We start from the raw sequence: 144,179 nt of genomic DNA, 5'->3' as shown, positions 1-144,179 counted from the left end.
CCATTTCAACTGGGTTTCAAGCAGCACCTAGATACATACAAAATAATACAAAATATAAAATTTTGCGCTTTACATATTTACATTTATACTCCTTCCAAATTCAGCCTAAAGAGCAAGGCTGGACTATCCGATTGAGAGGGGAAGAGTAGGGAGGACAGTTAGTGGGGATCCATTTCATTTTATGTACCCATGTACGACTTAATAAATATAATTACATGCTATTAATTTAAGTGGATGATGAACAGATGAAAGAGGGCGGGGCAATAAATTGAGGCTAGGGGTATTGGTGTTGGTGTATAGCTGACAAGTCCAATTTTCTCTGCTCTATTTGAAGAAGATTCAATATACATGTCAATCGGTAACTCTGTTTTATTCCATTTGATTTTCAGTTAATACTAAAGCGACGAGGTATTTGAGATTTCTCTTCTGAAGGGCATCCTTTTCATCACTTATAACTAGCGGAAATTGAAAACTGGTTAAAGAAGCATTGAGCGCACATCTGAAATTTGAATTTTCTGCATAACTAGCCTTTTTTGTGTGTGTAGGTTGGTTTTGATTTTAGGGAATGGTTGATAAAGAAAATTAAATGATAATTGAGGGTATTTATGATTTTTTATATGTCACTTAACAGTTGGTTAACAGTAGGTACCGAATTGTCGCATTTCAAAATTTTGAGTACGGGATTGTCACATTTTAAAGTTCGGGGGCCAAATTGTCACTCGAGCCAAAGTATAAAGTACTTATGGGGACCAAAGTAATTAACTTTTTTCGTATTTAAAAAAATTAAAATAGTCAGATAAAATTTGAATCCGATCCAAGTTCATTAGGATTCGAATTTGAATATGGGGTCTCCAAATTCAATTAGATTTTGGAAAGTTGAAAAGTAATTAGTTTTTTTTTTATTTTAAAAAATTAAAACAGAATCAGATTAAATTCCAATATGACCTGAGTTCATTAAATTTTGAATTCAAATCCAAGGCTTTTAAATCCAATCGGATTTCATAAAGTTTAAAAATAATTAACTTTGTATTTTTCTTGTTAAAAAATTGAAGCGTACTCAAATTAAATATGAATCCGATCCAAATCCAATTCATTTAAAACCGTAGAGAGAGAATGATAACAAAAGGGGGTATTAATGGATTGAAAGGGTATTTTAAGGGAAAAAATAGCTCATGCATCACGGGGCTCTTCTAGTAGAAGTCTATAGATCTAGTAGACTAGTAGTGTTGATTGAACTAGAGGTTGAAGTCTTCAACTTGAGAGTACGAAGGCGTGGCCGTGTGGGACCTACCATCTAGTGGTATTGTGATTCCCATGCAAGAGCAACTGGTGTGAAGAATCAATAAGGTTAGGTGCCATATGATATTTAGTAACCAATGCTTGGGTTCCATAAATAGAAGTTTACTTTATTGGGTCAACTTATCGGAGGAAATATAAATTATTGTAATAGAATGATTGAAATTTTCTTATTCTTTATTTTTATAAATATCTTTGTTAATAACTAAGTAGTAACTTTTTACTATTGACTTGGTTATATCATTTTACCAATTGTAACTTATTGATTTGAATATTTGAAATGTTGGGAAAGAATTAAAAAAATTAGAATTTTGAATTCTATTTGAATATTTGATATTTAAGTTCTTTCCTATCTTGTTTTTTTTTTTTTTTTTAATTGACTCCTTCTGAAAGAGATAAGAGCAGGTGAATATTGGGATTGGAGAGTTAATAGCGCATGTTAGTAGCCAATAGAAGTCTTGATCAATCAATTAGTAATCATAAGGGTAAATTTCTTTAAACTTCCCTTATGGTTTAGCTAATTTATTAAGTGTACTCTTACTATTTGAAAATTGATTGGCGCTACTCTTATTATTTCTGACAATGGACTAGTATTTCCCTCACTGTTAACGTCCCATCATAAACTGTTCAAATATGCTATCAGGTGACTGTTATAATTTTCAAAAATTTCAAAATTACCCTTTTATATTCGAAAATGCCATTTTCGTTAGGTAGAGACGATTTTGTCTTAAACTACCCTTATATGGTTGAGCTAGTCACTGATATTAGCTCAAGGGGGAGAGGGAGAGGGAATTGGCTCGAAGTTGGTTATCTCCGACACTGTCATTTGCATGGCAACTATACACCATTGGAGAAACACGGGAGGTAGTATTCGAGTTTGAAGTCCCTCGCATGGCAACTGTGCACATCCGAGTTCATATCATCACAAACTTAGAAAGATATGTGGAAACTATTCGTAGAAATGCCTGAGTGCAAAGTCGCATGCCCCTCTCACCCCCCTTGCACGCCAACCCTGCATGCCCCATCTGCTCACCCCACTCACATGCCCTGGCCGCTCCCCCTGCACGCCCCATTCGCACTCCCTAACTGCTCACCCCACTCACATGCTCTGGCCGCCCCCCTTGCACACCCAACCCATACGTCCCACTTGCATGCCCCGCATGTCCCTCTTGCATGCCTAGCCTGCCCAGCCCGCACACCTCGCCCGTCCCCCTCGCATGCTCACCCCGCACTCCCAACCCACCCATCACCCCTTGCACGTGCAGCCTGCCCGCCCCACTCACATCTCCACGTACCCCCCCCCCCCCCACATGCCCCCCAGTTGTTCGATAAATTGTCCTAATGAACTTTTTTTTATTATTTTAGGTAGTAATTGACTTCACTTGACTTGTGTTTTCACAATGAATGTTGTGTGCCCATGTGGAGAGTGTGTAACCATTGTAGCTAGGCATGGAAAGACTGAGAACATTGGTCAAGAGTTTTATGCTCGTTTCTTTTGTGCAAGTTGGGTGTTTTGTACTAGTTCAGCATCTACTAACCCGGGGATACTAACTAATGTATGGTTATTGTAGCTCGACCCCGATAGAAGGTGCAACTTCTTCTTGTGGAAAGATGAGGCAAGGATTTGCCCATGTGAAATCGGGGTTTGTAAAGTTTTTACATCCAAATGGCTTGGCACACAAGGGAAATGATTTTGGGTGTGTGCAAAGCCCCAAGCAAGTATAACTTTTTGGTTATTGTTGATCTAATCTCATCCTTAACCGAAGCTGAATTTAACTTTATTTGTTTTAGGATATTGGTGGATATAAATTCTTCTCATGGATACCTATCGATCTGAACATGGGGAGCGTAATCATTAAGGGGGATGAGTCAAAGCTGTCTAGAAGCTAAGAAAGATCATCGAACGATGCATTAGATGAAGTTGCAGTAGTTGTCCAATCTAAAAAGGACAATTTAGACAGAATGTCAGACTTTTGTGATAAATTAACGAAGCGTATAAGAAATTTACACATTAAAGAGGTATTATGTTTTTGCTTAGGTTATACAATCTTTTTAAATTCTCTAATATAAAAATCGTGGTAAAATGTTTCTTACTTTAGTGTACAGTTAGTGGTGAGGTACTTCGATCCCCCATTGTTAGAATGGCCAGGGGTTGGTGAGGTACTTCAAGTCGGCCGTTGGTTAGTGCAGGATGCTAGCATGTCGCTCGCACTTGTTGCATCCCTGTACCAGTTCGATTGCATCTACTTTCATCATGGGCCAGTAGTACCCCTGCCGCAAAGCCTTTTAAGCGAGGGTTCTGCCCCCCAAGTGTCCTCCACAAAGCCCTTTGTGAATTTTGTGTAGTACCTGGTTTACTTCAGCTCGGCGTAGGTAGTGTAGGTATGGTAATGTGAAAGATTTTCTATATAACTGTTCGCCCACGATCACATAGCAAGCTGCCTGTCGCTCTATTCTCCAAGCTGTGTTGCGTTCCTTTGGCAATATTCCTTGGTGTATGTAGTCAACAAGTAGGTTTATTTAGCTCATTTTTGTTGTTGTCACTTGGACAACCTCTTCTACTACCCTTTCTATGGATGGGCGAGGTAAGTCTTCTATGTATACCATTCTTTTTGTTAGGTCAATTGCACTAGCCAACCTGGAGAGAGCGTCAGCCTTAGTGTTTTCCGATCTCGGAATCTGTTAGAGATACCAAGAGTGGAAGCTGGATAGGAGTTCCCTTACCTTGGACAGGTAGGCCAACATGCCGGGTTCCCGAGTCTCATATTGTCCTTTCACTTAGTTTACTACAAATTGTGAGTCGCTGCAAACCACGAGACGTTTGGCCCTGACTTCACTTAGTAGCGATAGCCCAGCTATAAGTGCCTCATATCGACTTCGCTGTTTAAAGTTCAGAGTAAAAACCGAAGCGCGCATTCCAGTTTCACCTTGCTAGGTTGATAGAGTATCAAGCCAACTTCGCTTCCACTTTGGTTGGATGAGTTGTCTACATGGAGTATCCAGGGATCCTCATCCCAAGTCGGGATCTCCCGAGCTGGGGCAGGTGCCACACTAGTTGAAGCCTCCGATGTGGTTGCTAACTCGGCAACTTCAGGGGTCGGTGAGTTGAAGGTACACTCAATGATGAAGTCGGTCAAGATTGCGCCTTTATTACTGGTCGTGGCTCGTTATGGAGGTCATATTCACTGAGCTCGATTTCCCACTTCGTAAGTCTCCTCGAGACCTCAAACTTCTGTAGGATTTGGCTCAGAGGTCGACCGGTCAGGAATACGATAGTGTGAGCCTAGAAGTAGGGTCTTAGCTTTCAGGCTGCTAACACTAGTGCAAAGGCTAATTTTTCAAAGTTCGAGTACCTTGTCTCAGTAGCGTGTAGGACTTTACTTACATAATAAACAGGGTGTTGTACTTTTTCTACTTCTTTAACTAGGACCAAACTGACTACCTCTTCACTCGCGGAGAGGTAGATCTTAATATTGTCCCCGGTCTCAAGTCTAGTCAACAAGGGAGGTGAGCTTAGGTATCTTTTCAGCTTATCAAAGGCAAGTTGACACTCTTCGGTCCACTCAAAGTCTTGGACTTCTTTAACTGAGCTATATGGCCACATAAATCGGTTTAGGGTAGCTATATAGCTAGTCAACTTTTGGACTTCTTTAACTGAGCTTGGGGGTCGTGTGTCTAGCACTGCCTTGATTTTTTCTGGGTTTGCTTTGATGCCACATCGGCTAACAATGTATCCGAGGAACTTACCCGACGTCACACTGAAGACACACTTGTTCAGGTTAAGTTTTAAGTTGTATTTTCTCAAAACATTAGAAAATGAGGTCCAGGTCGGCAATCAAATCATTTGAAAATTGAGTCTGAACAACCATATCATTTACATAACATTTAACTTTATTTCCGATTAAATTTAAAAAAAAACATTATTTACAAGTCACTGGAAGGTTGCTCCAGCGTTTTTTAATCTGAAGGGCATGACTTTATAACAATATAGACCCATCTTGGTTACAAAAGCAGTATTTTCTTCATCAGTTGGGTCCATTGAAATCTAGTTGTAGCCGGAGTAAACATTCATGAAACTCAACAACTCAAACCCTGAGGTTGCATCTACCAGGCGATCAATTCGGAGGAGAGGGAAGTTGTCTTTTGGGCAGTCTCGATTCAGGTTGGTTTAGTCGACACACATGCGCTACTTGCCGTTGGCTTTCTTTACCAACACTGGATTCACAATCCTACTCGGGTATTGGACTTCTCTCACAAAGTCCGCGGTGAACAGCTTCCCTACTTCTTCGTCGACTATTTTCCATCTCTTCGGGGTGAGGTTCCTTTTCCTTTGTCGAACTGGTCTGACTGTAGGGTCCACATTTAACTTGTGAGTTATGATCTTAGGGTCTATGTTGGGCGTTTTTGCTGCCGACCAAGTGAAAACATCTAAGTTATTAAGTAGAAAACTTACCAAACTGGAGCGCACTGGTTCTGTTAGGCGAGCTCCTATATGAACCATCTTCTTTGGATCAGCCTTTGTGACCGGAACCAGGACGGTTTCTTTAGTTGGCTGAGCTCGCTCGTCTGGGTTTTTAAATGGTGGCTCCAAGTCGATGTCGACAACAATCTTGCCTCTCACCTTCAAGGTGACTATGTAGCATTTGTGAGACTCCAATTGGTCACCTCGCATGACTCTGATGCCTCTGTCAATGAGGAACTTCACAGCCAGGTGATATGTCGAAACAATTGCCGGAAGGCGTCCATGATGGGTCGGCCTAGTATGGCATTATACGAGGAGAGAGTGGCGACCACTAGAAAATTGTGATCGAACTAAATTGTGTTAGGAGGCGAGCCTGCTTCAACTAGTACCCTCACCCGGATGACAGGTCAGAACACTTCCCCGCTGAAGTTGACCAGGGGTACGTCGGCTGGCTGTAGGCCTTTTCTTCCGAGCTCCATGCGCTCGAAGGCTTCTAAAAAGATGATATCAGTCGAGCTCACAGAGTCGACCAAGATCCTTTTTACCTCGAAGTCGTTAATCAACAATCTTACCACTAAGGTGTCATCGTGCGGATATTGTATTCCGTACGTGTTGTCTTCTGTGAAGTAAATTACTTCTTTTCTTCAAGGGCGCTTTGGCGGATTGTCATTGTCATGCTCAATATTACTTTTAAAAAAAATAAATAGGATCGTATTAGATTTGAATATCTAACATCTTGATTGGATTCGGATTCGAATCAATATTTATGAGATCCGGTCGAATCTTTGGATCAGATCAGATTTGAATATACCCTAATTCAAATATGATCTAATTTGTTTCCATCCATACCAAACCACTTGCCTATGATGACCTTGCTAATTAAATTACTGAACCATTTGACATGGTTAGTCCGATCATGTGTTAGACATTAATGCTCTTTATTTTTTATCCTAATTTTTATCCCATTTCTATCATTAGTGAAAAATAATTCTCATTAATCACACTTTTTATATGATGAATATATAATATTATAGAATGTACCCAAAATTATCGACAAATTTCTACACTTTTTAGATTTTATGTATTTTATAATTTAATAATAACATCCATTTGACATGGATAGTTTAACCACTAACCCATCACTTAGATGGAAAAACCATTTTGCTTTTACGGTTAATTTTAAATCATGTATTCCATTTTCATCATCAATAAAAGTAATTCTTATTTTCACATTTGTTTTTGTTTAATATGGTGATTATATAACTATAAAATTGTATCAAAATGCTTTATATAAAGCTTATATTTTTCATTGAGTTTATATGTATATATGTATGTATGTATGTATGTATGTATGTATGTATGTATGTATGTATGTATGTATGTATGTATGTATGTATGTATGTATGTATGTATGTATTTAATATTTGTTACTTAGTTATGACATCATAGATTGACCCATTTGATCCGAAATGTTAGATCATTGACCTACCTACCATCTAGATCATATTTTTTGTAATATTCTATTTAAAAAAATATTTTTATTTATAGATCATGGGTTAACCTATTTGACATGAAATGTTGAACCACTAACCCACCCCCTAGATAGGAAGATGATTTAATTTCCCATTGGTTTTAAGTTGTATATTTGATGTCCATCATTAATAAAATTTGTCTATTTTATCATAGTTATTTTTAATATGCAAAATATATAATAATAGAAATGTGTCCAATTTTTTCAGATTTTTTCTATATTTTTTGTATTTCTTATATTTCTAAATTCGTATTATTTATTTATGACATCATGAAATTATTCATTTGACCCAAATGGTTGAAGTACCTACCCACGATCTAGATGGAAAATATGACTTCATTTCCAGGTTTATTTAAAAATATAAAATTTTATTCTATTAATAATTATTGTGTATGGATTAGTGGAATTTACTGATGATAAACAAAAGTATTTTTTATATTTCTAAATTTCTATTATTTATTTATGACATCATGAAATTATCCATTTGACCCAAATGATTTACTACTTACACACCACCTAGATGAAAAACATGATTTCATTTCTATGTTTTTTTTAAAAAATACAAAATTTCATTCTATTAATAATTATTGTGTATGAATTTATTAGTGAAATTTAATGATGATAAACAAAAGTATAAATGTTGGATTCAATGAGAGAGAATGTGACTTATTTAATGACTTAAACGAGACGTAATAAAAGGTAACTGAATGTACTTAATGGTATTCTTTTAATTACATTCTCTACCTTTTCAATGGAGATGAACTAAATTCAAGAAGAAGGGTATTTCAATAAAAAAATTACAGAAGCCAATACCTCCTCATTCACACTTTTATAAATAGTATAGATTAATACTTTTCTTCTGAAACTTTGGGCCAACCGGCCAAACACAACTACATTTATTGTACCTGCATAACTCTTTTCAGCAAGGTTGCAACTAGGGCAAGGTAGGCACAATTATATTGGATTAGTGGAATGAGAAGCAGCTTGTTTTTGTTGGAAACGTATAAGATGTGATAGAGGAAATAATGAGAAAGGTGGAATTCAGTGCTACATGTTTTCTCATTCATGACATGATTGGTCATTTTCAAAACGAGGTGGATTTAATCAAAGAAAAAATAAAAATAAAAAACACAAAATAAAGATGGGTGAATGGTGGGTGTGCAATCGACTTGAACTCTAATTGATTAATCCGGGATTGAGTTCAATTAGCCTCGGTTCAAGTTCGCCTCTAATCAAGTTTGGATCAAGTTCAAATCTCGGGGGTAAGCATGATTATTTATTCGAACTTGAGTTCAACCAATACAAAGAATAACTCAAAAGCTTGTAAGTGTGGCTCGATTCATTTATATAATACAAAAATAAATTTTATAATATATATTAATGTTACACGATCTGGTTGCTCCCTGCTAGAGGATAAGTCGGATGTTGGGCTAGTGAGGTTGCCAAATCTAGCTGCAAGAAAACAACATTAAGTACTCGAGTTGCTTTACCTGGGGTGGACACTCCAATGCTTAAGTTAATGAAGAGTATCTAGATGCTTAGAAAGCGAGAATGCAAGATAGTTGTGAATGCTAAATCACACATACCTTCTCTAATTAATGGGATGCTTTTATATAGGCACAAGTTGCAATGGACTTCTCATAGTGTGTCCGAGATCTCTAGCTCGCCTCTCTCAAGGATGGTTTCACGCTCGGAGTCGGTTTCCACGAAAAGCAATAAAGCTTATCTGGTTGCCTCAGAAGCGGGCGGGATGGGAGTTAGTTCCATCGATGAGGTGACGTGATCCTAGAGGAGTTGGAGATGATATCCCACTCGTGAGGAAGGTCACCCGCCACGTCGTGCAAGTCACCAACTAGGTCTCGGTCAAGTTGGCAGAAGAAGATCACCTCTTACGCCGACCTAACCTTTTCGGGGCATCCACAGGTTAACCTGGAGAGGTGGGGTTGAGGTAGTTAAGGAAAGTGCGATGTGTTCAAAATGCTTTTGAAGTCAATACCTACAGGGTGTTGAGGTGTCATGTGACGGTTCCAGGGCGCCATGTGTCGCGCTATCACTAGAGGGACAAACCACCCTCCATCAATTGCCCCCACTCCCAAATTGAGACCGGTTCGGCGAAGGGAGTAGCTCGTCACGGGTCCTTGTTCCGAAGTGACCGGTTCAGCTGGTTTGCTCACCTGGGTCGGTCCAGTGGGCAGGCTAGCACATAGTAAGTTTGAATTTCAAAACAAGCGAACAAATTCTAAATCTGAATTCGCATTTGGAAATTGAAGCAGTGTGCCCCTTTGTGGACCGTCGGATTGAACGGATCTCGATTGTCGGTTGTTCGCACCCTTCGGGTATAAATAGGGCCCCATTTGCACCATTTTGAGTTTCTTGTGGAGGAGTAGATCAAGGTCGGAGATGAAGTCTGCAATGAGGTCAATTCCCATTCAGTTTAGGTGAGGTCGGTCACTCCCCTCTCTATGCTGGTGAGTCCTTCCTTCCTAAGTTATGTCTTCAAGCGAATCAGAGAGGGAGTCCACTCAATTCAGCCGAGCCGAGGGGGGTACCTTAGCCCGAGGCGCCGGCTAAACCAGTTCAAGTAAGACTTGGATGGAAGAGGGAAGGGGTTAGGCACCCCTCTCCTAGGTCCAATAGGTGGAGCCCAACGTGGGGTTTTGACACAAGCATAAGCATAAAAAAAAGCAACTAATAAAACACAAGCTAAATAGTTCAAACCCCGAGGTCACATCTACCAGTCGACCTATCCTAGGAAGCAGGAAGCTATCCTTTGGACAGGCTCTATTCAAGTTAGTGTAGTCAATGCACATGCGTCAATTTCCGTTAGCTTTTTCTAGAAGCACTAGATTCATAATCCAGCTCAGATACTCGACCTCTCTAACGAAGTCTGCTGCCAGGAGCTTCTTGACCTCCTCGTCAACTATCCTTCGCCTCTCCTAGGTGAAATTCCTTTTCCTCTGTTATATTGGTCTAACTAGGGGTCAACGTTAAGTTTGTGAATTATGACAGAGGAGTCTATGCCGTGCATATCAACAACCGACCAAGCAAAAGCATCTGAATTACTAAGCAAAAAACTTACTTGCTTAAAGCGAAGTGGTACTTTGAGGGAGTATAGGATAGGCCGACCCAATATTGCATTATAGGGAGAGGAGGTCACCACCATGAGGAAGTTATGATTGAACTGGACTCTGTTTGGTGCGGAGACCGATATTACTAACAGGTTTATACTCCCTATAGGTTACACCACTTCTCCATTGAAGCCAACCAAGGGTAAATCTATTAGAAGAAGGTCCTTTTGTAATTCCATGAGGAAGTCATGATTGAACCGAACTCTGTTTGGTGCGGAGGCCACTATTAGTAACAGGTTTATACTCCCTATAGGTTGCTCCACTTCTCTATTGAAGCCAACCAAGGGTAAATCTGCCAGAAGAAGGTCCTTCTTCAGTAACTCCATCTACTCGAACACCTTTAGGAACAAAATGTCAGTGGAGTTACCAGAGTCCACAAGAATTTGCTTTATTTCGAAGTCATGTATTATGAGTTTGACAATGAGAGCATCATCGTGAAGGTAGTGGACCCCGAGGCTGTCATCTACGGTGAAGTATATCACCTCCTCAATGTGCGGCCACTTTAGTAGGTTTTCCTCTTCATGGGCCAGCTCCTGGACTGAGTTCTAGCTGGCCGAGGTGTTGCAATCTACTACTATCGACATGCCCATGATCATATTGATAACACCTCGAATCGGGTGGTCTTCTTGTTGTGTTTCGCACTAGGGCTGTTCTCTTCTCAGCAGTCATAGTCATATCTTTTGATGAACTTCTTCAAATACCTCCTGATTTTCCTCAATCTCATCCTTGAGATTTCGGCAGTTCTCTGTATATTGCCTTCTCTCCCAATGGAAGTGGCAATATCTATCATGGTTGTGGTTGGCTGGGTCTCCCATGCGGTGAGCTGGCCACTTCAGATACTCGGCCAACTTGATCTCCATCAGAATCTCCCCCCTTCCAACATTCAGGGGAGTATAGTTCTTTGTCTTGACTGGGGGAGTTTGGGAGCATTGGCCTGACAATCTGTTACTTCTTTGGGGCAATCTAGTTTTGTGGTAGGGCGATCTACTGTGTTTGCGAGGCGACCTGCTGCACCTGGAGGACCTACTCTTCTTCCTCTATTTATTGCTGCCTTGGTCACCCTCCGGCCTCTTTCTCTTCCCTCTTAGTTTTATTTGGGATCTGAGTGCTTCCTCGACCTTTATATACTTGGGCATCTGATCAAGGAACTCCTCCATAGAATTAGGAGGGTTTAACTCGACCTCCCAATGCAAGTCAGGGTGTTGGATCTCGTTAACTGTCGTGGTGAGCTAGCTGGAAGGTAGGGTCAAGTTTTTGGGATCTGCAATCGCTCTAGGTTGGACCTTTTAATGTAGTCCCTAAGCTTCTCATCATTATGTTGGACCACATTTAAGAGACTGGTTGCGGACTTTGGGCACCGCTTATTCGTTGTGAAAATGGGTTGTGAACAAGTCTGCGAACTGCCTCCAAGTCTTGGTTGATCCCGCGGCTAGCCCAGAGTACCACATCCAAGTTTTGCCTCTGAAAGTGGTTGGGAATGCAACGCACAGGCTCACGTCTAAGGCCCTATGAAGTTGCTTTAAGGCCTGAAAGTTGTCGAGGTGGTCGACCGGGTTGGTGGTGTCATCATAAGACTCGAGGCTAGGGGACATGACATCCTTGGACTGAAGGGGGCCACAAGGATCTCGGCTACCAAAGGGGATGTGCAGGACACGTGTAGTGCAGATGACATGGCGATCTGGCTTGCCTCTTCTTTCCGCATCTCTTCCTTCTTTGCCTCTTCCTCATCCTTTGGGGTGAAGAGGGTTTTTCCTCAGGCGTGGTGGGTACATTTGCGGTGTCTTCTTCGAGACCCCTCGGTGGAACCAATGGTTGTTGTTTGATGGAAAGGAGGATCTGTTAGGCGTGGTGGCTTCTTCAAACAGGATGTAAGTAGAGTCCCGAGCTTCAGAAGTGCGGGTCCCCTCCTGGTTGTTGTTTGTGACCCGATTCTGGTTCTGGTCGTTTTGATGGCAAGAAGGATCCAACACTTGGTTTTGGTTTGTGGTGTATCCGGAAGCGTGTCGTTAACCACTTCAGAACACTAGTTTCAATATTTATAAATTTTTTCGACTCTCAGAATAACTACAAACACAGTTAGTGGTGAGAAAGGGGTCGTATCCATAGGGAAGCGAGGGAAAAATCGTTACGTACTTAAATCCAGGAAAAATAACACGATTGAAGATTGCAGAAACACAAAACTTAATTAATTGAACTGGAATTCATTGAAATAAAATTCTAACAATGCTGAAAGTGAAGTTTGCAAAAATATAAATAAATAAATAAATGAAAAAACTAAATAAAAAGTCTACAACTCGGTTAGACGTAGCAGTCTCCGGATCTATCCTTTGACCCTCGAACTCCTTGAGCTAGGCCTTCCGTCTTACCTGACCGAATTTCAGATCTACAGAAAGGAAGACAAAAATTAAACTTGATAAAAGTAAATTGCAAAAATAAAAATAAGAACTGGAAATTAAAGAACGGAAAGTAAATATGAAACTAATGGAAAATTGGTTGGGATCTGAATCCAGAGGTGGCAGTAGTGGCCAGGCAAACTGCAAGCAGGAACCCCTCCTCTTGCTTGGGCATTATCCTCTTTCTCTACCCTTGAACTTCTCAAGAACAACCTTCAGTCTTACCTAGGGGCAGAATCCAACCCCTTCTCAGGACCCCCTGGGTCCTTTTTATAGAGAATGGTGGATAAAACTGGAATTAAAGAGAAAGAGGGGGCGGCAGCTAGGTTTTAGCAGAAATATGGGCACCCTAGGGTTTAGAATGGAGGGCTATGATTGTTCTAAGGTGATCCTAAGGCTGAGAAGAGAAGGAAAGGGCACCCAATATTATGTAGGGTTGAGATTTGGGTGCCCAAAATTGGATGGTGGGGATTTAGGTGCCTAGGCCTGAAAGGTGGAGATTAAAAGGAGTGAGTGACGCCCTAGGGTGAATGGCTGAGATAGAGAGTGAAATAGAGGGCTGAGATCTAGTGGTTAACAGTTGAATGGTGAGGATCAGAAGTTAGCTAGCGCCCTAGGCTTAGAATGCACTCCAAAGAGGGTGCCCTAGAATGGAGGGTAGAGATTAGATGTTAGAAGGGATGGAAGGTGAGGATTTAATAGTTAGGGGCGGCTAGGGTTTGTTAGAGATGAAAAAAATGAGTGGGGAGGCGCCCTAGGGTTTGCTAGGGAGAGGGGAGTATGCTAATACAGTAGGAGGGGCACCATTCTGGGTTTAGCAAATAGGAGGCGCCCTCCTATGCTCAGTTTTTCACAAAAACACCCCATCTCTCAACTAGAATTCACACCAGCTTCCCAAAAACTCCATTTCATCCTTGAAACTTCCCAGTTTTCCCCAAGATTTGCATAGAGACCCTCAAAGATCACAATATTGAATTTAACTGGGAAAGGGGGACATTTTGACTATTCTAAGGCCTAAAATACCCCTAAAATGATGCCCTTAAGGCATCAAACTACAGAGTTATCAGTTCATATTCAATGTTGGTGCAGGGATCTGGCTGGGAACTTGTTGCTATTACTACTGTTGCTGCTGGGGTGCTTGTGGCATCTGCTATGTTGTGGATGTACTGCACCAGCTCGTAAAACTAGCAACCGTCAATCCCAACAGGAACCACTGAGGGCTCAACTGTAGGGAGAGGTGCAATCAAAACGAGCAGGGGAGGAAGGTTCAGTCCCGAGCAACCAGAATGCCTAGTAATGTCAGGGGGATGGTGATCTGCTCGATCGTGACAAATGGATTCTCTACATTTTGCATAGGCTGGTTCTGCCCCCCAGTGGTAGTGCCATCAACTTGCATGTTGTCGGCATTGTTAACGTTGGTGGTGCTTGATGAAGCCATTTCTAACTGCTTAGTGGATTGGTGAGAACTTAGCTTTGATGTAGCAGTTCCTACAAACATTGCCAATTGATGTTGCAGGATCCGGTCGCTCCCTTCTACAGGGTAGCTCGGATGATGGGCTAGTGAAGTCGTCTAGTCAAGTTGTAAGGAAATAGTGTTAGAGTACTGAGGTTGCTTTACCCAGGATGGGCACTTCGATTCTTAAATCAGCGAAGAGTCTCTAGATGCTTATAAAGCGAGAATGCAAGAGAGCTGTGAATGCTAAATCGTGGGTACCTTCTCTGATTAATGTGGTTCCTTTATATAGGCGCAGGTTGTCGTAGGTGTCACGTAGTGTGTCCAAGATCTCTGGCCAGCCTCTCTCAGAGGTGGTTTCGCGCTCGGAATTGGCTTCCGTGTAAAGCAGTAAAGCTTATCCAATTGCCTTTGAAGCAAACAGGACGGGAGTTAGTTTTGTTGATGACGCAACATGATCCCGAAGGAGTCAAGGGGAGGTCGTCCATCACATCGTGCAGGTCGTCAACTAGGTCTCGGTCAGGTCGACAGAAGAAGGTTGCCTCTTACGCCAACTTGCCGAGGTGGGGTCAAGGCAATTTAGTTAGGTGTGGCAAGTTTGAAATGCTTGTAAAGTCAATGCTTACATGGTACTAAGGTGTCATGTGATGGCTCTAGGGTGCCACATGTCACGATGTTACTAAAAGAGCAAATCATCCTTCATCATATATTATGAAAATATATTTTTATATAAATAGTTTTATATTTTATATATAATATAAAAATATATTATATATTATAAAAATATAGCACATATACGTATAAAATATAAAAATATATTCATTTTCGAATTTTCAACCTTAACTTGAACTCATTAAATATTTAATCGAACCAAACTCAAACCAGAAAATAGAGTCCGAATCGAACTGTAACTCAAACCTACTAATATTTTTGTTAGCTCAAGCCAAGACATGCCAAAAATTAACTCGACTAGCCTCAATTACACGCTAGTGAGAAAGAAGGGATAATAAAACAAAGAGAAATTGTGACGTGAACAATTTTGTTACGGGTATATAGTCTAGATAATGCCTAAACGTCAAAACTTACCTTGGATGACGTGAACAATTTTGTTATAGGTATATAGTCAAGATAATGCCTCAACGTCAAATCTTGCCTTGGATTCATATCCAGGGTCCATATATTTTCCCGTCTCTCTCATGCAGCACTCTATTCATCTCTGACCACTGCACTAGTTGCTATAACTACAAATATTGGATCAGCCCAATTCCGATACGAAAAGAAAAATTGGAAACAATAATTCCAAAACGACATTATTTCCACATAACGACGTTGTAGACTTGTAGCTTGGCTTCTATCTACCACAACCTTAAAATAATACACATCTATGCATTGTATGCCATACTTATTACTCCTACTTTGAAAGATTCCTTATTTTCTTTTTCTTAGTTTCTTTCTTTAGAGTGAGAATAAGCTTTTAGAGTGGATATCTATATGAAAAATATAAAAGAAAATGATAAAAAGAAAAAGGGATCTTTAGTTCCTTGGATGTGAGCCATTCAATTAAATAAAAATATATCCTTTGTGATAGATTTCTAAGATTATACAAGAAGTCATTTTTGTGGGGCCTGACGTGAGGTGTCTGTGATGATGCCCATGATTCATTTACAACAACAGCCGCGTCTAATTTAATAATTTATCATAAAATATAATAAAAAAGTCCTTTATGAAAAAGTGAAAGAAAAAAAAAAAAAACGCGCATAACGATGATGGATTTTATTCTGAAAACATGCCAAAGGAACAAGTTATGATGATGGCTCCATATTCAAACCACCATTATTTTAGACCATTTATTTTCCTCTCGCATTATATCCACACACCTCGTGTCTTTTATATAATTATTGATATTAATCATATATTTGCCTTGTGGCTTTACGCCCTAGAAAATTAAGTTAAATCAGAATATTTTATTGATATTAATCATACAATGTTAATGTTTGTAAATATAAGTTCAAATATAGTAATCTTTAAATCCAGTCAATGAGTTAAGACATTTAAATTAATTTTTCGTATTTTTATTTGCAACTAGTGTAAGGACTCACATGCCATGCACGTGTGCTAACTTTAACAGATTTGGTTGGGTAAATGGTCAATCCAGGTCCAATCATAAAGGTACAAACCTCAGGCTTGGGCCTAGCCCGACCCGAGGTTAAGCCCAAATTTACCAACCCGGGCTGGGCTTGTGCTCGGGCTAGGTCGAGCCAAATTAGTTGGGTTTGGGCAGGTTGGTTGGAATTTTATGTATATATTTCTATATAGCCATCTTTAATCGGACTTTTATAGCCAAATTTAAGAGTAGAATTATTGAAAATATGTATAAATTTCAATTAGAAATTAATATATATATATATAGACATGTATATATAATTAAAAAATATATTTTATATAAATATAATTTACATGTATACGTTTTTGTTTGGGCAGGCTTGGATTGAGTCATCCGGTTAGACCTAGGTTGGGTTGGGTTTGGCTCAGGTTACCCATGTGGCCTAATCTTACATCCGATCCGATTATCTTGGATCCAGATGATGTGTTTATGGAATCAGATCAGATTTAGATTTTGCAATTAGCATCCGATTAATAATTGGATTGGATTCAGATTTAAGTCCATCCGATCCGAACATCCAGTTAAAATCCAAATTCAATTATATAATAATATTTATTAATTTTTATATATACATTTTATATAATTATATTGAAAATTATAAAAATATATTTTTATATATTATATTATATATGGATTTATATGTGTACTAAATTTAGTATGTTATATTTACATGAATTAATTATATATAAAAGTTGAAAGGTAATTAAATTTTGAATTTTTTTGTATTTAAAAAATAAAGCAGAGTCAAATTAAATTTGAATCTGATCTAAGTTTGTTAGGATCCAAATTCGAATTTGAGGTCTTCAAATCCAATCAGATTTTAGATCAAATTCAGATGCAAGTTTTCAATAATTAGATCATATTCGAATTTTGTTGAATCCGGTCCAATTATAGTTCTACCCAAGTCCAACCCAAGTTTTAAGTTAGGCTTGAGTTTTCTGGCCTAGTACTAGCCTACAACCTAAAAACACAAGTCCAATCCAACAAAAAGCTTGGGTTAGGTCAAGTTGGGCTTAGGTTGGGCCTACCCAAGTTGCACCCCTAGTCCCAGTACCCTCTTTATGTTACCGTGAAAGATATTGAGGCAACCCATTGTTATTTAGATAGTTCAAAGTTCAAACATCCTTCATCAGAAGAGGAGCTAGGGTTGTCAACAAGCTAGGTCCAGGTAGAACTAGTCCCAAACCGATTATTAATCGGGTCAAAATCATAGACCTAGAACCATCTCGATTAATAGTCAGGTCTATCAGGTCCATACCCGATTATATTGAAAATTATATTTCTTTATTTAAATAATAACTTTTTAAATTTTAATAACATAACCTTAATAAAATGATAGAAAAATACTAAATTATTTATATGCTAATAAATTAAACATTTTTCACTAATATTATCTTATTTGTTATTTATGAAATTTACCATTTCAAATTTAAAATATGAAAAAAATTAAAAGAAATTTTAAAATATATATTGAATAAAATAATTGGTTTTGGGTATGAATCAGTTTGGGACAAGCAAGAACCAGAACCGACCCAATTATTAATGGGGACAAAATCATGGAACCAAAACCGTTGTAATCGGTTCAGTTGGTTTGGGTCTGTCGGGTAGGCCCGACCCATTGACAGCCCTAAGAGAAGCCAATATGGCGGCCCATACAACAGCCCATAATGTAAAGGAGCCTCTCTTTCTTACTCTAAATACCCTATCTAGTTCAAGTCAAGTTCATTGTGCTACAAGACTATGAGGCTATAGTGGGTGGTGTTATTCATTCTTTTAATAAAATTCATCTTGTTTACCAAAAATGCATTAACCTCATAGGATATAATACTATGATTAGGGGTGTTCAAATTTGATTATTGAACCAAAAACCAAACTGAATATGCCAATTCGAATCAATTTATATGGTCTTTTATTTGGTTTGGCAAAAAAATTCAACTAAACCAAACCAAAAATCGAGTATTATACTATATTATATTATATTATATTATAGGGAAATTGTCTAAAGCTCACCATGAGTTTTCAGCATTTCTCTTAAACTCACCACAACTTTTCAAATTGTCTAAAACTCACCATATCACTAATTTGATGTTAAACAAACTAACGGTGGTTAATATATTACCATTTTAACCTTTATAGAAAAATATAAAATATACAAAATAAATTAATGGGTGTTAATAATAGTACCATTTTAATATTTAGACATGAAAATGGGAAAACTTCAAAAAAATATTTTCAAATATAAAATACATAAAAATGTAGAAATTACAAAAAATATAAAAATTATAGAAATTGCAAACAAAATAAAAAATTATTTTCAAAGTATAGAAACTATAGAAATTGTAAAACAAAATAAAAAATAAAAATTGTAGAAAATAGAAAAATGTAAAAAAACAGAAATTATAAAAAAACATTGGAAATTATAACAAAACATTAAAAATGCAAAAAAACAAGAAAATTGAAAACTGAAAAAGACCATTTTTCCTCTAACTCATCACTCAAGGGTAAATTGGTCATGAAAGTTGAATTTATGGTGACATGAACACCTCTGTTAAGAAGCATTAATAGTGCACGAACGGTTGGAAAATAAAAACTTACTGACATAGTGGGTTTTAGACAATTTCCCTATATTATATTATATTATATTATATTAATACAATATATTTCTATTGGTCATTGTTTTAAAAGGCTTAAGCCTTGAGGCGTGAGGCATATGCCATGAGGTGAGGCGCTCAGATTTCTCCTCATGAAGCTTAAGCCTTTGTCAAAAGCAGGCGTAAGCCTCAAGGAATGAGGCGTAAAAGGGCGTAAGCCTCAAATATCAACATTATTTAGTGGTTTCGTGTAAAAAAAAATACATATCTTATGTATTTTTATAGTTCTAAATGTATAGAAAAAGTACTTTAATAATTATGGGCCAAATAAAAAGAGTAAAAATAAAAAACCAATAGGACAAATCAAGTTCTATTAGTTTCTCTTAGTATGTTAGCCTAAGAGAGCTCAATGCAAAAAAAGGTCAATCAAGTTATTAATTTCTCTTGGATAAATCAAGTGATTTTTTTTCTTAATATTCTAATTTAACATCCCAAGTTTGTTGTTTTTCTCATTTCTTTTCCTAATGGATTTATTTTTTATTTTATTGATTTTTTTTTACATAGATCAAATAAACTACATTGTTTCTTTTTTCACAACTTGTGTATGTCCATAAATCTAATGCTCATTATATAGATGATTCTTCATATGAATAATTTCATAAGATTACATTTTGAAACATAAAATGTAACATGCTTATAATTGTTAGATGATTAATTATTCTTTTTTTAATGCTTAAAAGTTAAAACTTATTGCTTATAAATTTCTGTTTTATGGATATTTATACTTTCTATCATTCTAACTTGGTACATTACACGTTATTTTTATCATTTGTAAATTTTAATTACATTTTTTATTAATGTTTTAGGCTTACACCTCACCTTTTTGGGCCACTATGCCTCAACTACACCTTTAGCCTTTTAAAACCATGCTATTGGTTGGGGAATTGAGCCCAAGGGGATCAACTCCCAAACTAAGACTCATTGACTTATTCGAAGTCTTTGAAGTCCCTTTCTCTTTATCACATTTTATCTCATGAGTAAGTACACACATGCTTTGCAAAAGGCAATTTTTGATGATGATTATAGTAAATAATATGTTTCCAAATTTTCTACAACTTTTTTAATATTTATATGTCAATAAGACTTATTCTCATTTGTCACATTTTTTTGTTTAATGTGATGAAAATATAATATTAGAAATGTGCCCGAATGTTTTCTACATAATTTATATATTTTTCCAGTTTTATCTCTTTTATTTTTATTGTTTAATTATGACTTTGTGGGTTGGCATATTTGACTTGAAAGGTTGATTTACCACCAAAAGGAAAGCCATTTCACTTTTGGGTTAGTTTTAATTTTTGTGTTTTATTTCCATCATCAATAAAAAGTTAAAAGCGATTTTTATTTATTGTATTTAATTTTTAATATGATTAAAATAAATATTGGAGATGTGTCCAAATATTTTCTACAAATTTTTAATTTTTATAATTTTATATATTTTTTAATTTTTATTATTTAATTAGGAGATCAATGGTTGACACATATGACCCGAAAGGTTGAACTTTGACCTGCCACTAGGAAAACAATTTCACTTTTGGGTTGGTTTTCAATTTTATATTTTATTTCCAACATCAATAAAAACAACTATTATTTATCATACTTGTTTTTCTTTAATATGATTAATATAAAATATTAGATAAATGCCTAAACATTTTTAGAAAATTTATGTTTTATTACATAATGTTTGTGTTTTTTTATCTATTTTTTGTCATTTTTATTTAATTATGATATCAAGGGTTGACACATTTGATTCAAAAGGTTGAATTATTAACCTTCCACCACAAAAATAATTTTTATTTTTATTGGTTTTAAATTTATATTTCATTTCAACATTAATAAGAATAATTATTATTTACCACACTTATTTTTCTTTAATATGATTAATATAAAACATTAGAGATGTGCCTAAGTTTTCAATACTTTTTGTTTTTTCTATTTTAAATTTTTTTATTTAATTATGATATCATGGATTAACCCATTTGCCTTGAATGGTTGAATTGCTTACACGCTACTAGGATGGAAGAACGGTTTCGTTTTTGGGTCAATTTTAAAAATCATGTATAATATATTGTTAAAAGTATTAGATATTGATCTAATTGATAGAATTTATTAGAAAAAGAATAGTTTAAATTTAAGATTCAATGAAAGAATGAGAGATAATTACCAAAATAAGGGATTTGAATGAGGAGATAGAAAGATGGCATAAGGAAATGCCATGTTAAGGTAGCAAGAAATGGTGAGTGATAACTTTGACTTCCGATGTGAAACATTTTTGATTCATAGAAAAATAATCCATAAGTTTTTGCATTAGTGGAGGAATTAGGGTTTCATTTCTTCCATTTCGGCCTATTAAAACAATGAGAGGGAGAGGAATGTATGCCATTAGTTTTGCAACAAAATTTAATTTTTAATTTTAATAGGTATATTTATGTTTTGTTAATCAGGTTAACAATAAGGGGTTGAATATTTTCTTAGTTAAAAGAGGTTCAATTTATATTTCTGATTTGTTAAATGTTTAGTATTTAAATAAATTCCCTTTTGTTGCTCAGTCTTCAATATGCTACTCTATTTTTCCTCGTCATCAAATCAAATCTCCAACCCTTGAAGACTAATTTTGGAATGGGTCTAAATATATCAGATTCATGGAGTATTGAATGCTATCAGTTGGGGTACCATTATGCCTCTTGGTGGCCTTATATCAAGGTACTTGAAGGTGTGTTCAAGATATTCAAAGGCTTTGATATATTGCAAGCTAGGAAGAACAGGAAGAGAGCATACATTAGCATCCTTGGATTCTTGGGTTTTAATGTGCTGATGTTAGAGGCAATTTATCAACCAAAGATCTCTTTGTTTCCTCTATTTTTTCTCACTTTTCTTTTGATCCTACATGTAAACCAAGCTTAAATCTATTATCTTGGTTGTAAGTCATCTTTATTGAGCCTTTACAAATTACACCTACATGAAGGAGGCTTTACAATCTATCCAACATTGGTCCAAACCGATTTAACCATTTACAGACCAAATTAAACCAAACCAATTTGATTTTGGTTTGGCTAATTGGCTTGGTTGAATACTTAAGTTAGTTAGGTTTGGTTCATGATATAAGGTAGTTGTGAAACAATTCTTGAAGGAGGATTTGGAAGTTGTGAAATGGTTCTTGAACAACTCTAAGAGAGGGCAAGTGCACATGATTGTATACTGGATTTTGTTCGTTTAATTGATTTTCTTTATAGTGTATTTTGTCAAGTTAATTTATTTTGTTTTTTAATGAGGTTGATGAATGGTTATTCTCATGGCAGAGAACAATTAGTATGGAGCGAAGGTGCGAAGGTGTGGTGTTTTTGACCCTAGATTGCTTGTTGCCCCTCTTCAACCCGGAAGCATGGGTCTACAATGAGGTAGTGGTTTGGTTTAGGGGGTGTTGCTAATTGGCAATCCAGTTTCTAAGGTGGATCTGCCCATAAAAATCCCTTTACATTACCTTTGCTGATTTGGTGTGATTGGTTGTGTAGGTGATAGATGCATATGGATTTTTGCTAATGGAAAGACCCACCAACACCATCAAGATATGTTATGTGTCTTCGATGACACCGGTAAGGGTTGTTGCTTGCAATGTAGATAAAATCCACACAACTTGGTTATGCATTTTGTGATATTACCTCAATGTTGTTTGTTTGTAATGCAATTGTATTTCTCGGATGCCCGCCATGATGTTTTGTACCAGTCACCGAAACCCGAAGAAATATTGGTGTTCAATAAGGTTTTCATACCACTATTGGACCGCTTACACTGGCAACTGATGGTGGTGGGTAATTTGTACCAAAAAAATTGAAGCTTATAGTTTGCTAAACAACAACTACCACAAAGCTTATGCAAGAACCATGGTACGTATCATCGAGTTGATTTTTACACCATTCTTTGGGCATAAGATAATGAGTCGGTTTGTTGATGTATGCCTATCTAATTTCACATTATCTGGAAGTAATCAACTTTGAGAGAAAAATTGGCATTGTTTGTTGTTGGGATCACAAGTTGGCCCTTTGGAGTTAGCACCGAAACAATTTAGTCACATATTATGTGGTGAATGCTTAGGTGTTGGGGTACTTGTATGATGGTTATTACGAATGAGAAAAAAAAGTGATATATGTTTTGTGCAGTGGTAGCGAGTGTGGTCTGTTTGTGATGAAGTACATGGAATGCATCACCTAAGGTGCGGGTTTTGACTTCGATCCAATGAGTACATATGAATTTTATGTGTAAGCAGAAATTGAACTGTTTCCCGTTAGTACTAAAATATGATACCTTTGCTAGAAGGAATGATTGATGTTATTAGGTTGGAGATAAGGGCTCAATTCATCCGGAACTATATCCTGTGATTTGCGCACGCTATGAGGAAGGATGTGAGTTCGAATAACATGGTGTAATTGTGGTTAAATAGGAAGATGACTCGAAATCCTTTTTTTCTCTCTCTTATCTTATTAGTGTGAGCGGATATTCACAATGCAAATTATTGTACAGATCTAACTATGTAAAATGTATAGTTGAATGACATAAAGAAATATAAACCTTATGATGTGTGTGTTTTTTGTGACCACATTTTTTTTCTACACGCATTGGCATAAAGCAATGTAGAATATTTTTAAAAATAGGAGGGTGTGGGTTTGGTCGGTACGGAACACCTCGCACCCACCGAATCACCCAGTGTGTGCTATTTCCAATTCTAACACGCTATCCCAGGGGGCGCAAGGGTAGATGGTCAGATGGTGTGGGGTGAGGTCCCCTTGACATCCTTGCGGGAGGTGGAGATGCCTCGAGCTCACAGGAAAGCTCGATAGTGGGAAACATTGCTTTTGTAGAACTAATTTGTTGGGTTGGGCCATTGGGCTGATGGGCGGTTGGAAGGTATCGTGATGCTCATTTGGTGAGTGACAATAGGAAGGTGTGGGTTTGGTCGGCAAGGAACACCTTTGCACCCGTCAGACCACTTGGTGAGTGGTTTTTTCCATTTCTAACAAACTGTCCCGAAGGGGAGCGTGGGGGTAGATGGTTGGCGATACCACCACCACGATGTCGGGTGAGGTCCCCCCAACATACCTGATAAAGGGTGATTTGGCATGACCTAGTAAGAAGAGGACACATAGACGCGATTTGCTCGAGGGATGACAACTCAGTCGAACGAACCCATTTTGCAACATTCGGAGCTCGATACCCATTCCAGTTCGGGACTAAAGAATTGAAGTGCTAGTTCGAAGCTAATGAGCCGAAACGCCACATAACCTGCTCCAAAGGCCTCCTTAACGGACCCCAGCTACTTCATTATATAAGGACATAAAATTTCAAGGCAAAGGCATGCGTGATTCTTTTACTCACTAGCATTCATGCACTTAAGATTCAGCTCACATTTATAGTAAAAGTACTGACTTAAGCGTCGGAGTGACCTCGTCGGGTTCTCTAATGTACTATTTTGCAGATTGGTCTAGATTGCCGCCCAACTAGAGTTCGGGTCGTCTTCCAGCTAGGAGTATTTAGATTGCGCACCATCAATTGGCATCGTTTGTGGGAATCGATCGAAAGGTCATCCCAACCTTAGTCATAGTTTTATCTATCCCAATGGACTCTTCTAGCAACACTGGAAAAAGCATCGAGATGAATGTTACCGGGGGCAGGATCAACAATCAACCTTCCCCCAAGGCCCTATAGTATGCATTGGCTAGTTCACTATTCCTTTTACCGTGTCTAGAGTCCCGTCACTGTCTGTGCCGTAGGGCGCTACACAAGTGAGCGTCCCGCTTCCCCCAGTTGGCATGACTTTCTCCGAGCCATATGTGGTCCCTCCTAGAATCGGGCACTCCCAATTCCATGACCTCGTCCAGTGTGTCTGGGCAATACAGATCCAAATGCAATAGGTCCAACAATTTCAGCAGTACTATCTGTACCAGCAGTATCAACACCAGTTCCCACCACTGTAGTAGCAGCCGGTTCCACCTCAGCCAGGGCCAAAACTTGAATCGACCCGGAACCAACCAGAACGTCAACCAATCCCCTCATTGGGGTGAGGGGACCTCGCAAGTACCAATTCGTCCCAGGTGTCAGGTCTTGCCCTGTGGGAGGAGAAACAGTCAGCACACTCCTCCAGTCTCGCAGGAAAATTTTAGGAGTAGGTCTAGGGATATTCAGCTCAACAGGACCAATCCACCCTGGCTCTCCCAGTAGGAAAGTGATGGTTGACGAGGAGATAATAACCAGCTCGGAGTTCGAGGCACGAACTTAAGGCAGGACCCCCCCGTCCCTCGTGATAGCCAGAACGAACTTCACAACTAGGAGAACCTAGCGAGAAGGAACCAGGATCCACCCGCGATAATGCCGAAGTACCAGACCAGACTGAAGTCAGCAGCACCAACGCCGAGCCGGTGAAGAAGCAACAGCGACAACATCGCAAGACATGCCGTCCCTCGGCCAAGAACAGCCCGCCAGCGAAGCCAGGCTAACAAGCAGAGCAAGCCAAAGAAAAGGAAGAAGTGAGCTCGGTGGCTACGAAGACTACACCTCCACTACTTTGCCACTCGTCCCCACTGTCTCCCGAGCTCTTGGCAACTCCGACGCCAAAAGATTTCAAGGTGCCCCCGTTAGACAAATATGATGGGTCATTCGACCCCAATGACCATGTGGATTCTTTCCAATCTTAGATGCACCTAGCTGGGGCTGATGAGTCCTACATGTGTGTGGCCTTCTCCACTACGTTTAGGGGGGGTAGTCTGAACTTGGTATCGGAACCTTGTGCCAGGCTCCATTAAAAGCTGGTCCCAATTTGCCAACCTGTTTACTATGCACTTCATTACCAGTAAGAAGTGCCCGAAGTCGCAAGAAAGTCTTCTGAACATGGTTCAAAGGGAAGGAGAATCAATTCAAAGCTATATAAAGTGCTTCAACGATACTTGCTTGCAGATACTAGACCTCGATCTAGCGGTGCAACTCATTGCGGCAAAGAAAGGAATCACCCATAAAGAGTTCAAGTGGTACGTGGTAGCTAACAAGCCAAAAGATATCACCGAATTCCTCAGGTTGGCAGATTGGTTCATCGGTACCGAGGAGAAGATCAATCAAAAGATCAACAATCTACCATCAGAAAAGAGGAAGAGAGAGAATGAATGAACAAGCAATGGTCGGCAGAAAAGAAAGAAAAGCAAGTCCACAAGCAAGGGAAGAAGCTGGTCCCCCTCGTGCACCCACAAGTTAGGTCGATGCTCTAGGACCCCACCGGTGAAGAGAACGAGCTATACGCCTTTAAATGCTAAGCGATGGGAGATCTTAATGGCTATTAAGGATTCTTCCTTCGTCAAATGGCCACCCAGGTTAAGGGGAGACCCCGCAACAAGAAACCCGAATGTCTATTGCCATTTTCACTGAGATCATGAACACAACACGGAGAATTGCTTGAATCTCCGTGACAAGATCGAGGAACTTATCCACCGTGGGTACCTGAAGAACTTCATATTGGGGGAAGAGAGGGGACAAGAGGACCGACAAGCAGATCGACAAGGGACCAGAGGAGGAGTGGCCCCGAGGTCAGCAGGCAGAATGAACAACCACCGCGATAGTTTCTAGAGGAAAGAGCAGTCCGTGGGGTAGTTAACATGATCACCAGCGGGTCCATCATCGTCGGGTGCACATCGGTAGCTGAGAGGATCTTGGTCTACAAACTGGAGAACAAAGTGGAAAACCCTCCAAAGCAACCTTGACTCGAAGAACCGATATACTTCACGAATGACGATGCGCGCGGGATCTAGTACCCTCACGATGATGCACTAGTGGTGAAGCCAAGAATTATTGACTTCGAGGTAAAACATATCTTGGTGGACTCAGGAAGCTCAACAGATATACTCTTCAAGGATACCTTCGACAAACTACAGTTACAGCAGAGCGACCTGAAATCGGCAGATACACCTCTGATAGGGTTCAGCAGCGAGGAGGTCAGACCTCTTCGTCGAATCACAGTACCCGTGGAAGCCAGCACGTGGCCAAATATCCTGCGATTCGAGCACATGTTCTTGGTAGTCGCAACTCCCTCCCCGTACAATGCCATAGTAGGTTGGCCTATCACGCATGTTTTACGTGTGATAGTATCTGCTTACTATTTAGCGATGAAATTCCCAACGGACTACAGAGTGGGAGTAGTGCGAGGTGACCAACTCGAATCCCACAAGTGCTACGCGACTGCCTTGAAAGGGAAAGCAAAGCTAGCAAACGATGTTGAGCTCAAGAGACCGATGGAGTATCCTGACGAACGAGATGCCCCAAAAGAAGAGACGGTCCACATATCAGTCTCTACCGTCGAACCAGTCAAGACCCTTCAGATTAGTGCCTCGATCAATGAACCACTCCAAACCCAGCTAGCCCATACTATTGTCATTCTCACCAACAAACCCCTGAGGTAGATTCTGCTCAAGCCCGAGGTGTTTGGGAGATTAACGAAGTGGTCCATCGAGCTGAGCGAATACGATATCCGGTATGAGCATCGGCCAGCAATCAAAGCTCAAGTCTTAGCCAATTTTGTAGCAAAGTTCACGTTCAGCACAACGACCCCGAGTTGACCGAGCTCGCTCATAGGACGAGAGCTTTAACTAGTGCGGTGCCAATCCCAGTCAGAGTGGAACCGACTTGGGACGAGGAGCCTTGGATCCTCCACATCGACGGCTCGTCCAACCAGCAGGGTAGCGGTGCAGGACTGATACTGTACGACCCAAGTGAGGTAAAGCTAGCGTACACTCTCTGGTTTGGATTTGAGGTAGAATATGAAGCACTGGTCGTCGGGCTAAGCTTAGCAAAGGAAATGAAAGCAAAGCACCTCATCATATGCAGTGACTCACAACTAGTGGTTAACCAAGTCACTAGTGAGTACGAAGCCCGTGACCCCACTATGGCAGCTTAATTGGCCAAAGTTAGAGAGATCCTGCGCAGCTTCGTCTCCTACTTTATTAGACAAATTTCAAGGTCCGAGAATGTTAAGGCTCCTTGTCACGACTAGCTAACATGAGCAGCAACACCATGCAAACTGTGTACATTGAGGACTTACTTTGGCTCAACATTTTCGAGGGGGCAGAAGAGGTTGCTCCCGTGTCAAAACGGAACTGAGCTGGATTGACCCACTCGCAAGTTATCTGCTACATAGGACTGTACCTACGGAACACAATGCAGCTCGGAGGATAGAGCGCCAATAAGCCAAGTATGTCCTCATAGATGGACAGTTGTACAGAAGATCCTTCATGCTCCCTAACCAGCGCTGCTTGCGACTCTCAGAGGCTGAGCATGTACTTCGCGATACCCATGAAGGCTTGTGCGGTGGACACGTGGGGGGCAGAGCCCACAGACAGGAAGTGTTGCGGCAAGGCTATTATTGGTCCACGATGAAAGCATATGCACTCGAGCTCGTCAAAAAGTGTGACAAGTGCCAGAGGCATTTCAACATCCACCACCAACATGTTGCTGATTTGAAATACCTCACTAGCCCATGGCCCTTTTCGCAGTGGGGAATCGACTTCCTTGGTCCTTTCCCACCAGCAATAGGGTAGAGGAGGTTCTTGGTTGTAGTAGTATATTTTTTTACAAAGTGGGTGGAAACCAAACCCTTGGTAACGATCACAACCCGCAACATACAGAATTTCTTCTAGAAAAGCATAGTATGCCGCTTCGAACTACCCGAGTGCGGATATCCGACAATGGGAAGTAGTTTGAAGATGTTAAGTTTCAAAACTGGTGCGCCAAGATGGGGATTCAACAAAACTTCACCTCGGTGGCTCACCCCGAGGAAAACGGGCAAGTAGAAGTAACTAATAGGGTGATACTTCGTGGATTGAAAGCTCGCTTAGCTCGAGCCAAGGGATTGTCGGTAGACGAGGTGCCCAGTGTCCTTTGGGCTTACCGAACTATTATTAAGACTGCCATAGGTGAAACCCCTTTCAACCTCACATATGGCATATAAGCGGTGATCCCGACGGAAATCGAGGTACCCACATTACGATTGGAGGCTTACGATGAGGAAGTGAACAATGACGAGCTCCGTACCAACCTGGACCTAGTAGTGGAGGTACGAAACCTGGCATTCGGACCGCAGCCTACCAACAAAGATTAGCTCGGTACCATAACGCCTAGGTCAGAAAATGACAGTTCCGTGTCGGCGACCTGTTTCTTCGAAAAGTTATGGTACCTTGGCCCGGCATAGGCAAGCTTGGGCTGAACTAGGAAGGTCTGTACCGCGTAAAATGGGTATTTGGAGAAGGCACATATGAGCTCGAGACTTTAGAAGGGAAGTAGGTACCTCAAGCATGGAATATCGATAACCTAAGAAGGTATTACTTATGAACCCATGACTTCAGGGCAAAATCTCTCTAAGTCTATATGAATACCGAACTGGTCGAAGAAGATGACCGAATGGAGAGAGGACTGCTAGTCATTCCCGGGAGCCTAAGGGCTATGGTGACGAACTGACAAAAGACCTCGACACTACGATAAGTCATAGTCGCCTCTTCGGCATAGGCAAATAAGTCCTAGTCGCCTCTTCGACATAGGTAGACAAGTCCTAGTCGCCTCTTCAGCATAGGCAGACAAGTCGTAGTTGCCTCTCCGGCATAGGCAGACAAGTCCTAGTCGCTTATGAGGCATAGACAGCTCGGGTGAAAACCCTACGATGTCTATCCACCTCGGCGTAGAACAACGTAAGGTTAATCCCACATGGAGTCCAGCTTGTTAGCTTGACACTAAGGGATAACCAACACTTAAGCAAGTGAGTAGCCCGTGCGTAGACAGGTCGGGTATATACCCTACAGTGTTTGTCCACCTCGGCGTACAACGAACGAGGTTATTCCTACTTGGAGTCCAGCTCGTTAGCTCGACACTTCGGGGTAACCAACACTTAGAAAAATTTTACTCAAGAAAGATTTTGTTTTACTCACACACATGAAACTTTTTGAAGTATTGTGTTTCATTAACAAAAGTTTCGAGTACAAAAAAAAAACAACTACTACAATTGAGCTCGGAGGCCTGGGATATACATTGTATATAGGGGGGTCCAAGAAAAGAGGCACGTCTAAGCATCAGATATGCCAGAATCACCTTCAGCAGGTAGGTCGCCTCGAGCACTTTCCCCTTCGGAGGAGTTGGGTTCCTCGTTAGCCTCCTTCGCCATCTTAGGAGTGACGGTGGACATGGAAATATACCTAAAGTCGAGCTCGGGAAACTTCTGCCGCATCAGCCACTTGCAAAGCTTGAAGCCCGACCGGTATGAGCTAGATTCATACTCGACCTGGAGTTCATGATACTCAATGGACTCCTTGAACTCCTCGACGACGCGATTTCTCTCTTGAACCCACGCCTCCTACATGGCGGTGTCAAAGATCTCGATGCGCTCCTTGATCATTGCCTCGAGGTTCCCGTTCTCCCAGAGGAGAGCCTCCTTCTCTCCTTTGAGCTTCTTCTTCTTCCCCGTCAGCACAAGGATCAGCTCCTCCTAGCTCTGAGTTCCCTTCTTGGCTCAAAGAACCTCACCCGGAGCTAAATCCAGCTCATTGTAAAGCTTCTGAGTGTTTTCTTCAGCCTCCCGAGCTCGCATCAAGCGGATCTCGGACTAGTAGACGAGTGAGTGGATAGCGGAGCTCACCTAGCAAATAGAAAGCAAGCGTAAGTACCATTAACAAAAGAATGAGAAAGTAAACAAAGGGGCAGGTTACTCACCACCATGCAGTAACTAGTCGCTCTTCCCCCGAGCTGATTCGTTGGCATGTCAGCCCATTCCTTGACCTCCGTAGGAATCATGACATCCTTGCTCTTAAGAAGCCCGAACCACGGAGTCATTATTCTCTCCTTCACTGAAGGGGTTGAGGCTTGGGCACCGAAGTACCCTCAGGCTCGCGAGGTGGGGTTCCCTCATCCTGGTCCTCGTCCAAGTCAACAACTGGAGGCTGGGGGCGAACCTCCTCCAGGAGCTTGGCCAAGATCGGCTCTGGCGCAACGACCTCAGGTTGGAAAGGATCCGAAGAACTGGCCTCCTCTTGATGGGACCTCTTGAGGCCTTTCTCTTCTTTCCCTTCTGAATACTCTTTAGAAGGTTAGCAGCGTCAACATTCGTCATAGCTTATGCAAGAGAAAAGAAAAGGAGTTAGCCACGAACTTAATTAAGTGCAAAAAGAAAAAAAGGAAAAGTCATGTGTGTGTCGAGGTGGAGGCCTACCAGGAGGACTCAGCCCAGCTCGTACAAGCTTTTCCTCAGCCAATAAATCTTTCATTTCAAGGTGGAGGTCCCTCCAAGAGTTGATGATCGCCCTAATCTCAGCATCCGAACAAAGAAATATCTCCTCTTCCAGGCCAACTCTTTGTTCGGGTTACCGAACAAAAGCTTGAACCCAGCGTGAGGAGAAATATAATAGCTCAGCCAGGTGTCCCCGCACAAGCAAGAAGAGTTCTTCTTGATGGAGCAAATCAAACTAAAGATTTCTAGGGTAAGAGGTCAGTTATACTCGTGGAAAAGTGAGGTCGTGCCAACAATGGTACGGATAGAGTTCGAGTGTATCTGGTCAATGGTGATGTTGAAGAACTTAATGATTTCTATGATGAAAGGGCGGAGCGGCAAGCGCACCCTAGCTACAAGCTGCTCCTCAAAAACCGTGAGCTCGTGGTGACCGTGAACCCAAGGGTATTGACCCAAAGGAATACTGAAGATAAGGGCGTCGGGGAGACGGTAACGGGCTACCAAGGACAACAATCTATCCAAGGTCTTCGTGGAAGGATCAAAGTCGTTTGGATCCCGACCTCGAGAAGAAGATGGGACCCCCCCTCCGGATGTCGGTCGCTCTATCTGAGGATCGGGTTCCTCAAGCTGAGATGGCCCGACGTCAGGCAAAGGCATTTCTCCTAAAAGGTGTAAGGAAGAGCTCTCTAGCAAAGAACTGTCCCCACCAACGGGAGCCAAGGACCGCACCTCGGCACCCTCGGGTTCACTAGTATCGCTAAGTAACCTATCTATGCTAGCACTAGACATATTGGACAGGAAAAGGAAAAGGGAACAACTAGTGGAAGAAGACAAACTCACCAAAAAGACAATAACGACCTCAGACACGAAAGGGAAGAATGGCGAGCTAAAGGACTCCGACGCGACCTCAGTAGAGCTTAGTTACACAAGTTATGGCGAAGGTAATGGGCCCTTCGGCCCTTTATTTATAGTCCACCACATTCGGCAATCAACGGTTGAGACTTGTACGATCCGATGACTCCCATGAAAATCAACTGTACGCTACCCGAGGACGAAATTGATTGAGTGCGCCCTTTGGCATCCACGGAGTTTATAAACAATGTGACGTCTGCGCATGCCCGAGACGTGACTTGGGTCATTTCATGGTTGAGTTAGATGGTTGAATAGGCCTGACCAATAGTTCGCCCTCCAAATTGTCTAGACTTCGTGCCAAATCCACCTGAACTTGTCGTGAACTCCCCGCACCGGGTTGGAACCACTGGCACGAGGAGTGGGGGGCAATTGATGAATTTGGCACGACCTAGTAAGAAGAGGACATGTAGACGCGGTCTGCTTGAGGGATGACAATTCAGCCGAACGAACCCATTTCGCAACATTCGGAGCTCGAGTACCCCGTCACCTCGGCCTAAGAAACCACTTTGGCGTAGAGACACCTTGATACCCATTCCAGTTCGGGACTAAAGAATCGAAGTGCCAGTTCGGAGCTAATGAGTCGAAACGCCACATAACCTGCTCCAAAGGCCTCCCCAACGGACCCCAAATTTCTCGGGATCACGATGAGGCTTGTCCTAGCTCCGTCTGAATTGGGGGTAAACGATAAACCTTATCAACATATTGCTCTCATTCAAAAACGGAACAAACCTTATCTGCACAGCTCGGAGATCCCGGAGCTCTTTCGTAAGGCCCATGGCTACTCCATTATATAAGGACATAAAATTTCAAGGCAAAGGTACATGTGATTATTTTACTCACTAGCATTCAAGCACTCAAGATTCAACTCACATTTATAGTAAAAGTATTGACTTAAGCATCGGAGCGACCTCGCCGGGTCAGCTACCCCGAGTTCTCTGATCTACTATTCTGCAGATCGGTTCAGCTCGCCGCCCAACCAGAGTTCTGGTCGTCTTCCAGCTAGGAGTATTTAGATCGTGCACCATCAATACCCATGGGAGGCGGAGACACCCTGGGCTCACGGGGAAGCCCGACCATCATTGGTCCGAGCCTTTGGGCCAATGAGTGGCTGGAAGGTGTCGAGATACTTGGTGGGTGAGTGCCACTGTGAGGGTGGTTTTGCCATTTTTGACACGTTGTTCGATAGGGGGCATGGGGGTAGATGGTTGGCAATACCAACTCCACAACGTGGGGTGATGTCCCCTTGACACCCCCACGGGAGGTGAAGAAGCCTCGAGCTCACGGGGAAGCCCAATGGTGGGAAACAGTGTTTGGGCCGATGGGCGACCAGAAGGTGTTGATATGCTTAATGGGGGAGTGGCAATAGGATGGTGTAGGTTTAGTCGGAATAGAACACCTCTATACTTGTTGGACTGCCCAGTGGGTGGTTTTGCCATTTCTGGCATGTAGTCCTGAGGGGGGGGGGGCACGGGGTAAATGGTATTGGTCGGTGGTACCACCTCCATAGTGTGGGGTGAGGTCCCCTCAACGTAACGGGAGGCGGAGACACTCTAGGTTCACTGGAAGCCTGATGGTAGGAAATAATGCTTTTATAAAACCACCGTTTTTCATTGTCGATCCGGTCGACACAAAACTCCGCACCAGCCGGAACGTCCAATGGATGATTTTTCCATTTTTAAAACGCTGCCCCGAAAGGGATGCGGGGTAGATGGTCGGTCATACCACCTGCACAACATGGGGTGAGACCCCATTGACGTCCTCGCGGGAAGCGGAGACACATCGGGCTCACGGAAAAGCCCGACAATGGGAAACTTACTTTTGCTGACACCACCGAACTCACAGCTCCATCCCACCATCACCATGCATTGGGAACATCTCCGCATAAATAACAACACAAAACATATGAGAGATGTTTCCGATGTACGGCTGAGACGCGTTGTATGCGTAACGTTGGTGTGAGGAGCCAACTCCCAAAATGCATCCAAATGCCGTGATTTCAGGTTTTAGTCCAACGCGGATTACATCTCTCTGTCTCTTTCTCCCAAGTTGTACAGTTTTCAATCATTCAATGTAGATCGTGGTGCTTCTATTAACCAATCAGCAACCCATATTGTACTTTACTGATCTCGTGTAAACTTAATCTCTCCATCCATTAACCACTGGCCGCTTGATTAAGATCTTACGGTATAAAGTGTATTATGGTGTAACATAAAGAGCACATGACCTTTTTTTTCCTGAAAAGGATCTGTTTTACCTTGTCAAACAGTCAACACCAACCCCTCTTTTAATGAAAAAATATTAGTGATATTATCAGGTACTGCGATAATATAATAATAATTTACTACTATGACAATTATTTTAGGGTCCCACGACCCACGAGATAGATACTTGTGTTGAAGGCTATTTAACCAATAATAACGCACCACGTCATTATCAAGCATATACCTCCAACTACTTTTCGAATTTCCTACTTCACACACCCACCTCACAGCACGTTGCAGCCGCACATCGAGAACATCTCCCTCACTGCACTTGTTTTCATCAATGAGAGATATTCCTAATGTACGGCGGGCGTGAGGAGGATTCCGTGGGATGGATGTTTGGATTCCTAACTACTTCACTCTCATTCTCCTCAGACAGCCATCAATTGCAGCTGATTTGGAATTCAATTTGTCGCTTCATCGAATCCCAACCGTTAAATACTACGGGGTGTCGCTTCATCGAATCCTCAACTCCTTATCAGTACCTGTAAGGAAGTTAGCAAGAGGTGGGGTCTGTAACGGTGGGTTGTTTTAAATCCCCGCCAGCAATGCCCAAAAAAAGCAAACGAACGATAACACACTCCTATCGATGTTCTACTTCTTCCTGTTTTCTCATTCCGCTATCTGTTGACCGATCCTTCTTCCTTCTCTGTTCTCTTGCTTCAGCTTCAGAAGTTTATTTATTTATTTTTTTTTGAGCAATTAGATCGAACAGAAGAAGAGGAAAATGGGTTCGTTCAGTGGAGTGGATGAGTTCTTGAAGCATTGTGAGCAGTCGGGAGACGCGGCGTACGGTGCCTTCAAAGCTTTGCTGGAGAAGCTGGAAGATCCGACCACCAGAGCCGAAGCTCGGGTCTTCTTGGCGAGTCTGCAGAAGCGTTTCGATTCGAAGGAGGACTCAGATCGATGCCTCCAGAAATTCCATTTCCGTATCCACGATATCCATCTTGCCGACCACCAAGGTTCTCTCCTTCTCCTCATTTGCCTTTTTCCACCTCTGTTTTTGCGCGGACATCGTGTTTTTCCATTTGGATACGGGTTCCTTTAGTTGATGACTTATTCTTCATTTCCGCTACTTTTTTTTTTTTTCCTCTATTTGTGTATAAGTTTAGTAACTGCACAGTGGACCGACTCTTGATCAACCAGACATTTTTCGTTTTTCCTTTGTTTACTTTATCTGGTTTTGTTCTCATGTAGCCGACAATGTTTTTTTTTTTTGAGTTGAGTTGGGTTCGTTCTCTTATTCATTTTAGCTACAAAATTGAAGGCTCTTATTGGATCAGCCAGCGTTTCGTTAAAACGTTAGAGGCAGTTAAAGAAAAAAAGAACGAAACAGACAGAAATTATGTTGTTAGCTTCTGGAAGCAAGATCATCTCCGATATATTACTGTTTGTTGAGGCTGAAAGGGCACAGAATACACGAGTTGCACTCCCTTGCCACCTCAAAATGAAACAGAAAAGGAAAAAGGAAAATAGATAAAGAGGGAAGCGAGTTTGTTAGTTTTGTCCTCCCAAACTTCTTCCATGTGGAAACAAAATGTTTTAGAAGATATTATAATGAATTGAAAGACGACCACTTGATTACTGTCTCTTTAGAATCTGGTTCTCCTCTTACCTTGTGGATACAAGTCCTCGTTGTTAGCTCCACCCTGCAAAAACAAAATCTCCCAATTGTAACTGGGAATTGATGATATTAATCAACTGAAAGTAATCGAGGCACCAAATTTAACATATTATTGAAGCATCCTTTATCGTTGACCAGTATGAATCATAGGATGACCTTGGTCTTTTCACTTGATCACGCCCCAGTGTGATTTGGTTCCATTTAGGATATAGTGTCTATAATATTGGTTTAGTTGATGAAGTTTCAGTCAATATTGTCATCATGTCAGCGTTGCATTCAGTGTGCTGATACCCTTATCTCCCCAATTTCAGGCTATCAGAGGAGGAAGAAATTGACAATGATGGTGATCCCAAGCATTTTCATTCCAGAAGACTGGTCCTTCACTTTTTATGAAGGATTGAATCGGCATCCTAGTTCTATATTCAAGGACAAGATAGTTGCTGAACTTGGTTGTGGAAATGGATGGATATCCATTGCCCTTGCTGAAAAGTGGTCTCCGCTGAAGGTTTGTACTTTCTTTTTTCACCACTGTAATTTTCTGAGAGAAGCTGGAACTGCATCTTTGGTTCTTAACTCGTGCCTTGAGGTTGAGGACCTTTCATTCATGAACAAAAAAGGTTATTGTTGCTGGAGATGAATCTTTCAGTATTTTACCCTTATTTACAATTCTAAATATATACCTAAACTTTTGCAGTTTGTCATGAGTCCCATCGTTAAGAAGGGATGTATTATATTGTTATTTCCTGCTTTTTAGTAGTTTTCTAAGAATTGTCTGCACCACTGTTTTCAGATTTATGGCCTTGATATAAACCCAAGAGCAGTAAAAGTTTCATGGATAAATCTGTATTTAAATGCTCTGGATGAGAATGGGCAACCAATCTATGATGGAGAGAAGAAAACTTTACTAGACAGGGTGGAGTTTCATGAATCTGATCTGCTAGCTTATTGTAGAAATCACAACATACAATTGGAACGAATTGTTGGATGCATACCTCAGGTATTGTCAAATTATATATCTCCAAAAGATGTTTTGTTTTAAGTAACTAGTATATCCTTAATGCTATAAGTTTGTAGCTCAACTACTAAATGTCTGTAGGGATGCAGATTGATTGGACTAGAAATGGAAAATACCTAGATCCAAATTTTATCCACTAACATTCAGATTTTAATCAAATATTATCCATCAGATTCAGATATTACCTGTTCTTATGGAAGAATGATTAGGGTATTATATATTAGTGATAAAATAATCTAGAAATTATTTTATTGATAAGCAACTAGGAATTACTTTGTTATATTATATCATGAACAAAGTGACTTAAAAATAATTTCTACGATACTTGAATCTATAAATCTTTAATAAAGCTACAACATCGAAGCCAACTTTACTAATAAATATATGTTTAAATACTGTTGGCTTTGGGGTGGATGCATATTCAATCAAATTATACATGGATCAAATTATGAAAAATAGATATTATTTGCAGCCCTAATATCATGCACCAACACATGTATACATACATATGACTGATGCTTTGGTGTAATGGTAAAATCTTGGGCTTACATGCATGAGAATACCTGCTTGAGACTTAGATCATCCACTTTATGCAAAAGAAAAAAGAAATACCAAAGCTTATGTCTATGGCCTTTTCTATCCACCCTATTTGGCAGAAATAGAGTAGGTCATGTAGGGAAGTTCCCTACTTGGAACTTCCATAAATTTATTTCTTTCTTGAAAGGATATCTTTATTTTTATTTTCCTTCTTGTTTTCAGATACTCAACCCAAATCCAGAGGCTATGTCAAAAATGATCACAGAAAATGCAAGCGAGGAATTCTTATATTCGTTAAGTAACTATTGTGCCCTTCAGGTGAGAAAAGCTTATGGCCAAGTTCATATTTCTTTCATTGATATTAGTAACTTGTTGGCACTTTGCAAATTACTAAAGCCCAAATCCAAAAAGTAAACTCTTGTACTTGTCAGTCTGGAAGTTTTATTGATATCTTGTGTGGCTGGTACATGTAGTGAACTTTGTTGTGCACAAACTTTATAATGATATGTTTTGTGTTAGGTTCATAATGTGATCTTTCAGTATATACCCAAAGTCCCACTATTTGACCCAAGGGTCTGAATGATAATATTGTCAGGTTTAAGAAAACCCAGTATGTATTGTTTATTTTGTCCAGGGTTTTGTTGAGGATCAGTTTGGTTTAGGTCTCATTGCCCGAGCAGTTGAGGAAGGAATAGCTGTCATCAAGCCTACGGGAATTATGATCTTTAACATGGGAGGTCGTCCAGGACAAGGTGTATGCAAGCGCTTGTTTGAACGTCGTGGTTTCCGTGTAACAAAGCTTTGGCAAACTAAAGTTATCCAGGTTAGTTGTCTTAATTATCTTTGATTTGGTTACTGCTAAGAAAGGTAACACAGAGAAGAAGCTTATTTTATTTCCAATTGCATGACTGTCTGTCATTAGGCATCATGATCATAAATAAAGGTTGATATTTGGTTGTGTCCCTTGAGGGGTGAGCCTTGGCGCAGTGGTTGCGTTGTTGGTTGTTCCATTGCGACCTGGGTTCAAATCTTGGAAACGTCCTCTTTGTAAGTGCAGGGGTAAGGCTGCGTACATCTATCCCTCCCCAGACCCCGCATTGGTGGGAGCCTTGTGTACTGGGCTGCCCTTTATTTTTTCTTTATTTTATTTGGTTGTGTCCCTTCTGAATCTGCATAAATTTATTTGCTTTCTTTTTAACAGCCTATTTTGTAGGGTGATAGTTGGTTTGTATATTCTTGCTGTTGCAGGCTGCTGATACAGATATATCAGCCTTGGTTGAAATTGAAAAGAACAGCCGCCATCGCTTTGAGTTCTTCATGGGCCTAGTTGGGGATCAGCCTATTTGTGCTCGAACAGCCTGGGCCTATGGGAAATCTGGTGGTAGTATCTCACATGCATTATCGGTTTACAGTTGTCAACTTCGTCAACCAAATCAGGCATGCATTTAAGCTGATTTACACCTTAACATATGGCACCTAATTGTGCAGGAATTCAAGTGACTGACTAAAGAAATCAATTGACAGGTCAAGATAATTTTTGATTTTCTTAAAAATGGCTTCCAAGAAATCAGCAATTCTTTGGATTTATCATTCGGCGATGATTCTGTTGCTGATGAGAAGATACCATTCCTAGCTTGTCTAGCCAGTATTTTGAAAGAGAAGTCATTTTTCCCATATGAGCCACCGGCTGGAAGCACTGGATTTCGTAATCTTATTGCAAACTTTATGAGAATATATCATCATATTCCACTTAATAATGATGTAAATAAACCTTCTCTCTTTTTTTTCTTCTGTTTTATGTATGTTCTTTATTTTATTTTTTGTTTTGATAAGTAAATATAAACAATTTCATTAAAAGGAAAAGGCATGACTTATGTTCTTTATCTGTGCTGTGTTTGTTTTTTCTTGTTTGCATGTGCATATTTAGTAGGTCTAAGTGACTGTTGTATTTGATTTTCTATTAATGTAGTGGTTGTTGCAGCTTGTAACAACTTTCTGTTTATAGTTCTAGATGCTTTTATGGCTTCTGGTCTTTTTTTTTTCTGATTTAACTGTAAAACTTCTACTGTAAACCCGCAGAGAAAAATAATAACAGGAAGAAGATGCAAGAAGACAGATTTAATGCGGTTTGGCTTGGCAGCCTACATCTATTGGGAACTGCAAAATATTCTACCTTCAAAAAATGAAAAACATAATGAAACTATCCTACCAACACAAGATGCAAAGAGACAATAGATATGAGGGAAATGCTTGACTAAAATTGAAACATGTTATCTCAGTGGCTTCAGCAGTTCGAACCAGAGGAAGAGGAAGAAGAAGAAGAAGAAGAAGAAGAAGAAGAAGAAGAAGAAGAAGAAGAAGAAGAAAGGAACAGTCAAATTTGATAGCCTAAACCCTATCAGTTGACCCTAATATGAATTAGCCTCTAATTAGTTGTACAAAGACTAAACTGCCCCCCACTTAAGTATGGGACAAGAAGTCTCTATTAAAACTGCCACATAAGCATATAACTTAATAGAAATAAAATGACTAATCTACCCTTATTCGACTAGGTCTAACACTTCCCCTCAAGCTGGAGAATATATGTTATATAATCCCAGCTTGTTACATATATAGTTCACTCTCCCTGAGCTTAAGCCTTTTGTAAACAAATCTTCCCATTGATCACCTGAGCCCACATGTTCTGTGCTTATCTCTCCAATAAGGACCTTCTCCCTCACGAAGTGGCAATCAATCTCTATGTTCTTTGTTCTCTCATGAAAAACAGGGTTAGATGAGATGTGGAGTGCAACTTGATTGTCATAGTACAATTTCATAGGTCTATCCATGGAGAACCCGATTTCTTGTAGGAGATTCCGCAGCCATACTAATTCACATGTAGTGTGTGCCATGGTTCTGTATTCGGCTTCAACACTGCTCTTTGCCACAACCGTCTGCTTCTTACTCTTCCATGTCACATGATTTCCTCCAAGAAATGTGCAGTAACTTGTAGTAGATCTTCTATCGGATACAGAGCCTGCCCAATCTGCATCTGTATACCCAATTACCTCAAGTCTTCCTCCCGGTTTGTACAATAAACCACGGCTTAGATCTCCCTTCAGGTACCTTATAATTCTAAGAACAGTATCCCAGTGAGGTATCTGAGGGTTTTGCATGAATTGGCTCACCACATTGACTGCAAATGAGATGTTTGGTTTCGTGATAGTCAAATAGTTTAGCTTCCCCACTAACTGTCTATACCTTCTAGGATCATCAAATATTTCCCCTGTATCACTGCTCAACTTAGCATTTGGCTCCATGGGAGTTTCAACCGGTTTTGCACCTAAAAGTCTTGTTTCATCCAGTAGATCAAGAACATATTTTCTTTGGCACAGATTTACACCTTGTTTTGATCTAGCAACTTCTATACCCAAGAAATACTTCAATGTCCCAAGGTCTTTTGTTTGAAAATGGCTTTGTAGAAAGACCTTTAGTTTATCGATCCCCAATTTGTCACTACCAGTTATGATAATATCATCCACATAGACCACTAATAAAATCTTTCTAGCTTCTGAATCATAGCTAAACACCGAGTGGTCAACCTGGCATTGTTTCATTCCAAAATTCTTCACCACTTCACTAAACTTCCCAAAGCAAGCACGAGGAGATTGTTTCAACCCATAAATTGCTTATTTCAATCTGCACACTTTACCATCAGTAGAAATCACTAATTGCAGATTTAGTCGAGTTTCTTGTGAAAGGAAAGAGGGGGAGGATGAAGATTTCAGCAGTAGAGAAGAAAGGAGAAGAAGAAAAGAGTAGGAAGTCAATCAGGATTGTAAAAATTAACCCTAGCTGCCTACCTCTCATTATATTTATACTTAACTTAAAGGATGAGATATAAGGATGCCCTTGGTAGGGCGGCTACTAATATAGCTGAATAGTCACAACTTAAAAAAAAAAACATAAACTAATGGGCCTAAAGCCCAACAACTTCCTAACTAAATAAAAAACAACTTGGACCAACTCAACATTCCCCCTCAAGTTGGGAGTAAATGTCACACATTCTCAACTTGCGTAGATCATGCTCTAGCTTGTTCTTTGCAACACCTTTTGTGAGAACATCAGCGAGCTGCAGATTAGAAGCAATGTATGGAAGACAAACTTCTCCAGAAGTTACCCTTTCTCTTATAAAATGTCTATCCACTTCAATGTGCTTAGTTCGGTGTTGCTGGACTAGGTTATGGGCAATGTTAATTGCTGCCTGGTTATCATAGTATAGCATCATAGGTTCTTCTACCTATACACCAATTTCTTCTAACAAGGAATAGATCCAGAGAAGTTCTGAAACTCCATGTGCCATGGCCTGTATTCAACTTTAGCACTTGATCTTGCCACCACTGTTTGTTTCTTACTCTTCCATGAGACAAGGTTACCCCCAACAAGGGTGCACACTCCTGAAGTTGATCTCCTGTCATCAAGGCATCCTGCCCAATCTGCATCTGTATAAGCCTCTAGTTTCAACTGTCCATGATCAGTAAACAATATGCCTTTGCCCGGGTGTCCCTTCAGATAAGCAAGAATCCTATCAACTGCCTCCCAATGTTGGACTTGTGGAGCGTGCATGTATTGACTTACTACACTTATTGCATAGGAAATGTCTGGTCTTGTCATACACAAGTATAGCAGCCGACCCACAAGTCTCTGATATCTCTCAATGCCCTTTACTAGTTCACCTTCTGATGCATTGATTTTATGGTTCTGATCAATAGGGGTGCTGATTACGTTTGTTCCAAGCTTCCCTATCTCTTGAAGAAGATCCAAGACATACTTCCTTTGAGAGATAAAAATTCCATGTTTTGATTTTGCAACTTCAATGCCTAAGAAGTATTTCAGTTCTCCAAGATCCTTAATTTCAAATTCTTTATGTAGGTTCCTTTTCAGACCATCAATCTCACTCAGATCATTCCCGGTGACAACAATATCATCCACATAAACAATTAGGACTGACACCAAAGATCCCCTTCGCTTCACAAACAAGGTGTGATCAGATTGAGTCTGAGTGTAGCCAAAAGCAATCAAGGCTTTTCTGAATTTGTCAAACCATGCTCTGGGAGATTGTTTCAAGCCATAAAGTGACTTCTTAAGTCTGCATACCTTTCCCTTTTCAGTATCATTGTAAAAGCCAGCTGGAAGATCCATATACACTTATTCTTGTAGATCCCCATTTAGGAAAGCATTCTTCACATCAAGTTGAAACAAGGGCCAAGAATATGAGGCAACAAGAGAAAGAAGTATCCGAACAGAGGTCATCTTTGCAACTGGTGCAAAGGTCTCTAAGTAATCAATGCCATAGGTCTATGTGTACCCTTTTGCAACAAGTCTTGCCTTGTACCTTTCTATACTTCCATCTGCCTTATATTTTATTGTGTAAACCCATCTGCATCCAATTGTCTCCTTGCCTTTTGGTAGATCCACAATGTCCCATGTCTGATTCTTAATCAAATCTGCCATCTCTTCGTGCATAGCTGTCTTCCACTCAGGTTTGGAGAGAGCCTCACTAACACCCTTGGGTATTGACACTGAATCAAGAGAGGAAAGAAAAGCACGGTAGGAAGGAGAAAGTCCACTGTAGGATAAGTACTATGAAATACAATGAGTAGTACACTTTCTCTTCCCTTTTCTGAGAGCAATAGGGAGATCAAGGTTATCTATAATAGTGTTAGTAGAATCAATGGGAATTGAAACAGTAGCGGGACCAAGAGGAATACCTGAATCCATGTCAGCCGAATCTGGAGTCTCCAAGGAATCGACAGGAAGTGATGTGAGTTATGCTGTAGTGGAATCAACCTCCTTGTGAAGTCTCTGTCGTAAGTAATGCTGAGAAGCAAAACACAAAGGAGGTGGCAAGGTAGGTGACACAAGGTGGTGGTCAAGCACAGGAGTAAACACAGGGGCTGGAACTGGGAGTGGAATAGACTGTTGACTCACTTCCCCAAAGCACTCCCCCTGAGAAAGATTCTTTGGGAAGAAGTATGTGGATTCAAAAAAGGTGACATCCATGGTAACATACTAGCTCCCAGAGACTGGATCATAGCTACGGTACCCTTTCTGATTCTCTGCATATCCAAGGAAGACACACTTCTTTGCTTTGGGATCAAGCTTCGAGCGGTGAGGACCAAGGATATGTGCAAAGCAGACACACCCAAACACCTTGAGAGGAATACGAAACATCTCCCCCTGAGGAAAAAAGAGATTGAATGGGGTGCTGAATCCAAGTAATACGAGAGGGCACCCTGTTAATCAGGTATGCTGCTGTGAGAACTGCATCACCCCAAAACCGAACTGGAACTGTAGATGTGATCATCATGCTTCTTGCAATCTCAAGAATGTGTCTGTTCTTCCTTTCTACAACACCATTCTATTGTGGATTGTAGGGGTAACTGCTCTGATGGACAACACCATATTCTAACAGATATGAGGCAAGGTGTCTTTCAAAATATTCTCTGGCATTGTCGGATTTGAACACCTTTATTCTTGTTCCAAACTGTGTTTGTACCATCTGATGAAATTGCCTCACCAAGGATGGTACTTCATCGTGGGATCTCATTAGGTAAATCCAAGAGTATCGTGGGAAATCATCCACAAATAAGAGAAAATATCGATAGCCTCCCGTAGAAGGAACATGGTAAGGGCCCCACACATCCGAATGAATAACATCAAAAGAAGAACATCTTTTATTACTAGGTTTAAATGAATGTCTACAATGCTTTCCAAGTTGACAACCTTCACACTCTAGACTTGACAAACTAACAGACTCAAAAAGTTTTGGAAACAAAAAACTCAAAGAAGAAAAAGGTAAGTGGCCCAAACGATTATGCCAAAGCATAATTTGACCCACAGACCCTAACTCACTATCCCTGCTGACATGATGACTCTGATGAGGAGGAAGTACATCCAGGAGGTAGATTCCATTCACTTCACAACCACTCCCAATCGTCCTATTTGAATCCAGATCCTGCAAAATACAATGACCAGGAGAAAAACTTACTGAGCAGTTCAGGTTCTTAGTCAAACTACTAACAAATAACAAATTAGTGCTGAATCTGGGAATATGAAGGACAGAGGGTAGAGAAATAGAATCACTAATCTTGACAGATCCCTTCCCAGCAATAGGAACATGGGATCCATCAGTTGTGAAGACCCTATCTCTGCCAGAATAGAGTTGGTAAGTTGAAAAAATAGTAGAACTCTGGGTCATGTGCTCTGAGACTCCAAAATCTATAATCCAAGGAGGTCCCTCCTTACCTGAAGTAGAAACATAATTTGCAGTGACGTGTGAACTACCTGTGTGAGCAAAGGAAGTAGAGTGGACTCCACCAGTGCCACCTGTACCTTGCTGTCCGCTTGCGGTTGAACTGGAACTGGCTGTATCCCACTGGTTCAGAAGTAGCCCATACCTCTCAAGTTCGGCCCTTACTGCAGCAGTTGCAACAGACTCCAGAGCAGTTGTAGTAGGAGGGGCCAGAATGTCACCAGTAACTGCCATGTGTGCATTTCCCTTCTTATTTTTCAATCTAGTCAGCACAAGATGTGGGTGAAGCTTCCAGCAAGTATCTCTTGTGTGTTTAGGCTTCTTACCGTAGTCACAGATCAAATCTCTTTTATCTTCCTTCTTGATTTCATTGCCACCCCGATCTCCACTTTGTTTAGGTTTCACAGCACTTACCATGGCAGACTGATCAGGAATAAGATTTTTCATCATCACATCTCTCCTCTAGTCAGCACAAGATGTGGGTGAAGCTTCCAACAAGTATCTCTTGTGTGTTTAGGCTTCTTACCGTAGTCACAGATCAAATCTCTTTTATCTTCCTTCTTGATTTCATTGCCACCCCAATCTCCACTTTGTTTAGGTTTCACAGCACTTACCATGGCAGACTGATCAGGAATAAGATTTTTCATCATCACATCTCTCCTGCACTCCTCCCCTGACAGAAAGGCATATGCCTGGGAGAGAGTAACACTGTCCTTGGAAAGAAGGTGTTGTGCAATATCATACTTAGGATTAAGGCCAACAAGAAATTCAAACACCCTATACTTCTCTAGATGTTTCTGATAGGTAGCTGCATCCTTAGTGGTTTCCCAAGCAAATGTCTCTAAATTGTCAATCTCCTGCCACAGGGTTTTAAGGGCTGAAAAATAGGTTGCAACAGGTCTATTTCCCTGCTTTGTAGAAATAATCTGATTTCTCAACTGATAAGCCCTAGCAACATTCTCCCTCTGTGAATAGGTTTCTATAACCCCATCCCTTATTTCCTTAGCTGTATTTGCCCATAAAAAATTTTTACTTATATGGGGCAACGTGGAATTACACAACCAAGTCATCACCATATAATTCTCCTGTACCCACCGGGAGTTGCTAGTTTCAGGTTTCACCTCTTCACCTGTGATATACCCTAATTTCCCACGAGCACCAATGGCCATCTTTGCAGATTGTGACCATTCTAAGTAATTTGTACCATCCAACCTAACTATAGTAATGGTCCCAGCCCCGAAAGGGTCTCCAACACCTCCTCCCACTGGTTTCATTTCACTCCCGGTCTTATTTTCAACTCCGTGGCCCTCCATGCTTCTCAAAAAATGTAAAGAAAATAACTGAAATTTGCAACAAGATCAAATAAAACACTTTTTGGAACCAACAACACCTTTCCGGTGTCCTAGACTTTCTTCCCACAAAAGATTCCTTTTTTGTGGGACTGGAGAAGAGAGAGAAGGGGCAGCCGCTCTCTCTAGAAGCCTCCAAATCAGGCAGGACTTGAATCGCCCCTTACAAAAAACTCCAAGGAACCCTAAAAAATTAGGGCGCTACTTCCTAGGTCAAAATTGAAGAGTCCAATAGAAACAAAACTCTTCCCCTTTCTCTAGTTTTTCTTGATTTTGATGAGAAACCCTAGACCAGCTACAGGGCACACAGATCCACCAAAAAAATCCAAAAATTGGGCTTACCTGAGAGCTTCGATCCACCTCTTAAATCACCATGCAGTTGGCCAATCTAGGGCTGCATGAGAGAACAACTTCAAGGAACCTTTGGCCCGCTCTGATACCAAGTAGAAATCCCTAATTGCAGATTTAGTCGAATTTCTTGTGAAAGGAAAGAGGGGGAAGATGAAGATTTCAGCAGTAGAGAAGAAAGGAGAAGAAGAAAAGAGTAGGAAGTCAATCAGGATTGTAAAAATTAGCCCTAGCCGCCTACCTCTCATTATATTTATACTTAACTTAAAGGATGAGATATTACAAGGATGCCCTAGTAGGGCGGCTACTAATATAGCTGAACAGTCACAACTTAAAAAAAAAAACATAAACTAATGGGCCTAAAGTCCAACAACTTTCTAACTAAATAAAAAACAACTCGGACCAACTCAACACCATCCTCCCCTTGGGCAACAAACCCAAGTGGTTGCTCCATATATACCTCCTCCATAAGGTCACCATGAAGGAAGGCATTTTTAATGTCAAGTTGAAACAAGGGTCAATCATACATAACTGCCAGGGAAATTAAGACACGAACAGAGCCAATCTTAGCCACTAGAGAGAAGGTTTCCATATAGTCCATCCCATACAATTGTGAATTACCTTTAGCAACAAGTCTGGCCTTTAGACGCTCCACACTACCATCCGGCAAGTATTTAACAGTATACACCGATTTACAACCCACAACATGTTTACCGGGAGGAAGAGTAGTAAGCTCCCACGTTTGAGTATGCTGAAGGGTGGAGAGTTCCTCCTCCATTGCCTGCCGCCACCCAAGTGAGCTAAGAGCCTCTTGGACATTCTTAGGTATAGAAATAGATGACAACAGTGAAACAAATTGGCGATGTGAAGCGGAAAGGCGAGAGACTGAAACAAAATTGGAAATGGGATGGAGGGTACAACTACGTTTACTGAAGGTTCTGGGACAAGAGCAACAACAAGATCCATAGACAAGGTAGAATTTGGAGGAGGAGCCGGTGTCTGTCGATGAGTATACATGTGTCGGATCGGTGGTCGTTCAGTAGGGATCTACACTGGAGGAGGTGAAGGGTCAACCCCAACTAAAACAACTGGAACGGGATCACGGACTGGAAGAGGAAGAGGAAGCAAAGGTGGAGACACTGATGCTTTAGGTCCCGAGAAGAAGGGGATAGACTCAAAAAAGGTGACATCGGGGCAGGCATAGCACTTCCGAGTAATGGGATTGTAACACTTATACCCTTTTTGAGTCCGAGAGTAGCCAAGAAAGACACACTAAATAGAGCGTGCATCCAGCTTGTCTATCCCAGGACTCAAGATTGTGAACAAAGCACACACAGCCAAAGATGCGGGGTGTTAATGGCAAGGGAGACAAGGTGGGGAACAAAATAGGAAAGGGAGATCGACCATGAATAATGAAGGAGGGCACCTGATTAATAAGGAAACACGCAGTAAGTACAACATCACTCCAAAGTCGTTTAGGAACACTCATATGATGAAGAATAGACTGAGTAGTTTCAAGGAGATGATAGTTCTTTCGTTCAACCACCCCATTTTGTTGAGGAGTGGATGCACATGAAGTTTGATAAATGATGCCATGCTGTTCTAAATACTGTTGAAAGGAAATAAGAAAGTATTTACGACCGCTATCTGAACGATGAACTTTGATTGGAACACCAAATTGTGTACGTATTTCAGCATGGAATTTTTGAAAAATGGAAAATAATTCAATCCTATCTTTCATTAAATAAATCCATGTCATCCTTGAACAGTCATCAATAAAAGTGACAAAATACTTGTAACCATTATAAGACACTATTTTAATCGGACCCCAAACATCTGAATAAACCAAAGCAAAGGGACTCAACATACGATTATCAACTCTAGGTCTGAAGGGAACCCGACGATGTTTCCCATACTGACACGACTCACATTGTAAAGATAACAAATGACTCAAAGAGGGAACCGATATCTTGAGTGCCTTGAGAGATGGATGTCCCAGTCGACAATGCCACTATAGAGGAGTGAGTGAAGTTTGAAGTGCAACTGACGATCCGCCACCGTCAAGGTAATACAATCCACCAGCCTCATGCTCCCCACCAATCTTCTTTCCCGTCTTGGTTAATTTACTAAGAGATATAAGATTGAATGGAAACTTAGGGACATATAGAACAAATGATAAAGAAAGAGAAGCCGTGTCAACATTACCAACACCACAGATTGGAGAAGAGGAACCATTGGCAAGGGTAACAGTTTGAGATGTGGAAGTTTCAGAGAGAGAACACAACTGGAGTCCTGGTCATGTGATCAGAGGCTTAGAGTCAATAATCCAGGGAGAGGGTTTGGATGCCAGACAAGTTATACTTGAGTGGGCAAGGGTGGCTGTAGTATGCTGTGAAGTAGCTTAGAGGAACCTCTCATACTCATCGCGCGGTACACTCACCATCTCCTTCCCGGAAACAGATGTAGATGTGGAAGGTGTTAGATTTGCCTATTGGTTATCACTGACATCAATCCCACCAGCTACTGCATGATTAGCCCATGTAGAAGGAGGGCCATGGAGATCATAACAGAAATTCACCGAATGTCCGTCCCTGCCACAATGGGTACACTTCCTTGTAGAGTTACTTTTTTCCTTTACCACGGCCTCCTCTTGAGTCATGACCACCACCACGGCCAAATACGGAACCACCACAACCTCCTCGGGAGGCACATTCTCCCCCTCTAGTACCACGCCCACCTCATCTGGCTATCACAAATGCTGATCTGTCAGATTGTGTGGGATTCTCTGTAGATCCCAAAGAAATCCTACGAAGCCATGCAAAAACTTCCTCAAATGTAGGAAGAGTAGAGCCTCCCAATATTTGGGCCCTAATTGGTTTATATTCTGATTTCAACCCCACTAAGAACCCAGTGACATCTAGTTGTTCCCTCTGTTGTTGTTGAACCTTAACATCTGGAGTGAGGGGATGATAGACATTGAGTTCATTTCTAAGGTTCTTCATACTGGCACAGTACTCTTCTAGGGTTTTATTCCCTTGCTGCAGATCAAAATACTCCTGATAGAGCTGATATACCCTTGTAGTATTATCCTGCCCAGAATAAAGCTTCTTGGCATGTTTCCATATGTCCTTAGTTGTATCTAAGAACATAAAGTTGGCACTTATTTTGGGTTCCATACTATTGCATAACCATGTCATGATTTGGGCATCTTCCTGTTCCCAGTCATCAAACCCTAGCGAGTTAGCTGATGGTTTATCTTCCTTCACGTGTTTCACTTTCCTCTTTGCCTTGAGGAAAACTTCCACTGACTTGGCCCATGGCAGATAATTCTCACCATTAAGTTTAATGGAGGTCATTTGCACATCCAAATAATCGGAGGGGATCATTACACTCGGTTTCTGATCATTAGAATCATCTCCTGTTGCTGCCATTATGTCTCCCCCACTGCTATCTCTAATGCTGAACTCTTAGTCACCAACCAAATACTATAGCAGCCAAGACAACACTACAGCAGTCTCTATACTCAGGTGATAGGTTCACAACAAGTCACAATCAGTCACCACTGTGCACAAACTACCATTCAGATTAAGAACAAAAGGTAAACCAACATTCAAACAACACCAACAAGGCAGAAAATTGATGTAGGCAATGTGGCCATTCCTTCCAGCAAAAAAAAAAAAAAACTTTTGTTCTTGCTCACACCACTACTGATTACACATAACCATAAATCACCACTACAGTAATTCAGCAATTTACTAACCACATACAAGCCCTCTTGAGGCTGCTCAATAAAGGGTGAGCATCAAAAGTATCACCACACAATCATCTCTGTCCCACATGGTACAGGTCTGTCTGACCCTTTTAAAGGTCACTACCAGTCCAAAGACATCAACTACAACTAGTACACCCTTACACCATTCGGTCACTGTAAACACAGCCTGTTCTTGGGCCTTTTGCGGGTTAAGAACCAAGGCTACAAATAACCTAGTTCTTTAAGTTCTGATCAGTCCGAGCAGATTTTTGAGGGTTTTCCAACCCAGAAAGACCAACAACACAAAAAAAAAAAGGATAATCAACCTTGATGGAGAGCTTCGGTTGACCATCCACTTATTTCTGGAGTTATTCTCTTGAAAGGCAATCAAGTTCTGAGCAGAGAAAGAGAGGTCGATGTGTTCTCAGACCTAGGTCGAGTCTGTGTTCTCCATTTGCAGTAAGCATCAAAAGTGTCACCACACAATCATATCTGTCCCACATGGTACAGGTCTGTCTGACCCTTTTAAAGGTCACTACCAGTCCAAAGACATCAACTACAACCACTACACCCTTACACCATTCGGTCACTGTAAACACAGCCTGCTCTTGGGCCTTTTGCGGGTTAAGAACCAAGGCTAAAAATAACCTAGTTCTTTAAGTTCTGATCAGTCCGAGCAGATTTTTGAGGGTTTTCCAACCCAGAAACACCAACAACATAAAAAAAAGGATAATCAACCTTGATGGAGAGCTTCAGTCGACCATCCACTTATTTCTGGAGTTATTCTCTTGAAAGGCAATCAAGTTCTGAGCGAGAAAGAGAGGCTGAAGTGTTCTCAGACCTAGGTCGAGTCTGTGTTCTCCATTTGCAGTCCAGAGAAGAAAAAAAGTCACGAACAGAAAGGAGCAGCAGTCACGAGCAGAGATTTAAAGAGCAACGTCCTGCTCTGATACCATGTTATCTCAGTGGCTTCAGCAGTTCGAACTAGAGGAAGAAGAAGAAGAAGAAGAAGAAAAGGAACAGACGAATCTGATAGCCTAAACCCTATCAGTCGACCCTAATATGAATTAGCCTCTAATTAGTTGTACAAAGACTAAACTTCCCCCCACTTAAGTATGGGACAGGAAGTCTCTATTAAAACTGCCACATAAGCACATAACTTAACAGAAATAAAATGACTAATCTACCCTTATTCGGCTAGCTCTAACAAAACACATTCAACAACCTATACCACTCAAAACACACATTTCAACCTAAATTGAGAAACCTTAGATGTCATACTCCATGAATTAACTGAAATGACCCAAATACTATAAGACTGATTATTTTGACCAAATAACGTACCCAGATCCATAAGCCAAAACCAAACCATATCTTGTTCCAACTGCATGAACCAGGTGGTAATCCTTCTGGTATGTGGGAAATGGTGGCTGGAGGATAGGGGAAAGAGTTGAAGGATTGTAGTTGATGAGCTGTTGAAGAGCGGGTTGTGGATTTAGAATCGTTTGATATCGATGGAGGTGTTGCTGCCCATTTGTAATGATTAGTTCACTTTAATCAAATTCATTTTCTTGAGGAAATTTTAATTTGAGGGATTCCAATAGATGACATATTGACAGTGATATACCATCTATCCTTGGATTTGTTGATATGCTAAACTATAGGTTGGGGGTACAACTGGGTCAAGATGCTGATCTTAGGAGGAGAATGACCTTATGTTGCAGTTAGTTATGTTGTTTTGCAGGTAGTCTCTAATGAGACTGTCTAAATTAGTGCTGCGGTCTTCTGAGCTGATTGGTTCAAGATTTGTATGTGGTCAAAGCTACCATCACTTTCAAGGCAGGACTAAAGGGTGGTATAAGGGTATGCCTCTGTTTAAATTTTGTGCAGTGTACAATTCAAATAATTTGATACTTCATTTATTGATCTGCTTTTGTTCTAAAACATGTAGTGACTTTTCTCCTTCCACAAACTCCAACAGACTGAAGGGAGGACTTTATTTTTTGGCATTGAGACTGAAGAAAGGACTAGGTTCCAAAATATATGCTCTCTTGGGCTGAAACCCTTGCTATCCCTCATGAGAGAAGGGGTATGTTCAATAGGTGAGAGACAAATTCCAACTCTAAACTGCCTACTATTAAATAATAGAAAGGCGTTTGATGGTCTTTCAGATAGACTCTGGAAGGCTCAGCCAAGCCCAGATTCAAGTTTGTCTTTTCTCAACAAGGTAGCAGGTGTAGGCATCATGTTACATTGACCATCCTTTGAAATAGTGTGACAGTTGCCTTTTTAGATAATTTGAGGATATAATATGAGGTCCTAAATTTGCTATTCATGAGGAGTTGCATGGATAGGGAAGAGGAACGATGACACTGATTGAGTTTACAGGGTATGGTGTGGTACTGGAAAGATGAAGTCCAATTTTTTGCTCCATGGTTATAATTCAGGTAATGTGTTGAAAGTATACTACAAGTAGGAGGTTGGTTGGTGTAGTTATGATGGTGAATACCAAATACAATTGGTAAAATCATTGGAATCCTATCTGGAAGGTGAAGAGTTTGCAGAGTCTATTTTAGGCAGCTGGAAGAGAGAGATAGAGAGATCTTATCAGCTAAAGAGTTCTGCTTAGTTACTGAGAATCTGATGGTTGTTAAAGAATGTGAAATCAGCTCCTAAAGAGAAGATGGATTTATTAAGGCGGAAGGTGGTTGATGGTAAACCTTAAAGATAGAAAGGAGGGTAGCGTACACTGTAAACCAGATGAAGAATGATGTTTTGTAGAGTTGTTTTTTGATCAATAACAGAATTTCATTTAATAAATAATAAGTGGTTTACACAAGAGATGTCAGAGGGGACGTAACCTTTCTTAACTCTCCTCACCAAAGAAAACAAAATACAGATCACTATTGTGCCCAAAAGTTTTGATTCCTTCCCACCCCTTGTTTTGCTAGAACATCAGCAAAAGCATTTGCAGTTCTTTTAACCCAACAAACCTTCACCTCCATATCCTGAGTTAGCCACTTGCTTTTTTTCTTTTCACCGCTGAATATCCAAACCACTTCCCTCCTTTTGCAACCAATCCATTACCAGCTTTGAATCACCTTCTATAATCATATTTTTCACATTCATATCCTTTTGACTTTTGCACTCCCTCCATCACAGCCAGAATCTCAGATCTTAATGAGTCATCTACACCAATTGGACCAGAAAATAGTCCAATAACTTTGCTTTCCCTATTCCTGAACACCCCACCAATACCAGAAGGGCCTGGGTTCCCTGCACGACTTCCATCAGAATTTAGTTTAATAAAATCATTACCTAGTGGAGACCATAAAGGCCTCATTTCAACCTGATGTGATTCACTTCATAATATCAACCAAAGAAAAATCAGCAAATAGCTCCAAAGTTTTCACCCAATGAATCACTCTAATCAGGAGGGTATCAATGATTGTCTCTTTGCTTCTTTCCTTCTCTGAAAATATTCTGGAGTTTCATTCTTCCCACGTAGTCCAACACATTGCAGTGCTTGTACATCTGCACTACACTCTCCCTCTTTTCATAGGCCATCTAAAGAAGGTAGAGTAAACAGGCTTTGCACATTAGATGGGGGAATCGACCTACAACCAAATGGAGAGAAAAACTATTCCCAAACAGTTCTAACAAATAGACAGGAGATTAATAAGTGAAAGCAATTTTCTCCATTAGCCTTACAAAGAGTACAACAATTCGGAGATAACCACCACTTAGGTCTTTTTAATTGGAGTAGATAGCAAGTATTAACTCTTTCCAGGAAGGTCTCCCAACAAAATCCTCCAATCCTTGGAGGAATAGGTTTACACCAAACCTCCTTAATAGGAAGGACAACCCAAACTATTTAAAAGTTTGTTTAAAGCCTCGAAGAACAAGGCACAAGAGAAGGCACTAGAAGTGGATAAAGTCCAATTATGACTATCAGAGCAAGAAGGATCCACAAAAACCCCTTCAAGGACTTGAAGCAATTCCAAGACATCATTTAACTCTGAGTCCCTAACACCCCTTCGCAAACCCAGATCCCAATCAAAGCCACTTCTTGAGCTTGAGGGTACAAGAATGGTAGACACAAACTCATCTTTGTATCTTGAGAGGGTAAATACAAAAGGAAATTTATCTTTCAGAGAAAGGTTCCCCACTGTTGGAAAACGTGGGGTTACTGGTGCAGATCTATATTTGGTAGTTGTGTAAAAATAGAATTGTATATATTCCTAGGATTGTGGAAGGATTGATTTAGAAAGTTTTTCTTTCTATTTCTTTCTTTCTATTCTTGTACTTTCTATTTTCTTTTCTTTCTATTTTTTTTCTACTTTCTATTTTCTTTTCTTTCTATTTTTTTCTTCTTTCTATTTATTGCAGCAGCTTACTATATAAATATGTCGATTGGCAATAGAATGAAATACATCAGTATTCTACCATTCCAAAACATGGTATCAGAGCTCTAGGTTTGTCAACCTTGAGATTTTTTTCGGCCTTCATTGCCAGTTTTTCGTGTCTTTCTCTTCTGGCCTTCAGTGTTGATCTGTAACCAGAAGTGTTCCTTTATTCTCCTTTATTCCGACTAGTTCTTCCCTCATTTTTTCTCCTTTCCTGCTGGCCTTATTTTTCCTCCATTAACAATGTCTGACATGACTGCAACAAGTGCTCCCGTCCAAACCGTTGAAGGAGCAACAAATTCTCATCCTCACACTGGTGATTTGTAGAATATTCAGATAACATATAGATTGAATGGCCAGAACTACTTGAAGTGGTCACAACTAGTGCGTACCTATTTGAAGGGAAAAGGAAAAATTAGTCACCTGCTTGGAACAGGGCCAAAGTTGGGCGAGCCAAATTTTGATGCTTGGGACGAAGATAACTCCATGATTATGTCATGGTTGTGGAGTTCAATGACACCCGAGATCAATGATACTTGTATGTTTCTTACCTCTGCAAAGGCTATTTGGGATGCTGTCTGACAAACCTATTCCAAAGCCCATGACGCTGCTCGTGTCTATGAGGTCAAAGTGAAGACAGTGGCGGCCAAACAAGGGAGCAGAAGTGTTACAGAGTATGCAAATCTGCTGCAAAATTTATGGCATGAGCTTGATCATTATCGGGTTCTTGAGACAAAGTGCCCTGATGATGCTGTGATCTTGAAGAATTTAATTGAAAGAGATAGGGTGTGATTTTTTGGTTAGACTGAATGCTGAATTTGATCAGGTCTGAATACAAATTCTTGGCAAAGAAGAAGTGCCTCTGTTGAGCAGAAAAGAAGAAGAAGAAGAAGAAGAAGAAGAAGAAGAAGAAGAAGAAGAAGAAGAAGAGAGAAGAGGCTGCAGACTTAAGACCTCAAAAGAACTGCTTCATGCGAGTGAAGCATTTGTATTTATACTATACTGGTCATACAACACAAAAGGACTACAAAATTACAAAAATACCCCTGCGGGCACTAAACCTGCATACAATAATACACCTGTCAACACTCCCCCTCAAGATGGAGCATAGATATCAATCATGCCCAACTTGTCACAGAGATCTTGGTGTCTGAAATGATTTAGCCCTTTTGTAAAGATGTCTGCTAGTTGGTCTTCAGAGCTGATGTATGGAGTGCATACTTCGCCTGTGATGATTTTCTCTCTGATAAAGTGCTTGTCAACTTCAATGTGCTTTGTTCTATCATGTAGTACCGGGTTGGCAGCGATACTTATAGCTGCCTTGTTGTCATAGAGAAGAGTCATGGGTTTGTCAATTGGAAAACCCAACTCTCCCAATAGATTCTTTATCCACATTACCATCGGCTACTCCGTGTGCCATTGCACGGTACTCAGCTTCAGCACTGGATCTAGCTACCACGGTTTGCTTCTTACTCCTCCAAGTAACAAGGTTCCCTCCAACAAAGGTGCAGTAACCACTAGTAGACCTTTTGTCACTTTGAGATCCAGCCCAATCCGCATCTGTGTAAATTTCAACTCTCAAATGTCCATGTTTCTGGAATAGTAAGCCAGCACCCGATAACTTCTTAAGATACCGTAGTATTCTCTCCGCTGCTTCAAGATGAGTGGACCTAGGTGCATGCATGAATTGGCTGAGGACACCAACAACATATGCTATGTCTGGACGAGTCATAGAGAGGTACAACAATCTTCCTACAAGCCTCTGAAATTTCTTCACATCCTTAAGAGGTTCACCTTGGCTGTCACTTAACTTATGGTTGGGGTCAATGGAAGAGTCAGCTGGTTTAACCCCAATCTTTCCAGTGTCCTTAAGCAAGTCTAGGACATATTTCCTTTGGGAGATGAAGATACCCTTTTTTGATCGGGCAACCTCAATTCCAAGGAAGTATTTGGCGGGTCCTAGATCTTTCACTTCGAACTGAGTGGCAAGGAAGCCCTTCAAACTTTGAATTTCATCATCCCAGTCACCAGTAACAATTATGTCATCCACATATACTATTAGGGCAGCCATTTTACCTTCTACCCTTTTTACAAACAGTGTGTGATCTGACTGACATTGCTTGTATCCCCTCTGCTGAACCGCAGTATGAAATCTGCTAAACCAAGCTCTTGGTGATTGCTTCAGCCCATATAAAGACTTCTTTAACTTACACACTTTCTGTTCACTTCCTTGAGCCAAAAAACCGGGGGGTTGAACCATATAAACTTCCTTTTCAAGGTCACCATTCAAGAAGGCATTCTTGATGTCGAGCTGATGTAGATCCCAATTCAGATTTGCAGCAAGAGAGAAAAGTACTCTAATAGAGTTCATTTTGGCAATAGGGGCAAAAGTTTCTGCATAATCAACTCCATATACTTGAGTAAAACCCTTTGCCACTAAACGAGCTTTATACCTTTGCACAGTTCCATCAGCCCCATGCTTAACAGTGAACACCCATTTACATCCAACTGGAACCTTACCCTTAGGGAGATCAACAAGTTCCCACGTGTCATTCTTATGAAGAGCATCAATTTCTTCCTTCATAGCATTTGTCCATTCTGGTACTGAGAGAGCTTCTGCCACATTCTTGGGAATAGGGATACTGTCAATGGAGGTAAGGAAGGCACGAAATGAAGGTGAGATGTTCTCATAGGAGACAAAGTTGGAAATGGGGTGTTTAGTGGTGCACAACCTAACACCTTTCCTGTGAGCAATAGGAAGGTCAAGATCATTAGCAACAGGGAGGTCAGGACTATCATGGGGAGTCAAGTTACCTGAGAGAGTATGATCTTCCCCCGAGGAGTTTGATGGCACTTGAGGTACAACTTCTGAATTCTCCACATCTCTTGAACTTGGTTGGCCTTTATGACGACGAGAAAAGACACGGAAAGGTGGAGGATCAGGAAGAGAAGGTGGAGAAGAAGAAGGATTAGGAAGAGGAGGAAGTTGAATCAATTTCTCCTCATGCCTACACTCCCCCTAAGGAGAAACAGGAAAGAAGGGCTCATCTTCAAAGAAGGTAACATCCATGGAGACATAGAATCTCCGAGAAACAAGATCAAAGCAACGATACCCTTTCTGAGAGAATGAGTAGCCAAGAAATATGCACGGGATAGCACGAGAGTCCAACTTCCCCCGGGTGGGAGAAAGGTTTTGGACAAAGCACCGACAACCAAAAACACGAGGAGGTATAGAAAGAAGAAGGGCGTTAAGAAAGAGAAGCTGATGTGGGGCTTTGTACTCTAACCAACGAGAGGGCATTCGATTAATGAGGTATGTAGAACAAAGGACAGCCTCAAGCCAAAAACGTTTGGGAACATTCATGTGGAGTAGTAAACCACGTGCCACTTCAAGGAGGTGTCGGTTCTTCCATTCAGCCACACCATTTTGTTGTGGCGTATGGGCACAAGAGCTCCAATGAAGAGAGTCATGTGAAGCAAAGAACTCCGTGAGGTCACTATGAAAAAACTCTTTTGCATTGTCTGACTGAAATATTTGAATCTCGGTCTGAAATTGGGTGAAGACCATCCGCTGAAAATCTTGGATAATTTTTGGTACTTCCTCACGGGTTCGCATTGGATATACCCAAGTATATCTGGAATAATCGTCAATGAAGGTAATGAAGTACTTGTAGCCACTCTCAAAAGGTAAAGTAACAGGGCTCCACACATCAGAATGCACAATGTGAAAAGGAAACTCAAATTTACTATTTCTTTGAGGAAATTGAGTTCTACAATGCTTGCTTAACTGACACGTTTGACAAGAAAAATTAGAAACAGACATTGACTTACACAGTTCTGGAAAAGCCAATTTCAAGGTCTCAAAAGACAAATGATCCAGACGACAGTGCCACAAGTACATTTTACTCTTTTTGAACTGACTCATAGACTCTGTAACATGAAGGCCAGTCGTATTCTCCAGCATGTAGAGTCCATCAACCATATGTCCCCTTCCAATAGGGAATTTCGGCACATGAAGAACATCAGAAAGAGTAAGGCCGAGGGGAAGAGAGAGAGTTCCTTGACCAGCTATGGAAGTGTATGATCCATCAGCTAGTCTCACTTTATCTCTTCCAGAGAGAGGGTGATAAGATTGAAAGTAAGAGGACATACCAGTCGTGTTTTGACGCTCCAGAATCGATGATCCATGGAGAGTCAAGGTTGTGTGAAGAGGCATGGAAAGCTGTGGCAGGATTACCTGATATGGATGCAAAAGAGGTGGTGGGAGGAGCATCCATCTGGCGAATTGCTCTACCATAAAGCTCCAAATGGTCACAGTAGCTGTGTTGGCTATGTGGTGTTTGAGTCACAGTAGAAGTGGACTGATTCTCCCGAGTAACCATATTGGCCATGTGGTGTTTCTTGATACCTTGTTGCCCGGGTTTTCTAATTACATCTGAGCCTTGCTTCTTAAGTAAATCCTGAGCCCACTTTGGTTTCCCATGGAGATCCCAACAAGTATCTTTGGTGTGCCGGGGCTTCTGACAATTAGTGCACCACAATCTTTCCTTATTCATGATTCTAGGTTTAGAAGTACTCAAAACAAAGGCACACTGCCTTATAGAGCTGTTACAGTCCACAACTAGGCACTTGATGATTTTCGGTTTCACAGAGAACCAAACACAAACACTGCAGCTGCAGTACTAGTTTGTATGACCTACCCTTTGTAGGAGTCCACTGAACAACATACGAACACTGCACTTGCAGTGTAGCCAGGTCTAAATGACCTACAATTTTACAACTTTCATGAAGCTTCTCAGTAGGAACAGCAATACAGCAATACAAGTGGTGGTTCACCACACCTAATCGGCTGATATCCACTTTCCAGGGCAGCCGAACAGTCACTTAGGGTTTAGGGTTCAACAACAGTCCCTTAGAGAGCTGAATAGAGCAGCACATAGTCGAAGGAGGGAGAAAAAGAAAACCGAACAATCCCTACTCAGATTTTAGGACATTAACAGTCCATCGAAAGAGGGCAAGAAGAGAACCATAAACAGAGAAACTTCAGTTCAGTACCCAGATCACCCGAACTGTGAATAGGCGGTACACGCAGTACACTCATCGACCCAATCTTCTCTGCAGGCCAGAACCCTTCTTTGTACATCTAGGATGTTTTTCCACAGTCTTCTTAGTCGAGCAACCCCAGAAAACATGTAGCAGAACTCTTTTCTGCGCTAGGAAGTTGAACAGTCGGCTCTCTTGTAGCAGAACCATACTCGACAGAGGAGACTAACTGCAGCATTAGAGAATGCTTGCTCTTCCTTGTCTTCAAGCATCAGGACCATAGCTCCTACGCAGCAGTGAAGAGAGACCTCAGCTGGTTGTTTTCCAGGTCTGGTCGGTCCTGCTCTGATACCATGTTGAGCAGAAAAGAAGAAGAAGAAGAAGAAGAAGAGAGAAGAGGCTGCAGACTTAAGGCCTCAAAAGAACTGCTTCATGCGAGTGAAGCATTTGTATTTATACTATACTGGCCGTACAACACAAAAGGACTACAAAATTACAAAACTACCCCTGCGGGTACTAAACCTGCGTACAGTACATATAATACACCTGTCAACAGCCTCCATTGAATGAAGTCATAGCCCTTGTCAGAGCTGAGGAAAGCCGCTGTGGAATCATGCTTGAGCCTAAAGATCCCGAAGGCTCAGCCATGGTGGCAAGGGGAGGAAGTTACAGTGGTTCAAAGGGTGAGAACAATCACAACTTGGCTCGTGACACAACTACCCGTGACTCTAACGATAACCTCTGGTGCACCTATTGCAAAAAGCCCAGACACACAAAAGATCGGTGCTGGAAACTTCATGGGAAACCTCCCACATCCAGCAAGGAATGGGGAAATCGAGGAGTTTCAAAAGGAGTTCAACAGGCCCATAATGTCTCCACAACCCCACAGCAAGAACACTCAAGTCAGGGACCATTTAATGATGAAGAAATTGAAAGGCTAAGGAGCTTCCTGAAATCCTTGAAACCAGGAAGTGGTTCTACCTCTCTTGCTCTCTTAGGTGAGTCTTTATCTCTAGGATTACATGCCTCGGCTAGTGTTTTTCCATGGATTCTTGATTCTGGAGCTACTGACCACATGACACCCTCTTCCCTACATTTTCTCACCTATACACCCTGTCCTAATAATAGAAAAATTTCTGTTGCTGATGGTTCTTTCACCACAGTGGCAGGGATTGGGAATATTCAAATTACTCCATCCCTATTGCTTAAAAATGTGCTTCATGTTCCTAAGTTATCCACTAGCCTTATCTCTATACATAAACTCACCTAGGATGTGAACTGCAATGTTGTGTTCTTTCCTTCTTAATGTGTATTTCAGGACCAGGTTTCGGGGAAGAAGATTGGACTTGCTAAGGGAAGGGGTGGACTCTACTACCTTGAAGCAACCAACAAACCATCTCACACTGTTATGCATGTCACACACGAGTCATTCTTATCTATCTCCAATAAAGATTTAATTTGGCGTCATCACTTCTGTTTCGGTCATCCTTCATTTCCTGTTTTAAAAACAATGCTTCCTTCCTTGTTTAAAGCAATTGATGTTGAAACCTTTCATTGTGATGTTTGTGAACTTGCTAAGCACAAAAGGGTTTCTTTCCCAATCAGCAATAAAAGATCTTCAACTCCTTTTTATTTGATTCATTCGGATATATGGGGCCCTTCTCAAATTCCCAACATTACTGGTTCTAGATTGTTTGTCACCTTTATTGGCGATTGCACTAGGGTCACATGGATCTTTTTTCTTAAGTCTAAATCTGATGTGGGTACCATTCTTCCCAACTTTCATAACATGGTCCAAACTCAGTTTGGTGTGAGAATTAAAAGGTTTCAATCTGATAATGCTACAGATTATTTTAATCAGAATTTGTCCCCATTTTTTCAGAAAGAAGGCATTGTGCATGAATCCTCTTGTGTTAACACTCTCCAACAGAATGGGATAGCTAAGAGGAAAAATGGCCATCTTTTGCAAACCACCCGAGCCTTTCTCTTTCAAAACCGGGTTCCAAAACAATATTGGGGGAAGCTATCCTTATTGCTACATACACCATAAATAGACTACCATCTAAAGTTCTTGACAACCGAAGCCCAATACAAGTCCTTTCTCAATTCTACCCTGATATTCGAACCTCAAATAATCTCACACCAAGAATTTTTGGCTGCACTGCCTTTGTTCATGTCCATAATAAGGGAAAATTGGATCAACAAGCAATCAAGTGTGTCTTCTTGGGATATTCCCCAACTCAGAAAGGTTATAAATGTTATCATCCACCCACCAGAAAATTCTACACCTCCATCGATGTCACATTTGAGGAGGGACAATCCTTTTTCACTCAACCTTATCTTTAGGGGGAGGGCATTAATGGAAGATAAGGCCTCGAATCTACTCTCCTTAGATGTATTACCCTCCTCACAGTCATCCAACCGTCAAGAATCACATCCCTCTGAGTCACAATCCTCTGAGCCCCACATTCCCGAGTCTCAACAAGAGTCAAACAACCCGACCATTGAACCAAATTCAGACACTGTTAACCCCACCAATGATGTGCATGATGATGTGAGATATATGCAGGTTTACTCTAGGAGAAGAAATCCAGATCCTCAACTTGTGCAAGTCCAAGATTCAACTCCTAATCCTGGAACTGAGGGATATGTAGAACCTGAACCTGCACCTTCATAGTCTGAGTATGACCTACCTATTGCACTGAGAAAAGGAACCAGAGAATGTACCAAACGCCCATTGTACCCTTTAGCCAAATCTGTGTCGTTCCAAAGATTCTCTAAATCCCATAAAAGTTTTGTAGCCAGCCTTAACACCATTCCGATTCCTAATACTCTAGCCGAGGTACTTTCTAATAAGGAGTGGAGAAAAGCCATGAGAGTGGAAATGGAGGCACTAGAAAAGAACAACACATGGGAAGTTGTGGATCTACCAAGAAACAAGAAGACTGTAGGTTGTAAATGGGTGTTCACAATTAAGTACAAATCTAATGGGTCGTTAGAAAGGTACAAAGCACGCTTGGTAGCCAAGGGATATACACAGACTTATGGAGTAGATTATCAGGAAACTTTTGCCCCGGTAGCTAGAAAGAATACAGTAAGGGTGTTGCTGTCTTTGGTTGCTAACTATAATTGGGATTTGCAACAGTTTGATGTAAAGAATGCATTTCTCCATGGTGATCTAGAAGAGGAGATATACATGGACATTCCACCGGGTTTTGGAGAAGGCATTAAGGGGAACAAAGTTTGTAGGTTGAAGAAAGCACTATACGGCCTCAAACAATCTTCGAGAGCATGGTTTGGAAGGTTTACAAAGGTGATGCTTAGTACAGGTTACAAGCAAAGTCAAGGTGACCATACATTGTTTATCAAACACACAACCTCAGGGGGAGTTATTGCACTATTAGTCTATGTGGGCGATATATTCGTTACTGGGAATGATAAAAAGGAGAAGGAAGCATTGAAAAACTGCCTTTCCAGAGAACTTGAGATAAAAGACTTGGGGAGACTAAAGTATTTTCTCGGAATTGAAGTTGCACATTCTAAACAAGGCATCTTTATCTCTCAACAAAAGTATGTGGTTGATCTTTTGAGATAAACAGGAAATATGGCATGTAAACCAGCTTCCACGCCTATAGATCCCAATCATAAACTTGGAGAAGCCAGCGAGAATGCAAGTGTAGACAAGGAGATGTTCCAAAGACTGGTTGGAAAACTCATTTATCTTGCACATACACGGCCAGATATTGCATACGCTGTAAGTGTAATAAGTTAGTTTATGCATAATCCTAAAGAAGTTCATCTACAGGCTGCTCATCGAATTCTACACTATTTGAAAGCCAATCCAGGAAAAGGAATTTTATTCAGAAGAAATGGGGGATTGGCTCTTGAAGCATATACAGATGCCGATTATGCAGGATCTCCAGTAGATAGACGGTCCACTCTGGTTACTGTACCTTCTTGGGAGGAAACTTAGTCACTTGGAGGAGTAAGAAGCAAAATGTAGTGGCTCGTTCAAGTGCAGAGGCAGAATTCAGGGCTATGGCACAAGGAGTGTGTGAATTACTCTGGTTGAAGATAATTTTAGAAGACCTGAAGATTCCACGAGAAGAGCCTATGAAACTATATTGTGATAACAAGTCAGCCATCAATATTGCTCACAATCCTATTCAACATGACAGGATGAAGCACATCGAAATTGACCAACACTTTATAAAAGAGAAACTGGACAGCAAGTTGATTTGCACTCCCTATGTGTCTACAAAAGGACAACTGGCCGATGTACTTACTAAAGGGCTCAATAGTACAGACTTTCGAAGAATTATAGCCAAGCTGGGAATGGAGGATCTCTATTCACCAGCTTGAGGGGGAGTGTTGGAAAATGTAGGGTTACTGGTGCAGATCTATATTTGGTAGTTGTGTAAAAATAGAATTGTATATATTCCTAAGATTGTGGAAGGATTGATTTAGAAAGTTTTTCTTTCTAGTTCTTTCTTTCTATTCTTATACTTTCTATTTTCTTTTCTTTCTATTTTTTTCTACTTTCTATTTTCTTTTCTTTCTATTTTTTTCTTCTTTCTATTTATTGCAGCAGCTTACTGTATAAATATGTCGATTGGCAATAGAATGAAATACATCAGTATTCTACCATTCCAAAGCACCCACCCATACTTGTTTACAAAATTTCACGTTGGTTCTAGAACAAAGATCATACTTGACAAAAGGCAAGAATAAAGTAAGAACAACATGGATGGTCTTCTAAGGGGAGGCACTGGTAGCCCTAGCATGCACTCCGGCTTCTCAACCGTTGGCCACAAGCCCATGAATGCTTATCACCACTTTACCCAAAGTTTATCTTTATCCATCGGTAATCTCCACAACCATTTACCCAGTAAAGCCACATTCCTTTGTAGTAAATTGCCTAATCCTAGGCCACCAGACTCCTTATTCCAACAAACCACTTGCCAACTTACTCTAAGGTCCCTCTTCTGCTCCATTGGCTCCCATAGGAAACCCCTCATCAGCCTTTCCAATTTTTCCCCACACTCACTGGCATCTTGAACACAAACATGTAATTCACTTGCAGGTTTGCTACTGTGAATCTTATCAAAGTGATTCTTCCACTAAAAGACAAGTAGATTTTCTTCCAAGAGACGAGGTTTTTAGCAAATTTCTCAACTATGGGATCCCAGAAGCTACTCTTTCTTGGATTGTCCCCTAGAGGCAAGCCCAAGTATTTCATTGGCCATTGAGACAGCTCACAACCAAAAATATTTGCATACTCTGTCAACTCTCTCTCATCCAAGTTAATGCACACAATGCAACTCTTCTCAAAATTCACTTTCAGATTGGAGATCTGTTCAAAAAGTTGAACTTCTAACTTAAGATTCCTAATCCACCTTCTATTATCACATTCACAAAACAGGATTGTATCATCTGTGAATTGTAAGTGAGTAATTGGTATCCCATAACGACCTAATTTCCATCCCCCAAACTAATCTTTGTGAATCTGCCTTAGAGATTAATTTTCTCAAGACCTCAACCACTAGAGTAAAGAGGAGGGAGAGGGGGTCCCCTTGTCTAATTCCTCTAAGAGTTGGAAAGAAATCCACCTTAGTTCCATTCACCAATATAGAGTAATAGCAAGATCTAATACAACCCATTATCCATTTGCACCATTTTTCCCCAAACCTAAACCTCCTCATTACCTCCAACAAGAGCGACTAGATTTTGGAGGGCTGAGGGTTCAGTTCTATGTTTGGATTGGGGATATGTTTTTGTCCAAGCTAGATGGTTGATTGAGAGATTTGGGGCGGTCAAATTGTCTGTTAATATGATTTGTTGTTTCTTGCTTCTTAGGGGTAAGGGTGCTCTTCTTTTGCTATGTGTTTATCTTTTTCCTTATTATGGTACAATTGGCTGCAGGTGGTGGATACTATCTCAAGGTTGATTGTAGTTTTCTATTGGTAGTGTATAGGGCTGGGTATTGTCAGGGTCTTGCTATTTTTTCTTCAACTCTTTGTTCCATCTGACGATCCTATTGTTGGCTCTTCTATCCTTTAATTCCGTTTTTTCTCTCTGTTGAGCCAAAAGCCATATATGATTTGTGTAATTACATCTTTTGAATTTTAATGAATTTTCTTCTACCAAATCAAAGGAAATGAAACTACTTCCTACTTCCATTAGAACTGAAACAAAATTCAATGGTGATCCCAATGTAAGTCAACCTTGCATAGAAAGTTTCACTCTCTATTGGATTCACTCTCACCAGTCATAAGAAAATTAGCCCTACAAATAAAATAGAAAACAACTTAAACCCATTAACCCAATGAAATAAATAACATAAAACTTCTAATACAACAAATCAGGAAAAAATATTCTTCAAACATTGATAAAAAAATATTCTTTAGACATCCAAACTCTTCTTTTGAGGGATTGAAGACATTATTTGACTGCTCCAGTGCTCCTTATATCAACACAGCAGCAATGTCATCCATTTATAGATGAGTTCTTCCTCCAAGAATTAAAAAGTAATTTTCAGTGTGATCAATACTACAGAAATGATAAATGACAAATCTACAAGTCTCACACTTTCTCACATAGACTATTTTGTGAACACAAGGGGCTTTATGACAAGCTGAATGCCTTTGCATTGTCCATGCTATGAGAGAAAACTATTCATGATTTTCCCTTCAGATGTAAGTTGCAGGCTTGCTATTCTTTATGGTAGTCAATTTCATATGCAATTCTAAAATTTTCAAGTTTCAAGATCTCAAGTAATACATTCAAAATTTTATGTTGTAATTCTGTCTGGACTTGAGTTTCAGTACTGCTAACAAGTTTGTCAGATAGATATGTTACAATTGAAAAGCTTTTTTTATTTTTGGGTCAAGAGACAATGTCATTGTGTGGTTAAAACCCAATAAGGGATTTTTATCATGTAGTGACCAATACAGAATTTTTGAATTTGCTTCAATCTTTTTCATAATGCATAAGATGGGATGCATTTTTTTTACTAATTTATTCTTTTTGGTTCTCAAGAATGTTGTTATATTTCCATCAAGGGCTGTGGCAATTGAGAATGTGCTTCGATTGTTTTCACCACGGCTTGCTATTGTTGATGAACATCTGACCAGATACCTACCCAAACAGTGGTTAATATCTCTAGCTATTGAGGTATGTTATCTTATGTTTCTTTTTTATTTTTATTTTGATATTACAGATCATGGATTTTACTAGTTCTTCAGGTTTGGTCTGTGAACCTGTAGAGGTTAAACATATTACTTGTTCCATGTGGTCCATGTAAAATAGCCTGAGAATAATCATTTATTTGGTGATGTACAATACCACTAATGTTTTCAGTAAGTGGTAGTCATTAATAAGTAAAAGGGAGTGTTTGTGACAATATCAATGTTGATAACTTGTAACAAAAATATATTAAGGATAAAGGAAGTATAGAAGATGCATACAAGAAACAAAGAAGAGAGGGAGGTAAGGGGAAGCTCAATAGCTCTAAAAGAATGCCCCCTACCCACCAAAAAAAATAAAAGAATGCACTGTACATTTTGGGGTTTTCTCTGTTTTTGGGCTGTTAATAAAAGTAAAGGAGAAGAAAGAAAATAGAAATTAAGAATAAAATAAGTAAATAAAAATAAATAGAACCAACTTGCAAATCATTAGAAAAAAAGTTGAACCAAGGAACTAGAGATTTGATTATTTTCTTTAAATTAAATGAATGTAGAGGGCGTGGTTTCATGCACAGAATGAAGGACAGCTAGAGTAGTACGTTTTGTTGAGGCATTGCAGAGTTTCATTTCAAAATAGCAGTTCTATAAATGAGCTTTGTCATCTTCAAATAGAAACAAAGGGGCACGCAATGGATTAACCCAACTCTTGTGCCAAGGCCCACCCTCGGATATTTTCAAAAACCTGTGAATCCTTATTGTTATCAGCGATATTTTCTAACTCTATGATGTAGGACCAGCTCAGTTCTAGTCCTTAGAGAATGATGAATGGTCTTTTTGATCAGAATTTTATGGCTGTTGATGGCTGTACTGGCTTCTTGAAGGAATAAGAGAGAAAATTGGGAAAGAAAGAAGAGAGAAAACCTGGAATCACTCACAGGGTGCCTATAATCACTCTAGGGAATGAGAATCACTCACCATAGTTAGCATAAGCTGAAGAAAACTCTATATTTCATTGCCTTTTGTGTAAAACGTCCATACGTATTTATAGACTCTAAACTCATAATAATCTTAGGAGTCAAACTGTTAGACTCATAATAGTCTCAAGAGTCAAACTATTAGACTCAATAATCCTAGTAGTACTCAAACTAAGCTGTCATATCCTATTTCAATTTAAAGAAGACTTGATAACTCTATTCCTACTTATGCAATGACTCTGAAATTTTAAACATAAACAAACTATACATAGACAAAAATACCCTTGGTGTTCAATTCAGTCCAAATCTCAAGTACCATCACTGTGCCATATCAGGACCTGTTGTAAGGCCTTATTCTTTCTAGAATAAGTCCTTAAGGGTGTTGATCGATTCCTATCATCTCTCCCCGGCTTGAAAAAACTTGACCCCAATGAGTTAAAAGCATGGTACCTTTCATAAAAATCTGGGTTGAGACAATGGAAGTCTTAAGTAGTGATCCATGAACTCTTAGACATAGGCTTTCCTTTCCACTTGACAAGGATTTTCTGATTCCCTCCCGTAGCAGTAGATATTATTTCCTCATCTAAAACATTCTTTGGAATGTCATTTCGAACTGCACTAGTTGGAAACTTAGGTATAGGAGTCTTAAAAGAATCCACATAGGTGGAAATTCACGCCCAAATCAATCCTAAAACTAGCCTCAGTGTATAGGTGAAGTTGATTCAACAACAGTTTTCAACAAAATTGCAATCCAAATGCTTGGATTGAACCAAGGAAGGTGAACTTGAAATTCCTATGAATTTTTCTTGCAAAACTCAGAAGAAAATTGATGTTTATCAGTCCTTGAAAGCCTAGGTCGTGATGGGTTTCTTGGAAGACAAAAGAGAAGAAGAGAGAACAAGAGAGAGTGGTCTTTTAGTTTGGTTTACCCTCTTCTTCTTTTATCTCCTTATGGAGAACTCTCCTAATCAAATTAGGAGATTATCCAAATCTAATTTGGATCTGGACTCTATTAAGAGATAAGCCTTATCCTCTTAAGTTGTCATTTGACAGTTTACTTAATCTTATTAATTATGGGCCTTAGGCCCACTTCCTTCCAAGGTTTACGACCCAAGATGTTGCATGACCAACTTAGGCCTGATTTGTATGGCGTGGAACCCCACAATGACCTCACATAAGTTCACATGGGTTTAGCCTAACCTTTATGAAAAGGCTTAGCCAAATTTTTTGTTAATCGCAGTGAACCCCTGAGCACATCACTATGAGCTCAATATGGGCCCAACATTTCTTCCTAAATGATCCTTGAATTCAACCATCTTATGAAGATTCAAGGATAATGGACTTAAGTAAGATAAAGCCCATATAGTAATCTGCCCTGTAATGGCCTCTTACACTTAACCTTTCGGCCCATAATGATCACAATGTTTGCTGGAATGAAGCTGTCGAAGGAGAAGAGAAGAAGAAGAAGAAGAAGAAGAAGAGTTGAGAATGGCGGCAATAATCTCTCATCTGGCCCTACTCTATTATTAATAAGTGTATTACATAATATTATACAAATAGACTAGAATGCCCCTAATTAGTGATGGGACACCTAGACAAAAAAAAAACACTAAATAAGATTAAGCCCAATAACAGAAGACTAAAGACCCAACAGAGATAAATAAACATATTAAGACAGCCAAACCAACACTTCCCCTCGAGCTAAGCATGGATGTCAATCATGTTTAGCTTGCCAAGTAAGTCCAAGAATTTTACTGTAGCAAACTCTTTAGTTAAACCATCTGCGATCTGCATCTCGGAGGGAGTATAAGGAATGCATAGTTCTCCTGAAACTATTCTTTCTCTGACAAAGTGGCGGTGTATCTCAATATGTTTCGTTCTATCATGTTGCACTAGGTTATTTGCAATGTTGATAGCAGCCTTGTTGTCATAGTACAACCTGAGAGGTTTCTCGATCTTTATTCCAAGTTCACCAAGAAGGATCTTAAGCCACAGAAGTTCAGCAACACCATGAGCCATAGCTCGATATTCAGCCTTTGCACTTGATCTAGCAACCGCATTTTGTTTTTTACTCCTCCATGTAACTAGATTTCCTCCAACAAAGGTGCAGTACCCGGAAGTGGACTTTCTGTCCCCAACAGAGCCAACCCAATCTGCATCAGTATATGCTTCAACTTCAATCTTATTGTGTTTTCTGAACAGAATCCCTTTCCCCGAGCAAGACTTTAAATATCTGAGAATCCTTTTCCCAGCTTTCATGTGAGGGATTTTAGGAGTGTGCATGAACTGACTGACAACATGTACAACATAAGCAATGTCAGGGCGAGTGAGGGACAGATAGATCAACTTCCCCACCAACTTTTGAAAATAGGATTGAGACTAAAAAAAGACATCCTTTGTGACATATTTTTTCTTGGTGACTAGATCTTAACACTTGTAACCCTTCTGTGTAGGAGAGTACCCCAAAAAGATTCCTTTCGTAGCCCTAGGATCCAGTTTGGTCTTCTTTGGATCCTTTACATGTATAAAGCATACACAACCAAAGACTCTTGGTGGAAGAGAAAAGTCTAGAAGATGAGGGCAAAGGACAGAGAAAGGAGTTTTAATCCCCAATACCTTGGATGGCATTCGATTTATCAGATATGATGTAGTAAGGACTGCTTGAAACCAATAGTTTTTGGGAACTTTGTGCTGAAATAGTAAGACTCGAGCAGTTTCCAATAGGTGTCTATTCTTGCGCTCAACAACCCCATTCTGTTGGGGGGTACTAGCACAAGATGACTGATGGATCATTCCAGCATCTTCCATAAACAGATTCAGGGACCTTTCAAAGTATTCAGCTACATTATCAGACCTGAATTGTTTAATTTTCTTGCCAAATTATATTTTAATCATTTTGTAAAACGCCATGGTTACCTGTGGCACTTCATCTCGTCCTTTTAACAAGTAGATCCATGTGCATCGAGAGTAGTGATCAATAAAACTAATAAAGTACCGAAAGCCATCAATAGAAATAATGGGTGAAGGGCCCCAAACATCAGAGTGGACTAAATCAAAAGAATCTTGAATTTCATTACTAAAAATTGGATAAACAGTTCTACATTGTTTTGATAACTGATAGACTTCACAAACTAAATTTTGACTTGAAACACCTTTGAATAATTCCGGAAACAACACTTCTAATGATGAAAAAGGTAAATGACCTAGCCTAGCATGCCACAGATCTAACCTAGCTATTGCCTCCACATTGGATTGACTACTGGTAGCAGATGTTTGTAAGGCCGAACTGATGTCTGCACCGAGGTAGTAGAGGCCTCCACACTCATGACCGCTCCCAATCGTTCTCTTCGTCAATCTGTCCTGAAAGACACAATGAGTAGGAAAAAAAGTTATGCTACAATTCAAATTCTTGGTAAGCTTTGAAACAGATAAGAGATTTGAAGAAAGATTGGGAACATGCAGAACAGATTTGAGTGAGAGATCCTTGCTTAGGTCAACCACCCCTTTTCCAGAGATGGTAGAGAGGGAACCATCAGCAACCCTCATCTTATCTTGGCCAGACAGTAAATGGTAGGAAGAAAATAGAGAAGACATATGTGTCATGTGGTCAGTTGCACCGGAATCAATAATCCAAGAAGCAGGATCAATAGAACTAGTTGCACTAAAAGCAGCGGTAGTACCTGAACCAGCAAGGGAGGTGGAAGCAAGAGAATTGGTCCTTAGATGGGCTAGTGCCCGGCTAAGAACCTCTACCTCATCGGCAGTGAAACCCAAGGACCCGTGTGTCAGTTGCACCGGAATCAATAATCCAAGAAGCAGGATCAATAGAACTAGTTGCACTAAAAGCAGCGGTAGTACCTGAACTGGCAAGGGAGGTGGAAGCAAGAGAATTGGTCCTTAGATGGGCTAGTGCCCGGCTAAGAACCTCTACCTCATCGGCAGTGAAACCCAAGGACCCGTGTCCGGGGGAATTAGCAATCTGTCCCATGGAAGAGGATGTAACTATGGATGAGTGTTTTGAGCCATCACCACTGTGACTGGCAACCAAATTCCCACTTGCAGCTTGACCCTTCTGATGCTTTTTATTTTTCTTCAAAGCAGCTGGTTTCAGATGTGGATAGAGAACCCAACAAGTCTCTTTCACATGCCTTTCTCCTCCACAGTGGGTACACTTCAGATGTCTCTTGTCCGAGTACTTATTCCCCTTTTGATTTGTAGAAATTAGGGCCGAATGTTCCACAGACTGTTCAGCTGGTTTAGTTTGAGTATCAACTTGCATCTCTTTTCTTCTAACATCTTCATTCCTCATGAGATAGTAGACATGATGTAAGTCTGGCATTTCATCCCTTCCCAGAATTTGGGACCTTATGCTCTCATATATTGGATCTAGGTCAGCCAAAAATTTAAATGCTTTGCCCTCTTCAATTTTTTTGTCATGCCTTTCCTTGTCTCTGGCATTCTTCCAATCAAGAATGAGGTGATGATCTAGCTCTTCCCATAGTCCTTCTAAGGTAGCAAAATATGTTGCAACAGTCATATCCCCTTGCCTCAAGGTAGCAATGTCTTGATTCAATCTATAAATTCTGGCATTATTTTTTCTCTGCCCATAAGTTTTGGACACTTTCTCCCATATCTTGGCAGTAGTGGAGAAATGTTGAACAGTCCTAGCTACCCTTGGAGTCATTGAAGCAAGTAGCCAGGACATAATTGTAGCATTCTCCTTACGCCAAACTGCATAATCAACACTCCCCACTTCAGGTTCCTTCTTCTGCCCGTCCAAATAACCAGTGAGTTCCCGGGATGTGATGAAGAGCATGGCTGAAACAGACCATTCTCTGAAGTTATACTCATCCAACAACACATTAGTAATCTGCAGGCAATGCAGATTTGGATTCTCCAGATTAGGGGACCTCCCACTAGTCCTAACATCTCTAGAAGACACTTCCCCGGATATAGAAGACGTCTTCTCCTACTTGCAAAGATCAAAACTGTAAACACAATATACAGAGAACTATTTCGGACTTATGGAACTTGCTGCACTGCAAACTCTGTCCAGAGAACCCGTAACAGAGCTGAAACCACGAGCACCACACTGCTGCACTGTGCTCTAATTTCTGTTGTCACAGACTGTAATCAGTCCAGACTTCTGCTGTGCTCTAATCACTGCTGTCGCAGCCTGTAATCTCTGCCACGACCAGTTCTAGGACTGCTGAGATCAGTCCTCCCACCTAGATCTGTTCCACACAGATCTCTCTTAGCCGAATGGCTACAATCTGCTGTACTGAGTCTATTAGGGCATCAGCTTTTGGGACTAACTCCCCTTGGGCCCTACAACCAAGGGAAACCCTAGATGTAGGTCATTCTGTGTTCTACGACCAACCCTAGGGTTTCTTTGCAGCAACCAAGATAGAAAAGAGGAAGAAAGAGAGTTGGATACGAGTAGAAGATGAAGCGGCGGCTGTAACCAGGTGCAAGATTAGAGCTCTGATACCATGTTTGCTGGAATGAAGCTGCCGAAGGAGAAAAGAAGAAGAAGAAGAAGAAGAAGAGTTGAGAATGGCGGCAATAATCTCTCAGCCGGCCCTACTCTATTATTAATAAGTGTAGTACATAATATTATACAAATAGACTAGAATGCTCCTGATTAGTGATGGGACACCTAGACAAATAAAAAAATACTAAATAAGATTAGGCCCAATAACAGAAGACTAAAGACCCAACAAAGATAAATAAACATATTAAGACAGCCGAACCAACACACAACACTATCCGATAGGGAAGGATCTCTCCCCTAGCTGTAAGGTACAATGTCACACTCTTTGCTCGGATGGATCCTGGGAATTAGAACCTTTTGCAAGCAATTTTCATAAAACATAATATATATATATTATGATATATATAACATATAAATATATTTTGCAAAACCAAATCTCAAACGTAGTTGAAATCCATTGCCGACAGTTTAGGTTTGCATCAAAGAGAGCGTAACCCCTATCATTCACTCTATTTGACAAAGGGGCTGATCCTATCACTATGATCACCCACTCAGATGAATTCTTAGACTGCCCCTACATACCTAGGTTTTGACCCTTGATGGATCTCACTAATTGGCATATCAAAGACAACCCAATCCAAAACCTAGTGCAGTACCATAATCAAGTTTAGGGGTTATGTGTAAGTTTCTAGTTTTGCCCATCAATTTCCAAGGTCCAGGGCATAATTGGAAAATTTTCCGGGTTCAGTGTTTCATCCAAACACACACTACATGTGCTTCGGGTCTAACCCTAAAATGTGAGACAAGCTACCCCAACTTCTTTGGTAGCACATCAGTGTCATCCTTGGTAAGATAAACTCCCCAAGTCTATCCAACTGCTAAGAACATTCTAAACTAACACGAGTCTCATAAGTGTTCAGTTTAAGTGGTAATTACATAGAAACATACCAATATCAACATGAAACAATAATTTATTTTTATTCATTTGCAATAAATGTATCTGTACATTAATCTAATTGTAGCTAAGGGCATACACTATCTAACAATTAGAACTTATCTTCTTGATGATTTTGTAAGATCATGCACTCTTTGAGTGGAGCTTCTTGCACACACCTTTAGCAAGTTGCTCTAGTCGTATATGTACCATAACCATATCTCCTTCTTGATAATTTGCCAACCGCCGATGAATATCAACTCTAGCCTTGTATAAGTCATTGCTCAATGCAATTTTTCTCCTAACGTCATCATGTATCTCTCTTATGTGCCTAGCAAAAGCTTCTGCTTTAATGCTAGTACATGTATCTAGTGATAAGGTAACTAAGTCAATTGGCCGCTTAGGCTGAATACCGATCACCACTTCAAATGGACTTCTTCCTGTGGATCTATTTACTGAGCTGTTATAAATAAACTCAGCTCTTGGAAGCACTGGATCCCATCTACAAGTATACCAACTAGACGTCGTAAAAGATCTCCCAAGTCAAACGTGCAATACCCAAAAGTTGACTTCCTGTCCCCAATAGAACCGGCTAAACCTGCATCAGTATACGCTTCAATTTCAATTTTATTGTGTTTTATGAACAAAATTCCTTTTCTTGTGCAAGTCTTCAAGTACCTAAGAATCCCTTCCACTGCTCTCATATGAGGGATCTTTGGAGAGTACATGAACCGGCTGACAACATGTACAGCATAAGCAATATCTGGTCGAGTGAGAGACAGATATATCAACTTCCCTATCAGCTTTTGGTACCTCTCTTTATCAAGGTAGTCCTTTCCTACTGATTCCTGTAGACCATGGTTCTATTCTATTGGAGTATTTGCTGGCCTACACCCCATCATACCTGTCTCTTCTAGGAGGTCAAGGACATACTTCCGCTGACATATATAGGTGCCCCTCTTTTGACCTAGCAACTTCAATCCCAAGGAAGTATCTCAGATGGCCCAAGTCTTTGATCTCAAACTCAGAAGCCAATAACTCCTTTAATCTTTTTATCTCTTCCAGATCATCCCCAATAATCACCATATCATCCATATAGACAATGAGTGCTGTAAGTTTGCTATTTTGTTTCCTTATGAACAAGGTATGATTTTCCCCACTTTGAGTGTACCCCACTTTCTTCATGTCCCCACAAAGCTTCTCAAACTAAGCCCGAGGAGACTGCGTAAGACCATATAATGCTTTCCTCAGTTTACACACTTTCCTATCAAAAACATAGCCTGGTGGAGGATCCATGAATACCTCTTCATGTAGGTCGCCATTTAGGAAAGCATTCTTCACATCCAGCAGATGTAGCTCCCGTGAAAAGTTTGCAGCTAATGACAATAAAACCCGGATTGTGTTGAGCTTCGCTACTGGAGCAAAGGTTTCTTTGTAGTCAGTCCCTTCCTTTTGAGTAAACCCCTTTGCCACAAGTTTGGCCTTGTACCTTTCAATGGACCCGTCCTCCCTATGCTTTACGGTGAACACCCACTTGCATCCGACAGTGCTCTTCCCTTCTGGTAGATCCACTAATTCCCAAGTCCTTGCTTTCATTAAGGCTTTCATTTCTTCATTCATAGCCTCTTTCCATCTTGGATCAGACTGCCTCTGAATACCTAGTAGGGACATGCACGGAGGAGAGAGCAGACACACAGGAATAATAACGAGGAGATAAACGTGAGTAAGAAACAAAATCAGCAATGGGGTGTCGGATAGTACAAGAATGGGTAGACTTACGAAGAGCAATAGGAAGATCCAAATCAGAAGTATGTGTGATAAGATTACCTGGAGTTGCTGAGACAGGTTGATCCGAGTCCGATTGGTTGCTACCATGAGTTAGAGGGCCCTTTTTCCTTCTGTTGTAGGTGATTCTTATATCTTTTTGTTGCCTACTGGAGTCCTCAAGAACATCTGCAACATCAAGAGTGGTAACAGGCACAATGGGAGCCTCACTAGGTTCACCCGGGATGTTACAACTAGGAGGATCAGGAGGAGAAGATGGAAGGCCCGAGGCAAAAAGAGGCACAAAAAAGGAGGGGGAAGAAGAATCCTCTTCCATCCCACTAGTCTTCCCCTGAAGAGGATTCTGGGAAGAATGAAAATAGGATTGAGACTCAAAAAATACCACATCTTTTGTGACATATTTCTTCTTGGTGGCTGGATCATAACACTTGTAACCCTTCTGTGTAGGAGAGTACCCTAAAAAGATTCCTTTCGTAGCTCTAGGATCCAGCTTGGTCTTCTTTGGATCCTTTACATGTATAAAACATACACAACCAAAGACTCTAGGTGGAAGAGGAAAGTTTGGAAGATTAGGACAAAGGACAGAGAAAGGAGTTTTCATACCCAACACCTTGGATGGCATCCGATTTATCAGATATGATGCTGTAAGGATTGCTTGAGACCAGTAGTGCTTGGGAACCTTGTGCTGAAATAGTAAGGCTCGAGCGGTCTCCAATAGGTGTCTATTCTTGCGCTCAGCAACCCCAATCTGTTGCGGGGTACTAGCACAAGATGACTGATGTAGCTTGCCAGCATCCTCCAAGAACAGGTTCAAGGATCTTTCAAAATATTCAACAACATTGTCTGACCGGAATTGCTTAATCTTCTTGTCAAATTGTGTTTCAATCATTTTACAAAATGCCATGATTATCCGTGGCACTTCATTACGTCCTTTTAACAAGTAGATCCATGTGCATCGTGAGTAGTGATCAATAAAATTGATAAAGTAACGAAAGCCATCAACAGAAACAAGAGGTGAAGGGCCCCAAACATCAGAATGAACTAATTCAGAAGGAGCTTGAATTTCATTACTAGAAACTGGATAAACAGTTCTACATTGTTTTGACAACTGACAAACTTCACAAACTAAACTTTGACTTGAAATACCCTTGAATAATTCAGGAAACAACCCTTCCAATGATGAAAAAGGTAAATGACCTAGCCTAGCATGCCACAAATGTAATCTAGCTATTGACTCAACATTAGTCTGACTACTAGCAGTAGATGTTTGTAAGGCTGAACTGATGTCTGCATCAAAATAGTAGAGACCTCCATACTCATGACCGCTCCCAATCGTTCTCTGTCAATCTCTCCTGAAAGACACAATGAGTAGGAAAAAAGGTTATGCTACAGTTCAAATTCTTGGTAAGCTTTGAACTAATAAGAGATTGGAAGCAAGATTTGGAACATGCAGAATAGATTTAAGAGATTGGTCCTTGCTTAGGTCAACCACCCCTTTCCCAGAGATGGTGGAGAGAAAACCGTTAGCAACTCTCATCTTTCTTGATCAGACAATAAGTGATAGGAAGAAAATAAAGAGGACATATGTGTCATGTGGTCAGTTGCACCGGAATCAATAATCCAAGAAGTAGAGTCAGTAGAACTAGTTGCACTAAAAGCAGAGACAATACCTGATCTGGTAAGAGAGGTGGAAGCAAGAGAGTTAGTCCTTAGATGGGTTAAAGCCCGGGTAAGGACCTCTACCTCATCAGCAGTGAAACCCAAGGACCCGGATACAAAGGAATTAGCAGTCTGTCCCATGGGAGAAGAAGCAACTGTTGATGTGTTCTGTATGCTATCACCACTGTGACTAGTAACAAGGTTCCCACTTGCTGCTTGACCCTTCTGGTGCTTCTTGTCTTTCCTCAAGGCAGCAGGTTTCAGATGAGGATAAAGAACCCAACACTTCTCTTTTACATGCCTTTCACCTCCACAATGAGTGCACTTAAGATGCCTCTTGTCTGAATACTTGTTCCCCTTTTGATTTGAAGAAATCAGGGCTGAATGTTCAACAGGCTGTTCAGCTGGCTGTATTTGAGTGTCAACTTGCATCTCTTTCCTCCTGACCTCTTCATTCCTTACTAGATAATAAACATGATGTAAATCTGGCATTTCATCCCTTCCCAAAATTTGAGACCTTATGCTCTCATACATTGGGTCTAAACCAGCCAAGAACTTAAAGGCTCTACCCTCTTCAATTTGTTTATCATGCCTCTCCTTGTCTCTGGCATTCTTCCAATCAGGAATAAGGTGGTGATCAAGCTCTTCCCACAGTCCTTCTAGGGTTGCAAAATACGTTGCAACTGTTATATCTCCTTGTCTCAAGGCAGCAATGTCTTGGTTTAGCCTTTAAATTCTGGCATTGTTCTTTCTCTGTCCATAAGTTTTAGATACTTTCTCCCAAATCTTAGCAGCAGTGGAGAAGTGTTGAATAGTCCTGGCTACTCTTGGAGTCATTGAAGCAAGCAGCCAGGACATAACAGTAGCATTCTCCTTACGCCAAACTGTGTACTCCACACTACCCACTTCAGGTTCCTTCTTCTGCCCGTCTAAATAACCCGTGAGTTCCCGGGAAGTAATGAAGAACATGGCAAAGACAGACCATTCTCTGAAATTGTATTCATCCAACAACACACTGATGATCTGCAAGCTGTGCAGATTAGGAGACCTCCCACTAGATCTATTATCCCTAGAAGACACTTCCTTGGATAATGAAGACATCTCCTCCCTCTTACAATGATCACGATTGCAAACTCAGTACAAAGAATACTATTTCAGACTTACCGAAGTTGTTACAGTCCTGAGAACACGTAACAGATCTGAAACCAAGAGCTACCCACCGCTGCACTGTGCTGACTTCTGCTATCATGGACTGTAGTCACTCCTACGACCAGTACTAGGACTGCCGAAATCAGTCCCCCACCTAGACTTGTTCCACACAGATCTCTCTTAGCAGCCGAATGGCTACTACCTGCTGTAAGGAGTCTAGTAGGGCAGCAGCTACTGGAACAAACTCCCCTTGGGCCCTACAACCAAGGGAAACCCTAGGTACAGATCTTGCTGTGTTCTACGGAAACCCTAGGGTTTCTTCACAGCGACCAAGATAGGGAAGGAAAAAGAAGGAATAGATAAGAGTAGAAAAGGTGGCAGTGGCTGTAACCAGGAGATGGATTAAAGCTCTGATACCATGTTTGCTGGAACACAGTAGCCGAAGAAGAAGAAGAGAAGAAGAAGAGGAGAAAGTTTAAGAATGGCGGCTCAAAAACCTTTCAGCCGACCCTACTATCTTATATATATGTTTATTACATAGTGTTACATGAATGGACTAGAATGCCCCTGATTAGTGATGGGGCACCTAGACAAATAAAACATTAAACAAGTTTAGGCCCAATAACTAATGACTTAAGACTCAACAATGACAAACATATACATTAAATCTTCCGAACCAACATCATTCTTCAAACTAGGCCAGTAAAACCTATCTTCTACCATAGCAATGGTCTTATCTCTACCAAAATGACCTGCTACACCTCCAACATGTAACTCCCAAATAACTAAGTCCCATAAAGAGGTGTTTGGTAGATATAAGCGGGTATCATAAAACAGATAACTATTATGTAGTGAAAAGGAAAGATACTCATCTTACTTCCTAGCTTGTAAGTAAGTCAATATAGATGATGCTGAAATCCTTACAACCAGCATAGTCTTGCTTTAGTTGAACAAAACCAACGACTTGGACATTCATGGAATGAAGTATGTAAGCCATCCGACTTGGCGCATCTGCCACTTTATTTTCATTTCCAGCTTGGTGATTAAGAACAAAGGTGTGTTTTTGTAGTAATGAAACCACTTCCCATGCCTATAGTTTAGTTTCTTTTGGGAATTCAAGTACTTCTCCTTGTCATAAGTTGAATATTTCTGCTTGGATTCATTTAGTTTCTCACTATGAAATGCAATGAGATGGCCTTTTTGTGAAGATGTATCTTGATGTACATTATTGGTATAGCCCTTGTTGGACACAGTGTCAGTTGCTTGTCCATCTGTTACCTAATAGGCCCGGGGTTGAGTTATTTTCTGAGAACCCTTAGCTGGTTGGATTGAATAATCTAGAATGATGTGACCATGTTGCTTGCAATAGGTGCACACATTCTTCTTCTTACAGTGAGATGCAATGTGTCCAAAACCCTTAGACTCATAGCATTGGGTTTTGAAGAAGTCCTTGGAGGTTGACTTCTTACCTCCATGAGCAACAAAAACTGTTTCAGCCCCAACTTCAGTTACCTTTCCATCAAATCAAGTTGTAGTGAGAAGCCTAGCCTCTTCCCTTAAACAGAATCTAGATTTGGAAGTGTTCCCCTACTCAGAATGTTGGACCTAATTATCTCATATTCAGGTCTAAGCTTCATAAAAAACTGAGTTACCTTCCTCTTCTTGAAGTGTTTCTGGAGATATTTCACACATTCTGCTGGGTCCGAGGGTTCAATATGGACAATTTCGTATTCAGCCGACAGATCAAGAAAACCTGAATATTATTCCTGTATCCTTCTATCTCCTTGGTTGTAGGCAAAAATCTCTAATTCTATTTGCTACTGTTTAGATACATTGGACTATTGATAAACTTTCTCCAGATACGAATACATCTCGTAGGCTATTTCATTCTTCTCATTGGTACAGATATATGATAATCAATAGAACTCAGAATCCAAGAAATAAGCTTGTCGCTATCCAGCTTCCATTGTTGTAAGTCCTTGACTTTGGTTTCAGTTGGTTTAGTGACCGTCCCAATCAGGTATCCTTCTAGACCTTTCCCTTCAACATAAAAATCAAAATGGAACTTCCACATCCCAAAAATAGGATTCGACAGTAGTCTAAAAGAACTAGACTGAAATAAAAACTGATCAAAACAAGTGAGATAAGCAGTAATCGAATCCAAGAGAGTCAAAAACTGAGAAAAGAAACCCCTTATTGTCACCACAAATTGTCCAAGATCTAGCAATAGAAGAAAATTGGATACATAGTCCAGAAAAGGAAAGTTCGGATACAGCCGTGCAGAAGAGAAGTACAGATCTCTCTCAAAACTTCACGGATCTCAATGAAAATTTCAGAGTATTCTGAGAAAGGCTAGACGACAATTCCTTTCAAATCTTATTGCAAACGAATGTCAAACGAGAGAGATCCAATGAAATCTCTCTTGCTAGATGTGTAGAGTGCAGAAAAATGGTTTTTGGAAAGATCAAGACAGTCCAAAATCAATCGGCAGTGATACAAGTTCTCAACGGATCAAGAAAACAAAATGGATCAGAGAGAAATGGATCAAGGGGCAACCTGCTCTGATACCATGTGAACCGAACTGAGAACAAGAGAGAGAACAGAATTAGGGGTGTCAAGAATAGTCGACCCCCACCCCAAAGAGCCTCTTTTATATTAAAAGATATGAAAGATATGTAAAGTTACAAGAATGCCCTTATAGGGCTGAAAGATAAAAAGAACAGATAAAATAATAAGAATACCATACTGTACAACAAGGGCTATACTAATAATGTACATCAAGATATATCTTCACACTTTTTGCATGAGAACCCCTCCAATTCCTATCCCGGATGCGTCACATGCCACTTCAAAGACTTTAGAGAAGTTTGGAAGTTGTAAAATAGGTGCCTCTGGAATTTTCTTCTTGATGGTCTCAAATCTTTTGTTGCTGCCTTGGTCCAATTAAACTCACCTCTTTTCGTTACATCAGTAATTGGAGCCATGATAGTGCTGAATCCCTTAATAAATCTTCTATAAAAAGTTGCTAGGCCATGGAAGCTTCTAACCTCTTGAAGATGGTAGGGAGGGGCCATTCTAAGATGGACTTTATTTTCTCAAGATCAAAACTAATGCCTTCAATAGAAACAACAAACCCCAAAAATATAACTCTGGGTGATAGTGACATGAAGGAGCATTTCTTTAAGTTGATGTAGAGTTTCTCTTGGCATAAAACTCTCATCACTTGACATAGATGATCAATATGCTCTTCTAGACTATGGCTATATATAAGAATATCATCAAAATAAACAACTAGGAAATGGCCAATGAAGGATCAAAGTACCTAGGTCATTATCCTCATGAAAGTACTAGGGGCATTGGTTAGTCCAAATGGCATAACGAACCACTCGTATAAGCCATCTTTTGTCTTAAATGTTGTCTTCCACTCATCACTAGGCCTTATCTGTATTTGATGATAGCAACTCCTTAGGTTGATCTTAGAAAAAATGGCCACTCCAGTTGTCATATCAAGCATGTCATCAAGCCTAGGAATTGGGAACCTATACTTGATGGTAATCTTGTTGATTGCTCTACTATCAACGCACATACACCAAGAACCATCTTTCTTTGGAGTGAGAAGAGCTGGAACAACATACAGACTAAGGTTTCTCTAATAAAACCTTTCTTTAGGAGGTCATCAACTTGTTGTTTAAGTTCAGCTTGCTCTATAGGACTCGTATGATAAGTTGGTAAGTTGCTCAATTACTCCTAGAATCTCTCTCAATTAGGGATTGATTAAATCTTTCCCTTAATCCTAGGATATGACTTTCCTTATTTTATTCAAATCTAATCTTTCCTAAATTTATTCAAATCTGTAATAAATTAAATCTGTAATCAATCAAATCAAATCTTTCTAAATTTTCAGCAAATCATCTTTCTTAATTTGCCGCAAATCATATCTTGTCGACACTCCCCCTCAAGTTGGTGCAAAGATATCTATCATGCCCAACTTGCTAACTTGAAGTTCAAATGGCTGTCTCAACAAGCCCTTAGTCAAAACATCTGCAACTTGCTGCGTGGTTGGTACAAATGGAGTGCAAATTATTCCTTTTTCAAGTTTCTCCTTAATAAAGTGTCTGTCAATCTCAACATGTTTGGTCCTGTCATGTAGAACCGGATTATGAGCAATGCTGATAGCTGTCTTGTTATCACAATACAGTTTCATAGGAAAACTCACTGGTCTCTTAAGATCTGCTAGCACCCTCTTTAGCCAAAGAACCGCACACACTCCTTGAGCCATTGATCTGAATTCAGCCTCAGCACTGCTTCTAGCAACTACACTTTGCTTCTTGCTTCTCCAAGTAACTAAATTGCCCCAAAGAAATGTGCAGTACCTCGAAGTTGACCTTCTATCAGTGATTGAGCTTGCCCAATCCACATCTGTATACACTTCAACCCCTCTCTTCTCATTTTTCTTGAAGAAGAGTCCTTTTCTTGGTGTTGCCTTTTAGATACTTAAGAATTCGATACACAACTTCAAGATGTTCTTCGTACGGGGAATGCATAAATTTACTCACCATGCTCACAGCGAAGGCAATGTCAGGATGTGTATGTGACAAGTAAATCAATCTTCCTACCAGCCTTTGGTATCTACCTGCATCTACTGATACCCCGTCTTTAACTTCTCCGAGTTTAGCCTTAACTTCTATCGGAGTGTCTGAAGGTTTGCATCCACTCATTCCAATTTCTTTCAAGAGGTTTAAAATATATTTTTGTTTCGAAACCACAATGCCCTTCTTTGATCTAGCCACTTCCATTCCAAGAAAGTACCTTAGCTGGCCTAAGTCTTTAATCTCGAATTATTATTGTTAGAATGTTAGAGTGATGTTCGGCTGATAAGAGTTCTTATTAGCCCATTCTTATGTTTAACTTATCTTGTAACTGGGCTTGTGTTAATGGGCCTAATCCTGTTTAATGATTTAAGTCATCTGGGTGTCCCATCACTAATCAGGGGCATCCCAGTAATTTCTTGTACCTTGTACTATATTCATCTATAAATAAAGAACTGGTCGATTGGCTAGGACAGTTCGACATTTTCAGCATCTCTTCTTCTCCTCTTCTCTGCTACTTAGACTACAGTGGTTCAGCTTTCAATTATGTCATCAACATTGACAATCAGAACCGATACCTTGTCTTCGGTGGATCTTTTTGTGAAAAGAGTATGATCAGATTGTCCTTGACTATATCCTTGACTTTTAACGAACCTTGTGAATCTTTCAAACCAGGCTCTGGGAGACGGTACAAGTCCATATAGAGACTTTTTTAGCTTGCATACCTTAGTTCCAAACTTCTTAGTGAAACCAGGTGGAGGCTCCATATATACTTCTTCTTCCAAGTCTTCATTCAAAAAGGCATTCTTCACATCCAGCTGATTCAGTGGCCAGTCAAGGTTAGCTGCAACAGATAAGAGTACTTGAACTGTATTTAGTTACGCCACTGGAGAAAAGGTCTCAGAGTAGTCCACTCCATATGTCTGAGTAAAGCCTTTAGCTACTAGGCGAGCCTTATATCTCTCCAAGGATCCATCTGAGTTGTACTTCAGAGTGAACACCCATTTACAACCAACAACTGTCTTTCCATCCAGCAGATCCACTTTCTCCCAAGTAGCATTCTTTTCCAAAGCTCTCATCTCCTCAAAAAACTTCTTTCCACTCAGGAAAATTTAGAGCCTCCTGGATACTGTTAGGAATGGAAACACTAGACACTTTGAAATAAACAGCAGATCCACTTTCTCCCAAGTAGCATTCTTTTCCAAAGCTCTCTCACATGTTTTGTACAAAACCTAACACCTTTCCTAAGAGCAAGGGGAAGATCAAGATGATTGGAAGAATTAGAATTACCTGGAGGAATATTTTCAGGTATTTTTGGAGAATTATCATGAATTTCATGATCCACCCTTAGATCAGATTCTTGTTGATGTTGTGGAATAATGCCTCTCCTCTTCAGTGCTAGATGTTCCCTTGAATATACAAGGCCTTTATACTGTTTCGCACACATCTCTGTTGTTTCAGCTTTTTTATTTTGAGATGGCATCATTGAAGGTTGTTCATTTTCAATATTTAATTCATTTGTTTCCACTGATTTTGTATTTTTTGCCTTACATTCTTTCGGTGACTGGTTGTGAGGAACATCATTATGGACAAATTCAAACATTAAATCAGAACCAACTAAAAGACCATCTTCACTAGTGTTGCTCTCCCCCTGAAGATGGGAGTGTCTGTAGTAGGAGGTTCCTTCAAAGGATGTGACATCCATAGTCACAAACATCCTTTTCAAAACTAGATCAAAGCATTTGTAACCTCTCTGATTAGTGGGATAGCCTACAAAAATACATTTATGTGCTTTTGGATCAAGTTTTGAACGTTTAGGATCATGATTATGAATAAATGCCACATTTCCAAAAATTTTTAAGGGAATGTTTGTCACTAGCTGAGAGTTTGGAAAACAGTCAATGAAAACCTGTATGGGTGTTTTAAAATCCAAAATTCATGTAGGCAGTCTGTTAATCAAATAAGTGGCTGTTAAAACGGATTCTCCCCAAAGATACTTAGGAATCTTAGTTTGAAAACTTAGGGCTCTAGCAACTTCAAGGAGATGTTTGTTTTTCCTTTCAGCCACCCCATTTTGTTGAGGTGTATTATTACACGAACTTTGGTGTACAATTCCTTTCTCAGCAAAAAAATTCCCTAACACATTGTTAAAAAATTCTTTTCCATCAACACTTCGAAAAATTTTAATCTGAGTCTGAAATTGTGTTTGAACCATGTTATAGAAAGTTTTAAACACAGTTTCAGCATCTGATTTCTCTTTTAAAAGGAAAACCCAAGTGACCCTAGTATGATTATCAATAAAAGTAATGAACCAACGCTTTTTAGAAAGAGTTGTTACTCTAGAAGGACCCCAAACATCACTGTGAATCATGGTAAATGGTTTTGATTTTTTATATGATTGGGACGGAAAAACAGCATGATGATGTTTTGCTAATTCACAAGATTCACACTTAAAACATGAATGATTTTTATTCATGAATAACTTGGGAAATAGATGCTTTAACTATTGAAAGCTAGGATGTCCTAACCGATATTGCCATAACAAAACTTCACTGTCACTAGAAACCGAGATAGAGCTGAAACAAGTCTGTCGGTCTTGCCTTCCAAAGGTTGATCCTTTGTTAAAGAGGTAGAGGCCACCATCCAGTTTAGCACCCCCAATCATCTTCCCCAAGGTTAAATCCTGAATTTCACAACAAGAAGACCAAAAATTAACTCGACAATTATGATCAAGGGTTAGTTTGCTAACAGATAAGAGATTGTATGATAGGTTAGGAACATGTAGAACATCTTTAAGGTTTAGAGAAGGAGAAATAGACACAGTTCCTTTCCCAGCAATAGTAGCAAAGGAACCATCTGCAATTTTATCCTTTTGATTCCCTGCACAGGGTGTATATGAAGAGAAGAATTGTGAAGTGCCGGTCATATGATCAGTGGCACCTGAATCTAATATCCAGGAGCCATTAGATTTGGTACAAGCAATGGCTGTAGTGTAAAAATTACCTGACTGGGCTAGAGAGCAGGATGGGTTAGAGTTTCTTAACGGTTGAGATTGAAACATTTTATATAAGTGCTCTATTTTTTCTTTTGTGAAAGGAAGAGACTCTGAGGATGATTGCTGCCCTGGATTACTTATTTGAAGTGCGCGGACATCTCCCCCTGACTTGTTGTCACTGTCTGATTTTTTCTTCCAACCTGCTGGTTTCCCGTGCAGCTTCCAGCAGGTTTCCCGAGTATGCCATGGCTTTTTACAATGATCACACCAAGGCCTTTTCTTTCCTCCTCGTTTATCTCCGTCTACGTCTGCACCTCGGGCCACAAGTGCGAACCCTTCATTCTCAGTTTTTGTTTCATTAACATTCTTCAACATCACTTGCCACCGTGCTTCTTCTCTATGCACTTCTGAAAAAACTTCTCTTATAGTAGGCAAGGGCTTTCGCCCTAAGATACGTCCCCGAACCTCATCGAGTTCTTTATTCCAACCAGCCAAGAAGACAAAGACCCAACCTCTTTCTATCTTCTTTTTGTACCGAGTACTGTCACTCAGACTTTCCCATTCTTCAAATAAATCCAGCTCCTACCAAACAGCCATCATCTCATTATAATAAGCAGTTACTTCATGCTTACCTTGCTGCATCTTCCACATTTGGGTATTCAGTTCTGTTAGAATACACGAATCAGGGGTATTTTGGTCATTTTGGTTTATATGTTTGAGAGTGATAAGTCTATTTTATTTAAGTAAAAGTTATGTGTCCCATCTTTCATGAGGGACAATATGGTCTTTCTTGTAACTCTATTATTTGAAATAAATACAAGTGGGTCGGCTAGGGAGGACTGATTTTTCTTCTTCCTAATCTGGCCGAACCCTTCTTCTCTTCTTCTTCTTCTTCTTCTTCTTCTTCTTCTTCTTTCTTCTCTTCTTCTCTACTTTAACCTAGAATCGAATAGGGTTTTCTTACATGGTATTAGAGCGGTAAAACCTTGTTCTCCTTTCATTCTTCCTTGTTGCTGTCTTCTTCCTGGGTTCGCCGCCAACCTTTTCAGCTTTCCTCAATTTTCTGCTAGCCTGAGTGGAAGCTCGACAAGGGGCCAAAGAGTAGTCGTCATTTTGTGGTTCTGGAGGTGAGAATGCCTCCAGTTACTGTGGTGGTGGTCGTTGAAGTTGTGTACTAGACGCCCTCTATTCAGTGATACAAAGAGGGCTGTTTGTGGACAGGTATGAACAGTGCTGTTTTTTGCCCAAATAGTGGACTGTGAATGTTGTGTTTTGGTTCAAAATTTTTTGTTGTGGAGGTTTGGAGTGACTAGTATGCATATCAGTCTTGTTCTTCTCTGTTTTACCTCATATGCGTGCTGAAAGTGGGGTTTTTCGACTGCTGAAGTTCACGACAACAGTGGTGTGGTGGTAGTTGTATTGTGGTGAATGGTGTATTGATGATTCTGAATACTTAAAAGTGAACCCTTGGAGTGACTAGTATGCATATCAGTCTTGTTCTTCTCTGTTTTACCTCATATGTGTGCTGAAAGTGGGGTTTTTCGACTGCTGAAGTTCATGAAAACAGTGGTGTGGTGGTAGTTGTATTGTGGTGAATGGTGTATTGATGATTCTGAATACTTAAAAGTGAACCCTTGGATCTGGTGTGTGAGCAGTTCAGTAGTGTGCAGTAAAAGTGCTTGATTTAATGACTGAGTGACTTCAGCCCTTGTATTTTGGTGGGTGAATGGTTCTGCAGTGTGCAGTACAGGTGTTTGATGTAATGACTGAGTGATTTCAGCTTTAGTATTTGATGTGCAATGTGTATTTGAAGAAGTTGGTGGTGCCGTAAGTGAGATAAGTTTTGTGGAAGTGTGTGAGGTTGTGTTGCATATTTGAAGGTGAATTAGTTAAGATGGCATCGATTGGAGATGGGAATGACAATAAAACAGGCGTCATGCTTTCTCTAGACTACCTAAGTGTTCAAATGACATTGTTGACAGTTGTTTGTGTATTCAGGTTTAGTACCATAAGGGTACTGTTGTAATTTCTCTTTTGGTTAGATTGTTCGACTGGTCTAGTATAAATAATAAATTCATTCATTCGCCCCCTATGTTCTGGAGGGCTTTCAGTCACTCGACTCACCTCTCTTCTCTCTTCTCCTCTCCTCTCTTCACTTGCTCTTGCTCAACATGGTATCGGAGCAAGTCGTCCAGGCCTGAAGGGTGATGTCAAGCTAACTGTTGTTGCCTCCAGTGCTGTCTCCAATCGAACTCCTAATCTGGTGAAATCAGTTCGACCCAGAAGTTACAGAGTCTTTTCGTCTTCCAGCCCAGAAGTTGCTCCTCTTGTCTGCTCGACTGTAGAGAGACTATTGTTTGAGGTTTGTAGAGGGTGTTCTGTCTTCAGAAAGGCTATCATCTGAAACTAAAAAGAAGTATTGGTCATCTTCTGTTCGGCTACCTATTGTTTGAGGATTCGTAGTAGGAGTTCTGGTTTACAGGGAGACTATCATTTGAAACTAAAAGAGGTACTATCATCCTTGTTTGTTCGACTGCCTATTGTTTGATGAACTGAGACTATCATCTGCCCTACTGTTGTCTGTTCGATTGCCTACTGTTAAGTGACTGTATTCCTTAACACAGTAACTGTTTGATGAACTAAGACTATCATCTGCCCTACTGTTGTCTGTTCGACTGCCTACTGTTAAGTGATTGTATTCCTTAACACAGTAACTGTATTCAAACTTTTTTTATTGGTATTGTGGACTGTTGATTGTCTATTCAGCTGATTGATTGTCTGCTCAATATTAATCTTATTGATTGACTATTCGGCTACCCTGTTGATCTCCTTGACTGGTTAGCTAACAGGCCTACTAATTAGGTCATTCAGACCTGTCCTTGTACTGCAACAGCAGTGTGCAGACTTGTTCAGTGAAACCGTAGGTCAGAAGGACCTGTTTCAGTACTGCAGTAGCAGTGTTCAGTTTGTTGTTTGTTCTCAGTGAAACTGTAGGTCAGAAGGACCTGTTCTTGTACTGCAACAGCAGTGTTCAGTTTGTTGTTTTGTTCTTAGTGAAACTGTAGGTCAGAAGGACCTGTTCTTGTACTGCAACAACAGTGATCAGTTTGTTGTTTTGTTCTCAGTGAAACTGTAGGTCAAAAGGGCCTGTTTCTACAATAGCCTTGTACGGCTGTACTCTTTTGGTTGCTGTTTCATTTTTTATTCTGATATCATGGGCAGTGAAGATTCAGCCACATCTGGAGTTTCCTCAATGCTGAATGGAATGGGTGGGGGTGACCTATCCTTTCCTATGGCTGTTGTCCCTCTTGATGGTTTAAATTACCTGGAATGGTCAAGAGGGATCAAATTATACATCACTGCAAGGGGGAAGATAGGCTATATTAATGGGAGGATAAAAGAACCATCCTCTGGGAGTGCTGAATATGATAGATGGAATCAGGAGAACAGTATTGTTATGTCCTGGCTCTTGGTTTCCATGCAACCTCAAATCAGGAAGAATTTCATGTGGGCTGAAACTGCAAATGAAATCTGGGAACAAGCAAAGTCTGCATATTCAAAATTGCGACACTATGCCAAAATTTATCAACTGCAGGCAACATCTTCTACTTGTAGACAGGGGGAGAGGTGTTTATCGGTTTATTACTCTGACTTCACATCTGTCTGGAAAGAGTTGGATCACTACCAGAGTGTGGATTGGAAGTGTGATGAGGATGCTAAGAAGTACAAGCAGCTTGTCTCCCAGCCAAGGGTGTTTGCATTCTTACATGGTCCGAATCCTATGTATGAATCTATCGGAGTTCAAATTCTCAGCTCTAAGGTTCTCCCATCTGTTCAGGAAGTCTATGCTCTTGTACAGTCTAAAGAAAGCAGGAGAAATTTGATGAACAACTCTGGTGGGGATGCTGTTGTGTTGGTTGCAAAAGGGGGTGTCTCTACTGGTGTGGGATCTTCTTCCCGGAAAGGAGATCTCTAGAAAAAAAACAGAAGATAAGGACAAATTATGGTGCACTCATTGCCAGAAACCCCGACACACCAAAGATACCTATTGGGATCTTCATGGGAAACCAAAATGGGCTCAAGATCTGACTAAGAAGCAAGGTTCAGAGGTGAATAAGAAGTACGGACAACAAAATACAAAGAAACATCACATGGCCAACATGGCTACTCGGGAGAATCATTCCCCCATTTCTATTGTGACTCAGACACATCTCACTGCACCTGACTCAAGGGAGGACATTATGAATTCCTTCCGTGACCATTTAGAGCTCTATGGTAGAGCAATTCGTTAGATGGATGCTCCCCCCTCAAGTAAATCTGAATCTCCATTTCACATTGTTCATTCTGATGTATGGGACCCTGTTACTTTACCATCTGAGAGTGGCTACAAGTATTTCATTACCCTCATTGATGATTATTTTAGATATACTTGGGTATACCCGATGCGAACCAGGGAAGAAGTACCAAAAATCATTCAAGATTTCCAGCGGATGGTCTTCACTCAATTTCAAACTGAAATCCAAAATTTTCAATTAGACAATGCAAAAGAATTTTTTCATAGTGACCTCATGGAATTTTTTGCTTCGCATGATTCCCTTCACCGTAGCTCTTGTGCCCGCACACCACAACAAAATGGTGTGGCCGAACGAAAGAACCGACATCTCCTTGAAGTGGCTCGGGGTTTACTACTTCATATGAATGTTCCCAAACGGTTTTGGCTTGAAGTTATTCTTTGTTCCACTTACCTTATAAACCGTATGCCCTCTCGTCGGTTAGGGTACAAAGCCCCACATCAACTTCTCTTCCCTAAGGCTCCTCTTCTTTCTATTCCTCCTCGTGTCTTTGGTTGCCGGTGTTTTGTCCAAAATCTGTCTCCCACCCATGGGAAATTGGATTCTCGGGCTATCCCTTGCATACTTCTTGGTTACTCCTTCACTCGAAAGGGATACCGTTGTTTTGATCATATTTCTCGTAAATTCTATGTCTCCATGGATGTTTCTTTCTTTGAAGATGAGCCTTTCTATCCTATTTCTCCTCAGGGGGAGTGTAGGCATGAGGAGAAACTGGTTTAGGAGAAACTGGTTCAACTTCCCTCTCTCCCTGACCCTCCGCCTTTTCGTGTTTTTTCTTGTCGTCGCAAAGGCCAACCAAATTCAAGAGATGTAGAGAATCCGGAAGCTGTACCTCTAGTGCCACCAGACTCCTCGGGGGAGGATCATACTCACTCAGGTATTTTGGCTCCCAATGATGTCCTTGAATCTATTGAAAATGATTCCTCTACTGCTAATGATCTTGACCGCCCTATTGCTCATAGGAAGGGTGTTAGATTGTGCACCACTAAACATCCCATTTCCAACTTTGTCTCCTATGAGAACATTTTACCCTCATTCCGTGCTTTCCTTACCTCTATTGACAGTGTCCCTATCCCTAAGAATGTGGCAGAAGCTCTTTCAGTTCCTGAATGGACAAATGCCATGAAGGAAAAAATTAATGCCCTTCACAAAAATGGCACATGGGAACTTGTTGATCTCCCTAAGGGAAAGGTTCCAGTTGGATGTAAATGGGTGTTCACAGTCAAGCATAAGGCTGATGGAACAGTGGAAAGGTATAAAGCTCGCTTAGTGGGAAAGGGATTTACTCAAGTGTATGGAGTTGATTATGCAGAAACTTTTGCCCCCGTTGCCAAGATGAATTCCATTAGAGTCTTTTTCTCTCTTGTGGCTAATCTGGATTGGGTTTTACACCAGCTTGACATCAAGAATGCATTCTTGAATGGTGACCTTGAAGAGGAAGTGTACATGATTCAACCCCCTGGTTTTCTAGCTCAAGGCAATGAACAGAAAGTGTGCAAGTTGAAGAAGTCCTTATACGGGCTGAAACAATCACCAAGAGCTTGGTTCAGCAGATTCCATGTGTCAGTTCAGCAGAAAGGATACAGGCAATGTCAATCAGATCACACACTGTTTGTGAAAAAAGGAGAAGGTAAAATTGCTGCTATAATTGTTTATGTGGATGACATAATTGTTATTGGTGACTGGGAGGATGAAATTCAGAAATTGAAACTTTTTCTTGCCACTCAGTTTGAAGTGAAGGATCTAGGACCTGCCAGATACTTCCTTGGATTTGAAGTCGCTCGATCAAAGAAGGGTATCTTCATTTCTCAAAGGAAATATGTCCTAGATTTACTTCAGGACATTGGGAAGATGGGGGTGAAGTCAGTTGACTCTCCCATTGACCCCAACCATAAATTAGGTGACAAATGTGGTGAATCTTTCAAGGATGTGAAACAGTTTCAGAGGCTTGTAGGGAGATTGTTATACCTTTCTATGACTCGCCCAGACATTGCATATGCTGTTGGTGTCCTCAGTCAGTTCATGCATGCTCCTAGGTCTTCCCATCTTGAAGCAGCAGAGAGAATCCTTCGATATCTAAAGAAGTATCCGGGTACTAGTTTGTTATTTCAAAAGCACGGACATTTGAAAGTTGAAGTTTATACAGATGCAGATTGGGCTGGATCCCAAAGTGACAGAAAGTCTACCAGTGGCTACTGCACCTTTATAGGAGGGAACCTTGTTACATGGAGGAGTAAAAAGCAAAATGTGGTGGCTAGATCCAGTGCTGAAGCTGAATATCGTGCTATGGCCCACGGGGTTGCTGAAGGCATGTGGATAAAGAATCTGTTGGGGGAGTTGGGTTTCCCAGTGGCCAAACCTATAACTCTATTTTGTGATAACAAAGCAGCTATAAGCATTGCTGCCAATCCGGTGTTACATGATAGAACAAAGCACATCGAAGTTGACAAGCATTTTATCAGAGAGAAAGTTATTACAGGCGAAGTGTGTACCCCCTATGTCACTTCTGAGAACCAACTTGCAGACATCTTTACGAAGGGTTTAAACCTTTCCAGACATCATGATCTTTGTGACAAGTTGGGCATGATTGATATCTATGCTCCAACTTGAGGGGGAGTGTTGACAGTTGTTTGTGTATTCAGGTTTTACCATAAGGGTACTGTTGTAATTTCTCTTCTATTTAGATTGTTCGACTGGACTAGTGTAAATAATAAATTCATTCATTCGCCCCCTATGTTCTGGAGGGCTTTCAGTCACTCGACTCACCTCTCTTCTCTCTTCTCCTCTCCTCTCTTCACTTGCTCTTGCTCAACAGACATCTATTAAGCTGAATGGTGAGAATTATGTGCAGTGGGCAAAATCTATGGAAGTGTTCTTAAAGGCCAAGAGAAAGGTAAAACATGTGAGAGAGGAGAAACCTTCCTCTGATTCTCCGGGGTTCAGTGACTGGGAACAGGAAGATGCACAAATAATGACATGGCTATGGAACAACATGGAACCAAAAATTAGTGTGAACTTTATGTTCCTAGATACAACTAAAGAAATCTGGGATCATGCTAAGAAGCTATACTCCGGACAAGACAATACAACTAGGGTGTATCAGTTGTACCAAGAGTACTTTAATCTGAAGCAAGGCAATCAAAGCTTGGAGGAATACTATGCAAGCCTGAGGAATATCCGAAATGAGCTCGATGTGTATCATCCTCTGACATCAGATGTTCAGATTCAACAACAGTAGTGTGAACAACTTGATGTGACAAGGTTTCTGGTGGGTTTGAAGGTTGAGTATGAGCATGTCCGAGCACAAATATTGGGGGGGTCTGCTCTTCCCTCACTTGAAGAAGTTTTTGCCCGTCTTAAGAGGACATCTATTGAGTCTGTAGAGCATTCCTCACTCTCGGACAGATCTGGTTTCGTGGTGACTAAAGGGGGTGGCCGTGGAAATAGAGGTGGTGGTGGTAGTAGTGGACTTCCAGGCAACCGTGGTGGTCCCATGTTTAACCGTACTGGTGGCTGGAGTGGAGGTCGAGACTCAGGGGGAGGTCGTGGTAAAGGAAGAAGTAATGCCCCTAGGAAGTGTACACACTGTGGCTTAGAGGGGCACACAATTAATTTCTGCTATGATTTACGTGGTCCACCCAACACTTGGGCTAACCATGCTATGACTAAGGGTAGTGGTACAATTACTGAGAGCCAACAAACTGACCCGATTCCCTCCACATCTACTAGTGCTTCTGGGAAGGTGATGGTGAGTGTATCCCATGGAGTATATGAGCAGTTCCTTCAGACATCTCAGCAGAACACCGCTACCCTTGCCCATTCAGGTATGGCTTGCTTGGCTTCCAATTCCCCACACTGGATCATTGACTCCGGAGCCTCAGACCATATGTTTGGGACTCCTAATGTATTTTCTTCCCTTTCTCAGCCCTCCACATCTCAAATAGTTACACTTGCTAATAGTTCTACATCTCCCATCTATGGTGTTGATGATGTTGATCTCTCCTCCTTGTCTTTATCATCTGTTTTATATGTTCCCAAGTTCCCCTTTAACCTTATGTCTGTTAGTAGATTAACCAAGTCTCTTAATTCTTCTATAACCTTTTATCCCTCTTCTTGTGTGTTTCAGGATCTCAAGACGGGGATGAAGATTGGTGGAGGGCATGAGGCAGGTGGATTGTATTACCTTGATGGTGGTGGCCCTCTAGTAGCTTTTCAGTCATCTCTTATTCCTCTTCAATATCATTGCAGACTTGGTCATCCTTCTCTCAAGGCTCTGAAGTTGCTAATCCCATCCTTGAGTCATCTTTCATCTTTGGATTGTGAGTCATGTCAACTGGGGAAACATCATAGAGTCTCTTTTAGTCCAAGAGTTGATAGTCGTGTCTCGAGTCCTTTTTCTTTAGTTCATTCTGATGTCTGGGGTCCAATCAAAGTGATGTCATACAATGGCTATAAGTATTTTGTAATTTTTGTTGATGACTTTTCAAGGATGACATGGATTTATCTTATGAAAGATCGCAGTGAATTGTTTTCTATTTTTCAAAAATTTTATGCTGAAATACGCACCCAATTTGGTGTTCATATTAAAATTCTTCGCTCCGATAATGCCAAAGAGTACAGCTCATCACCATTTCAGCAATACTTAGAGCACCATGGGATAATTCATCAAACTTCTTGTGCCTACACCCCACAACAAAATGGTGTAGCTAAACGGAAAAATCGACATCTCCTTGAAACTGCTCGGTCCTTGATGCTTAATATGAATGTCCCAAAGCATTTTTAGAGTGATGTCGTCCTCACATCCTGTTTTCTGATCAATCAGATGCACATGTCCATCCTTGGAAGTCAATCCCCCTTCTCCGTGTTGTTTCCCACCTTGTCTCCCTTTCCTCTCACCCCAAGAGTCTTTGGATGTGTTTGTTTTGTTCACATCTTGGGGCCTAGTTTAGACAAGTTAGATACACGGGCTACTAAGTGTATCTTCCTTGGCTACTCTAGGACTCAGAAAGGGTATAAGTGTTGTAACCCTAAATTCCATAAGTCATTTGTGTGCTCTAATGTCACCTTCTTTGAATCAGTTCCTTTTTTCTCAGATGTTGTGGTTTCTTCTCCTTCCTCCGTAGTTCCTCTTCCCGTCCCTGTTGTGGATCCCCTTCCCGTGGCTCCCATTCCTGTTGCAGATTCACATCCCATGCTAGTTACTACTGATAGGCCGCCAATCACACAAGTGTATACCCATAGAAGAGCATCGGCCCCTCCTCCAACTCAGCCCTTGTCGACAGATCCTGCTATTGCTTCTTCTCCCTCAGATCTTGATCTTCCTATTGCTCTGCGGAAAGGTAAACGTACTTGTACTTCTCATCCTATCTCACACTATGTTTCAGCTGCTCACCTTTCTGCTTCTCATCACAACTTTATATCATTGCTCTCATCTGTTTCCATTCCCAAGACTGTCCAGAAAGCCCTTACCTCCCCAGGGTGGCAGCAAGCCATGGACGAAGAACTCTCTGCTCTACAACACAATCGCACGTGGGAACTCACTGTTCTTCCTCCTGGTAAGCATGTTGTTGGGTGTAAGTGGGTCTACATAGTGAAGTATCTTCCAATGACTCTTCATCTCCTGCATCACCCTCCCTTCATCAAAATAGCTGGAACCTGAACCTTAGAAGACTCTTAAGAGATGTGGAAATTAACGAAGTTGTTGATCTTCTTCATACCCTTATGAAGGTTTACGTTTCCCCACACTCTTCTGACCTTCGCATTTGGACCCCTAACCCTACTGTCAAGTTCTCAACTAAGACTTTTTTTTTTTTAAGTTTCTTACTGCAGATGAGCAGTATACCTCCTATTTTCTACTAAGAAAATATGGGTCTCCCACATTCCTCTCACAGTGTGCTTCTTTGTGTGGGAAGCATGTTTGAGGGGAACAAAATAAACACCTACAACCTCCTCCAGAAGAAAAACAAAGGCAGATTATATCTTTCTCCTTATGCTTGTAGCCTATGCCTTAGATATGGAGTGTTAGCTGACCATCTCTCTCTCAACCTAATTAGTTTCTCATCTATCCTTAAGGAGTCAGAGCTCTTGTTCTTCTCTCCTTTTTGACTATTAATAAACTTATATCTTCCTGACAATGACAATGAATAACACTCTAAAAGTCACATATTTTGAACCATGACAATGAATAAGTCAGATCAATTTGGACTAGATTATATCTAGCTTCATGTATATTTGGCAATTTTGTGAATTATTCTGAATAATCAGATAGTACACAATAACTACGACATTTGGATTAGAGATTTATGGCTGCCAAATGCATTATTACTATTATAGAATAGCTAACTTAATATCAATTTGCAGATTTTCCTATAAGGGAAACTAATCTTTAATATCAGCACTAGGGGTATTATCCTCAAATTTCATTTCGTACTAAGTACTAAATTTGTCAATTTATAATTAGACGATATGCAAATTTAAGGAAATTTAACTCCTTGCCAATTTTCTTGAAATAGATGTTGTATTTAATTTAAGGCATTTCTTGTGTATTTTATTTATTGATGTATTGATTATTATGTTTCATAACTATTTTTTTTCTATTTGATAAGTAATAATCCTTGATTTGGGGTGGGCATGGACCACACTATTATAATATTCCTATATTAAATTCTTCCAAGTAACTTGTTATACAAACTTCTCACATATAACTTTATGCATGCAATTCACCGTGCCGAGAAAATCATCTTATTGCAGAGTGAACCCAATGGAAAGTCTTCAGAGGATGTAATTACAGTCATTGAAGCTCCACGGCAGTCAGATCTGATGATAGAACTGATAAAGAAGTTGAAACCACAGGTTGTGGTTACAGGGATGGCTCATTTTGAGGCAGTAACTAGTTCAGCTTTCGAACACCTTTTAGACACCACAAGACAGATTGGCTCTCGAATTTTCCTAGATATATCTGACCATTTTGAGTTGTCAAGTCTTCCTGGTTCAAATGGAGTTCTGAAATATCTATCAGGAAATTTTCTGCCCCCACATGCAGCAGTTATATGTGGTCTTGTTAAAAATCAGGTAAATCCTGTTCCACTGATATAACTTTTTGGAGACTGATGATGGATATGAAATTCTGTTTTGTTGATTTGGGGTTAGAAGCTTAGGACCTGATGGCAAGTTGAGCATCTGTGTTGTGTATCTTCTATTTATTTGTACCAATTTTCAGAACCTGAAAGTTGCTATTTTTTTATTTATCATATTTTTGTCAACCATTAGTTTACTCTAAATATAGGTTTCTGTTTAATGATTGATGCAAAATACTCTCCAGGTTTATTCAGATTTGGAAGTAGCTTTTGTGATTTCAGAAGAGGAAACCATTTTTAAGGCATTGTCCAAGTCAGTGGAGTTACTAGAAGGTGGTACAGCTTTGTTTAGCCAATATTATTATGGTTGTTTATTCCATGAGCTTCTAGCCTTCCAACTTGCTGATCGCCATCTTCCTGCAGAGGTTTGTTGGTCTATAGTTCTTTCCTTTTTGTTTCCCAATATGATTGTAATGAGAACCATAGTTCTGAGACATTTGTAACTTGCTGTTATGTATCTAAATGAATTTAGAATTTATGAGTTGACTGATTTGCAGCCTTGGTTCCTTTTTATTTATTTCCCTCAATTTTCTTAGGGATTGGTAATGGAGAATGTTGATGTTTGTTTAGATGCTTGATTATTAGAGATAATACTCTAAAAAATCTTTTGTCATTCCCTGTCATTAAAAAACCATTATCATTATACAGTCTATTAAACAGGTATTAGAGTGAATACGGAAGAATTACATTTGATGGCTTCTGTCTTCTCCCTTTCCTTATTCATTGTATTTTTTCTCAAGTGCCATTTGCTTGAGGGATTGATTATCTGAATGTGTATCTGAGAACCAAAGTTTTTCACAGAAACACCTTCTGTGATGATAGACTGGGCAGGTTTGGAAACTTTGCTGCCAGTCCTCTAAATGATACTTAAGCCCTTCAACTATACTCTTTGCAACATGCTTACAGTAAAAGTGTTCATATCTCTTTTATTCTCTCTCATTGTTTTGGATTCAATGGTATCCCAAATGGTAAATGAAGGCATGCCTTACCCAATTTCTGCCTCCATCAGCAATTGAGTTCTACATAAAGTTATGGTAAGCTTTCGTAAATGGTAAAAGCATAGTTCTATCATATTGAATGAAACAACATTTGTATCTATATCCATTTTCTGAATTTAAGAAATTAAAAGTAGCATCTGATACTCTGAGTTCCCATATCAACAGATATATCTCTACTTGTTTAGGGATTGTAGAACTGGAAAGTAAATAGCTTGTATTCAAAATATGCAAAGAGAGAAAAACTGCGATATCGTACTTCTAAGTTAGAGAATAAAAACAGGAAACAAAGCAGTGTTCTCTTTAATAAGCAATGCAAGCATCATTGGCCTTGTCCAGTTGTTCTTTTCAAGGCCCTTATCACAAAAGGACGAGATGTAACTAATGGGTTTGTTGCAATAGAAAGGGGTTGTGGGTTATTACATCTTTTCCTTCTGTTATTTAAGGCCATGATGGCCAAGCCCTTTTTTATGGTAAAATAAAATTTATTAAAGTAAGTATTAGCAGAGAAATACAGAAGAAATAAGAAGAGAGGAGAGAGAGAAGGGAAAGTGTTTAGGAGTCAAATCTGTTCTGGCGGCAGCAGAATATATTATTATATATAGGGCGAGACTTAAAAGATAAGAAAAAGACTCTTATGCCCCTGCAACACTCTCAGTACATAAACAAATTAAAAACTAAGTTGTTTTAAACAGAAGATCAGAAAATAAACTAAGCAAAATAACCAGAATAAACTGAGCTATTTCAACGCTCCCCCTCAAGTTGGGACACAAATGTCAATCATGCCCAACTTGTCACACAAATTATTGTGTTACACAGGATGAAGACCCTTGGTGAAAATATCTGCGAGTTGTTCTTCTGAATTGACATAGGGAGTGCATACTTCTCCACTCATGTTTTTTCCTAATAAAATGTTTGTCCACTTAAATATGTTTTGTCCTATCATGGAGGACTGGGTTGGTGGCAATGTTGATGGAAACTTTATTGTCACAAGATATTGACATAGGGCTGTTAACTGCAAAGCCCAGTTCACCTAATAGGTTCTTTATCCACATGATTTCAACAACTCCATGAGACATAGCTTTGTATTCTACTTAAGCACTGGACCTAGCCACCACACTTTGTTTCTTACTTCTCTAGGTGACTAGGTTTCCTCCCACAAAGGTACAGTACCCACTAGTAGACTTTCTGTCATCGACTGTTCCTGCCCAATCAGCATCTGGATACACTTCAACTTTCAAATGCCCACGTTTCTAGAACAACAAACTGACCTCTGGGAACTTCTTGAGGTATCTAAGGATCCTTTTTGTAGCTTCAAAGTGGGAAGTCTTAGAATTATGCATGAACTGACTAAGGAGACCCACTATACAAGCAATGTCAGGTCTAGTCATATACAAATATAAGGACACCCCTAGAAACTTCTCTAGAACTTGTTCACATTTTTCATAGCCTCCCCCTAACTGTTAGCCAGCTGATGATTAGGTTCAATGGGTGAATCAATTGGCTTCACTCCTAAATTGCCTATGTCCTCTAAAAGATCCAGTACATATTTCCTTTGAGAAATAAAGATGCCCTTTTGAGAGCGAGCAACTTCAATCCCAAGGAAATAACTTAAGGGGCCTAGATCTTTCACTTTGAACTGAGTGGCTATGATATCTCTTATGGCCATTATGCATAGTTGTCAAGGCGACTAGGCGAGCTAGGCACACCTAGGCAATGGAATCTATAAATATAAAATCTATAGATTTCAGCCATATAATCATATTCATATATATTAATGATAGGTTCGGCTGTTAAAAACTGAAGTGAGAAGTGAGAACAATGACTGAATCAGTGAAGGGAGGAGAGGAGTATAGGGCGGAGCCCTTGTTTTTTCAAAAAAAAAAATGGACTCATGGGGCGGATGACTGACGACTAAGAACAGTCATGGACTCATGGGGTGGAAGATGATGATGATGATGATGAGTGGAGAAAGGGAGGACTGAGGAGTATAGGGGCGGTACCCTTGTTTTTTCGAAGAAAATGAAAAAATGTCTAAGCTGAGAAGAGAGAACTCAGGAATGATTTGACTGAAATCTGGAAAAGAAAAAGAAAGGGAGGATTGGCAGAGCCCCTGTTTTTTCAAAAAAAATGTTTGAAATCTAGAAAAGAAGAACTTACCTGCTGGAGCTGAGGTGCGATGGAGTTGGGCTGGGGTTTGAAGTCTTTGGTTCTCCTCCCTCTCCAATTGAACCAAAAAAACCCTTTTGACATAAAGAAAAAAAAGGCTGTATACTTGGTCTTAATACTAAAATGATATCATGTAACCAGATTTATTTTAAAAGAATAAAACATCCAATAAAAATATCAACAAAATTAAAAAAAATAATAATTTTTTAGATGAACGTAGGCGCCTGCCTTGTATGTAGGCACCCGGTTAAGGGGTTGTTTGATTGCACATTTCAAAGGTCTGAATCTGAAAATGTTGCTTTTTAGATCCTCACACTTGTTTGGTTTTAACTCTTAAACTTGATCTGAATCTTATTTTCAGATCTGAATATAATAGAGATTGGGTTGGATCTTAACGTGCTCAGACGCGTTTCAGAGCCGGTGGATAGTTGAAAATCCCCTACAATATTTTGGAAATGATGCACGCTATCCCTGTATTCTCGTGCGCTTAGACTCATTTGGTTTTTCTCTCGCTCTCTCTCTCTCTCCACCCTGTCATCCTGCCACCGCCGCTGCAAGTTGCAACAGCGGCTCTCTCTCGCCCCGTCTTCCCTGTTCTCTCTCTCCCTCCCCTGTATTCCCATCATTGCCACTGCCACTAACATGCAGCAGCAGCGGTGGTTCAGTGAATAATAATTGTATTAATTATTAATTATAAATTATAAATTATTAATTATTTTAATATTTTTATTAAGCATTAATTATTTCTATTAAATTTATTTATGTTATTTATTAACTATTAATTATTTTTATTAACTAGTAACTTTTAACTATTTCATTAATTTTTAAAAATTATTTTAATTTTTATTTGTGTAAATTATTAATTATTTTAATATTTTTATAGTCATTAATTTTTCTTTTAATTTTAATCGTTTCATTTATAAATTAGTAATTATTAATTTATTATTTTTTATTTGTATTATTTCAATATTATTTTGAGGTTGAAAATTATTTTTTATGAGATAATGCAAATTAAACTCAACATTTCCAAATAGTATATTTTAGGGGTAAAATAGTAAAATCAGTAAATTTCAGATGGTAAAGGGTTGATCCAACATAAACAAACTTATGAATTTAGATCCTCTAAAAAGTAGAAAAGCATTTATGCCTCTTTTCAGATTTCAGACACTTTTAATATCTTTTTAACTTTTCAGATCTGAATTTAGATTTATCAAACGCCACCCAAGTCTCTGGGCGGTCGCCTAATATGCAAAACTTGTGTTGTTTGGGCAAGGCGACCATGAAAAACCGCCTAGTTGCCTAGACGAACTATGCCATTATGTCATCAACATACACAATTAGAGTTGCAATTTTCCCTTCACCTTTCTTTATAAATAGAATATGATCTAACTGGCATCGTTTCAACCCCATTTGTTGTACAACTAAGTGAAACTTACTAAACTAGGCCCGAGGTGACTGTTTCAACTCATATAATGATTGTTTTAACTTGCACACCTTGTGCTCACTACCTTTGGCACAGAAACCTAGAGGTTGAGTCATGTACATCTCCTCCTCTAGGTCACCATTCAAGAATGCATTTTTAATATCCAATCGGTGAAGTTCTCAGTCAAAATTAGCTGATAGTGAAAGGAGGATTCTGATAGAGTTCATCTTGGCTACTGGAGCAAAGGTATTTGCATAGTCTACTCCATACACTTCCTTTTGCCACCAACCTGGCTTTTTACCTTTCTACCGTATCATCAGCTCCATGCTTCACTATGAACACCCACTTACATCCCACTGGTTCTTTTTCTTAAGGAAGATCCACCAACTCCTAAGTGTCATTTTTGTGCAAGGCATTAATTTCTTCTTTCAATGCATCTGTCCATTCAGGGATGGATAAAGCTTTCGCCACATTCTTAGGAATAGAAATGTTGTCAATGGAGGAAAGAAAAACATGATATGAAGGTGAGATATGCTTACTACAGGCGAAACATCAAGATCATCAATAATAGGAGGATCAATATTAAGTGGATTAGGCATATCAATGGGAACAAGTGTACTTGGATGATGGGGATTTGCCTCTAGAGAGTTTGGTGATGTTGGCCGCATAGTGTTAGGTTCCACAGCTCTTGAACTCTACTGGCTCTTGTGGAGGCGGAGGAAGACACAAAATAGAGGAGGATCAGGAAGAGGAGGTAATTGAACCTAGGTGTGTTTCTCCACAACCTTACTCTCCCCCTAAGGAGAAATCAAGGAAAAAAGGTCGACTCCCAAAGAAGGATACATCCATGGAGACATAGAACTTGCGTGAAGCAGGATCATAACATCAATAGCCCTTTTGAGATAAAGGGTAGGTAAGAAAAACACAAGGGATAGTGGAGACAAGTCATGAACAAAGCAACAACATCCAAAGACATGCATTGGAATAGGGGATAAAGGATCCTTAGGAAACAACAGTTGATGTGGGGCCTTATACTCTAGCAATCGAGACAGTATACAGTTGACGATATATGCAGCACACATAACGACATCCATCCAGATGTGTTTCATAGCATACATATGAAGTAATAATCAAAGAGCAACTTCAAGAAAATGACGATTTTTTCTCTCAGCAAACACCGTTTAGTTGAGGTGTCATAGAACAAGAACTCCAATGAAGAGATCCACACAAAGCAAAAAACTCCGTGAGATCACTATGAAAGTACTGCTTTGCATTGTTCGACTAGAAAATATGAATCTCAGTCTGGAATTGAGTAAAAATCATGCATTGAAAATCTTTCACAGTCTTTGGTACTTCATCTCTAGATCGCATAGGGTAAATCCAAGTATATCTAGAGTAGTCATCAATCAAAGTAATGAAATATGTTATAATTCAGGTCTGCCTTAGAGTTTGGCCTGACTGAGTTCAGTTATGTAGAAAAAGAAAAGGTGATAAAGAAAGAGAGAGAGAGAGAAAAAGAGAGAAGAGAGAATTTTGGTTCGAACTGACAGAGTCAACTTGACTTCTCCCAGTCGGCCAGTAAGTATTTATATTATTATTAAAACATGACTGGAAAGACCTATGTGCCCTTACTTAAGTTAAGAGCACATGTTCCAACACAACATTACAGATCATCAACATCAATCAAGGTATAAAGACAGAAATACCCCTACGCTAACACTCCCCCTCAAGCTGGTGAGTATATATCATATACTCCCAGCTTGTTACATATGTAGTCCACTCTTCCCCGACTCAAGCCTTTTGTAAATAAGTCAGCCCACTGATTTTCTGTATTAACATGTGTAGTATCTAGCTCTCCATTCAGCACCTTCTCCCTCACAAAGTGACAGTCAACCTCAATGTGCTTGGTTCTTTCATGAAACACTGGATTAGAGGAGATATGAACTGCAGCCTGGTTATCACAATAGAGCTTCATTGGAGTGTTAATGTTGTACCCTACTTCCTGTAGAAGGTTCCTTAGCCACACTAATTCACAAGCGGTGTGTGTCATAGCCCTATATTCTGCTTCTGCACTGCTTCTTGCCACAACCGTCTGCTTCTTACTTTTCCATGTCACCAGGTTACCTCCCAGAAACGTGCAATAGCCTGTAATAGACCGCCTATCAGACATAGAACCGGCCCAATCAGCATCAGAATACCCTTCAATTTCAAGTTTTCCCCCACTCTTGTATATCAGACCACAACCCGGAGCCCCTTTTAGATACTTCACAATTCTCAGAACCGCATTCCAATGAGGAATCAGAGGTTTTTGCATAAACTGGCTTACCACACTAACTGCAAATGAGATGTCTGGTCTGGTAATGGTTAGGTAATTCAGTTTGCCCACAAGTCGTCGGTATCTGCTAGGGTCTTCAAACACTTCACCCATATCACTGCTTAGCTTGGTATTTGTGTCCATGGGTGTTTCAGCTGGTTTGGCACCCAACAAGCCTGTTTCTTCCAGCAAATCAAGCACATACTTCCTCTGGCACAAGTTAATCCCATACTTGGATCTCGCTACCTCTATCCCCAAGAAGTATTTCAGTTTACCCAGATCCTTTGTCTGAAAGTGATCCTGCAGATAAGTCTTCAGCCTGTCAATACCAATGTTATCATTCCCAGTAATAACAATATCATCTACATACACCACCAACAGTATTTTTCCTCCCGGAGAGTCATGACTAAATACGGAATGGTCAACTTTGCACTGTTTCATACCAAATTTCTTTACCACCTCACTGAACCTACCAAACCATGCTCGAGGAGACTATTTAAGCCCATATATAGCCTTCCTTAGTTTGCACACCTTACCATCCTCCCCCTGAGCAACAAACCCTGGAGGTTGCTCCATGTAGATGAAGGGATAGGATATCCATCACATGGACGTCCATGTCTTGCGGAATGGACTGGGCGAATTTCAAAAAAATTTCTCCCATCTTTGCAGGGAATCGAATTCCCTATTTTAGAAAACATATTTTCAAGGATCAATCTTGAACCATGAACCAAATGAGATCTGAACAAAAAGGAGTAGGAGGGAGGATGTACTTGATACGGAGAAACAGTATCTCCCAATGGAGGTGTTCACACCCACGGAAGGATCCAAAATCTGCTCCCACTGAAGATGGCGCAGTGCAGGATGGAGCAGAATCAACAATGTTCTTCCAAAATAACTTGACCCTTCGCAAGAATCAACTGGATGGCTTGTGAGTACAGCTCCAACCAATCTTTTCCCAAAAGATTGGAATCAAGATCAGATCTTGATTTCTCCCAAGAACTGGAGATCGAACTGAAGGTGATGGCGGCGGCAGGAAGGAGGCGGCAAGAGAGAATTCGCAGGGTGCAGAAATCTCTCTTTTTGTGATTTTCAGCTCTGAAGAGAATTGAACATCAATCATTAACAGTTGCCGCCCCTTTCTCCTTTCATAATCTTAAAGGGATCAGCTCCTAATCCCATTAGGAGTTGCTAATCCAAATCATATTTGGATTAGAAGTCCCTTTAAGTGATAAGAGATAACCCTCATCTTATTTGTAGATCAGATCAGCCATCTCCTAATCTAATTAGGAGGCTTCCAGATCTAAATCTCATTTAGATCTTGGACTCTCTAAGTGGATAGGGTCTAGGCCCAATCCTATCAGCTGATCCATATCAGAATTCGCCCCTCTTTAATTGACTGATCAAATCAGCCCAGTTCGAAATGGGCTTAAGGCCCATTTAAGGTTATGTACTCACTTAGCCTTCCAAACTGCTGCCCAGTTGGGCTTCCTTGTATGGCGTGGGACCCAAACATGATCTACACATCAGGCACATGGGTTCAGCCCAACCTTTGTTACAAGGCCTGGCCGAATACACTGTTATGGACAGTGCACCCCTGAAACTCATCTTATGGGCTCTATGGGCCCAACACTTACCCTAAGTGATCCCTGGGCCAAGCCACATTGTAACACCCAGGGACTGTGGGCAGATGCAAGATTAGCCCATCAGGTATTATCCTCAATGGTCTTACACTTAACCTCTCAGCCCATAATGATCAAACACTGCCCGACAAGGGAGGACCTCTCCCTCGACTGCAAGGAATAGTGTTGCACTCTCTACTTACATGGATCCCGGGAATTAAAACCTTTTGCAAATCATTTCGAAACCATAACATATATATATATATATATATATCTTTATATAAATATATTTTGCAAAACAAAATCTCAACAATTGAAATCGGCTGCCGGCAGTCTTGGTTTCCATCAGAGAGAGTGCATCCCTGATCATTACCTTTGTCCGACAAAGGGGCTGATCCTGTCACTATGATCACCCACTCAGATGAATTCTCGGACTGTCCCAACATACCCAGGTTTTGACCCCCACTAAGCATCTCACTGATTGGTACATCAAAGACAGCCCAATCCGACATCTAGTGTAGTATCATAATCGAGTCTAGGGGTTAGGTGTAACTTTCCAGTTTTGCCCATCTATCTCCAAGGTCTAGGGCAATACTGGAAATCTGGTCTGGTTCAAAGGTTCTATTAATCCTACACTGCATGTGCTTCGGGTCTCACCCTGGTAGCTGAGACAAGCCACCCCAACAGTTGGCCGCACACCAGTGTCAGCCTTGGCAGGATAAATCTCCCCAGACTTACCCAATGGTTGTGAACATTCTAAACTAACACAAGTCTCATTAAGTGTCTAGTTTAAGGGTATTACACAGGAACATGAATCAAATGTGTACTTTATTCATTTACAATAAATTCATAATGTACATAATTCTGATTGAAGCTAAGGGCATACAATTGTCTAACAGTAGACCTCCTCGAGTAAGTCACCATGCAAAAAGGCATTCTTGATATCAAGCTGATATAGTGGCCACTCATACATGGCTGCAAGAAAGATCACAACACGAACTGACCCTATCATAGCAACCGGTGAGAAGGTCTCTGTGTAGTCAATGCCATAGGTTTGGGAGTACCCTTTTGCAACTAATCGTGCTTTCAGGCGTTCAACACTACCATCAGGCAGATATTTAACCGTATAAACCCATTTACAACCAACAGCTTGCTTCCAAGGAGGAAGAGTAGTGAGGTCCCAAGTATGATTATGATGAAGGGCTGAGAGTTCTTCTTCCATGGCACGACACCACCCTGGAGAGGCAAGGGATTCCTGGACATCTTTAGGAACAATAACTGATGATAACAAGGTAACAAACTGGCAATGGGAAGCGGAAAGGTGAGTAAGAGAATCATAATTAGAAATGGGATGAAGGGTGCAAGTACGTTTACCTTTCCGCAAAGCAATGGGTAGATCAATCTTAGATGCTAAGTGTGGGTCTGGTGCCGGATCCGTCGACGGAGATGTAGTTGGTGCATGTGGGCGATGTGTATACACATGACGGATAGGTGGGCGTTCAACAGGTGGTGGCACCGGAGGCAAGGATTTGGTCACGACTGGAACAAAGGGAGGAAGATCGACAACGGGAAGTGGAAGAGGAGGTGATAAGGAGGAAGAAGCATCACCAGACCCCAAAAAGAATGGAGTAGACTCAAAGAAACTGACATCAGCACACACAAAGGACCGTCGAGAACCAGGATGGTAACACCTATACCTTTTCTGGGTCCGAGAATAGCCAAGGAAGATGCACTTGAGAGAACGGGCATCAAACTTGTCGTTCCCGGGACCCAGATTATGGACAAAACAGACACACCCAAAAACTCTCGACGTAAGAGGGAATGGAGACAAAGTGGGAAACAAGACCTAAAACGGAGAATGACCATCAAGGATGAACGTGGGCATCCGATTAATTAGAAAACAAGAGGTAAGCACTGCATCACTCCAAAAAGGTTTGGGAACATGCATGTGATGCATTAGGGATCTTGCTGTTTCAAGGAGATGGCGATTCTTTCTCTCAGCCACCCCGTTTTGTTGTGGGGTGTAGGTACACGAGGTTTGATGTATAATGCCGTGTTGGTCCAGGTATTCCTGAAATGATGAGGATAAATATTCGTGGCCATTATCAGAACGAAAAACTTTGATATGGGTACCAAATTGGTTACGAATCTTAGCATAAAATTTTTGAAAAATGGTAAACAATTCACTTCTTTCTTTCATTAAATAGAGCCACGTCATCCTTGAAAAATCATCCACAAAAATGACAAAATATTTGTATCCATTATATGACCACTTTATAAGGACCCCAAACATCTAAATGAACTAAAGAAAAAGGACTCGACACACGGTTATCAACCCTAGAACTAAAGGGAACACGATGGTGTTTCCCAAACTGACACGACTCACAATCCAAAACAGAAAGTTGACTCAAGGACGGAACCATGAACTTCAAGACTTTTAGCGACGGATGACCAAATCGGCAGTGCCACTGGAGAGGAGAAAGAGATGACTGGAGAGCTGTTGAAGTTCTACCACCACCACCGTCAAGATAATACAGTCCACCTGCTTCATGCCCTCCACCAATCTTCATCCCCGTCTTGAGATCCTGAAAGACACACATAGAAGGATAAAAGGTAATGGAGCAGTTAAGTGATTTGGTCAGCTTACTAACAGACATAAGGTTAAAAGGCAATTTAGGAACATACAGAACTGATGAGAGGGATACAGGATCTAGGTCAACATTACCAACACCACAAATTGAGGATGTGGAACCATTAGCAAGGGTGATAGGTTGTGATGTTGAGCAATGAGATAAGGAGGAAAACACACCTGGAGTTCCAGTCATGTGATCGGAGGCTCCAGAGTTAATGATCCAGGGATTGGGTGTAGATGCCAGACAAGTCATACCTGAGTGAGCAAAAGTTGCCGTGTTCTGCTGTGATTGGATAAACCTCTCATATTCATCATGGGGAACACTCACCATCTCCTTCATGGGACCATCTGTGGATGTAGGAGGCAACTGGTCAGATGAATGATTCTCCTGTCTAAAGCTGGAACTTGAGTCACTGGTCGCGGCATGATTGGCCCAGGTTGAGGGAGGACCATGTAGATCATAACAATAGTTGATGGTATGTCCATCCATACCACAATGAGTGCACTTCCTCGGGCCTGAGCTACGTCCTCTACCACGGGCTCCCCCTGAATCTCTGCTCCCAGTACGACCACCACCACGATTATGAGTAGACCCACCATTGCCACTTCGGCCATATGCAGAACCACTACCACCACCACAGCCAGACTGAGCTCCCCAAGCTCCACCTCTACCACCACGGCCTCTCGATGCAGCAAAGGCAGATCTATCTGAGATATTAGAGTTCCCAGTAGATCCGATAGAAATCCTCGAAGTCGAGCAAATACCTCTTCTAGGGACGGAAGAGCTGAGCCCCCTAATATCTGAGCCCGTACTGGTTCATATTCAGACTTTAGTCCCACCAAAAATCTAGTCACATCAAGCTGCTCTCTCTGTTGCTGAATCTTGACATTAGAAGTGAGAGGATGATAAACATTCAACTCATTACATATGTTCCTCATGTTGGCATAGTACTCCTCAAGACTCTGATTGCCCTGTTGCAAATTAAAGTACTCTTGATAAAGTTGATAAACTCTGGTTGTATTGTCCTGCCCCGAATACAATTTCTTCGCATGGTCCCACACATCTTTGGCAATATCAAGGAACATGAAGTTCACACTAATCCTGGGTTTCATACTGTTCCACAACCATGTGATGATCTGAGCATCCTCTTGCTCCCAGTCTTCATACTCGTGAGAGTCAGAGGAGGGTTTCTCCTCTCTGATGTGTTTTACCTTCTTCTTTGCCTTCAGAAAGACTTCAACGGATTTAGCCCAAGGCACATAATTCTCTCCATTTAACTTAATGGAGGTCATCTGAACATTCAGGTAGTCTGTAGGCACCATCACACTAGGTTTATAATCATTATTGTCTCCCATTATGTTATCACCAATTCTGCACACTTGCTGAATTCTATTATCATTGAGATTTGCACACTACACACTATTAGGTCACACCTGTCACACTGATTGCAGCACTAATTGTTGCTGGAATGTGTGCTCTTTACACTACAAACCCTAGATCACACCTGTCACACTGATTTCAGCACTTGTTGTTTGCTGAAAAGTGTGCTCACACCACAAACCCTACTCCTACAACTACCTGAAATCTCACCACTATATGATCATATCTCTTCCTTCAAAAAGCACAAAGAAACCAGCATAAACCCTAGCTCTTACTAGCCGAAACCCTAGCATATGGTCTGAAACACACCTCCTATTTAATCCATAACAGATATCATGCACTGAAATCTCTTACCTTATCGCTGAAGTAACACCCATACGAGCAGGAGAGCAGTCCACACACAACAGCCGCTTCACACACAACAGCCACTGCCCACACAATTCGGCCCTCTATTCTTCCTCTACTAGGAGAGGGCGATCTCAGAAATCACAGCAACCGACCACATACGACCTGACTGGAGGCATAGAGACCCCCAAGGGAAGAGGGCGATCACTCCTTTTCAGCCCTTTCCCTTATCTCCAATCGAACACAGAAAAAAAGAGGAAAACCCTAGATAGGGTGCGCAGAGAATGAACCCTAGGCAAGCAGAAATCTAGGCAGATTTAACCTAGCTCTGATACCATGTTATAATTCAGGTCTGCCTTAGAGTTCAGCCTAACTGAGTTCAGTTATGTAGAAGAAGAAAAGGTGATAAAGAAAGAGAGAAAGAGAAAGAGAGAAGAGAGAATTCTGGTTCGAACTGACAGAGTCAATTTGACTTCTCCCAGTCGGCCAGTAAGTATTTATATTATTATTAAAACATAACTGAAAAGACCTATGTGCCCTTACTTAAGTTAAGAGCACATGTTCCAACACAATGTTACAGATCATCAACATCAATCAAGGTATAAAGACAAAAATACCCCTACGCTAACAAAATACTTAAATCCAGTCTTAGAAGGTAGAGTAACAGGGCCCTAAACATTATAATAGACAATATGAAAAGGAAATTCAGATCTTTTATTTCTTAAAGGGAAAGAACTTTTACAATGTTTATCAATTGACATGTCTGACACTATAACTCATTAACTAACAAAGACATAAATAACTTTGGAAACATAAGATTTATTGACTCAAAAGAAAGAAACCAAGATGATTATGCCATAAGTAGGTGTGATTCCACTAGACAAACTCAAAGACTCTGTAGCCACAAGACTGGCTTTATTTTCCAACATGTACAGACCATCCACCATGCTTCCTCCACCAATCGTCCTCCCCAAGGTCAAATCCTTAAACACACAAGAAGGGAAGAAGGGAAGAAGGTTACTGAACAATTCAAAGAGTGAGTAATGCTACTAATGGAAAGTAAATTGATAGGCAATTTTGGAACATGCAACACATTAGAGAGGGTAAGACCGAAAGTAAGGGAGATGGTTCCTTGACCAGCTATGGTGCAGAATGACCCGTCGACCAATCTTACCTTATCTCTCCCAGAGAGGAGGTTATATGCTTGAAATAAATTTGACTTACCAGTCATGTGGTTTGAAGCTCTAGAATCAATTATCCAGGGGAATCAGATGTATGAGATGACACATGGAAGGTAGTGGCAGAGTTTCCTGATGTAGACGCAAAGGAGGTAAGAGTAGGGCCAAAGTCCATCTATTGAAGTGTCCTACCATATAATTCCAAATGGTCATGAAAAGAGTTGATAATCTCTTTCTTGGGATCAAAATAAGGGGTGCTCCTAAGGTATCATGGGACTAGTCTCCTGAGATGCCGCATTTGCTGAGTTATATTTTTGTTAACAGGTGTATTATATGTACTGTACACAGGCTTAGTACCCACAGGGGTATTTTCATAATTCTGTAGACATATTGTTATGTACGGCCAGAATAGTATAAATAGAAAGCTTCACTCGACTGAAGCTAAGTTTTGTTGAGGCCTTAACTCAGTTGCCTCTTATTCTTCTTCCTCTTCTCCTTCTTTTCTTCTTCTTTTCTCCTTCTTCTTTTCTTCTTCTTCTTGGTCTCCTTCTCAACATGGTATCAGAGCAGGTCCGTCCAGGTCTAGAAAACAACTAGCTGAGGTCTCTCTCCACTGCTGCGAAGGAGCTATAGTACTGATGCTTGAAGACAAGGAAGAGGAAGCTTTTCTAGTGCTGCGATTAGTCTCCACTGCCGAGTAGGGCTCTGCTACAAGTATGCTGACTGTTCAACTTCCTAGCACAGAAAAAGGGTTTGGCTACATGTATTTTTTGCTGGTAACTGGGTTGCTTCGGCTAAGAGGACTGTAGAAATCCATCCCAGATGTTCGTAGGAAGGCTCTGACCTAAAGGGAAGTTCGAGTTCGTGACTGTACTGCCTATTGCTGGTACTGAATTTTTTTTTCTTTCCCTGTTTATGGCTTCTTGCACGACTGTTAATGTCCCAGAATCTGAGTAGGGACTGTTCCCCTTCCTCCGATTGTATGTTGCCCTAGTCTGCTCTCTAAGGGGCTGTTGATGAACCCTAGAACTTGAGTGACTGTTCGGCTGCCCTGGAAAGTGGATATCAGCCGATTAGGTGTGGTGAATCACCACTTGTATTGCTGTTCCTACTGTGTTTTTTTTTGGGGCTGAGAAGCTATATCAAAGTTGTGAACTGTAGGTCATTCAGACCTGGTTACACTGCATGTGCAGTTCGTATATTTTTCTGTGGACTCCTACACAGTGTAGGTCATAAACCCTAGTACTGCAGCTGCAGTGTTTGTGCTTGGTTCTCTGTGAGGCCGAAAATCAGCAAGTGTCTAGTTGTGGACTGTTGCAGCTCTGTAAGACTGTGCTTTGGTTTTGTGTATTTCTAAACTGAGAATCATGAGTAGTGAAGATTCAGCTACATCCTGAATCTCCACAATGCTGAATGGAATGAGTGGGAACAGTGACCTATCCTTCCCTATTGTTGTTGTTCCTCTTGACGGGTTAAACTACCTAGAGTGGTCAAGGGGGATCAAGCTATACATAACTGCAAGGAGAAAAGTAGGCTACATAAATGGAAGAATCAAAGAACCACCTTCTGGAAATGCAGAACATGATAGATGGGATCAGGAGAACAGTATGGTTATGTCATGGCTTTTGATCTCCATGCAACCGCAAATAAGGAAGAACTTCATGTGGGCTGAAACTGCAAATGAGATCTGAGATCAGGCAAAGTCCACATATTCGTAACTTCGACACTATGCCAAAATTTATCAACTGCAAGCAGCTTCATCTACTTGTAAACAGGGGGAGAGGAGTTTATCAGTTTATTACTCTGACCTGACAACTGTTTGGAAGGAGCTGGACCATTACCAGAATATTGAGTGGAAGTGTGAGGAAGATGCAAAATTGTATAAGAAACTTGTCTCACAGCAAAGGTGTTTGCCTTTTTACATGGTCTCAATCCTATCTATGAACCCATCAGAGTACAAATTCTAAGTTCTAAGGATCTTCCTTCAATTCAGGAGGTCTATGCACTTGTCCAGTTTGAAGAGAGTAGAAGGAACTTGATGAACAACACCGGAGGGGATGCAATTGTGTTGGCGGCAAAGGGGGGTCCCTCTACTAGTGGTGGACCTTCTTTCAAGAGAGGGGATCTCCAGAAGAAAGCAGAAGATAAGGAAAAATTGCGGTGCACTAATTGTCAGAAGCCCTGGCACACCAAAGATACTTGTTGGGATCTCCATGGGAAACCGAAGTGGGCTCAGGATTTACCTAAGAAGCAAGGCTCAGATGGTATTAGAAGACCCGGGCAGCAAGGTACCAAGAAACACCACATGCCCAATATGGTTACTCGGGAGAATCAACCCTCCACCTCCACTGTGAATCAACCACCACATGGCCAACATAACTACTCTGGATCCGACCCAAGGGAGGATATTGTCAACTCCTTCCGTGACCATTTGGAGCTTTATGGTAGAACAATTCACCAGATGGATGCTCCTCCCACCACCTCTTTTGCATCCACATCAGGTAATCCTGCCACAGCTTTCCATGTTGCTTCTCACAACCTTGACTCTCCATGGATCATTGATTCTGGAGCGTCAAAACACATGACTGGTATGTCCTCTTTCTTCCAAACTTATCACCCTCTTTCTGGAAGAGATAAAGTGAGACTAGATGATGGATCATACTCTCCCATAGCTAGTCAAGGAACTCTCTCTCTTCCCCTTGGCCTTACTCTTTCTAATATTCTTCATGTTCCAAAATTTCCTATGAATTTGTTTTCAGTCAGTAGTGTTACAAATTCCTTAAACTGTTTCGTGACTTTTTTCCCTTCCTATTGTGTGATTTAGGATCTAGCCTCGGGAAGGACGATTGGTAGGGGTCGTATGGTTGATGGACTCTATATGCTGGAGAATACGACTGGCCTTCTTGTTACAGAGTCTATGAGTCAGTTTAGAAAGAGTAAATTGTATTTATGGCATTGTCGTTTGGGTCACTTGTCTTTTGAGTCGTTGAAAGTTGTTTTCCTAGAATTGTGTAAGTCCGTGTCTATTTCCAATTTTTCTTGTCAAACGTGTCAGTTAAGCAAGCATTGTAGAACTCAATTTCCTCAAAGAAATAGTAAATTTGAGTTTTCTTTTCACATTGTGCATTCGGATGTGTGGGGCCCTGTTACTTTACCTTCTGAGAGTGGCTACAAGTACTTTATTACCTTCATTGACGATTATTCCAGATACACTTGGGTATATCCAATGCGAACCCGTGAGGAAGTACCAAAAATTATCCAAGATTTTCAGCGGATGGTCTTCACCCAATTTCAGACCGAAATTCAAATATTTCAATCAGACAATGCAAAAGAATTTTTTCATAGTGACCTCACGGAGTTCTTTGCTTCACATGGCTCACTTCATCGGAGCTCTTGTGCCCGCACGCCACAACAAAATGGTGTGGCTGAACGGAAGAACCGTCACCTTCTTGAAGTGGCACGGGGTTTACTACTCCACATGAATGTTCCCAAACGTTTTTGGCTTGAAGCCGTCCTTTGTTCTACATACCTCATTAACCGAATGCCCTCTCGTTGGTTAGAGTACAAAGCTCCACATCAGCTTCTCTTTTCTAAGGCCCCTCTTCTTTCTATTCCTCCTCGTGTTTTTGGTTGTTAGTGCTTTGTCCAAAACCTATCCCCCACCCGGGGAAAATTGGACTCTCGTGCTATCCCGTGCATATTTCTTGGCTACTTATTCTGTCAGAAAGGGTATCGTTGCTTTGATCCTGTTTCACGGAAATTCTATGTCTCCATGGATGTTACCTTCTTTGAGGATGAGCCCTTCTTTCCTGTTTCTCCTCAAGGGGAGTGTAGGTATGAGGAGAAACTGGTTCAACTTCCTCCTCTCCCTACTCCTTCTCCTTCTCCCCTTTCTCCCTCTGATCCTCCACCTTTTCGTGTTTTTTCTCGTCGTCGTAAAGGCCAATCAGGTTCAAGAGCTGAGGAGAATCCAAAAGCCGTACCTCAAATGCCATCAAATTCCTTGGGGGAAGATCATACTCACTCAGGTAACTTGACTCCTAACCTCCCTGCTGCTAATGATCTTGACCTTCCCATTGCCCACAGGAAAGGGGTTAGGTCGTGCACCACCAAACACCCCATTTCCAACTTTGTTTCCTATGAGAACATCTCACCTTCATTTCGTCCTTTTCTTACCTCCATTGACAGTATCCCTATTCCCAAGAATGTGGCAGAAGCTCTCTCAGTTCTAGAATGGATGAAGGCCATGAAGGAAGAGATTGATGCTCTTCATAAGAATGGCACATGGGAACTTGTTGATCTCCCTAAGGGAAAGGATCCAGTTGGATGTAAATGGGTGTTCACTGTTAAGCATGGGGCTGATGGAACCGTGGAGAGGTATAAAGCTCGTTTAGTGGCAAAGGGTTTCACTCAAGTATATGGGGTTGATTATGCAGAAACCTTTGCTCCTGTTGCCAAAATGAACTCTATTAGAGTCCTTTTCTCTCTTGCTGTCAATCTGAATTGGGATCTACATCAGCTCGACATCAAGAATGCCTTCTTGAATGGTGACCTTGAAGAGGAAGTTTATATGGTTCAACCCCCCGGTTTTTTGGCTCAAGGAAGTGAACAAAAGGTGTGTAAGTTCAAGAAGTCTTTATATGGGCTGAAGCAATCACCAAGGGCTTAGTTCAGCAGATTTCATACTGCAGTTCAGGAGAGGGGATACAAGCAATGTCAGTCAGATCACACACTGTTTGTAAAAAGAGTAGAAGGTAAAATGGCTGCCCTAATTGTATACGTGGATGACATAATTGTTACTGGTGACTAGAAGGATGAAATTCAAAGTTTGAAGGGCTTCCTTGCCACTCAGTTCGAGGTGAAAGATTTAGGACCCGCCAAATACTTCCTTGGGATTGAGGTTTCCCGATCAAAAAGGGGTATCTTCATCTCCCAAAGGAAATATGTCCTAGATTTTCTCAAGGACACAAGAAAGATTGGGGTTAAACCAGCTGACTCTCCCATTGATCCCAACCATAAGTTAAGTGACAGTCAAGGTGAACCACTTAAGGATGTGAAGCAATTTCAGAGGCTTGTAGGGAGATTGTTGTACCTCTCTATGACTCGTCCAGACATAGCATATGCTGTTGGTGTCCTCAGTCAGTTCGTGCATGCACTAGGTCCACCCATCTTGAAGCAGCGGAGAGAGTACTACGGTATCTTAAGAAGTTCCCGGGTGCTGGTTTATTATTCCAGAAACATGGACACTTGAGGGTTGAAATTTACACAGATGCGGATTGGGCTGGATCTCAAAGTGACAGAAGGTCTACTAGTGGTTACTGCACCTTTGTAGGAGGGAACCTTGTTACTTGGAGGAGTAAGAAGCAAACCGTGGTAGCTAGATCCAGTGCTGAAGTTGAATGCCGTGCAATGGCACACGGAGTAGCCGAAAGGTATGTGGATAAAGAATCTATTGAGAGAGTTGGGTTTTCTAGTTGGTAAACCCATGACTCTACTCTGTGACAACAAGGCAGCTATCAGTATCGCTGCCAACCCGGTACTACATGATAGAACAAAGCACATTGAAGTTGACAAGCATTTTTTCAGAGAGAAAATCATCACAGGCGAAGTATGCACTCCATACATCAGCTCTGAAGACCAACTTGCAGACTTATTTACAAAAGGGTTAAACCATTCCAGACATCAAGGTCTCTATGACAAGTTGGGCATGATTGATATCTATGCCCAACTTGAGGGGGAGTGTTAATAGGTGTATTATATGTACTGTACACAGGCTTAATACCCACAGGGGTATTTTCGTAATTCTGTAGACATATTGTTATGTATGGCCAGAATAGTATAAATAGAAAGCTTCACTCGACTGAAGCTAAGTTTTGTTGAGGCCTTAACTCAGTTGCCTCTTATTCTTCTTCCTCTTCTCTTCTTCTTTTCTCCCTCTTCTCTTCTTCTTCTTGGTCTCCTGCTCAACAATTTCTTCCAAGTTTGTTGAGTTGGCTTCTTACTCTGATCAGATGCTGATTTCTTACTTAATTCCTAAGGCCACTTAGGCTTCCCATGGAGGTGGTCCCAACATGTGTCTCTAGTCTGCCTAGACTTCTGACAGTGAATACACTAAAGTTTGTCTTTGTCATTCACTCTCTTCTACATATCACCCTTCTTAAAAGAGCCTCTGCCATTTGTACTAGTAACTCTCTAGACTGCCAATGCAACTAGCTCCCCCTTTGTACAATTCATCACACTTCTTCTACTCTCTTAAGACTGAACTATGGCATAAACCTTCTGGACTGAAGGTAAGTGCTTACTTCCCAAGATTAGTACCTTGATAGACTCATACATAGGGTTCAACCCCAAAAGAAAAGCAAATACTTGTTGCTTGAAGACAAGTGATTTGTAGGCCTTTGCATCTTCATCACATTTCCAATTCACACTTTGGTAATGATCCAGTTCCTTCTAGATTGAAAGTGGAGGATTCAGCTTGTTGCTGGAAGACAATTCCTTCTAGATTCAGCTTGTTCCTTCTAGATTGACAAGCAAATACTTGTTGCTGGAAGACAGTTCCTTCTCCTTGCTTGCAAGTGGAGGATTCAGCTTGCAGTTGGTATATCTTTGTGTAGTGCCTCTGCTCTGAATAGGTAGATTTTGCTTGTTCCCAAATTTCATAAGCTGTTTCAGCCCATATGAATGTCTTTCTTCCAGCAGCATAGAAACCAAGAGCCATGACATCACCATACTATTTTCTTGGGTCCACCTATCATGTCCAACACTTCTAGTCTTTGGTTCCTTCACTTTACCATTAGTATACCCTATTTTCCTCCCTAGCAGTAATGTAGAGTTTAATTCCCCTAGACCATTCAAGTAATTTAGTCCATCAAAGGGATTTACAGCCACAGAGAAACTCATATCCAGCTCCCCACTCACTCCGTTTTGACCACTAGAAACAACAGAAGTTGCAGAATTCTCAGAAGACGTGGTTCAGTTCACTATTCAGCCTCAACACACACCCAAAGATCTTCCCTGACACCTAAAACAGTCCTAGAAACACAACAGAGATGCACACACTCCAGTTTGGACACAGTCTGAACACAGACCAGCTCCAATTCCCGTAAAAAAATTTAGTTTGATTTCAGTGCTGTACAGGTTTAACAGTCACAGTCCACCACTCTTCCAGATCAACCAAGCACACCAGCTACCAGGAGAGATCATAAAACAGTATCGTCACGCCTAAAAAGGGTAAAAACAGGTCATCCATGACCTACAGGTGTTTCATTCACAGGTACAGGATCACACGATCCACAGAAAAGAGGTTTGAACCTCAACCACTCTGACAGCATTCAACAGTCTTGATTCATATGGTTTTTCCTTGGTACACGACCAAGAGAAGGAAGAAGGAAATAAAAAAGGGTTGTATCATTCGTAGGTTATCTTTTTCTGACCTCAGTCTGGAAAAACAGAAAGATGAAGAACAAAACTACTTGTTTGATCTGCTCTCAAACCCAGTAGTAATGCTCTGATACCATATTAGTGGAGAATTACAGAAGAAATAAGGAAGAAGAAGAGAAGGAGAGAGAGAAAGGGAGAAGGGAGAAGGGAGAAGAGAATAGAAAGTGTTTGGGAGGTAAATCTGTTCTGGCGGCGCCAGAATATATTATTATATATAGGGCGACACTTAAAAGATAAGAAAAAGACTCTTATGCCCCTGCGGCACATACAATACATAAACAAAATAAAAACTAAGTTATTTTAAACAGAACAACAGAAAATAAACTAAACAAAATAACCAGAATAAACTAAGTTATTTCAACAATAAGAAAAGAGAGTACAAGCTTCTAAGGTGTTAAGACAACACATTCAAACTATGAAACCAAATCAGAAAAAATTATTAATATTACAACTTCCTAAATCCAACACCACCCAAAGCCTCTCCTTTAATAACTTGTGCAAATTCTGGAATCCATGATGCTACCTTTAATATGTATTTTATGCTTGTTCTGCTTTTGTTGTAGAACTTATCAATATTGGTGCCATATATTTTCTTGCCCCAATAAAGGGGAAGTGCCATGCTTCTTTTTCTCCATTACCATTATAATTGAAACCGGAATGAAATGGCTTATTATTTCATATGATAAACAAGAATATGAGGTTGTTACTGTAGAAGATCAAGAACAAAAACAAAGTAATATCTGCTTATGTTTCTAAGATTCTTTTTTGTTGTTAGATTTATAAGAGTTCCAATTGTGTAAAAAATAGAAGAGATCATCTTAAGAGACACTCTTTGGTTGTAGGGATATTTTTCAGCTTAAGAAGCACTTTTTGAAACTCTTGAACAGATATTCTTATATATAACTGCCTATTATAGTATTCTGTCCATTTTAAAATAAGCTTCATTTATTTTTGTAGAGGGAATGTGCAAAGGCTGAATCTGTTGAGATGATTGGCTTTGCAAGTTCGGCCATATCTGTCATTAATAGTGCTGAACTATCCATTAATGAAGGAGATGACACTGAATTGATTCACATGGATGTAGATCAGAGCTTCTTGCAGATACCATCCCCTGTCAAAGCTGCGATATTTGAGAGTTTTGCAAGACAGAACATGGTTGAGTCAGAATTTGACGTGAAGACTGGCATTCGACAGTTTATCAAGAGCAACTATGGATTCCCAACTGATAGTAGCACAGAGTTCATATATGGGGACTCTCCCCTAGCCCTTTTCAATAAGATGGTCCTTTGCTGCATCCAAGAAGGTGGAACCTTGTGCTTCCCTGCTGGGTCAAATGGAAATTATGTTTCTGCTGCCAAGTTTTTGAAGGCAAAAATTGTGTATATTCCAACCCACTCTGAAGAAGGTTTTAAGCTCACAGAGAAGAAACTGATGGTCGTGCTTGGAACAGTGAATAAGCCATGGTTGTACCTCTCGGGTCCAACAATCAACCCAACTGGCTTGCTTTATAACAATGAAGAAATGTGTGTGTTACTATCTGTCTGTGCCAAGTTTGGGGCAAGAGTTGTGATTGATACATCTTTTTCGGGTTTGGAATTCAACACTGAGGGTTGGGGTAGATGGAATTTGGAGGATAGTTTGTCAAAGTTGAATTGCCTAGGCAATTCATCCTTTTCTGTGTCATTGGTTGGAGGTCTTTCTTCTGAGATGCTGACTGGTGGTCTCCGATTTGGGTTTCTGGTTTTAAACTCATCCGAATTGGTTGATGCATTCTATACCCTCCCAGGATTAAGCAAACCTCACAGCACCATGAAATATGCAATAAAGAAGTTGCTGGATTGGAGAGAGCAGAAAGCAGGAAATCTATTGAAAGCTGTTACAGAACACAGAGGGATTCTGAGGAACAGATCTGACTGCTTAAAGGAGGTATTTTTTTTTCAAGAAATTGCATTGTCAGGCTTCAGGATCCTCTTAGTTAACTATAGTTATTTGTTATTATTGTTATTTTCTGCAATGGAACTTCAATCAAGGTTTGAAAATTCTAAATATAGCAAAAAAATTGTTGAGAAATTTGCATCAATCTATTGGCAGTTAAACCTAAGTATATATGGCTATATATTAATGTACATTTCTATGCACTGACATACACATATAGTAGTGATAGCTGAACTTAATCCTATTATTTGGCACTGCAACACGAACCCTACTATTCTATTCCAGTCTTATCTAGGCCATTATCTTCTGTTATATGATAGGTTCTTAAATCTTTCCTGACTACTTTCATCTGGATCGTTCCTACTTGCATTAATTTTTTCATTCTCACCAGTGCAGTCATTGCAATGATTTGCTTGGTCCCCTTGTCAAGTTGAATTTAGGGGGTGTAAATTGGCTACTGAATTTAAGGAAATTTTATTACCTTAAGGACCCTAGTCCCTTCAAAATTTACAAATGCTCAACTTAGGCCCATCCAGTTGCATTCACCTCTAGTCATCTTCCCTTCAACTTATCATCTATTAGGGTTACTACCAGATTCTAGTGAATATATTAATTTTAAATGTTAGCTTTGAGTTAACTTGTGTGTAGTGAAGAGAGAGAAATATAGAAATACCCCTGGTTACAACTTAATAGAAAAAAGATAATGTCAATCCTAACAATACTCCCCCTAAAGTTGGGTTGTATATATCTCTATCATTCCCAACTTGGTACAAATGTCAACATGTTGGGTACCCGTAACACCCTTGGTGTATCACCTAATTGTGATCCTGTAGAGAGATTGGGTCGAATGGGCCCTAGTATCTTTTCTTGTAGTATGTTATTTATTTATCTGTTAGCTAATGGGTCTATCATTATGGGCCTGTTATTTCTTTTTGTTAGTTCTCTTTATGTTACTGCCTATCTGGCTGCCCACTTAAGGGCATACTTGTAATTAACCTAAGGTTGAAGTTAAACAAAAGGATTGGAGAAGGGAGGGAAGAGATATTCAAACTCTTCTTCTTCTTCCTCTTCTTTTATCCATCTTCTTCCTTTGTGCTGCTGTTCTCTATTTTTCTTTCTTCTTTCTCTCTAAATTTTACCAAGTTTATATCAGTTTTATAGGACCGATTTATATCTTGGAATCAGAGCAGGTTTCTTCTTCCTTCTTTTTCTTTCTCATTTTCCTATACACCCTTCAATTAAGAGAGTGTATGGAGAGATAGGTTCTCTATAGTTCAGAGAACCTTTTTCCTAATTGGTAGATGGTTTGGAGAGTTGTATTCTGGGTGGAAACTGCCACGAAGTGATGCTGTACTATTTCTGCCCAAAACCCTAGCCGATTAGAGATTTTCGAAGTTACAGATAAAAGTGAAGCATGGTGTGGCGCTTTGTGCTTGGGAGGTGTCTTTTGACTTCTAAAAGAGGGTGGTTCAGTTTTGGAAGAGATTGGGAAATTCTGGTAGGAGCGGCTGCATCTTCTCTCTTTCTCCCCGACAGTCGGGTGCAGTGAAACCCTAGTTTTCAAGCATCTAGGTACTGGTTTGACTTCAAGTAAGTTTATAAAGATCAAATTTTTGGTTTTCTGAATTTTGTTTGATTAATGGAGCAATACGGAAGTGAGTTCAAGCAGGTGCCTATTTTCGGGCTTGGCTCGGTAGATTTTGTTTTGACAGGTGTGGCCACAATTAAGCTAGATGGAACAAATTATCTTGCTTGGGCACAACCTTTAAGGATTTATGTTTGTAGTAGAGGAAAATTAGGGTATCTCATAGACAGTAAGGTGAAACCCGAAGAGACAGGCCCTGAATCTGAGAAATGGATGTAGGAGAACTATACAGTCATAGGATGGCAGTAAGGTTGGTCAACTCTATGCAGCCTCATATCAGTCAGCACTATCTCTGGATGTCCTCGACCAAGATATAGGAAAGTGTTACTAAAACCTATTCACAGAAGTTGAATGTGGCTAGAGTCTACAAGCTGAAAAATGATATGAAGAACCTAAGACAAGGGGAGAAGAGTGTGGCAATCTACTATTCTATGCTGAAATCCCTATGGTAGTAAATTGATGTTATGGAGACAGTGGTATGGGAGAGTACGAAGGATGCAGAAGCTTTTAGGAAGTTGGTGGAACGAAACAGGGTCTTTGAGTTTCTTAAAGGACTCAACCCTGAGTTTGATATCATTAGGCAGAATATTCTGGCCAAAGATGAGGTTACTCTTGCCCAGGCATATGCTATGGTAAGCAGTGAGGAGAGTAGTCGGTAGGTTTAGTTACAGAGTCCACCTACGGAACACTTTGCACATGCTGGAATAAAGACGAAAGGTCCAACTGAGAAGGAGTAGGTATGTGAATATTGCAAGAAACTGAGGCATACTAAGGACACTTGCTGGAAGCTTCATCTTTATCTTCTACCTGATCAGTTTAAGAATAACAACAATTTTAAGAAGACCAGTCAGACAGGAAAGCCTAAGTCAGCTAATGTTGCCACAGTACTTGAGGGAGGAAGTAAGGAGAGTGAAAAGTCAACCATGGAACAGTTGGCAGCAATAAAGGCATATTTTGAAAAGTATGGAAGGTTGTTAAATCACTTGGAAGCTACTATCTCTACATCTCACTCTTCAAGCAACACATTAGCATCATCAGCATTTGCTCACCCAGGTATTTGTGCTTTTGCAAATCATGCTTCAGTTTCAAGTAATCATAAAGTCCCTCAGATCATTGACTCTGGTGCATCAGACCATATGACCAGCTTGTCTAATCTTTTTGTTCATACCACCTCCTCTCTGGTAGAGAGAAAGTCTCCCTTGCTGATGGGTCTCTTGCTCCCATTTCTGGCAAGGGGGATATCAAGACCTTTAACACCCTTTATTTATCCTCTATCTTCCATGTCCCTAAACTTAATACAAATCTTTTATCTGTTAGCAACTTAACTAAATCCATGAACTGTAGCATAACCTTCTTTCCCACTCATTGTGTTTTTGAAGACCTGCATGTCAGAGTTAGTTCGAAAATCAGAAAAGAAAGAGAGGGACAGACAAAGAGAGAACGGCTGAATGGTGGGTGTGACGCTTTGTGTCAGTCAACACCCAAAAAGATATATTTATATTAAGTTGTAAAAGGACAGATCTGCCCTTAATGTACAGGAGAGAGATAATACAAAGAAAAGTAAAAGTACAAAAATAGCCCTACGACTAGATTTCATTGTCTCTACACTCCCCCTCAAACTGATGCTTCCATGAGAAATAGATGTCGAAACCGTGTTATTGCTTTAGTCAACAAGTTTGCTAGTTGGAGCCCGGAAGAGACATGAGGAAGAGATATGGTACCCTCAAGAAGGAGATTGCAAATGAAGTGGTAATCAATTTCTATGTGTTTGGTGTGCTCATGGAAGACGGGGTTGGATGCAATTTTTATTGCACTGATATTGTCTTGCATAAAGAGGAACAAACAATGATGGCTCATTTAGTATTTCAAATAGAAGAGCCCGAAGCCATATAATCTCACTACACACAAAAGGCATAGCCTTGTATTGAGTTTCAGTGGAAGATTTGGACACGGTAACTTGTTTCTTGCGCTTCCATGAGATAAGGGAGTTGCCTAGGAAGACTCACCAACTAGTAGTGGACCGTCGGGTGTCAGGGCATCCAGTCCAATTAGCATCTGCATAGGCCATAAGATGAATGGAAGATGATGAGGAGAAGAATGCCCCATGTGACAATGTGCCTCGCACATATCTTATAATCCAATGAACTGCAGATAAATGTGGTTGTCTTGGAGAAGGCACAAACTAACTTACTATCTGAACTACATAAGATATGTCTAGCTGACGATAAAGGGTAGGATCTTTAAGGGGAGACCCATCATCTTTACTGAGTTTTAGGTTTTGTTCTAGTGCAGTGTTCACAATCTTAGAGTCACTAAGATTTGCCAGTTTAACCAGATTAGCCGCATACTTCTGTTGATTAACAAAGTAGCCTCGAGAATTTCTGCTCACTTCAAGGCCTAAGAAATATGTCAAAGGCCCCAAGTCCTTCATCTTTAAGGATTCACTGAGTAACTGTTGTAGCCTAGAAATTCCTTTTATGTCATCCCCTGTAATGAGTATATCATCAACTTAGAGGAGTAACATCGTTACTCCCTGCTTCCTCCTTAAGATGAATAAGGAATAATCAGAAGGACTCTAGGTAAAGGCAGCATCAGTGATGACGGATCTGAACTTTTCAAACCATACCCTAGGGGCTTGCTTCAGTCCATAAAGTGACTTCTTCAAACAACAAACAAGCTACGGATCTATATAGTATCCTAGAGGGGGTTTCATATAGACTATCTCTTTCAACTCCCCATGAAGAAAAGCATTCTTGACATCCATCTGATGGATTGTCCACTGTTTGGCTGCAGATATAGCCATCAGAAGATGTATAGTAGTCATTTTAGCTATAGGAGCAAAAGTCTTAGTAGAAAGCCTGTTGAATAAAAAAATATGAAATAAAAGGAGTTTCTTGAAGAAAGAAGGAAGAGAGAAGAAGAAGAAAAGAAGTTGAAAAGAAAGGAGAGCAATGATCTAGCCGCCCCCTTCACTTATTATTTATACTAAAAATAACAGAGTAGTACAAAGACAACTATGCCCTTATAGGACGGAAAGACATAAAACAGCATATATAACACACAAAAACATAATAAAATTTGGACTCAAATAACTACTATGGTCCCCACCTCCTATCTAACAACTAACATAAGACATCTACTCCTAAAAAACATCATAAAATTGATTAATCTTCAACACTCCCCCTCAAGTTGGGAGTAAATGTCACACATTCCCATCTTGCGTAGATCATGTTCAAGCTTGTTCTTTGCCACCCCTTTAGTGAGAACATTAGCTAGCTGCAACTTTGAAGAGACATAAGGCAAACAAACTTCTCCGGTTGTTACCCTTTCTCTTATAAAGTGTCTATCAACTTCAATGTGTTTTGTCCTATCATGCTGAATTGGAATGTGGGCAATATTGATTGCAGCTTGATTGTCACAGTATAACATCATAGGTTCCTCTTCCTTCACCCCAATCTCACTCAAGAGAGATCTAACCCAAAGAAGTTCTGAGACACCATGAGCCGTGGATCTATACTCAGCCTCTGCACTTGACTTTGCCACAACCGCTTACTTCTTACTCTTCCAGGAGATTAAGTTTCCACCTACAAAGGTACACACTCCTGATGTAGACCTCCTGTCATCTAAGCATCCTGCCCAATCTACATATGTATAGGACTCTAGCTTCAAATTCTCATGATTTGAGAAAAGAATGCCTCTGCCAGATAAAAGGATACGAACTTGAGGTGCATGGATGTACTGACTTGAGGTGCATGCATGTACTGACTCACAACACTGAGTCCAACATTCTCATAAAAGCCTGTTGGAATGCCCATATATACCTCCTCCTGTAAATCACCATTGAGGAAGGCATTTTTGACATCAAGCTGGAACAAAGGCCATGAATAGGTGGCTGCTACAGATAAAAGGATACGAACTGAACTCATCTTTGCTGTTGGTGCAAAGGTTTCTAGATAATCAATACCATAGGTCTGAGTGTACCCTTTTTCTACCAACCTTGCCATGTATCTCTCTATCTTGCCATCAGCCCTATACTTCACTGTGAATACCCTTTTACATCTGACTGTCTCCTTGTTTGGGGGGAGATCAACTATTTCCCAAGCTTGGTTTTTAACCAAAGCATCCATCTCATCTTGCATGGTTGTTTTCCACTCAGGTTTGGAGAGAGCCTCAGTAACATTCCTGGGTATAGACACGGAAGACAGGGAAGAAAGAAAAGCATAGTAGGAGGGTGATAAGGCACTATAGGAAAGATGGTGTGAAATGCTGAAATGCAATGGGTTGTACACTTTTTCTTCCACTTACGAAGTGCAATGGGAAGATCAAGGTTAGTGGGATTAGATGCAACAATGGTGTTAGGTACAGGAACATTATCATCAAAAAACATAGCAGGCTCAAGCTCAAGAGGAATACCTGGAACTATATCTGATGAATATAGAGTTTTAGAGGGACTGATAGAGATTTGTGTGGGTTGAGGATTTGTGGAGTCAACCATCATCTACCAGCGCTGATATTTCTGTGAGGCTGCCCATAGTGGCTCAGGTAATGAAACTGGAGGTACAGGTACTGGTTGAACTGATGAAGGTGCTAGCCGAACTGATGAAGGCACCAAAGAAATAGGAAGAGGAACAAACAATGAGTTCTCCTCCCCAAAACTCTCCCCTTGAGGAGAACCACTCGAGAAGAAGGTGGATTCAAAGAAGGTAACATCCATTGTGACAAATATGCTCCTTGACAATGGGCCATAATAGCAATACCCCTTTTGGTTCTGAGCATACCCAAGAAAAACGCATTTCTTGGCCTTAGGATCCAATTTCTTGCGATGAGGCCCAAGAATTTGAACAATGGAAACACACCCAAAAACCCTTAGAGGTATATGAAATATCTCCCCATCTGGAAAAAGCAAACTAAATGGCACCTTAAACCCCAAAGTCCGTGAAGGAACACGGTTAATCAAATGCATGGTTGTAAGAATTGCATCTCCCTAGAACTACACAGGAACTAAAGCACACACCATAAGACTCCTTGCCACCTCCACAATGTGTTTGTTTTTTCTCTCAGCAACTCCATTCTGTTGTGGTGTATATGCACAGCTGCTCTGATGAATTACCCCATGTTCTAGGAGATACATGGTCAGGTCTTTCTCGAAGTACACTCTGGCATTGTCTGATCTAAAAACCTTAGTTCTCACTCTAAATTGTGTGAGAACCATCTGGTGGAACTATTGCACCAAGTTAGGAACCTCATCACGTGATCTCATCAAATATATCCAAGAATATCGTGTATAATCATCTACAAACAAGAGAAAGTAACGGAATCCTCCCACGGAAGGGATATGATATGGCCCCCCATACATCAATATGAACAATATTAAAAGCAAAAGTACTTTTGTTGCTTGGTTTAAGTGACTGTCTACAATGCTTTCCTAACTGACAACTCTCACACTCCAAAGTAGATAACTGAACAGACTCAAACAACTTTGGGAAAAGACATTTCAAAGAACTAAAAGAAAGGTATCCCAAGTGATTGTGTCAGAGCATAATCTGGTTCATTGACTCTGACCCACTACTACTACTGTTGCTAACATGATGGCCCTAATGTCTCGGGATCACATCCAGAAGATAGATTCCATTCACCTCATGACTACTCCCAATCATCTTCTTTGACTCCAGATCCTGCAAAACACAATTACCATGAAGAAAGGTCACGGAACAATTCAAATTCTTTGTCAAAGAACTAACAGACAGTAGGTTGGTATGAAGTCTAGGGACATGTGAAATAAAAAACAGAGTTATATCATTGGTCACTCTTTTTTTTTTGATCAATAACACTTTCATTAATTCATCAGTAGAAAATTTACAAGTGGAAGACAAACACACTTATCTTCCAAGAGTCACAAAGAACTTCAAGAAATGAAAAAAGAAAAAACAAAGATACAAATACACTAACGTTACAGCTTAGCCCAAAACAAAGAATCCTTTTCTGCCCCTTGTTTTGCTAAACCGTCAGCTAGGGAATTAGCTGATCTTCTAATCCAACATGTCTTAACTTCCATCTCCCGTACCAGCCATTTGAATTTCCTCTTCTCATTATTATACTTCCATAAATCATTTTGATCTTTAGTCAGCCACCCTATCACCACCTCTGAATCCCCTTCAATTATAAGTTTCTTGATGTTCAATTCCTTGGCTTTTCGGGCTCCTTCCATAACTGCACATATCTCAGCTCTAAGGGAGTCACCCACTCCAATTGGGCCTGAGAACATAGCAGAGATGACCCAATTTTCATCTCTAAAAATACCCCCGATCCCCGATTGTCCCGGGTTTCCCCTACTGCATCCATCAAAGTTTAATTTCAAGAATCCACTAGGTGGGGGGTCCAAGCCACACTCGTTACTGACTTAGTCTGCGTGCAATTTGCAATTTCACCCCACTTCCTCAACATGTCATCCACAGTGTAATCTGTGAATATTTCCAAAGATTTCAGCCACTGTACCGCCCTAAAATGTATGATAGCCCTCAGATCTGCTGTTCCTCTCTGAGTTTCTGAGAATATCTTGGAGTTTCTTTCTTCCCACAGTGTCCAACATACTGCAGCCCTTAGTCCTCTCCACATTGTCCTTCCCCTTTTTAACTGTCACCTGAAAAAGGAGAGTGAGAAAAGGCCCTGCATACCTAATGGGGGATTCCAGCTGCACCCAAATAAGGAGAAAGCCTAATCCCACAATGACCTCGCGAAGTGGCAAGACACCATTAGGTGAAAACCAGTCTCCCCATCTGCTTTACACAGAACACACCACTGAGGTGACAAGCAAGTATTGGGTCTCTTCTTTTGGAGTAGATCACCAGTGTTGATTCTTTCCAGATAGGCTTCCCAACAAAAACTACCAACCCTAGGAGGTATAGCTCTGCACCAAACCTCACCAACAGGGAAAGGGGACAAGGTAGGACTGGTGGACTGACTTAAGACTTTGAAGAACAAAGCACAAGAGAAAATGCCATTGGGGGTAGGTGTCCAAATTCTAGAATCCGCCCTATTGGGGCCTAAGACAACGTTATCAAGAAGTGCAAGAAGGCTCGAAATACAGTCGAAGTCTGAGTCCCTCAAATCCCTTCTTAGACCCAAGTTCCACCCAATCCCAGAAGTAGAAGAGGACAGGGTGGTGAAAGACGAGATCGACTCATTTTTCAAATCAGAAAGAGCATACAAAGACAGAAACTGATCCTTTAGAGGGACGCTCCCCACCCAGGTTTGTTCCCAAAATTTTATGGAGTTACCGGAATTCAAGTCATACCTAATATTAGTAATGAAAACTGGTAGCAGGTCATGAATAGCTTTCCAAGGAGAATTGCTTGTGATCCTAGCTCTGATTCCAGCGTCCCATCCATTGTGCTCCAGCCCATGAATACTTGCCACTATTCTCGCCCATAGCTTCTCCTTCTCCATAGGAAACCTCCACAACCACTTCCCCAGCAGAGTCATATTCCTTCTCCTAATACTCCCAAGCCTCAAACCACCACACGACTTACTCCTACACACTATCTCCCAGCTAACTCTATGATCCCTCTTCTCTTCCCCCGGCTCCCACAGGAAATCTCTCACTAACTTCTCTAATCTGTTAGCAATACCCTTTCCCGGCAATGGGAATATGTGAACCATTTGCTATAGAGACTCTGTCTCTACCAGAACACAACTGATAGGAATTGAAAAGTGTAGGGGCATTAGTCATGTGCTCAGATGCTCTTGAGTCTATATTCCAGGGAGGTCCCTCCTTACCTAAAGTGGATGCAAGATTTGAAGTTGCATATGAACTACCTGTATGTGCAAAGGAAGAGGTGTAGCTGGCTCCTGCATTCTGTTGTCCATCTGGAAGGCTAGTGCTAGGTGAATCTTTCTTACTCATAAGCTGTCCAAACCTCTCCAATTTTGTCCTCACTGCTGCTATTGGAATGGATTCCCAATCAGTTTGGGAAAGAGGGACCGAAGAGTCTCTTGTAGTGGCTACATTTGCATTTCCCTTCTTGTTCCTTATCTGGGCAGGCATAAGATTTGGATGAAGCTTCCAGCAAGTGTCCTTTGTATGCTTAGGCTTCTTGCAATAATCACACACCAAGTCCTTATCTTCCCTTCTAGTCTCACTATTCCCCCTGTCTCCATTCAGCTTAGGTTTTGTTGTACCAACCATTGCCGACTGGTCAATCCCAAGCTGTCTCAGCATTACATTCCTCCTACTCTCCTCTCCAGAGACAAAAGCATAAGCTTGAGAGAGTGTCACACCCTCCCTAGAAAGAAAATGCTGCCTAGCAACATCAATTTCAGGGTTCAGCCTTGCCAAGAACTCAAAAACCCTATTCCTCTCTTCTGGTCTATGATAGGTTGTTGCATCATTTAGACTTTCCCATACCACAGTTTCTAAGTGATCTATTTCCTGGCAAAGGGTTGTCAGCATGGAGGAATACATAACAAGAGGTTTTTCTCTTTGTTTCATACTTATCACCTGATTCCTTAACTGATAGGCTCTGGCTTCATTTTGTTTCTGAGAGCAGATTTCAGTCACTCCATCCCAAATGTCCTTAGCAGTATTAGTCCATAGGAAATTTTTTGCAATATGAGGTAACATTAGAATTACACAGCCAGGACATTACCATGTAATTCTCCTACACCCATCGGGAAGTGTCTGTATCAGGTTTCTTCTCCTCCTAGTGAAATACCCTAATTTCCACGGGCACCAATAGCCATCTTAGCTGATTGTGCCCACTCCAAATAATTTGTACCATCAAGTTTTACTGTAGTAATGATCCCAAACCCAAAAATATCACTACTACCTCCAACACACAATCCCACAGTATCGGTAAATTTCATCTCGGTATTCCAACTCTCCATCTTACTTCAAACAGTTCAACAGTAAGGAAAAATTAGATTGGAAACCTTCCAAAACCAATTTAATATCACGCATACAGAAACAAACCCTTCCGGAAGAAGAAAACCCTAGTTGGAGAGAAATCTCTCTCTTCCCCACGCCTCCCAACAAAGAGAAGAGTGAATTGATCACTCTAGGAGGCTCAAAAAAATCTGGAAACCAAATTGCACTCTTTATGAAATCAAAAGAAAGCTAACAATACCTGGCCGCCCAAGATCAAATCAAAAACAAAGAGTCCAACTTTTCTGGGACTCTTCCCCATACTCCAGTTCTTCCTGATTTTGATGCCGAACAGTAGATCACCTTCCTGATGACTAGATCATACCAAAAAATTCAAGAACTGGGCACTCTACAGCAGATCAATCAGCCCTTTATTACTTCATGCAGTCTGCTGATCTAGGGCTGCATGAGAATGCTTCTAGAAACCCTAACCGCCGCTCTGATACCAAGTAGAAAGCTTGCTGAATTAAAAAATATGAAATAAAAGGAGTTTCTTGAAGAAAGAAGGAAGAGAGAAGGAGAAGAAGAGAAGAAGAGAAGTTGAAAGGAAAGGAGAGCAATGATCTGGCCGCCCCCTTCACTTATTATTTATACTAAAAATAATAGAGCAGTACAAAGACAACTATGCCCTTATAGGGCGACAAGACATAAAACAGCATATATAACACACAAAAACATAATAAAATATGGACTCACATAACTATTGTGGTCCCCCCTCCTATCTAACAACTAACATAAAACATTTACTCATAAAAACATCATAAAACAGTCTCCTCATAGTCTATCCCGTATTCTTGTTTGTAGCCCTGTGCAACAAGTCTAGCTTTATATCTGTCTAGGCTCCAATCAGATTTCAGTTTCACAGAATAGACCCATCGATTTCCTATGAGAGAGGCTTCAGGTGGAGCTTAAACCAGGTCCTAAGTGTCATTCTCAAGAAGGGCTCGAATCTCAGAATCCATGGCATCTTTCTAGTGTGGTTCTACTATGGCCTGTTGGTAAGATCTGAGAATGTCTGTGGTAGATAAAACAACAGAAAAGGAGCTATGGTCTGGTGAATAACCATACCTGTTAGGTGGTCGAGAGATTCTAGTGGAACAGCGTAAAGTGGGTTCAGGAGGAAGGTTAGGTACACTTACTAAGGGAGCTGGAGTGACCGGATCAACAACTAGAGGTGGAGCAGAGGGGGGATGGAGACTAAAGAAGGTCGTTGCTTCTTGAAGTATGTTTGAAGCTACTGCGTATGTGACAATGGAATATCTGAGGTGCTTGTTAGAATCAAAACTGTGCAACAAGGAAATAGAATGAGATGGGAATTTCACAATTTGTTTATAAAAGGACACATTTCAAGAAAGACTACATTACGAGAGATTCGAAGGCCCAAGGGATCATAGCAAAGGAACCCCTAATGTTCAGAACTGTATCCCATGAAGGCACACAAAGCTGCTTGTGTAGTTAACTTTGTGTGTTCATGGGGTGGAAGGTGGACAAAACAAGCACAACCAAAAACCTTGAGCATGGATAGGTCTAGGTGTTTGTGAAAGAGAGATTGAAAATGAGAGGAATTATTCAAAACAGATGACAGAAGACGATTTATGAGATACACAACAATGCTGGCCACCTCCACCCAAAACCAAGACGGTACATGGGAATCTTGTAAAAGGGTTCTGACTACACTCAAGATGTGCCCATTCTTCCTTTTCGCTACCCCGTTTTGTTGTGGGGTGCCCAGATAGGGTTTTTGGGGTTGAATTCCATGTTGTTTCAGGCAATTCTGGAAATCCCCATCAATATACTCTCCCTCTGAATCCGATCTTACCACATAGATTCGAGCATCAAATTGGGTAATTACATAGGTCTGAAAGTGTTTAAAAATAGTGTACACTTCAGATTTCTTTCGAAGAAAATAAGCCCAAGCAAAATGAGTGCATTCATCAATGAAGGTTACAAAGTACTTATATCCCAGCTGTGAAACAACTGGAGACGACCAGACATCACTATGTATTAAATGAAAGGGAACGGTTGCATGCTCATAATAGGAAGGAAAGGGTAAAATATGACTTACATAAACCACAAGTAATGCAATCTTTATTCACATTCTTAAAAGAAACAACAGAAACAAGTAAATTACCAGAAGAAAATAACTAACCAAGTTTCTTAGAAAAAGGATGGCCAAGGCGTCTATGCCACAAATGCCAATCATTATTACAATTAAAAGATCCAGAACTAGAAGTAGTAGAAAGCAAACAAGAAGTAGAAGCAAAAGCAATCTTATTCTTCTCAAACTCCAAGGCAAGGAGTCTTCCTAGTCTATGCTCCTTCCCCTTCACCTCCCCAGTTTGTCAGTCCTGTATCAAACAACCATCAGAAGTAAATGAGACATTATTACATTCCTCTACAAGTTGGCCAACAGAAATCAAACTTGTGGTGAATTTAGGTACAAATAGAGTTTTGGACAAGTGAAACGGAGATGATTTAGAGGTAGATAAATACAAATCATCACAACCAAGTATGTCAAGTTTTTCATCGTTTGTAGTAATAATGTCTATTGAGAAGATGGGGTTTGGGATACTGACCAAGAGTAGCCCCTGTCATGTGCTTAGAGGCTCCTGAGTCTATATACCAGAGGTGGTTCGATGAAGGGCAATAGGTCGGTGACTTACCAGACAAACCAATAGCAGAGAACGCTGAGGAGATGACCGAGGACATGAGTTGTCGAATCCTTTATTCAAACATGCCATTGAAGGTGTCGTTTGGCCAACTACAGAAGTGATAGAGGAAGCATCTGAACCATCTACAACAGTCTGATAGGCCTTGTAGTTCCCTTTCTTCTGATTTGGACCACTACCTTTCTGCGGTCAGGTAGGACATTCAGTGATGATGTGGCTGATCCACTTGCAATAGGTGCATGTGTTTTTTTTCTTACAATGGAAAACAACATGCCCATACTCCTTACATTCATAACACTGTATCTTAGAGAAATCCTTCTTCCCTTTTGGTTTAGTTGCCAAGAAGATAGCATCAATGTTGGAATCCTTCCTTCTATCCAGTGCTGTCTAAGTAGTCAATCTAGTTTCTGCCCTCAAAATCTCCCCAAGAATAGTGTCTAAGTCAGGAAGTGTTCCTCGGCTTAGGATATTAGATCAACGACTTCAAATTCTGGCCTTAGATGCATTAGGAAATGCATAATTTTTCTCCTGTCGAAGTGTTCCTTCATGTATTTAACACAACATTCTGAAGGATCATCTCCCATGTGAACTAACTCATATTCTGTCCAAAGGTTAATGAACCTAATATAGTATTCCTGGACCTTTCTATCTCCCTGATAGTAAGAAAAAATGTCAACCTCTATCTGATACTGTCTAGAGGTATTCGACTACTGATAAACTTTCTCAAGATATTGATACATCTCATAGGCTGTCCTGTACCCTCTCATAGGGATAGCAATATCAGTTTCGGCTAAGCCTAGAATCCATGATGCAATTTTTTGCATTGGCAATCTTCCACTGATTAAGTCCCTTAATGTCAGAGTCATCGGGTTTAGACACAGATCCATCTAGGTACCCCCAAAGACCCTTAGCTTTGACATGGAACTGAAAATTAAACTTCCATAGTGCGTAGTTTGTACCGTTGAACTAAATAGGAAGAACATCCATCCTTTCTGATGCCATTGAATGACAAAGGGCAACAACACACACTTCCAGAAACCGAAAGAAATTTGAACCAAAGAAGAAAAGAAGAATACCTTTTGGCTGATGTCCAAAAAAGGCAACTATAGAGTTCTGCTGAATTGAAAAGTGGATCAAAGCCCCTCAAAGATGAAACCGATCCAAACCAAACCAAAGAGGTTCAATAGATCTGCTCTGGGCGACACCAGATCTGAAATTTTAGGCTGATCCGATGTCTCTATAGGGAGATATGAATAAAAAGTTGAACCCAGTGGCGCAACAGTCCAGAAAACAAATCTGTAAAGTTCAGATCTGTAGCCGATCTAGGAAGAGAAGTAAAGAAGATACTCAAGAACTTTCAAATACTATTAGGGAGTTCTTGAATCATTAGTAGCTGAGGTGTTGTGTGAAGTTCTGGTCATGACTTTCTCTGATACCATATCAGAGTCGGTGCAAAAGTCAGAAAAGAAAGAGACAGACAGACAGAGAGAGAACAGCCGAATAGTGGGTGAGACACCTTGTGTCAGTCGACACCCTAAAAGATATATTTATATTAAGTTGTAAAAGGACAGATCTGCCCTTAATGTACAGGAGAGTGATAATACAAAGAATAGATATACAACAAAGAAAAGTAAACGTACAAAAATAGCCCAACAACTAGATTCCGCTGTCTCTACACTGCAATCTCAGAGGATGATTGGGAGTGGCCATGAGGCGAATGGAATATACTTGCTGGACTCACCTGATATAGTTCTTGAACCACCTCATGGAGTTGCCTTGGAGTCAGTTTTGTTAGAGTCTGTTGACAAAGTCATGTTATGTCACTTTCGGTTTGGTCATTTGTCTTTTCCTATTTTGAGTCATTTGTTCCCAGATATGTTTAAGGGAGTGCCTTTATCTAGTCTTCATTGTGAGTCATGTGAACTGGCAAAGCATTGTAGACAATCTTATTCAGTAAGCAATAAAAGATCTATTTCTCCTTTTCATATTATTCACTCTTATGTGCAGGGGCCATATCATTTGCCTATTATGGGGGGTTACAGGTGCTTTATCCTTTTTATTGATGATTACTCCCGTTACACTTGGATTTATTGTGCAAAAATTTCACGAACTCATCCTTACCCAGTTGAACACTTGGATCAAAATATTCTGATCTAAAAATGCTAAGGAGTATTTTGAGAAAACCCTCTTAGACTATCTTCAAACTTTTGGGGTTATTCATCAGAGTTCTTGTTCCTACACTCCACGACAGAATGGAGTGTCAAAAAGGAAGAATCGGCATGTGGTTGAAGTTGCTAGGTCCCTCTTTTTTGCATCCCATGTTCCTATAAAATTTTGGGGAGGTGTTGTCCTTACTTCTACCTTTTTGATTAACCGTATGCCTTCTTGGGTTCTTGGCTTCAAAACCCCCTTTATCATTCTCTTTCCGGATGAGGATCTCTTATCTCTTCCTCTCCGTATTTTTGGGTGCACCTGCTATGTACATGTTCACAGCCATCAAAGGCACAAATTTGAACCTAAGGCTCGTAAATGTGTTTTCTTGGGATATGCCTCCACACAGAAGGGATATTGCTGTTTTGATCCAGTTAGTGGCACCCGTTTTGTATCTCGGGATGTCACATTTGATAAATCTACTCCTTTCTTTAGCATTCCTCCTGAGGGGAGAAATCTGAGGAACCCTTTGCTATGTCTCCAGCAGTTCATCTTCTTATTCCTTTTCAGTCATCTCATGAGGTGTCCACTTCTCCCACTAGGCCAACCTCCAATATTCCTGTTCCTCCTCCTCCTCCACCTCATCCTCCTGTAATTCCTCCTCATCCTGTTCTTCAAAAGTGGTACCAAAGGCACAAATTCAGACATGGGCAAGTTGTTTACACTCCTACAGAAGAGCCTCTTGCTCCTCTCATCATTACTGAGGTAATAGGTCAGCCTTCCTCTTACCCAGCTACATTCTTCCCAAACCTTGATCTTCCTATTGCTCTCCGCAAGGGCAAGCGGAAGTGTACAGCCCATTGTATCTCAAAACACCTATCTTATAGCCTTCTATCTCCTACCTACTACTCTTTTGTTGCTTTTGTTTCTTCCTATGTGATACCCAGGTCTGTACCAGAAGTCTTATCTAAACCTGAATGGAGGGATGCTATGATGGCTGAACTGGATGCTTTGCATAAGAACCATACCTGGGATATTTGCCAGAAGGGGAGGAATCAGTGGGTTGTAATGGGTATTTGCCATTAAATATCATTTTGATGGCTCTATTGAGAAGTTTAAGGTCAAGCTCGTTGCTAAAGGCTACACTCAGATGTATGGTATTGACTATCTTAAGACCTTTGCTCCTGTGGCTAAGATGACCTCAGCCCGGGTTTTGTTGTTCCTGTCTGTTACTTTTGAATGGCCTCTCCACCAGTTTGATGTTAAAAATGCCTTCTTGAATGGAGATCTACATGAAGAAGTCTATATGTCTTTGCCTCCGGGAGTGTATGGAAAGGGAATGCAAGGGAAGGTATGTAAACTGCAGAAATTCATTTATGATCTCAAACAGACTCCTCGGGCTTGGTTTGAGAGATTCAGGGCTGCTCTTGTCTCATTTGGTTACACACAAACTTAATCTAACCATACCCTGTTCTTGAGGAGAAGTGGCTCTCTGGTGACCTTTCTGATAGTTTATGTTGATGATATTGTGGTCATGGGTAATGACACCTAGGAGGTCAGTAAGCTCAAAAGGTTTCTTAACTCTGAATTTGAAATCAAGGGTTTAGGAGATCTTCAATATTTTTTGGGCATTGAAGTTGCTAGATCTAAGGATGGTATCTTCATTTCTCAACACAAATATGTCCTTGACCTCCTTGCTGAGACTAGTAAACTTGGTGCTAAACCAACCTCTACTCCTATTGATTCCAATCATAAGCTTTCTGCTACAGATAGTGAACTTTTATCTGATAGGGGAGTGTTTTAAAGAATGCTTGGGAAATTGTTATATCTCTATATGACTCGGCCGGACATTCCCTATGCAGTGAGTGTTATTAGTCAATTTATGCATTCTTCCAGAGATACTCATTTAGCTGTTGCAAAAAGAGTTTTGTGTTACTTGAAAGGTACTTTAGGGAAAGACATTTTATTTGCCAAACATAGACACATGAAGTTGGAAGCATACACTGATGCTGATTGGGCAGGATGTATTGATGATAGGAGATCCACCTCGGATTATTGTGCTTTGGTGGCAGGGAACATTGTTTCATGGAGGGGTAAGAAACAGTCAGTAGTTGCCAGATCCTCTACTGAAGCAGAATACAGGGTAATGGCACATGGTGTGTCAGAATTATTGTGGCTACGATCACTTTTAGAAGAATTGGGGGTTCACTATGAGAAGCCAATGATGCTTTACTGTGACAACCAAGCACCTATCAATATTGCACATAATCCTGTTCAACATGACAGAACTAAACACATTGGGGTTGATAGACATTTTATATGGGAAAGAGTTTCCTCAAGGGAAATTTGCTTGCCATTCATCGCCTTAGAAGAACAGTTAGCTGATATTTTGACCAAGGGAGTTCCAAGAGGGAAGCTTAGACAATATATAAGCAAGCTGGGCATGATTGACATCTATGCTTAGCTTGAGGGGGAGTGTAGAGAGACTGGGCCGAATGGGCCCTAGTATCTTTTCTTGTAGTATGTTATTTATTTATTTATTAGCTAATGGGCCTATCTTTATGAGCCTGTTATTTCTTTTTGTTAGTTCTCTTTATGTTGCTGCCTAGCTGGCTGCCCACTTAAGGGCATACTTGTAATTAACCTAAGATTGAAGTTAAACAAAAAGATTAGAGAAGGGAGGGAAGAGATATTCAAACTCTTCTTCTTCTTCCTCTTCTTTTCTCCATCTTCTTCCTTTGTGCTGCTGTTCTCTATTTTTCTTTCTTCTCTCTCTAAATTTTACCAAGTTTATATCAGTTTTACAAGACCGATTTACATCTTATCCAGAGTTTATGTAAGGAATGCAAACTACACTAGCTTCAAAGCTTCTCATGACTGAAATGTTTGTCTACTTCGATATGTTTTATCCTCTCATGCATCACAAGATTGTGAGCTATATTAATTGCTGTCTTGTTGTCACAATGCAATAATATTGGGTTTTGAACTTCAATTCCCAACTCCTTCAACATATTCTTCAACTACAATATTTCTGCAATACCATGTGCCATGGGCGATAGGATTAGCTGAACACTTTAGCTGCTCATCATGTTGTGGGATCAATAATAACACTCCAAATTGGTCATAAAATACATGGGGCCCACAATTGTTCAACCTCTCAGTGTGGGCCCCATGTATTTTGTCACTTGTGTGGAGCATTATCATTGGTTCCATAGCTTGCTACACAGCTAAAGTTTTCAACTAATCTGAATTCATGCCATGGCCCCTATACTCAACCTTTGCACTTGACCTAGTAGCCACCGTTTGTTTCTTACTTATCCATGTCAGAAAATTACCACCAATGAAGGTACAATAACCTGTGGTCGATCTTCTGTCATCAACTGAGCCTGCCCAATCAACATTAGTAAGTCTCTACCCTCAAGTAGCTATGCTTGGAGAAGAGAACACCTCTACCAGGATAGTTTCTTCATATAACACATCCTACAACAGCAAGATGATTGATCCTAGGGGCATGCATATACTGACTTAACACCCTAAATGCATAAGCTATATCAAGCCTGGTCATAGATAAGTACAACAGTCTCCCAGTTCCCTGTAATAATAATGTCATTTTTAGCAAAGAGAGTATGATTACTCTAACATTGTCTAAATCCAACATGCTTGACTGCATTATTAAACCTGTCGAACCAAGCCCCAAGGGATTGTTTTAGACCATACAATGACTTTTATTATTCTAATTGTAATGTGAAAACAATTAAATGAATGTCCTTGGTAGGGTGGCCAACACAAAAAAAATATGAATATGTTTCCGTAACACTATCCCAAATCTCTTTGGTTGAAGTCATCTAGAGATAATGTTGGCTTATGTGAGGCTGCATTGAGTTGACTAACCACCCGGTCACAGTGTAGTTCTCCTACATCCATCTCTCACATGCGGGATCCGTCTCTACCGGTTTCTCTTTACTACCTATAAGATATCCCAATTTCCCTCTACTACATACATAAATCCGTATGAATTGTTCCTAGGCCAAGTAATTTGTTATCCAACTTAATTGTGGTCACAGCACTCAGTACAGAACCTATTGACCAACCCCAAATTCTGGGTTCTGCAGCATACCTCCTAACTTCAAGCTCTTTAAGAGCCTTCCATTACCCTTCCTTTCTAGTAGTAATCACATCATATATGAAATCTTTGAACCGCCAATAGCATTTCTCACTACCAACACCAAAGCTTTCTTAAATTCTCTAATTTTTAGGGCACCTTTCTCTTTGGTTCTTGTTTCCTCTAGCAGAAAACTTTTAGTTTCAACTCCAAAGCTTCTTCTCCATGCCATTTAACATGCTCAATTGCTTATGCCGAACATAAAAAAAGAAACATAGAAGAAATACTGAAGATAAAAGAATGATATAATGGTAACAATGAAGAGTATGAGACAACATGAGAAATAATATGTAATATACATTGAGTCCTTTTCTAATCATCAAGAGAGAGAGAGAGAGAGAGGGAACAACTTTTCTACTTGAAAATCCCCATTGAACTTGTAGTGCGTCACAAGCTGCCATTGTGTCTTCTCTCTTATCATCCCTTCTAGTATAAAAATTTAGATTCTTTTAAAAGTAGAAACATTAGAACCAATAAGGGAAGGAGAAGGAACGGAAAGTAGAATATAAAGGGAAAAATGCGTCTTTTTACACTACTTACACCCTTGAAGAAAGGCATTAAAGGGAAAAAAGAGGATGAGACTTAAAAAACTAACTCTTACCAAAGTTGAATTTCAAGCCATTTATTTAGAGACCAATTTATCAAGATAAGTAGATAACTAATTGTAGTCAATCAGATGAAATTCTGACTATAGACAGCCATATATAAGAAGTATTTACAGAGAGGACTTTCCTTTACCTACCCGTATTAGTGAGATTTCTTTTTCTTCCCTATCTTCCCTTGAGAACTTCTCTTTTCTTGTCTCCTTATTTTGGCTTTTTTTAAGAAACTCTAAGTGGTATGCTGTGAGACACAATTTTCTCTGAAGAAGAATCTCTAGCTTCCCCTTAAGGATCTTAAATAAGGAGTGGGGTAGTTATGCAATTACCCTCTTCCCCTAGGTGAAGGACACCTGTCCTTTCCACTTAAAGAGAGGGAACTCCCGTACAGGACATCTTATTTTGTTTTGATAATTTAGCTAGAACACTATCAAACCCATTTATTTTGGTTATAAACTATTTAAATATTATTTGGTTTAAAAAAATCCTTTAGCACTATCCCATACAAACTTCAATTTACAACTAAGCCAATATAATGGTCCCTATTAACCCCCTAGGTCACAGTTTTATACCGTGTGGAGGGTGAGATGCACAGACAATGGTAACTATGTGTGGTACATAGAGACATGCATTTATATTCATAATTGTTGGCACTATAGCATCTTCAATTTCCTTGTTTCTACCTACCTACTTTATGGGTATATTAACTTAGATGCATATATTAGCATATTAGGAGGAAACAAGGAAATGGAAAATGTTATGGGATTTATTGTTGGGTTGGGATAATTGTAAGAAATTGCACCCCTGACACAATAGAATATTGTGGTTCTAATAATATACATAAATCAAGATATTGAGCTCATCCATATGAAAACTAGATCAGAGTTTGAGAACTAAAAATGGATCCTGGTCTAACAACATGGCTTTCCAAATAGCAGTCAACATCGAGTCAGCAATATTTGAAGTTCTGAGAAGCAGATGCATCATTGATTAACTTGTTTGGATCTAAAGCTTGGGCAAATTCATGGCCTTAATGAGAGTAATCTCAAATCTTGACTAGGGATTCCATTTCAGTTTCCTATATGCAGTTACATGCACTAACAAATTTTTACCAGGATATATCTTTCCCATTGATTTTTGTATGAATCTCTTAAGTTGCTCCACTGCTAGGCTCGTAAGATTTCAGTTCCTGTGTGCGTTTCAACTCAATTTGTTTTTTCTATCTTTAAATTTAACTTATTTTGTATGACATGTTATTGTGACAGACACTCCAAAGTTGTGGGTGGAACGTGCTTGACTGTTACAGTGGTGTCTCCATGGTGGCGAAACCATCTGCTTATCTTGGTAAAACTGTGAAGCTCAGTTGTTCACTAAAAAGAGGTTCCACTTCTAGTGGTGAAGTTTTTGAAGCCAAGCTTGATGACTCTAATATCAGGGAAGCCATGCTCAGAGCTACTGGTTTATGCATCAATAGCAGTTCATGGACTGGAATTCCTGGCCACTGTCGATTCACAATCGCATTGGATGATGCCAAGTTTGAGCAGGCATTGAAATGCATAGTCATGTTCAAGACTTCCGTCCTTGGTGACTAGAAAGCTCTCTATCATTGTGATTCTTTGTGTGTGTGTGTGTGGTTTTGTTATTAATGTGACTTAGGTGTCATGAAATAATCAAAATCTTCCAACCATTAGATCAAATATGTATGGGATGGCACTTTAGGTGGCTTCCCTAGCCATGAACTATGCTCACCAGGGTAGACCCTTGGCTTTGACTGTATTTGCTGCAAATTACAATGTTAAAATCATTTTAACTGCATCTTCAGTGATGCAGATACAAAAGGAAAGTTGGTTCTGGTTTTCATTTTTTGTTTCACAAAATTTTCTTTAATATTGTTTGGTTCTGATTTTCATATTTTTGTTTCACAAAATGTGCTTTAATTAATTATGGTTTTAGGAAAATTGCTGGTGAGAACTGTGCAACTAATTAGGGGGTGTTCTACAATGTGAATTGTTTTTCTTGTTGCCGGTTCCAGAAACAAATTGTTTCTTAAAACAAAAACACAAAAAGCATGTTCTTGGTTGTGTTTTCTATTTTCAAAACTGAAACCAAAAACATGTTCTTGAATCTGGTTTCAAAAACATATTTTCATCTGATTATTCAATATTATGTGCTATAAATCATATAATTTCTACACTGAAAATTTTGTTTGTCTTAAAAACCAATATTTTGTTGGTTCCAAAAACATGTACTGTTTTTTTAAACAAAACCAACTTACTTTTCCCTTTGAAAACAAAAACAGAGTTAAAGAAAACATTTTTGTTTTTGTTTTTTTTTTTTTTCTGATGTGGTGATTCCAAAAACAAATGAAACAAAAACGTTCATGTTGTAGAATGCCCTCTGAGAGCCTTTATGCATGAATCATGATAGCTGGCAGCAGCTCCGAAGGGCTGCATGCTTTCTCTCACATCACCCTCTCAGCTCAGGTACGCTTC

At 40.5% G+C, this 144,179-nt stretch overlaps 1 protein-coding gene across 1 annotated transcript; it reads left to right on the top strand.

The window, feature by feature from the left end:
• Positions 1 to 35,053: 35,053 nt before the first annotated feature.
• MMT (methionine S-methyltransferase) lies at positions 35,054 to 143,547 on the top strand. Its single transcript, XM_010253998.3, has 12 exons — positions 35,054 to 35,454; positions 36,428 to 36,621; positions 36,907 to 37,113; positions 37,891 to 37,986; positions 38,303 to 38,491; positions 38,917 to 39,105; positions 39,193 to 39,429; positions 66,898 to 67,032; positions 97,725 to 98,045; positions 98,296 to 98,475; positions 120,564 to 121,532; positions 142,953 to 143,547. The coding sequence occupies exons 1-12, from the start codon at positions 35,220 to 35,222 to the stop codon at positions 143,277 to 143,279; spliced, it is 3,279 nt and encodes a 1,092-aa protein (XP_010252300.1). The 5' UTR covers positions 35,054 to 35,219; the 3' UTR covers positions 143,280 to 143,547.
• The last annotated feature ends 632 nt before the right edge of the window (positions 143,548 to 144,179 follow it).

The sequence above is a fragment of the Nelumbo nucifera genome, chromosome 5, assembly GCF_055504915.1.
Source record: "Nelumbo nucifera cultivar China Antique chromosome 5, China Antique-T2T, whole genome shotgun sequence".
Lineage (NCBI taxonomy): Eukaryota > Viridiplantae > Streptophyta > Magnoliopsida > Proteales > Nelumbonaceae > Nelumbo > Nelumbo nucifera.
The sequence above is the reverse complement of the archived record's forward strand: the minus strand, read 5'-3'. Positions and strand labels throughout refer to the sequence as shown.

What these genes read in the sequence shown, in the direction of transcription:
- MMT (XM_010253998.3), top strand. Translation starts at nt 35,220, where the DNA reads ATGGGTTCGTTCAGTGGAGTGGATGAGTTCTTGAAGCATTGTGAGCAG. An exon ending in AACTTCGTCAACCAAATCAG is followed by an intron (nt 39,106 to 39,192) that starts GCATGCATTTAA and finishes ATCAATTGACAG; the next exon opens with GTCAAGATAATTTTTGATTT. An exon ending in GTGGTCTTGTTAAAAATCAG is followed by an intron (nt 98,046 to 98,295) that starts GTAAATCCTGTT and finishes AATACTCTCCAG; the next exon opens with GTTTATTCAGATTTGGAAGT.